General features: G+C 41.9%; 6 protein-coding genes, 2 long non-coding RNA genes and 1 pseudogene across 10 annotated transcripts; 7 read left to right on the top strand and 2 right to left on the bottom strand.

The window, feature by feature from the left end:
• The first annotated feature begins 11,012 nt into the window (after nucleotides 1-11,012).
• On the top strand, nucleotides 11,013-16,804 carry LOC115201850 (zinc finger protein 34-like). Its single transcript, XM_029765713.1, has 3 exons — nucleotides 11,013-11,525; nucleotides 14,915-15,045; nucleotides 15,237-16,804. The coding sequence occupies exons 1-3, from the start codon at nucleotides 11,231-11,233 to the stop codon at nucleotides 16,506-16,508; spliced, it is 1,698 nt and encodes a 565-aa protein (XP_029621573.1). The 5' UTR covers nucleotides 11,013-11,230; the 3' UTR covers nucleotides 16,509-16,804.
• Nucleotides 16,805-21,192: 4,388 nt separating this feature from the next.
• On the top strand, nucleotides 21,193-26,549 carry LOC115201923 (zinc finger and SCAN domain-containing protein 21-like). The gene is made up of 2 exons (XM_029765812.1): nucleotides 21,193-21,240; nucleotides 25,358-26,549. Exons 1-2 carry the CDS (start codon nucleotides 21,228-21,230, stop codon nucleotides 26,317-26,319), a joined length of 975 nt encoding a protein of 324 aa, XP_029621672.1. The 5' UTR covers nucleotides 21,193-21,227; the 3' UTR covers nucleotides 26,320-26,549.
• Nucleotides 26,550-36,505: 9,956 nt separating this feature from the next.
• LOC115201874 (zinc finger protein 629-like) lies at nucleotides 36,506-48,546 on the top strand (annotated as a pseudogene).
• A 281-nt stretch (nucleotides 48,547-48,827) lies between these two features.
• Nucleotides 48,828-49,439, top strand: LOC115201971 (uncharacterized). The gene is made up of 2 exons (XR_003879872.1): nucleotides 48,828-48,996; nucleotides 49,236-49,439. It is a non-coding gene; the product is annotated as an uncharacterized LOC115201971 (long non-coding RNA).
• A 4,904-nt stretch (nucleotides 49,440-54,343) lies between these two features.
• LOC115201833 (uncharacterized) lies at nucleotides 54,344-98,148 on the top strand. 3 transcript variants are annotated; one of them, XM_029765685.1, is made up of 8 exons: nucleotides 54,344-54,848; nucleotides 61,403-61,533; nucleotides 61,723-61,911; nucleotides 65,284-65,448; nucleotides 86,115-86,226; nucleotides 89,382-89,509; nucleotides 95,740-96,341; nucleotides 97,993-98,148. In XM_029765685.1, exons 1-8 carry the CDS (start codon nucleotides 54,557-54,559, stop codon nucleotides 97,994-97,996), a joined length of 1,623 nt encoding a protein of 540 aa, XP_029621545.1. In that variant the 5' UTR covers nucleotides 54,344-54,556; the 3' UTR covers nucleotides 97,997-98,148. The 3 variants fall into 3 exon arrangements, with proteins under 3 accessions (XP_029621545.1, XP_029621544.1, XP_029621543.1); XM_029765684.1 differs by lacking the exon at nucleotides 97,993-98,148 and having other exon boundaries at nucleotides 95,740-95,890; nucleotides 96,218-97,048; XM_029765683.1 differs by lacking the exon at nucleotides 97,993-98,148 and having other exon boundaries at nucleotides 95,740-97,048.
• On the top strand, nucleotides 61,906-63,566 carry LOC115201932 (gastrula zinc finger protein XlCGF49.1-like). Its single transcript, XM_029765827.1, has one exon. The coding sequence runs from the start codon at nucleotides 62,331-62,333 to the stop codon at nucleotides 63,009-63,011; it is 681 nt and encodes a 226-aa protein (XP_029621687.1). The 5' UTR covers nucleotides 61,906-62,330; the 3' UTR covers nucleotides 63,012-63,566.
• On the top strand, nucleotides 98,081-106,242 carry LOC115201933 (oocyte zinc finger protein XlCOF19-like). Its single transcript, XM_029765828.1, has 3 exons — nucleotides 98,081-98,107; nucleotides 104,358-104,485; nucleotides 104,680-106,242. The coding sequence occupies exon 3, from the start codon at nucleotides 105,112-105,114 to the stop codon at nucleotides 105,787-105,789; it is 678 nt and encodes a 225-aa protein (XP_029621688.1). The 5' UTR covers nucleotides 98,081-98,107; nucleotides 104,358-104,485; nucleotides 104,680-105,111; the 3' UTR covers nucleotides 105,790-106,242.
• LOC115201960 (uncharacterized) lies at nucleotides 98,808-103,767 on the bottom strand. The gene is made up of 3 exons (XR_003879862.1): nucleotides 103,584-103,767; nucleotides 101,227-101,376; nucleotides 98,808-98,934 (listed from the first exon to the last, which is right to left on the bottom strand). It is a non-coding gene; the product is annotated as an uncharacterized LOC115201960 (long non-coding RNA).
• A 3,828-nt stretch (nucleotides 106,243-110,070) lies between the features above and the next one.
• LOC115201894 (zinc finger protein with KRAB and SCAN domains 1-like) lies at nucleotides 110,071-111,772 on the bottom strand. Its single transcript, XM_029765775.1, has 2 exons — nucleotides 111,737-111,772; nucleotides 110,071-111,533 (listed from the first exon to the last, which is right to left on the bottom strand). The coding sequence occupies exons 1-2, from the start codon at nucleotides 111,743-111,745 to the stop codon at nucleotides 110,328-110,330; spliced, it is 1,215 nt and encodes a 404-aa protein (XP_029621635.1). The 5' UTR covers nucleotides 111,746-111,772; the 3' UTR covers nucleotides 110,071-110,327.
• Between the last annotated feature and the right edge of the window lie 9,255 nt (nucleotides 111,773-121,027).

The following is a 121,027-nucleotide window of genomic DNA, read 5'->3' as shown; positions in this document are numbered from 1 at the left end:
CGTCAGTCTATTCTTGTTCTGAGAAATGAAGGCTATTCCATGTGAGAAATTGGCAAGAAACTAAAGATCTCGTACAACGCTGTGTACTACTCCCTTCACAGAACAGCGCAAACGGGCTCTAACCAGAATACAAAGAGTGGGAGGCCCCGGTTCAGCCCAGGCAAAACTGTTCGCTGCTCTGGCACCCCTATGGTGGAACAAGCTCCCTCACGACGTCAGGACAGCGGAGTCAATCACCACCTTCCGGAGACACCTGAAACCCCACCTCTTTAAGGAATACCTGGGATAGGACAAAGTAATCCTTCTAACCCCCCCCCCCCCCCCCCCCCCCTAAAAGATTTAGATGTATTATTGTAAAGTGGTTGTTCCACTGGATATCATAAGGTGAATGCACCAATTTGTAAGTCACTCTGGATAAGAGCGTCTGCTAAATGACTTAAATGTAAATGTTCACGACTGAGCAAGAGGACAAGTACATTAGAGTGTCTTGTTTGAGAAACAGACGCCTCACAAGTCCTCAACTGGCATCTTCATTAAATAGTACCTGCAAAACACCAGTCTCAACGTCAACAGTGAAGAGGCGACTCCGGTATGCTGGCCTTCTAGGCAGAGTTCCTCTGTCCAGTGTCTGTGTTCCCCGAGTCGCTTCTTCACTGTTGATGTTGAGACTGGTGTTTTGCGGGTACTATTTAATGAAGCTGCCAGTTGAGGACTTGTGAGGCGTCTGTTTCTCAAACTAGACACTAATGTACTTGTCCTCGGCTAGCGATTCTCTGGCCCTGCTCCTATACTTCTGATTCAGAGAGACTGATGGCGCCTGAGGTTGACCCACTAACAGATGCTGCCTTCAGCCTGGCTTCTATAGGATATATCAACTGGAACATGGACCCTGCGACAACACAGACACTCCCTGGCCTTCGTCCTCCTCACACTCTCCTAATGTTAAACCAGAACTCAGACAATGCCAGTGTCTCAACACTAAATGGCTACACAAGCCCATTGACAAGTGACAGTAGTAGTAATGCTATCAGTAGATCTGGTGGCAAAGAGAAGCACTTCCCGTGTTCATTCTGTGAGAAAGCCTTCAGTTTCCCCAAACAGGTGAAGATCCACCAAAGGATGCACACAGGGGGAAAAATATTTTGGCTCCCACATGTGTGAGAATATGTTCTCCCACCAGCACCAGCTGAAGATGCACCTGAAGGTCCATAAGGGAGAGAGACCATTTGCCTGTACACACTGCTGGAAGAGGTTCTCAGAGAGTAGCTACCTCAGAATACACCAGCAGAAAATGCACACGGCCCATGTATAGAGTATAGTGACGTAATGTAGTACTAGTTAGTTAGTAGTTAATTCTGTTGGTTTAGGATGTAGTAGGGAACTGGATGAGGTGAACTGAGGAAAGAATGAGTATGATGAGGCAGAGTAGATGATATAGTGATGGTTGGTGTGATGGTGTCTGTAAAAATGCTTCACTGATGAAGATTGACAACCTTGTCCTGTTTGATGGTCATGTTTTATAATGAGGAATTGAGTGCTTATGTTTACTTGACATTAAGTAGTGTGTAATGTAACGACAGTGTTATAAATATGAATTTGATCAAAAGCGAGGGTACCAGATTTACAGAAAAGGTCAAGTGTTACCATAGTGAGAAAAGTTATTCTACTAGTCACGTATCATTTTGTGCAATAAAAGTACGGTACTTCATGTTGTGAGCGTATGACTATTTTGTTGAAATTAAGGTTTTCCTTATCTCAGTCGAACCAAAACATACTTAATTTGAGTCAACACATTGCCATTCTTTTTTAGAAACTCCAATGACTCCATATTGTTAGGTACTTGAATCAGTGTTAGAGATGTGTTTGACTGTGGTTAACATTTGATGTCATGTTTCTGTGTGTACAGCAAAGAGTTTCTTATATAAACTTTCATGCTTTTCTGTTCAATTTGTCTTTACAGTCTGCAGTCCATGAGGACCTGCTGATATCCGGTGTTGCTGGCGGGAGAGGCTTGACCTCTGAAGCGGAAGCGGCTGGTTACAAAACCTGACCCTGGATCAGAAACCGTCCCTCTTCCTTCCTAAGTCAGAGCCAGGACCGAACCACGAGGGACAGAGACTCCACCAGCACACAGAACACAACCAGTGGACAGGTAGACTGAACAACCTCAGTCCTGGTGGTCATCAGAGAGACCGTGGACCCACCCTGGGCTTCAGCCTTCGCAGAGAGTGGTGGGAGTCTATCAGCAAGTCTGTCTTCTCTGTCAGGGTCTTGTTTAATACCTGGTGACTGGGTTCATAGAAAGCCTGAAGCTGGACCTATGTCTGGCCTTCCTCAGTTACCTCATGGTTACCCCACCAATACAGACATGGTCAGATTGCACGTTCCCCAGAAGAGGTACATAGCCTATTACACAGCACACAATTCAAACAACACCCAGTCAAGGAGGGAGCTCAAAGACTAACCACCTGAACCACCTCTGGTGTTATTGGGTCACAACATGGGAGGCCGAGCATTAGGACAGACGCCGACAAGCCGTACGCCTGCCCCGTATGTGGTAAGCGCTTCGCTTAGGCGAAGTATGTGAAGGACCACCAGAATGTTCACACCAAGGAGAGACCCTTCAATTGTAAGCTGTGATAAGGCGTCCGCATGCTTCCCAGCCAAAACAGTTTGGAAGAGTTTGTGCATATGTTATGAGGCAAGCCGAAATTCGGAGCTCATGTCTACGCCCCTTCGTCGGTGACTGGTCAACAGTAGAGATTCTTCATTAAAGTCTTTGTTGTCATTCAACAAGAGACGACTAGTTGTCATGCACAATTTTTCATTGACATATACAGCACCAAACATCTTAGTTAGCTGTGAAATTTGTGCAACTAAGATCTCCTCGGCAAAGGCATCCAATTTAATGACAACTCAAGAAATCTATTTTAGATTAAGTGACTATTTTGAGGAAGTGTGTACTGGCTACGGCGTCTCAAAATGGACTAACAGTACTATTGCCTTTTTTTTCTCGTTTTTCAAGCGAAGGTCTTAAGGGAGTATGCGAGCACACTTGTTCAGTTAGGCATGAACTGAATGCTGATGCCTTTACAAGAGGTTCTCCTTCGGAAGTAACCTTATCTGACACAGGAGTGTCCACAATGGGGAGAAATCGTAGCAGTGTGGCTTGAGATGTACACAGGGGATATCTGAACCATTCTTTATCTGACATATTTTAGTTATCATGTGAAGTGTCTTGGGGTAAGAGGGTAATTAACCACATGCCCCTCATTAACCCTTTGTTAACTTATCATTTGAAATGGACTTGGGTAAATACCCGTTTTTAGATGGACAGTAAATCTAGGCTAGAACAAGGACATTTACCTTACTGAGGTGATGTAGATGGAATAAAGTAGTATTATTTTCTACTCTGTTCTTGCTAACACTATTCTTTCTAAAGAAGTGTTCTCTCGGCTTGAAAGATACTGATCATAGGACATTTGATGTAATAAACGGTACCGTATTTCAAATTACAGTGCGCATACCTTTTTCATTTAACCACACCCTTGAGCTATGACGCTAATATATAAAATGATTTGTCTTCGGTGTAATTACGTATTTTTGTCAATAACAGCTGGTGCGAGATATTCTAATATTAAAGAAGTCTCAAGGTATTGTTCGCCTGAGGTAGAGTACCTTATAATAAGCTGTAGACCACACTATCTACCAAGAGAATTCTCATCCATATTATTCGTAGCCATCTATTTACCACCACAGACCGATGCCGGCACTAAGAGCACACTCAACCAACTCTATAGGGCCATAAGCAAACAAGAAAATGCTCACCCAGAAGCGGCTCTCCTAGTGGCCGGGGATTTTAATGCAGGCAAACTTAAATCAGTTTTACCCCATTTTTTGGGCAACCAGAGGAAAAAAACTCTAGACCACCTTTACTCCACACACAGAGATGCATAGAAAGCTCTCCCCCGCCCTCCATTTGGCAAATCCGACCATAATGATATCCTCCTGATTCCTGCTTACAAGCAAAAACTAAAGCAGGAAGTACCAGTTACTCGCTCAATCCAGAAGTGGTCAGATGGCGCAGATGCTACGCTACAGGACTGTTTCGCTAGCACAGATTGGAATATGTTCCGAGATTCATCCAATGGCATTGAGGAGTATACCAATATGCATCGACGACGATGTCCCCACAGTGACCGTACGTACATATCCCAACCAGAAGCCATGGATTACAGACAACATCCGCATCGAGCTAAAGGCTAGAGCTGCCGCTTTCAAGGAGCGGGACACTAATCCGGACCCCTATAAGAAATCCAGCTATGCCCTCAGAAGAACCATCAAACAAGCAAAGCGTCAATACAGGATTAAGATTGAATCGTACTACACCGGCTCTGACGCTCGTCGGATGTGGCAGGGCTTGAAAACTATTACGGACTACAAAGGGAAACCCAGCCGCGAGCTGCCCAGTGAGGGGTAGTGGTAGTGCGTACGGCCCAGTACATCACTGGGGCCAAGCTTCCTGCAATCTAGGACCTATATAATAGGCGGTTTCAGAGGAAAGCTCATAAAATGGTCAGAGACTCCAGTCACCCAATTCATAGACTGTTTTCTTTGCTACCGCACGGCAAGAGGTACCGGAGCGCAAAGGACCAAAAGGCTCAACAGCTTCTATCCCCAAGCCATAAGACTGCTGAAAAATTAATCAAACAGCCACCGGATTATTACATTGACACTAGAGGTCGACCGATTTATGATTTTTCGATACCGATTATTGGAGGACCCAAATAAAGGCCGATACCGATTAATCAGCCGATTTTTATTTATTTGTAATAATGACAATTACAACAATACTGAATGAACACTTATTTTAACTTAATATAATACATAAATACTATCAATTTAGCCTCAAATAAATAATGAAACATGTTCAATTTGGTTTAAATAATGCAAAAACAAAGTGTTGGAGAAGAAAGTAAAAGTGCTATGTGCCATGTAAGAAAGCTAACGTTTAAGTGCCTTGCTCAGAACATGAGAACATATGAAAGCTGGTGGTTCCTTTTAACATGAGACTTCAATATTCCCAGGTAAGAAGTTTTAGGTTGTAGTTATTATAGGAATTATAGGACTATTTCTCTCTATACGATTTGTATTTCATATACCTTTGACTATTGGATGTTCTTATAGGCACTTTAGTATTGCCAGTGTAACAGTATAGCTTCCGTCCCTCTCCTCGCTCCTACCTGGGCTCAAACCAGGAACACATCGACAACAGACACCCTCGAAGCAGCGTTACCCATGTAGAGCAAGGGGAACAACTACTCCAAGTCTCAGAGCGAGTGACGTTTGAAACGCTATTAGCGTGCACCCGGCTAACTAGCTAGCCATTTCACATCGGTTACACCAGCCTAATCTTGGGAGTTGATAGGCTTGAAGTCATAAACAGCGCAATGCTTGAAGAATTGCGAAGGGCTGCTGGCAAAATGAATGTTTGAATGAATGCTTACGAGCCTGCTGGTGCCTACCACCGCTCAGTCAGACTGATCTATCAAATATCAAATCATAGACTTAATTATAATATAATAAACACACAAAAATACGAGCCTTAGATCATTAATATGGTCGAATCCGGAAACTATCATCTCGAAAACAAAACGTTTATTTTTTCAGTGAAATACGGAACCGTTCTGTATTTTATCTAACGGGTGGCATCCCTAAGTCTAAATATTCCTGTTACATTGCACAACCTTCAATGATATGTCATAATTACGTAAAATTCTGGCAAATTAGTTCGCAACGAGCCAGGCGGCCCAAACTGTTGCATACACCCTGACTCTGCGTGCAATGAATGCAAGAGAAGTGACACAATTTCACCTGCTTAATATTGCCTGCTAACCTGGATTTCTTTTAGCTAAATATGCAGGTTTAAAAATATATACTTCTGTGTATTGATTTTAAGAAAGGCATTGATGTTTATGGTTAGGTACAGTCGTGCAACGATTGTGGTTTTTTCACAAATGCGCTTTTGTTAAATCATCCCCCGTTTGGCGAAGTTGGCTGTCTTTGTTAGGAAGAAATAGTATTCACACAGTTCGCAACGAGCCAGGCGGCCCAAACTGCTGCATATACCCTGACTCTGTTGCAGAGGTGACACATTTTCCCTAGTTAAAAGAAATTCATGTTAGCAGGCAATATTAACTAAATATGCAGGTTTAAAAATACACTGCTCAAAAAAATAAAGGGAACACTAAAATAACACATCCTAGATCTGAATGAATGAAATAATCTTATTAAATACTTTTTTCTTTACATAGTTGAATGTGCTGACAACAAAATCACACAAAAATAATCAATGGAAATCCAATTTATCAACCCATGGAGGTCTGGATTTGGAGTCACACTCAAGATTAAAGTGGAAAACCACACTACAGGCTGGTCCAACTTTGATGTAATGTCCTTAAAACAAGTCAAAATGAGGCTCAGTAGTGTGTGTGGCCTCCACGTGCCTGTATGACCTCCCTACAACGCCTGGGCATGCTCCTGATGAGGTGGCGGATGGTCTCCTGAGGGATCTCCTCCCAGACCTGGACTAAAGCATCCGCCAACTCCTGGACAGTCTGTGGTGCAACGTGGCGTTGGTGGATGGAGCGAGACATGATGTCCCAGATGTGCTCAATTGGATTCAGGTCTGGGGAACGGGCGGGCCAGTCCATATTATCAATGCCTTCCTCTTGCAGGAACTGCTGACACACTCCAGCCACATGAGGTCTAGCATTGTCTTGCATTAGGAGGAACCCAGGGCCAACCGCACCAGCATATGGTCTCACAAGGGGTCTGAGGATCTCATCTCGGTACCTAATGGCAGTCAGGCTACCTCTGGTGAGCACATGGAGGGCTGTGCGGCCCCCCAAAGAAATGCCACCCCACACCATGACTGACCCACCGCCAAACCGGTCATGCTGGAGGATGTTGCAGGCAGCAGAACGTTCTCCACGGCGTCTCCAGACTGTCACGTCTGTCACATGTGCTCAATGTGAACCTGCTTTCATCTGTGAAGAGCACATGGCGCCAGTGGCGAATTTGCCAATCTTGGTGTTCTCTGGCAAATGCCAAACGTCCTGCACGGTGTTGGGCTGTAAGCACAACCCCCACCTGTGGACGTCAGGCCCTCATACCACCCTCATGGAGTCTGTTTCTGACCGTTTGAGCAGACACATGCACATTTGTGGCCTGCTGGAGGTCATTTTGCAGGGCTCTGGCAGTGCTCCTCCTGCTCCTCCTTGCACAAAGGCGGAGGTAGCGGTCCTGCTGCTGGGTTGTTGCCCTCCTACGGCCTCCTCCACATCTCCTGATGTACTGGCCTGTCTCCTGGTAGCGCCTCCATGCTCTGGACACTACGCTGACAGACACAGCAAACCTTCTTGCCACAGCTCGCATTGATGTGCCATCCTGGATGAGCTGCACTACCTGAGCCACTTGTGTGAGTTGTAGACTCCGTCTCATGCTTCCACTAGAGTGAAAGCACCGCCAGCATTCAAAAGTGACCAAAACATCAGCCAGGAAGCATAGGAACTGAGAAGTGGTCTGTGGTCCCCACCTGCAGAACCACTCCTTTATTGGGGGTGTCTTGCTAATTGCCTATAATTTTCACCTGTTGTCTATTCCATTTGCACAACAGCATGTGAAATTTATTGTCAGTTAGTGTTGCTTCCTAAGTGGACAGTTTGATTTCACAGAAGTGTGATTGACTTGGAGTTACATTGTGTTGTTTAAGTGTTCCCTTTATTTTTTTGAGCAGTGTATATACTTGTGTATTGATTTTAAGAAAGACATTGATGTTTATGGTTAGGTACACGTTGGAGCAACGACAGTCCTTTTTCGCGAATGCGCACCGCATTGATTATATGCAATGCAGGACAGGCTAGATAAACTAGTAATATCATCAACCATGTGTAGTTAACTAGTGATTATGATTGATTGATTGATTTGTTTTTTATAAGATAAGTTTAATGCTAGCTAGCAACTTACCTTGGCTTCTTACTGCATTCGCGTAACAGGCAAGCTCCTCGTGGAGTGCAATGTAAAGCAGGTGGTTAGAGCGTTGGACTAGTTAACCGTAAGGTTGCAAGATTGAATCCCCAAGCTGACAAGGTAAAAATCTGTTGTTCTGCTCCTGAACAAGGCAGTTAACCCACCGTTCCTAGGCCGTCATTGAAAATAAGAATGTGTTCTTAACTGACTTGCCTAGTTAAAAAATATTGTAATTATTATTTTTTTTAAATAAAAAAAAAATTGGCAAATCGATGGCCAAAAATACCGATTACCGATTGTTATGAAAACTTGAAATCAGCCCTAATTAATCGGCCATTCCGATTTATCGGCCGACCTCTAATTGACACCCCCCCATTTGTTTTGTTGAGACTCGCTGTTTATTATCTATGCATAGTCACTTCACCCCTACCTACATGTACAAATTACCTCTAACCTGTACCCCTGCACACTGACTCTGTACCGCTACCCCTTGTATATAGCCTCGTTATTGTTATGTTATTGTGTTACTTATTATTTTTTACTTTAGTTTGTTTGGTAAATGTTTTTTACATTTTTTTACCCCTTTTTTCTCCCATATTTCGTGGTATCCAATTGGTAGTAGTTACAGTCTTGTCTCATCGCTGCAACTCCCATACGGACTTGGGAGAGGCGAAGGTCGAGAGCCATGCATCCTCCGAAACACAACCCAAACTAGCCGCACCGCTTCTTGACACAACGCACATCCAACCTGGAAGCCAGTCGCACCAATGTGTCGGAGGAAACACGGTACACCTGGCGACCTGGTCAGCGTGCACTGCGCCCGGCCCGCCACAGGAGTCGCTAGTGCGCGATGAGACAAGGATATCCCTGCCGGCCAAACCCTCCCTAACCCGGATGACGCTGGGCCAATTGTGCGTCGCCCCAAGGGCCTCGCGGTCGCGGCCGGCTGCGACAGAGCCTGGGCTCGAACCCAGAATCTCTGATGGCACAGCTAGACCACTGCGCCACCCGGGAGGCCCTTGTAAATATAATCTTAACTCTTCTTGAACTGGTTGGTTAAGGGTTTGTAAGTAAGCATTTCATGGTAACTTGTTGTATTTGGCGCATGTGACAAATAAAGTTTGATTTGATGTTCCTCTCCTGAAAACCCTGAGCAGTCGACAGATGGTGAACTCTCAGAAATTGAACCTGAGAAAAGTGAATTGTAAGAACCTGCGCTGACAGGTGAGGTGAAGGCTTCCAAGCCTCAGCCGAATGACCAGGAAAATGCCAGATATGACTTGGGCCCAGTGGGAGTACAATTTGTGAAGAACATGCTAACGGATACATTGTGATAAAGCTAGTTAGCATTGGCTTGCGAAACTAGCTCTAACTTCCTTCATGCTGGACACAAAGACATAAAAATGGTATCCACTAGTTAATCTGCCTGGGGAAGTAGTATCCTGAAGTATCCCTTTAAATTGTGCTGTACAAATGGAATGGAAATCCCAGAAGATTGAATTGGTAGTAGCAGCAGAGAGGTTTTTGGGTGTCAGATTTGAATGTAGAAGGAACTTCGGGGGTTTTGAGAGAAGGGGTTCCAGCCTCCCAGGCCGACGGTGTTGGTGTAGGACCTGTTAGGGCCAAAGTAGTGTGAAGGGGTGGTGGAGTATGTTGGGGGATAATGCTATATTGAGAGTAATTTTAATGGCGTCTTTTCATAGGCACTAACACCCACCATGGTTTGTTGTGCAAAGCCTATAGGGAAATTAATGGAGTTTTTGTAGGGTTTTTGGATAAATTCTGGAAATAATGTCTGTGGTAAACACAGGTTGTGTCTGAGTACCCATACCAGTATACTATATACTTAAACTGCATGGTATGTACTAATCTCAGTGCTAGAGGCGTCACTACAGACCCTGGTTCGATTCCAGGCTGTATCACAACCGGCCGTGATTGGGAGTCCCAAAGGGCGGCGCACAATTGGCCCAGCGCCGTCCGGGTTACGCCATCATTGTAAATAAGAATTTGTTCTTAACGGACTTGCCTAGTTAAATAAAGGTATAAAACAAATTGTCTCATACTATTTATGACAATGTTTAATAAAAAGTCTGCGTTATGCCACAGCCGTAGCGTACTACTTTGATATGGCTTCGCAGATATAAACCAGAAAGTGCATCCTCAAAAATCTCTGGATACACAGTTCTAAATCCAAATATCATCCCTATTTATAAATCTGTTTTCAAAGATGTTCAATTCAATGGTCATGATAATTTTAAGGACAACAAAACACACATTACATTTTAACACAGAGACTCTTTGCTCGTCTTCTTTGCCAACTTAAATTTGGTTTTTGTTTTACTTCCAGAGTACTATGATATCTCAATGTCCTCTTTTTTTGTGGTTTGAATGCATTGTGGGTGTGAAATGTCCAAAAAGTTTACAATTAATTCATACTACATGAGAAGCCGAAATGAGTATGACATCCAGGCATTTAAAGCGTACAACATTTTCAAAATGTCACATACTATAAAACAAAACACAAATCACATACTCAAACGGCCTTTCTATTTAGGATGTAGTATGGGTATTTGGATACAGCCACTGGCTTAGATCTTATACGTTTTGTTCTATGACAATCTTAATCAGCTAACATTAAGGCCTAAAATGAACTTTTTGGTCCACCAGCCACTGGCAGGTACAGGAAAAAAATCTACCAGCCCCTCAGATTTTTTTTATCAGTCAAAATATTTTTGGGCCATAATTACATACAAAAATCTAAAAACGGATGACCATGCTTTGTAGTGTTTCTAATACAATAAATGTATTAGTAAGAAGTAACGTGGTATATTGCTAAATTTCACAAAAAATGTGTGACTTCAGTCTTTTAACGAAAATATCTGATGATATTTCCCTTTTTTTTGTGAACAAATGTGTAATGCACTTTCCGAACAGTGAAAGGCAGCAATACGCAACAAGGCGTCTACCCGGCCGGAAAACTACACGAAGAAGTAGTAAACGGAAGTGAACAGTGATCAAGAACAATTTCCACGTTAGCGGTTTTTTGTTATTTAGACATTTATTAACACCCTGGAACTCAAAATATGATTAATTTAACTGGACAGCATTACTTATGTATCCCTGGTAGTGTTTAATTCGCGTTGAAAACAGTACTTGGTTGATATAGTTAATGATAGTTAGCTGCTAACGTTAGCTAACAATGGCTACCTGTAACTCAAACGTTATGATTTTTCACACTCAAATAGCCTCCATCATGGAGGTGCTAGCGAATGCAGCCGTTGCAGAGATCTGTAAACTCGTAGACGACGACTATGCAGTGTTTCGTTTGGAAATTACTCAAAGCCAGAAAGAAAACAGGGCATTGCGGAGGAAACTACAGCTAATTGAACTGAAGGTGACACGGGAGCGCGCAGAGAGGACAACGCGAGAGCGCGTCCCCTCCAGTCGTCCCAGTAGTGTCAAGATCCTCGACCGATACAGAGGAATGGCAAGAGGTAGGCTACACTTTGCAGAAGGCCGAGGCTGCGGGGCCTGTTGTCCCGTTCCCCTCTGCGCATGTGTTCAGATGTCATACCCAGAGTTTGGTCTTGGTCAGTTTTTGGATAGTATGCGGTACTTCTCCTATCATGCATTGTTTTCCCCCATCTTACCTTTATTTTACCAGGCAGGTTAATTAATAAGAAATACTTATTGCACAAAGACTATTCAAAACAGATTTTTGATTTACTATATTTACTATTGTCATGCTCAATTAAAATAATGTGATGGATGGAACAAAATCAATAAATGTCAAGACTTTATTATAAGTGTTACATTACATCCAGGGCCGTATTACCAAACGGCACGCAGCGCATGTGTCTTAACCTCCCAGGGCCCCCCACCAATATTTTGGGGGCCCCAATATTTTGCTGGGGGAGGTCGGGCTCCCCCAGATAGCATATGAAAGCACCAGTTGTGGGCAAGGTTCCCTTAACATTTTTGGGGCATTGAGCAAATTTTAACATGCAGCTGGCCAAGAACAGACCAGCACATTTTGCTCTTCACTGTAGTCAGAGGGCTAATTTCAATACTATGTCTGCCAGTCTTTCTTGGCTAAAAGTTGAGGAGAGACCGACTACATCGCTTCTCGTTTTTATACGAAACAATGTGTTGAAAATTCCTAATTGTTTTCATAGTCAACTTACACACAACACTGACACACACACTTAACCCACCAGACATGTCACCAGGGGTATTTTCAGTCCCCAGGTCCAGAACAAATTCAAGGAAATGTACAGTATTATACAGCGCCGGGATTGCATGGAACTCCCATCTCATATAGCGCAAGTGAACAGCAAACCTGGTTTTTAAAAAATGAATAAAGCAACACCTCACGACCAATGTTGCCTCATTTTTTGGGGCACTCAGCAAATTTTTGGTCTTGTGAGGGGAAACTTGAACGTTGTGAGTTAGGCTGTACCCTGCAAACTAAAGGGATTTCTTCTCCAATGAGCAGCAGTCCTTCTCCGATGAGGTTTAACGGCAGTTGGCATCCAATAAATGTTGCATTACCGCCACCTACTAGACTGAAGTACAACACCCTTATACTTTTGCTTGAATAAATAAATAAATACCCTACCATCTAACACTACACAAAAGAAAAAGAAAAAAAGATCAACACCCTACTCCACTATTTAAAACGATTTAGTGCTACCTCAGGCCAACAACCTGAAAGGATGGGACACCACCACTTAACACACCCTGTAACTCTTCTGATGTCAAGTCTCGCACATCCAAATACCTCTGCAGTTTTCTGTGACCTACGTTCCATCCCCGCAGTACAGTTGATAACCATTTCTATAAATGCTAAAAATCCAGTCCTACTGAAACATATATCACGTATTTGCCTATCCCTCTGTATTGGCACAAATCTACTACTCACAACACTCCTCTCAGGATCCCTCCCCCTTGACCCGTCGTCCTCTACTTTCTTCACTGCCTCAGCATATGACAACTTCTGCACTACTCTGACCCTGGAAACCTCAACCTGAGTCTCTCGCATGGGACATTTCTGATCCCCAGCCCCATGGGCACCCCTACAATTAACACATACCACTACTTTCCCTAATGCTACACATTCCTTTGTCTCATGCCCTTCTGCACACTTCTCACACCTAGGAACCTCCCTCCTACACACTGCTGCCACATGCCCAGAGCAGCAGTCCTGGAGGAGGTGGTTGTGAGTTGGTTGTGGGTCACCTGGAGGTCAGGCCCCCCCAGATAGCATATGAACAGATCATAAATTATAGAAAATGTGTAGAATTGCAGGGAATTCGGTTAAAAACTCAAAGTTTTTCTCAGCCTCATGGCAAAATGTGTACAATATCATGAGATTAGCTATAAAACAGTAAATTGTTCTCTCTGCCTCATGGAAAAATGTGTAGAATTGCAGGAAATGAGCTTGAAATTCGCTAAATGTGTAAAATAGCATGAGATTAGCTATAAAACTGCACATTTGCCCTGGAGGTACAGTGGGGTCTGATATTATTGACACCTTTTGATAAAGATGAGCAAAAATGTCTGTGTAAAATAAATTATTCAAATACTGAACTATATTGTATTACTTTTTGGGGGGGGGGATGTATAAAAATAGAGCTCTTTGCTTTGGCCATGCATTCCAGTGGTGGGTTTGGCGTTGAAATGAGGATGCATGAGCAGAAAATAACCCCATACCTACTGTAATATATAGTGGTGGATCTTTGATGTTATGGCTCTATTTTGCTTCCACTGGTCCTGGGGCCAGTGGAAGTAGTCAATAAGCGTAGACGAAGGATATCAAGAATCTGGAAGGATTCTGTATGGAGGAATGGTCTATAGCCTTGTTCACATTGGCAGTTTGAAGTGATGCAAAAATTTTTTCTTGCGTATCTGATTTTAATCTGATCTTTTTCCTGCATTCTGACAGCCAAAAAACACATTGAATCAGATATTTCAAGCCATACCAATCTGATTCCTGGCCATGCGACTTGTGTCTGAACAGTCAAATCTGATTTATTTGCCCTCGAGTGGTTTTTAAGACTTATTTGGCATATCTTGTTGCTTGCTAGCTACTCTGTTGACAGTTTTGACAAGATAATGTGGTAGCTAACTAGCTTGTTAATCGTTTACAAACAAATGAGTGAATATGCTAGAAAGCTAAATGGCTTGCCAGCTGCTGTGACTAGCCAAAAAGGACTCATTTTGAAAGTTGGATCTTTAAGTGTTCATAGCAGGCATTGTTGTCACCTTAGCTTGCTACATAACATCTGAGTGATGGGAAGCATGTGCGCCACCACCAATCAGCCTACACAACTGTGCACACACCCGCCGTTGCTATGACAACTAGCGTAGCCATGTCAGGAAATGACTGATTTGAGCGTCAAGGCTTTAAGTGTGAACAAGGCCTTCAGTGTGAACAAGGCTTTACATCCTTCCCAATGTGTTCTCCAACTCAAAAAACATTAGGAAAAGGCTCACTGCCATTATCCTCATAAGGTGAGGTATTGAAAACAGTAGTGTCAATAATTTGGACCCCTACCCTTTTTGAGAATTGTATTTATTACTTGTTAAACAAAATCTATTTCTCTGAGCAATTGTATTATTATCATTCCAATTTTAATTTAGGGCATACAATAAAGTTCGGTATTTTAAGGATTTATTTTATACAGTCATTTTTGTTCATTTTTATTATTAAGGGTGTCAATAATTTCGGACCCCACTGTAGATGCTCCAAGGCCCCAGATTTGGTAGTCCAGCCCTGCTTACAGCTCTGCCAATTGTAGACAGTGTCATTAGTGTACAATATAGTGTTGAGCATTGACAGTACCTAACTTAACCACCCGCTTTCCCCCAATAACTCTCTTAGGTGAAGGACATCTCACTGGAGGCCACAGGAGCTTTGTGAAGCCTGCAGGACACAAAACATGGAGAGATGACCAACCCATAGCTATAGATGAGGGGAGTGGAACCTCAAACCAGCATGTTATCGTGATAGAGGTTTGTGTAATAGTGTAACACGACAGTACATCAAATGTGTCCCGTTTATTTCAGAAAGGCTCCCCTCAGCAATACACTTGCTTACATGGACATCCTTATTTATCTGCCATAGGGGAGCTTGTGAGACTTCTCTATGACATTGTTATCCAATTCAACTCATGTACCAATAATAACCTCTCTTCTTGTGTCAGTCTGCAGATGCAGAGGCTGCAGGTCCTGGAGGATCGTCTCTGGTCAAACAGGAGAGGACTGAAGGAGAGGAGGACCCACGACACAGCAGAGACATCCAGATTGGAGCGGTTGGAGTGGCGCCCCCTGTAGCCACGGAGGACTTCGGCTCCGTGCCCCATCCTAGGGCGCAATGCAGTATCACGGAGGTCAGTGGAACGCCGAATGTCGTCCTGAAGTCAGAGAAAGACACAGAGACTTTAACTGTAACACAAAGGTTCTTACACACAGGACCTGACCAAATGTCAGACCCAGAGAGACTGGAGCTGGGACCACTGGGCTGTCCTCCTGCTCCTGGCTCAGAGTATTTACTTTACGGTAACCCGAGCCTGAGGACGGTTCATTCCCATGGGGACTCAGGTGACGTGTTGGAGACTGGCAATGATCCGTCTTGTTCTTACACAACAGAGATGGACCCTGGCAACATGCCCTTGGGTTTAGAGACACAGACTGATCTGTCTAGAGGGGACTGGAACCGGTACAGTAGTAGCGTATACTCTGAAGGGGAGGTTAAAGTCATAGATAAGAGGACTGTGAAAGTGAAGGGCGAGGCTCCTCTGACATGGAATGTAGATGAGACTCACTTAGGAGTAGGACACTCACAAGGCAGAGATTTCTTAGATTACAGAGAAAGCTTAGAGACTAATCCAAATGTTGCGTCCCATTCCCCTTTACACACGCTCAGGGATCTCGACCCAGTGTCCACGTCGATGGGGCCTTCCGATTCACAGAGCCGGGACTTTTTCGATCAGGTATTGAACTCAAGGGATCAAAGGGCCAAGGCTCGGGGAGGGGGAGCAACATCAGGCAATAGTAAAGAGAAACGGTTCTGTAACGAAGGCTTCAATTGCCCCCAGAAGGTAGAGATCCACCAGAGGGTCCACATAGGGGTGAAACCCTTCAGCTGTACCCAGTGTCATATGCACTTTGCTGAGGCTGGCAACCTGAAGAGGCACCAGAGGGTCCACACAGGGGAGAAACCCTTCAGCTGTGTCCAGTGTCACATGCACTTCGCCCGGACGGGTGACCTGAAGAGGCACCAGAGGGTCCACACAGGGGAGAAACCCTTCAGCTGTACCCAGTGTCACATGCGCTTCGCCCAGGCTGGCAACCTAAAGATGCACCTGAAGGTCCACACGGGAGAAAGGCCATTTGCCTGTCAGCACTGCGGGAAGAGGTTCTCAGAGAGGAGATGCCTCAGGATACACCAGCAGAAAAAACATTCCATTTTATAACAAAGAAACCATTCCACTCAATAGCTTCTGACACTTAGATCTAACCCTGCATTAAGACAAAGATTCATTTTCATGTTGTCAGCAGATGCATTTGAAGTAACGAGAGTAACAGATTTCAGTGTTGAATATTCCTGTGTAAATATTGCATCCAGATGTGTGAAACAATGCATTCAGGAAGTATTTTTCAACATTTTGTTACTTTACATCCATATTCTATATATATTTCATCATCAACCTATACACAATACCCCATAATGACAAATCAAAAATAGTTGTATTTTTTTATTTTTGCACATTTATAAAAAATAACTGAAGTATGACATTTACATACAGTGGGGGAAAAAAGTATTTGATCTCCTGCTGATTTTGTACGTTTGCCCACTTACAAAGAAATGATCGGTCTATAATTTTAATGGTAGGTTTATATGAACAGTGAGAGACAGAATAACAACAAAAAAATCCAGAAAAACGCATGTCAAAAATGTTATAAAATGATTTCCATTTTAATGAGGAAATAAGTATTTGACCCTTCTGCAAAACATGACTTAGTACTTGGTGGCAAAACCCTTGTTGGCAATCACAGAGGTCAGACGTTTCTTGTAGTTGGCCACCAGGTTTGCACACATCTCAGGAGGGATTTTGTCCCACTCCTCTTTGCAGATCTTTTCTAAGTCATTAAGGTTTCGAGGCTGACATTTGGCAACTCGAACCTTCAGCTCCCTCCACAGATTTTCTATGGGATTAAGGTCTGGAGACTGGCTCGGCCACTCCAGGACCTTAATGTGCTTCTTCTTGAACTACTCCTTTGTTGCCTTGGCCGTGTGTTTTGGGTCATTGTCATGCTGGAATACCCATCCTCGACCCATTTTCAATGCCCTGGCTGAGGGAAGGAGGTTCTCACCCAAGATTTGACAGTACATGGCCCCGTCAAATGATGTGGTGAAGTTGTCCTGTCCCCTTAGCAGAAAAACACCCCCAAAGCATAATGTTTCCACCTCCATGTTTGACGGTGGGGATGGTGTTCTTGGGATCATAGGCAGCATTCCTCCTCCTCCAAACACGGCGAGTTGAGTTGATGCCAAAGAGCTCCATTTTGGTCTCATCTGACCACAACCCTTTCACCCAGTTGTCCTCTGAATCATTCAGATGTTCATTGGCAAACTTCAGACGGGCATGTATATGTATTCTTGAGCAGGGGGACCTTGCGGGCGCTGCAGGATTTCAGTCCTTCACGGCGTAGTGTGTTACCAATTGTTTTCTTGGTGACAATGGTCCCAGTTGCCTTGAGATCATTGACAAGATCCTCCCGTGTAGTTCTGGGCTGATTCCTCACCATTCTCATGATCATTGCAACCCCACGAGGTGAGATCTTGCATGGAGCCCCAGTCCGAGGGATTTTGACAGTTCTTTTGTGTTTCTTCCATTTGCGAATAATCGCACCAAATGTTGTCACCTTCTCACCAAGCTGCTTGGCGATGGTCTTGTAGCCCATTCCAGCCTTATGTAGGTCTACAATCTTGTCCCTGACATCCTTGGAGAGCTCTTTGGTCTTGGCCATGGTGGAGAGTTTGGAATCTGATTTATTGATTGCTTCTGTGGACATGTCTTTTTTACAGGTAACAAGCTGCAGTTAGGAGCACTCCCTTTGAGTGTGCTCCTAATCTCAGCTCGTTACCTGTATAAAAGACACCTGGGAGACAGAAATCTTTCTGATTGAGAGGGGGTCAAATACTTATTTCCCTCATTAAAATGCAAATCAATTTATAACATTTTTGACATGTGTTTTTCTGGATATTTTTGTTATTCTGTCTCTCACTGTTCAAATAAACCTACCATTAAAATTATAGACTGGTCCTTTCTTTATCAGTGGGCAAACATACAAAATCAGCAGGGGATCAAATACTTTTTTCCCCCACTGATAAGTATTCAGACCCTTTACTCAGTACATTGTTGAAGCATCTTTGGCCGCGATTACATCCTTGAGTCTTCTTGGGTATGACGCTACAAGCTTGGCCTACCTGTATTTGGGGAGATTATCCCATTCTTCTCTGCAGATCCTCTTAAGCTCTGTCAGGTTGGATGGGGAGTGTCGCTGCACAGCTATTTTCAGGTCTCTCCAGAGATGTTCGATCGGGTTCAAGTCCGGGCTCTGGCTGGGCCACTCAAGGACATTCAGAGACTTGTCCCGAAGCCACTCTTGGCTGTGTGCTTAGGGTCGTTGACCCATTGGAAGGTGAACCTTCACCCCAGTCTGAGGTCCTGAGCCCTCTGGAGCAGGTTTTCATCAAGAATCTTTCTGTACTTTGCTCCGTTCATCTGTCCCTCGATCCTGACTAGTCTCCCAGTCCCTGCCACTGAAAAACATATGCTGCCACCACCATGCTTCACCGTAGGGATGGTGCCAGGTTTCCTCCAGACGTGATGCTTGGCATTCAAAGAGTTCAATCTTGGTTTTGTCAGACCAGAGAATCTTGTTTCTCATGGTCTGAGAGTTTTTAGGTGCCTTTTGGCAAACTCAAAGTGGGCTGTCGTGCCTTTTACTGAGGATTGGCTTCAGTCTGGCCACTCTACTATAAAAGCCTGATTGGTGGAGTGCTGCAGAGATGGTTGTCCTTCTGGAACATTCTCCCATCTCCACAGAGGAACTCTGGAGCTCTGTCAGAGTGACCATCGATTTCTTGGTCACCTCCCTGGCCAGTTTCGCCGGGCGGCCAGCTCTAGGAAGAGGTTCCAAACTTCCTCCATTTAAGAATGACGGTGGCCACTGTGTTCTTGGGGACATGTCTCAGAGCTCTACGGACAATTCCTTCGACCTCATGGCTTGGTTTTTGCTCAGATCAGATTACATTTTATGACCAATTTATGCGGAAATCCAGGTAATTCCAAACGGTTCACATACTTTTTCTTGCCACTGTATATGAACTGCTGCATGTTGCATTCATATTTTTGTTCAGTGTATATAATCCTAAAATGTCTGTTACATATTGTGTTTGTACTGCGTAGGCTATGTGTTCACATGCCTATTTCATTCAATTACTTTATTTCTTTCCCAAGACACTTTTAATGAGAAAATTAATGCAGTTTATCAAGTTCATGCAGATTTTTTGTTGAGGTGTGTGTGATTTTCATATGGTGTATGTCGTGGAATTATTGTCATCAAAAGGAGAGACTTTTCAATTTCTTCAAAACAAGTAAACTTTGTTATTTAATTACTGCAGTAATGGAGCTTGTCAACGAGCCCCCCGTATGTGATTCGTTGAGAGACCAACCAGCAGGACTAAGCCACAGCATTTTATAGCGAAGTCCATCCTCCTGGATGTTCATGACAAATCACAGATGTATAGAATGGGTCACAAGGTTAGGATTCGTATGAAAGATACTAATAATTCACAGCAAACAGTATCTGCTGTAAAGACTGATCTCATTGTGTAGAAACCAGAGTCTGGACCCCAGCTCCATACTGGAGCCATCTCCCCCTGGTACCCCAGTACAGAAACATTAACTCATGCTCTGGAATGCAGTATCACCCAAAAACATTGTAAATCTTCTGTCAGTGTTAAATCTTCCAGAGGCCCATCCTCAGTAGAACACACACAGATGAAAGTGTTCTAAGAACCCCCTATTCTGTTGCATAAAACAACCATTTGATGCAATAACAATATTATAACAATCTTGCAATATGTATTTAAAACTTGTTTGTTTAATAAACACAAAATGGGACTTTTCATTCTGACTTTCATTGATTCTCTTTAGTATACATCACATCTGATCTCACCCTATTCTGCATACACCCAACAGTGCTTTATAACCAATATATCTACACATACCCACACAAACACCTACTGTATGTCAAAATAGGTTAGTCAGGTTTGTCTGACTTTTGACTTATCATAGCTGATTCCATATTTACCCACAACATCATATTTATTTCCACCATGATGGGTTTCACAACAATGAAGTAATTCTGTAACTACAGTATAGGACTCAAACATAGTGGGGATGGGTAAACACTCCATGTTGTAACTGTGTTTATCTGTGTGTACGTACCTGAGGGAGTGTATGTCTGTGTAATCTGTATCACCTCTCTTCCAGGAGGAGGAGAGTCCAGAAGTGCTGCTGGTAAAGGAGGAGGGTCTGGGGAACCCTGAGGGGACCATGGTCATGGAGGACAACCAGACTACACCTCCTCCTGAACCAACAGAGGAACCAGCTGAGCAGCACAGGACCACACACAGTCTCACTGAGGTGAGCCCACTGAACTACTGTCTGTATGGTATTAGTTCAGGGCCCATATCCTCAAAGCCTCAGAAAAGGAGTGCTGATCTAGGATCAGATTAGCCTTTTCGATCATACTGAATAAGACTAGATAGACAGGTGGGGACCTGATCCTCGATCAGCAATTCTATTCTGAGACTCTGTGGATGCGGGCCCAGATCTTGATTAATTCTGTTTTAAGTGTGGGACCATTCTTTTCAATTCTCAAAGCATTAAAGAGTGTAATAGCATTACATTTATATGTTACATAGCAATCCCTCATTGGCCAATCCGAAGATGCACCTTAGCAGGGTGCTCATATCAGATTTCTTGATCCAACATCCTCTCACTCTGTATCTCTTACAGTCAGTAGACATGGAGGATGGGAAGCCTGATCTGTTGCTAGTCAAAGAGGAGACAATAGAAGATGAACCAGAGAGCATTGATCTGCTGAGTGGACTAAAGATGGGGGAGCAAGGTAAGGGAGAAATACATATAGCCTACATACAGTAATAGATCTTCAATGGGAATAGTAATACATATAGCCTACATACAGTAATAGATCTTCAATGGGAATAGTAATACATATAGCCTACATACAGTAATATATCTTCAATGGGAATAGTAATACATATATCCTACATACAGTAATAGGTCTTCAATGGGAATAGTAATACATATAGCCTACATACAGTAATAGATCTTCAATGGGAATAGTAATACATATAGCCTACATACAGTAATAGGTCTTCAATGGGAATAGTAATACATATAGCCTACATACAGTAATAGATCTTCAATGGGAATAGTAATACATATAGCCTACATACAGTAATAGATCTTCAATGGGAATAGTGACTGTTGTTTTTTCTTCATTAAAAAAATTAAATCAAAACAAGTTATGTTTACCTTCAGAAGTTTCAAGTTTTATTTGTCGCATGTACAAGTACAGTGAAATTCTTAACTTGCAAGCCCAACCCAGAAGTACAGTATTCAATATCAAATAGTATAACTAATAAAAAAGATATTAAAAAGGAGAAATAAGAGAGGAAGCTATATACAAGGTCAGTGCCAGTACCAAATGTACAATGTGCACTGATATTGGAGTGTTTGAGGTAGATACAGTGCCTTCAGTAGGTATTCACACCAGTGGCGGTCGGTGCCATTTAAGATGAGGGAGGATGATTTTTTTTTAATGAGCATGGCCTTTTCTATTACAGCATATTGGATGACTGTCATTCGGATTTTATTCATCCAGCCCAATGTAACATCGACAGGTTTAGGATACTGCATGATACTCAAATTTTCCCTATACCCATCATGAGGTTGGTTCAAAAGGTCAAGAGAAAAATGAGAGTAAACCAGACAGTTGACACATTCAATACCGCTTTGCACACTCTTGCCTGCATCTAGCTGATCTAGGCATAGTCATTAGTCCTACAGTTGCAAATGAGAGTTTCTATTGGACAAATGTAGGTATGTTTATCCCCGTTTCGTTCCATTTGCTTCCGTTTAAGAAATGTTTTTCAACAGAATCAGCGGAATGAATTCACTCCTGATCACCGCAAACACAGTTCACTTTCATAGCAGCCGTATACAAAAAGCATGATCATTTGCTCATTGTATAATTCCTTCTCGTATCTATGCGCTCTCCTCCTGGACTTCAGTGTACAACACAGGCAAAAAAAACTTTCCAAGCCAAACCTTCATTCCATAACTGCTAACCGCTACACACAGCCTACATCGTTGTCACCTAACGTCATAGTAAACATATCTAGCTACTAGCATTAATAAATCAGCAACACACGTTAGTTTACAGCAAGTGGTTTAGCATTTACACCGGCGGAAATAAATTGATAAAACCAAAAGCTTACCTTGACTTGGAAGAGCTCCAGTGTTAGATGTGCTATGATAGCTAGCTGGCTCTCGCTCTCTCTGTTTGAGCCGGGCGTACGCTAGCTAGACAAGTGAAAGTGAAATTTAAAAAATAAATATACACACTACCTTTCAAAAGTTTGGGGTCACTTAGAAATGTCCTTGTTTTTGAAAGAAAAGCAAAAACAATTCTCCATTAAAATAACATAAAATTGATCAGAAATACAGTGTAGACATTGTTAATGTTGTAAATGACTTGTTGCTGGAAACGGCAGATTTTTTTATGGAATATCTACAGTTGAAGGGAAGTTAACATACACTTAGATTGGAGTCATTAAAACTCGTTTTTCAACCACTCCACAAATGTCTTGTTAACAAACTATAGTTTTGGCAAGTCGGTTAGGACATCTCCTTTGTGCATGACACAAGTAATTTTCCCAACTGTTTACAGACAGATAATTTCACTTATAATTCACTGTATCACAATTCCAGTGGGTCAGACATTTTCATACACTAAGTTGAATGTGCCTTTAAACAGCTTGGGAAATTCCAGAAAATGATGTCATGGCTTTAGAAGCTTTTGATAGGCTAATTTACATAATTTGAGTCAATTGGAAGTGTACCTGTGGATGTATTTCAAGGCCTTCAAGGCTAATTTCCAAATGCCTGAAGGTACCACGTTCATCTGTACAAACAATAGTCCGCAAGTAAAAACACCATGGGACCACGCAGCCGTCATTCCGCTCAGGAAGGAGACGGGTTCTGTCTCCTAGAGATTTTGCTAAAAGTGCAAATCAATCCCAGAACAACAGCAAAGGACCTTGTGAAGATGCTGGAGGAAACAGGTACAAAAGTATCTATATCCACAGTAAAATGAGTCCTATATCGTCATAACCTGAAAGGCCGCTCAGCAAGGAAGAAGCCACTGCTCCAAAACCGCCATAAAAAAGCCAGACTATGGTTTGCAACTGCACATGGGGACAAAGATCATACTTTTTGGAGAAATGTCCTCTGGTCTGATGAAACAAAAATAGAACTGTTTGGATATAATGACCATCATTATGTTTGGAGGAAAAAGGGGGAGGCTTGTAAGCCGAAGAACATCCCAACCGTGAAGCACGGGGGTGGCAGCATCATGTTGTGGGGGTGCTTTGCTGCAGGAGGGACTGGTGCACTTAACAAAATAGATGGCATCATGAGGATATATTGAAGCAACATCTCAAGACATCAGTCAGGAAGTTAAAGCTTGGTTGCAAATGGATCTTCCAAATGGACAATGACCCCAAGCATACTTCCAAAGTTGTGGCAAAATGGCTTAAGGACAACAAAGTCAAGGTATTGGAGTGGCCATCACAAAGCCCTGACCTCAATCCTATAGAAAATTTGTTGGCAGAACTGAAAAGGCGTGTGCGAGCAACGAGGCCTACAATGCTGACTCAGTTACACCAGCTCTGGTAAACTTCGGACCCACTGGGAATGTGATGAAAGAAATAAAAGCTGAAATCATTCTCTCTACTATTATTCTAACATTTCACATTCTTAAAATAAAGTGGGGATCCTAACTGACCTAAAACAGGGAATTGTTCTTGGCTTAAATGTCAGGAATTGTGAAACTGAGTTTAAATGTATTTGGCTAAGGTGTATGTAAACTTCCAACTTCAACTGTACATAGGCATACAGAGGCCCATTATCAGCAACCATCAGTCCTGTGTTCCAATGGCACGTTGTGTTAGCTAATCCAAGTTTATCATTTTAAAAGGCTAATTGATCATTAGAAAACACTTTTGCAATTATGTTGGCACAGCTGAAAACTGTTGTCCTGATTTAAAGAAGCAATAAAGCTAGCCTTCTTTAGACTAGTTGAGTATCTGGAGCATCAGCATTTGTGAGTTTAATTACAGGCTCAAAATGGCCAGAAACAAAGAACTTTCTTCTGAAACTCATCCGTCTATTCTTGTTCTGAGAAATGAAGGCTATTGCATGCGAGAAATTGTCAAGAAAGATCTCGTACAATGCTGTGTACTACTCCCTTCACAGAACAGCGCAAACTGTCTCTAACCAGAATAGAAAGAGGAGTGGGAGGCCCCGGTCCACAACTGAACAAGACAAGTACATTAGAGTGTCTAGTTTGAGAAACAGACACCTCACAAGTCCTCAACTGGCAGCTTCATTAAATAGTACCCGCAAAACACCAGTCTCAACATCAACAGTGAAGAGGCGACTCCGGGATGCTGGCCTTCTAGGCAGAGTTGCAAAGAAAAAGCCATATCTCTGTCCAGTGTCTGTTTCTTTTGCCCATCTTAATCCTCTCTTTTTATTGGCCAGTCTGAGATATGGCTTTTTCTTTAATCAGCACAACAGTTTTCAGCTATGCTAACATAATTGCAAAAGGGTTTTCTAATGATCAATTAGCCTTTTAAAATGATAAACTTGGATTAGCTAACACAACATGCCATTGGGACACAGGAGTGATGGTTGCTGATAATGGGCCTCTGTACACCTATGTAGATATTCCTTTAAAAATCAGCCGTTTCCAGCTACAATTGTCATTTACAACATTAACAATGTCTACACTGTATTTCTGATCAATTTTATGTTATTTTAATGGACAAAAAATGAGCTTTTCTTTCAAAAACAAGGACACTTCAAAGTGACCCAAACTCCATATGTAGAGTTCTCTGCCAAGTTTGTAAAGTCTATTTTCTAACCTCTTCCTGCAGGTGGTTGGCTGGAGGCTAACAGAGGGGACTGGGCAGCCATCTTGAATTCCCAGACCCAGATGGGTGCAGCCAAGGGCCCAGGGGACAACATCACTGAGCAGGGCAGAACCAGAGGCGACATGGTGGAGGTCAGTGGATGGGACAGCGTCTCCAACTCTGGACTTGGGAACAACACTGTTAACCACAACCAGAAACAGACATTTGAACACAAAGCAACAGCTGAATTTAGTCTCTTTGACGACAGACTGTCTGAGACCAGTGAGAGGCGTAGATTTGGTCTGCAAGGACGGGGGCGTGTCCGTATGCAGCGGGAGAGAACAGACACAGACTCGGCTAGTGATGGTCCATCGTGCTCCTATAGTTGTGATTCAGAGAGACTGATGGGGCCTCAGGTTAACCCCCTAACAGATGCAGCCTTCAGCCTGCCTTCTATAGGATCTATCAACTGGAACATGGACCCTGCAACAACACAGACCCTCCCTGGCCTTCATCCTCCTCACACTCTCCTTATGTTAAACCAGACCTCAGACAATGCCAGTGCCTCAACACTAAATGGTTACACATGCCCATTGACAAATGACACTAGTGGTGACGCTATCATCAGATCCGGTGGCAAAGAGAAGCGCTTCCCATGTTCATTATGTGGGAAAGCCTTCAATTTTCGCAAACAGCTGGAGATCCACCAGAGGATGCACACAGGGGAGAAACCATTCGGTTGTCACCTGTGCCGAGCTAGTTTCTCCCACTCCTTCACCCTGAAGAGGCACCAGAGGGTCCACACAGGGGAGAAACCCTACACCTGCCCCCACTGTGAGAAGAGGTTCTCCCACCAGCACCATCTGAAGAGACATTTGAAGGTCCATACGGGAGAGAGGCCATTCGCCTGCACTCATTGTGGGAAGAGGTTCTCAGACAGGAGCTACCTCAGGATACACCAGCAGAAAAACCATTCCCATCAATAACATAGAAAGTAACTATTCCACTCGATAGCTTCTGATGTTTACATCAGACCATGCATTAAAGACAAATATGCATTTTTTGTTGTCAGCAGAAAAGATCCACAAATGCATTTGGAATAACAAGAGTAGTAGATTTCAGATTTTCATCTAGACTTGTACAGTGCCTTCAGAAAGTATTCACACCCCTTTACTTTTTCCACATTTTGTTATGTTACAAAGTGGTATTAAAATGGATTTAATTGTACTTTTTATGTTAACAATCTACACAAAATACTCTAATGTCAGTGTAAGAAGAATTCTAACATTTGTAAAACATTTATGAAAAATAAAACACTAACATACTGTATCCTGATTAGTAGTCATACAGTGCATTCGGAAAGTATTCAGACCCCTTGACCTTTTCCACATGTTACGTTATAATCTTATTCTAAAATAGATTCAATTGTTTTTTTCCCTCATCAATCTTCACACAATGCAAAAACTGTTTTTACATTTTTTTTTGCACATTTTATAAATTATTTCTTAACTGAAATGCTGCCACCACCATGCTTCACTGTAGAGATGGCGGCAGGTTTCCTCCAGACATGACGCTTGGCATTCAGGCCAAATAGTTAAATCTTGGTTTCATCAGACCAGAGAATCTTATTTCTCGTGGTCTAAGAGTCCTTCAGGTGCCTTTTGGCAATCTCCAATCGGGCTGTCATTAAGGCTGTGGCGGTCACCAATTTTCGTCAGCCGGTGATTGTCAAGCAAATAACCGTCTGTCTCACGGTAATTGACTGTTAATTAACATAGACGCGTTTAGCATCTCCTGGCTTCCACACATAGCCTACAAGCCACTGATGCAGACCTTAGCAACATCTACATTTTAAAAAGCATAATAAATCCATGTAATAAAACCTACACCTTCACAAGAAATCTATTATTTATTTTAGACAGGTCTAAAGAAGCATGATATGAAGAAAATGTAGTCTATTTCACAAGAACAGAAGAGCATACTCTGAGTTGTCCTTATGTTAGGTCCTGATCTGGCTATGCCAATTGGCTGTGGGCTACACTATTTCATTTAGCAGACAAGATTTGCTTAGAATACCGTGGCATTATTTTATAGTATGAAGAATAAAATTGAACAAAGCTGATAAAAATTAAGGATCATTTCTCCAAACGATTTGAGGGAGTGCGCACATGCAGTTATTCTGTGTTGAGCAAGTTAACAAAGAAATTGGTAGTCCTATATGCTTCATTTAGAGTTATTAATGTAACTTTAGTTGTCCTGCAAATGTTGGGCTATAAGTTTTGATTTGTAATACATTGTAAGGCTTTATGATGCGACTCTAATGATGATTTGAAAAAAGTCACTTGAAAGGCATGAGCTCTGCTTTGTTTTTTTGCGCAGACTGTACACACTTCATCAGTCACTCATTCACAATTTGACAAGCACTTGATAATGCATATAATTTTAAGGGCGGCTTCCCCTTTGTGTGGCCGTAATGCACCCTAAAAAATTCCATGCCTTTTGCGGCCTTTGGCCATTATGCCCTTCTCCCTGAGTGCTGTGTGCTCCGAATCACCACTCTCATGGTTCACCATCATGTGATCAGATCTTTCTCACAGGCTACAAGTGAAGATAGACACATCAGTGACGCAACTGCCAGGTGCATATTGAATATATTGGAAGAACTGCCCACATTTACTTTTCGCTAGCAAGATGAATAGGCCTAACAAACAGCAAAAGCACTAGCCTATGTCAATCTACTATGCCCCATAGTACAAAAGTCGACCTATTCTACTCTGTGTGGGAAATAAATATTCCTAAGAGTCTGGGACAGTTGTGGAATGCGATAGATTCCAAAATAATACAACCACTATCAACAAACTTTTTTTTTTTACACAATGTGGCTTACGCAACAGATCAGAATGTTTAGCTTAAAATGTTGATAAACTATTAGGTCATTTCTTCACATTAAAACACATGGTAGTAGGCTATAAGTGTGAATGTTCCATTAGCGGAAAACACCATTATCAAAAGTGACCGTAATGCTTTTATTATAAAGGTGCATTTTTATGGTGAAAATTATCTTTCCCAAACTTGAAACTCACACGCTGCTTATGTATGCCAGTTAGGCTCTACACCCCTTGTAAAGTGAATTAATGCACTTAATTTTAAGAAGTTATTTGGCCGCTTCAGTTGTAATACAAACCTTATCAAAACATATAGGCCTAGGGCTTCCCGAGTGGCGCAGTTGCCTAAGGCACTGCATCACAGTGCTAGATGTGCCACTGGAGATCCTGGTTCGAGTCCGGGCTCTGTCGCGACCGGGAGACCCATGGGGTGGCGCACAATTGGCCCAGCGTTGTCTGGGTTAGGGGAGTGTTTGGCCGGCAGGGATGTCCTTGTCCCATCGCGCTCTAGCGACTCATGTGAAAGGCTGGGCGACCTGTATGCTCGACCTGCGACCTGTATGCTCTCGTTGGCTGGCCCTTGCTACATATTCGTCGCCAAACCCACTGACTCCAGGTCATCTATAAGTATTTTCTAGGTAAAGCCCCGCTCACTGGTCACCCGTAGCACATGATCCAGCAGGTATATTTCACTGGTCACCCCCAAAGCCAACACCTCCATTCCTTCCACTTCTCTGCTGCCAATGACTGGAACGAATTGCAAAAATCACTGAAGCTGGAGACTTATATCTCTCTCACTAACTTTAAGCATCAGCTGTCAGAGCAGCTTACCGATCACTGTACCTGTACACAGTCCATCTGTAAATAGCCCACCCAACTACCCCATATTATTTATTTTTTGTTGCTCTTTTGCACCCCAGTATCTCTACTTGCACATCATCATCTGCACATCTATCACTCCATTGTTAATGCTAAATTGTAATTATTTCGCCACTATGGCCTATTTATTGCCTTACCTCCCTAATCTTACCTCATTTGCACACACTGTACATAGATTTTTCTATTGTGTTATTGACTGTACGTTTGTTTATCCCATGTGTAACTCTGTGTTGTTTTTGTCACACTGCTTTGCTTTATCTTGGCCAGGTCACAGTTGTAAATGAGAACTTGTTCTCAACTTGCCTACCTGGTTAAATAAAAAAATAAAACATATACTGTAGGCCTATGGGCTAGGCTACATGAGGTGTGAATATGATTTGAAAAAATCTGGAAAAAAGGCATTGTTTTTTATGCTGGGCATCATTCACAGGTGATAATATATAATTCACTAGTGATAGGCTAATATTGTCAGCCATTAGACTATTCTTGATTAAATCTTGTCTTTACATATACAAAATAATATGTTTGAAATTTGTTTTGATTTAGAATGGACATTATCGTTCACCTGTATCGAAACAGGGGCAGCGGGAAACAATACATGTCATCTATGCACTTAAATAGTGAATGGAGGATGCTTTTCCCAGGTAGGCTATACTCCTGTTGTAAATATAAGCAATGTGCTTAATATTAGGAAAGTTGAGTACTAAATATATTAGGCCTAGCCTGTAGAAAGCTGATGGGATCCTCCTCTTTTTAGTAGATGCCATCACTCTATTTTCTCTCTCAATTGCATAGCCTATAGAAATGTTGCACAACATGAACTCATGGGCTCTCATGAAGTGTTTGATTGCGCACCCTCAGGCTCGTGCAGTGGGAGATCTTCGTAGGTTATACTCAGCCAAGTCTCAGGGTAGTAAGTTGGTGGTCTGTTGATATCCCTCTAGTGGTGTGGGGGCTGTGCTTTGGCAAAGTGGGTGGGGTTATGTCCTGCCTGATTGGCCCTGTCCAGGGGTATCGTCGGACCGGGCCACAGTGTCCTCCGACCCACCCCTGTCTCAGTCTCCAGTATCTATTCTGCAATAGTCTTTGTGCCGGGGGACTAGGGTCAGTCTGTTATATCTGGCGTAATTCTCCTGTCTAATCTTGTCTCCTGTATGAATTTAAGTATGCTCCCTCTAATTCTCTCCCGCTTTCCCTCCCCTCCCGAAGGACCTGAGCCCTAGGATCATGCCTCAGGAATACTTGGCCTGATGACTCCTGGCTGTCCCCAGTCCACCTGGTCGTGCTGCTGCTCCAGTTTCAACTGTTCTGCCTGCGGCTAGGGAACCCTGACCTGTTCACCGGACGTGCTACCTTGTCCCGAACCTGCTATTTTCGACTCTCTCCCTCTCTTTACCACACCTGCTGTCTCAACCTCTGAATGCGCCGATATGAAAACGCAACTGACATCTACTCCTGAGGTACTGACCTGTTGTTGTTGCACCCTCTACAACCACTGTGATTATTATTTGACTCTGCTGGTCATCTTGAACATTTGAACATCTTGAAGAACAATCTGGCCTTAATGGCCATGTTCTCTTATAATCTCCACCCGGCACAGCCAGAAGAGGACTGGCCACCCCTCAGAGCCTGGTTCCTCTCTAGGTTTCTTCCTAGTTTTCTGCCTTTCTAGGGAGTTTTTCCAAGCCACCGTGCTTCTACATCTGCATTGCTTGCTGTTTGGGGTTTTAGGCTGGGTTTCTGTATAGCACTTTGTGACATCCGCTGATGTAAAAAGTGCTTCATAAATAAATGTGATTGATTGATTACATTTGCATTGATGTCAGAGGGATTAGAGGGAACAGAGTGCTGAGTACCAGGCAATTAGCAAGTTTGGTAGGCTACTAACCAGCAGCAGCATCAGAACATGGAGAAGCCTAACAACAGTCACGGTATAATTTGATGGCCTTCATGACTTGTGACCGGTGTGGCGGTAATACTGTCACCGCAACATCCTTAGCTGTAATTTTCCTTTTACTAAGGAGTGGCTTCCGTCTGGCCACTTTACCATAAAGGCCTGATTGGTGGAGTGCTGCAGAGATGGTTGTGGAAGGTTCTCCCATCTCTACAGAGGAATTCTGGAGCTCTGTCAGAGTGACCATCGGGTTCTTGGTTACCTCCCTGACCAAGGCCTTCTCCTCCGATTGCTCAGTTTGGCCAGGCGGCCAGCTCTAGAAAGAGTCTTGGTGATTCCAAACTTCTTCTATTTAAGAATGATGGAGGTCACTGTGTTCTTGGGGATCTTCAATGCTGCAAAAAATGTTTTGGTACCCTTCCCCAGATCTGTGCCTCGACACATTCCTGCCTCGGGGCTATACGGACAATTCCTTCGACCTCATGGCTTGGTTTTTGCTCTGACATGCATTGTCAAATGTTGGACCTTTATACAGTTGAAGTCGGAAGTTTACATACACTTAGGTTGGAGTCATTAAAACAAATTTTTCAACCATTCCACAAATTTCTTGATAACAAACTATAGTTTTGGCAAGTCGGTTAGGACATCTACTTTGTGCATGACACAAGTAATTTTTCCAACAATCGTTTACAGACAGATTATTTCACTGATAATTCACTGTATCACAATTCCAGTGGGTCAGAAGTTTACATACACTAAGTTGACTGTGCCTTTAAACAGCTTGGAAAATTCCAGAAAATGATGTCATGGCTTTAGAAGCTTCTGATTGACTCAAATGATGTCAATTAGCCTATTGGAGGTGTACCTGTGGATGTATTTCAAGGCCTACCTTCAAACTCAGTGCCTCTTTGCTTGACATGATGGGAAAATCAAAAGAAATCAGCCAAGACCACAGAAAAAAAATGGTAGACCTCCACAAGTCTGGTTTATCCTTGGGAGCAATTTCCAAATGGCTGAAGGTACCACGTTCATCTGTACAAACAATAGTACGCAAGTATAAACACCATGGGACCACTCAGCTGTCATACCGCTCAGGAAGGAGACAGGTTCTGTCTAGAGATAAATGTACTTCGGTGCGAAAAGTGCAAATCAATCCCAGAACAACGGCAAGGACCTTGTGAAGATGCTGGTGGAAACAGGTACAAAAGTATCTATATCCATAGTAAAACGAGTACTATATCGACATAACCTGAAAGGCCGCTCAGCAAGGAAGAAGCCACTGCTCCAAAACCACCATAAAAAAGACAGACTACGGTTTGCAACTGCACATGGGGACAAAGATCATACTTTTGGTAGAAATGTCCACTGGTCTGATGAAACAAAAATAGAACTGTTTGGCCATAATGACCATCGTTATGTTTGGAGGAAAAAGGGGGAGGCATGCAAGCCGAAGAACACCATCTCAACCGTGAAGCACGGGGGTTGCAGCATCATGTTGTGGGGTGCTTTGCTGCAGGAGAGACTGGTGCACTTCACAAAATAGATAGCATCATGAGGAATGAAAATGATGTGGATATATTGAAGCAACATCTCAAGACATCAGTCAGGAAGTTAAAGCTTCGTCGCAAATGGGTCTTCCAAATGGACAATGACCCCAACCATACTTCCAAAGTTGTGGAAAATGGCTTAAGGACAACAAAGTCAAGGTATTGGAGTGGCCATCACAAAGCCCTGACCTCAATCCTATAGAAAATTTGTGGGCAGAACTGAAAAAGCATGTGTGAGCAAGGAGGCCTACAAACCTGACTCAATTACACCATCTCTGTCAGGAGGAATGGGCCAAAATTTACCCAACTTATTGTGGGAAGCTTGTGGAAGGCTACCCGAAACATTTGACTCAAGTTAAACAATTTAAAGGCAATGCTACCAAATACTAAGTGAGTGTATGTAAACTTCTGACCCACTGGGAATGTGATGAAAGAAATAAAAGCTGAAAGAAATAATTCTCAACTATTATTCTGACATTTCACATTCTTAAAATAAAGTGGTGATCCTAACTGACTTAGACAGGGAATCTTTACTTGGATTAAATATCAGGAATTGTGAAAAACTGAGTTTAAATGTATTTGGCTAAGGTGTATGTAAACTTCCGACTTCAACTGTATAGACGTGTGTGCCTTTCCAAATCATGTTCTATCAATTGAATTTACCACAGGTGGACTCCAAGTTGTAGAAACATCTCAAGGATGATCAATGGAAACAGTATGCAACTAAGCTCAATTTTGAGTCTTATAGCAAAGAGTCTGAATACTTATGTAAATTAGGTATCTGTTTTTTATTTGTAATAAATTGACAAACATTTCTAAAAACCTGTTTTCACTTTGTCATTATGTATTGTGTGTAGATTGAGGTAAAAATTGTATTTAATCAATTTTAGAGTAAGGCTGTAACGTAACAAAATGTGGAAAATGGAAGGGATCTGAATACTTTCCGAATGCACTGTACACACACCATTATATATATATATATATATATACATTGAGTGTACAAAACCTAAGAATTTTTAAGCCTTGAGACAATTGAGATAGTGGGTGCCAGGCGCACCAGTTTGTGTCAATAACTACAACGCTGCTGGGTTTTTCATGCTCAACAGTTTTCCGTGTGAATCAAGAATGGTCCACCACCCAAAGGACATCCAGCCAACTTGACACAACTGTGGGAAGCATTGGAGTTAACATGGGCCAGCATACCAGTGGGGGAAAAAAGTTGATTCAAGTTTGCCCAAAAGCACCTGGATGATCATTAAGACTCTTGGAAGAATGTTCTCTGGACAGATGATTCAAAAGTATAACTTTTTTTGGACTAAATGGGCCCCATTATGCCTGGTGAAAACCAAACACTGCATCCCACAGTAAGAACCTTAAACCAAAGGTCAAGCATTCTGGTGTGATGGTTTGGGGATGCTTTGCTGCCTCAGGACCTGGACGACTTGCCTTAATAGAAGGAACCATGAATTCTGCTCTGTATCACAGAATTCTACAGAATAAGGATAATGTCAGGCCATTCGTCTGTGAGACAATGATCCAAAACACACAATCAGGTCAACATGAAAATGAATTTTTGGAACGGTTTAGTCAAAGTAAGCTGTGTTACAAGAGCTTCTCCTTCCTGAGTAACCTTATCAGACACAGGGGTGTCCACAAAAGGGGAAAATTGTAGTAGTGTGGCTTGCATTGCTGCACCTGCGATAACATTCTTTGAAGTGTCCAACTACGTCCCTCAGTTGAGCATCTGGATATGCTCACTTTCTCACATGATATAGACTTGTTTGGTGTGCTGGCATAGCCGTAACACTATATTTCCCCTCTGAATGTAGTTTTGCCTACAGCCTAATTATAAAATAGACCCTCTTTTTTATAACACCTTTATAACAAGTCAGGTCTGCTGAGAAGACATGTATCCAGTGTAAAGTATAGCAGGGGAACTGGCGACAAACCTTTACTTGGCGATACTTCCTTAATTCCCGACTTGGAAGACAAACCATGTCTTTTAAACTTCCAGGTCTAGTTAAAGGTGGTTAATTGGAATTTAGAGAACTATGTTTTGAAATGAAATCCATTTATTTCTCCATGAAGTAATCCAAAAATATTTACGCCGCCATCATATCTATTTCAAATCTTCTCTCATTGATTGAGACGGGCGTGTGTCCACCTCAAAGTGCCGCATGTCATGAGCGCGATTCAGAAATCAAGCGTCACGTTGAATGACACACACCTGTCTTGATCAATGAGGAGATTTCTAATAGACAAGATGGTGGCATACACACACTATTGGATTAATTAATGGAGCAAAAACATTTATTTAATAACAATGACCAACATGCAACTAGACATGGAGGTTTAGAAGTAAATGGTTGTCTTCCAAGTTGGAAATTGAGGAAGTATCGCCAAGTAATGGTTGGTAGAAAAGGATCCTGTTATGCTTTACACTAGCTACGTAACAACGGCTATCCGCCAGCTGGAACAGTTAGTAGTGTCGGACTAGCTGATGATTTTCATGGCTAGGTCAGTGTGTAGATCCTTTTGACTTCTGTTTAGGAGGGTAATTAACCATATACCCCCGATTAACACTTTGTTAACTTGTCATTTGAAATAGGCTTGTGTATATACCTGTTCTTAGAGACAGTAAATCTAGGCTAGAACAAGGACAGTTTAATATTTACCACTGAGGTGATGTAGATGGAATAAAGTCATTATATTCTTGTCTACTTTATTCTTGCTAACACATTGTTCATTCTAAACATTTCTGCTCTCAGCTTGAAAGACACTGATCATAGGAGATCTGATGTGTAATGTAATAAGCAGTACCCTATTTCAAAAAACAGTGTGCATACCTTTTTCATTTAACCACACCCTTGAGCTATGACACCAACAAATAAAATGTTTGGTCTTGAGAGTGATTACATGTTCCTCTCCTGAAAACCCTGAGCAGTCGACAGATGGTGAACTCTCAGAAATTGAACCTGACAAAAGTGAAGACACCAACCAATAACATTCTTTCTCTTCAGTATAGCAGAGGTCAAGGGATTAATAAGAGCAGTGGTAAAAAACTAAATGGAAAGAGTTGTGGAATAGGGACGGAAAGGGAAGACACCTGTATAAGATCCAGGAAAAGGGGAGGGCAGGGAGTTCCTCGGTTCGAGAGAGAAAGCGAGGGAAACATAATCACAAGGCTGAGACTGGGACTCATGAGGTTCAACAGTACTTTGAAATTAGTAGGGAAACATGATCACTGCCAGGAGATTGAGACAGTGGAACAAATTATATTTCAGTGCCATCGGTATTGGAGGGAAAGGGACAATTTGTTATTAGGAATAATGGTATTGAAGTTTAATTGAATTGTTAGGAAAACCTTAAGGTGATATTATATTTATATTTGGTCACTGTTCACTTCCTTAGGGAGAAGGACGGATTAATTGGGTACGGTTAAACTTTAGACGTTCCCTGTCTCTGTTCCACACTCCAGTCGGAAGCGGTAAGGCATCACTAAAGTTGGTTGCCAACCGCCATTTAAGAACCAGTGAAGAATAAGTGTAAACGGAAGTGAACAGTGACCAGGGAAAACTTCCACGTTTTTGTTGTTATTTAGACGGTTATTAACACATTTAAACTCAAAATATGACTCTAAACTGCACATTATCACATAATTACCCCCAGGTAGTCTTTAAGTCGCGTTGGAGACGTGACTTGGTTGATAGAGCTTTTATCTAGGTAAAATACACGTTGGCTAGCTGCTAATTTTAGCTAACAATGGCTAACTGTATGGTTTTTCACACTCAAATAGCCTCCATTATGGACGAGCTAGCGAATGCAGCTGTGGCAGAGGTCTGTAAACTCGTAGACGACGACTATGCAGTGTTTCTTTTGGAAATAACTCAAAGCCAGAAAGAAAACAGGGTAATACGGAGGAAACGACAGCTACTGGAACTGAAGGTGGCACGGGAGAGCGCGTCCTCGCCAGTTTCCCCAGTAGTGACAAGTCCCTCGACCGATACAGAGGAATGGCAAGAGGTACATTTTGCAGAAGACCTGTCGCACCGTTCACATCTGCACATGTAACTTTAGATGTGTTAACCAGGATTGGGTCTTAGTCCGTTTTTGGATAAAATGCCATTACTTAATTAACTAACTTGCAAAAAGACACAATCATATTCTAACCAGATTCTTGATTTACTGCATTTCCTATGATTTACTCATTGAAAACAATCGGATGCCTGGAACATAATCAATCGATCTATAAATGGTATATTAAGACGTTTTGTTTAGTGTTACCTTACATCCTTGCCAATTCAAGACAGTGTCAAAACTGTCAATATTGTACAATATAGCGTTGAGCATTGACAGTAGCTAACCTAACAACCTCTTTTCCCCTAATCACACACTCAGGTGAAGGGCATCTCACTGGAGGCTACAGGAGCTTTGTGAAGCCAGCGGGACACAATACATGTAGAGATGACCAACCAATCACTGTTGATGAGGGGAGTGGAACCTCAACCCAGAACATTATCATGATAGAGGTTAGATTACAGTACATAACATGTGGCCAGTTTTATTTCAGAAAGGCTCCCCTCAGCTATTCACTTGCTTACATACCCGGACGCTACCAGTATCGCGATACTCGTTAGTATTTAACTTCTTTAGGAAAACAGCCCTAATTTTGGAAACAAACATCATTATGTTGTCATCCAGTCATATTTATTTATTTTTCTAGCTATAGCAGACAATATTTTACACACAGCAAGTTTTTTAACCTGTTTAGGATAGGGGGCAGTATTTTCACGGCCGGATAAAAAACGTACCCGATTTAATCTGGTTATTACTCCTGCCCAGAAACTAGAATATGCATATAATTATTTGATTTGGATAGAAAACACCCTAAAGTTTCTAAAACAGTTTGAATGGTGTCTGTGAGTATAACAGAACTCATATGGCAGGCCAAAACCTGAGAAGATTCTATATGGGAAGTGCCCTATCTGACCATTTCTTGTCCTTCTATAGCCTCTTTATCGAAAATACAGGATCTCTGCTGTAACGTGACATTTTCTAAGGCTCCCATAGGCTCTCAGAAGGTGCCAGAACGTGGAATGATAACTCTGCAGTCCCTGGGCGAAAAACAGTAGGGGTTCTGGAAAGTGGTCGTTCTGAGAACAATGACACTGGTGCGTGCGTGCGTGCATGTGACGACTCCATTTTACTTCTTTCAGTGTTTGAACGGATACAACGTCTCCCGGTTGGAATATTATCGCTATTTTACGAGAAAAATCGCATAAAAATTGATTTTAAACAGCGTTTGACATGCTTCGAAGTACGGTAATGGAATATTTAGAATTTTTTTGTCACGATACGCGCCGGCGCGTCACCCTTCAGATAGTGTCTTGAACGCAAGAACAAAACGCAGCTATTTGGATATAACTATGGATTATTTGGAACCAAAACAACATTGGGTGTTGAAGTAGAAGTCCTGGGAGTGCATTCTGACGAAGAACAGCAAAGGTAATCCAATTTTTCTTATAGTAAATCTGAGTTTGGTGAGTGCCAAACTTGGTGGGTGTCAAAATAGCTAGCCATGATGGCCGGGCTATCTACTCAGAATATTGCAAAATGTGCTTTCACCGAAAAGCTATTTTAAAATCGGACACCGCAATTGCATAAAGGAGTTCTGTATCTATAATTCTTAAAATAATTGTTATGTTTTTTGTGAACGTTTATCGTGAGTAATTTAGTAAATTCACCGGAAGTTTTCGGTGGGTATGCTAGTTCTGAACAAAACATACTAATGTAAAAAGCTGGTTTTTGATATAAATATGAACTTCATTGAACAAAACATGCATGTATTGTATAACATAATGTCCTAGGAGTGTCATCTGATGAAGATCATCAAAGGTTAGTGCTGCATTTAGCTGTGGTTTTGGTTTTTGTGACATTATATGCTAGCTTGAAAAATGTGTGATTATTTCTGGCTGGGTACTCTCCTGACATAATCTAATATTTTGCTTTCGTTGTAAAGCCTTTTTGAAATCGGACAATGTGGTTAGATAAAGGAGAGTCTTGTCTTTAAAATGGTGTAAAATAGTCATATGTTTGAAAAATGGAAGTTGTTGCATTTTTGAGGTGTTTGTCATTCGCGCCACACTCTACCATTGGATATTGGTGAGGCGTTCCGCTAGAGGAACATCTAGTTAACCCAAAGTTCTTCTTTAATTAATACTCTGACAGAAATAGTTTCCGCTCTTAGGCAGGCCTATTAGAGTAGAGGCTGAGCGCGGTTTAAACTTACTCAGCCTATCGCTGGCGCACAGGCTGGTCCCAGCCCCTAGGCGCGTTCCAGTTGTCAGGCGTAGTTGTTGCTGTGCAGATTATCTTCGTGCTTACACCCTAGAGACTGCAACTGCAGGCTCAGTTCCTGTTTTCACACTTCAGTTATTTATAGTCTTACCTGGTTCTTTGCACACACATGTGGTTACAGCTTGCAGAACATTTCCTTGCATATGTCGACAGTCTAATACCATCTACGTCCAAGCTTAACCACAACCTTACAGTTAGTCACATTATGCTTTGCTCAACTTCATATTGCAGCAACAGCTTAAGCACAGGCCTGAATGTTAAGCATACTCATATTATCAAAAGGATTAATCAGAAACTTGCTGTATAAAACTCACTTATAAAACCTTAACTTATAAATCTTATTCCCACAATGGAAAATCGGAAAATCACCGCAAGCTGCACATTAAGGGCTCGCTGGCAAAATGCGGCCTGCAGGCTGCGCAATGAGTACCACTGGCCTATAGGGAGGAGGTCAGAGGCCTGGCATTGTGGTGCCAGGACAACAACTTCTCCCTCAACGTGAGCAAAACAAAGGAGCTGTTCGTGGACTACAGAAAAAGGAGAGCCGCGCACGCCCCCATTCATATTGACAGGGCTGTAGTGGAGAAGGTCGAAAGCTTCAAGTTACTTGGTGTCCACATCACTAAGGACCTTTCATGGTCCAAACGAGGGTTGTACATTTTGGGGAATATTCAGAGGTGGAAACTGTCCGTGGGAATTAACGGGAATATATGGGAATTAACAGAAATATATGCAAATTAATATTAATACCATTTAAATGTATATGTTTTTTGCATTGAATATACACTACCGTTGAAAAGTTTGGGGTCACTTAGAAATATCCTTGTTTTTGAAAGAAAAGCACTTTTTGTCCATTTAAAATAACATCAAATTGATCAGAAATACAGTGTAGACATTGTTAATGTTGTGAATTACTATTGTAGCTGGAAATGGCTACAATAGTAGGTGTACAGAGGCCCATTATCAGCAACCATCACTCCTGTGTTCCAATGGCACGTTGTGTTAGCTAATCCAAGTTTATCATTTTAAAAGGCTAATTGATCATTAGAAAACCCTTTTGCAATGATGTTAGCACAGCTGAAAACTGTTGTTCCTATTAAAGAAGCAATAAAACTAGCCTTTAGACTTGTTGAGTATCTGGAGCATCAGCATTTGTGGGTTTGATTACAGGCTCAAAATGGCCAGAAACAAATAACCTTCTTGAAACTCGTCAGTCTATTCTTGTTCTGAGAAATGAAGGCTATTCCATGCGAGAAATTGCCAAGAAACTGAAGATCTCGTACAACGCTGTGTACTACTCCCTTCACAGAACAGCGCAAACTGTCTCTAACCAGAATAGAAAGGTGTGGGAGGCACCTGTACACAACTGAGCAAGAGGACAAGTACATTAGCGTTTCTAGTTTGAGAAACAGACGCCTCACAAGTCCTCAAATGGCAGCTTCATTAAAATAGTACCCGCAAAACACCAGTCTCAACATCAACAGTGAAGAGGCGACTCCGGGAGGCAGAGTTGTAAAGAAAAAGCCATATCTCAGACTGGCCAATAAAAAAAGATTAAGATGGGCAAAAGAACAGACATTGGACAGAGGAAATCTGCCTAGAAGGCCACCATCCTGGATTGAAATAAAACAAAAAACTATTTAGTTACGAATTGAACTTTAATTAAATGAGTTGACTCTTCACATGGGATGATTTCACTGAACAACAAAAGAAAGGGAATATTGAATGATTCCCAATGATCCATCACATCTCCCAAGAAACTAAAGCTTTGGTTGTCTTCCTCTCAGGCTTCCATGTCTTCTCCCTGGACCTCTTCAATGTCCACCTCTTGAAGATCAGACTCTGAGGCCTCATCTTCATTGTCACTTTCCAACCTTGTTGAGGATGGCTCGTTGTCAGGCTCAAAAGCCTCAAATTTGCCCAGATGGCCAAAAAATGTTCAACCCTTGTATTGATCAGCCTGTTGTGTGCTTTGGTGTGTGTGTTCCCAAACAAGGACCAGTTGCACCCTGAGGCGGCTGCTGTTGGTGGGATTTGGAGGATGATGGACGCAACAGGGGAAAGAGCCTCAGATCCACGACTGGCATGACTGCCATATTGCATCTCCATCCCAAAGCCTTTGCTTGGAAGTGTACTTCGCCAGACTGCCAAGAACCTTGTCCTCATCCAGGCCAAGGTGGCGAGACACGGTAGTGATGACACCATAGGCCTTGTTGATCTCTGCACCAGACAGGATGCTCTTGCCAGCATACTTGGGATCCAACATGTACGCTTCGGCGTGTATGGGCTTCGGGCAGAAGCCTTCACTCTTTTTTATGTATTTCAGAACTGCAGTTTCCTCTGCTTGCAGCAACAGTGAAGTGGGCAGTACGGATTTCTTCTCTTACATCTGCAAGCAGAGTCTGAACATCAGACAGGATGGCATTGTCTCCCTCAATCCGTGCAATTGCTACTGCTATAGGTTTCAGGAGCTTCAGGGTGCTTACCACTCTCTCCCAAAATACATCATCCAGGAGGATCCTCTTGATGGGGCTGTCCATATCAGTGGGCTCCTTCCCCTCCAGGAGGCTGTCAAACATGATGACAACACCACCCCAACGGGTGTTGCTGGGCAGCTTCAATGTGGTGCTCTTATTCTTCTCACTTTGCTTGGTGAGAGATTGCTGCTATAACTTGATGACCCTTCACATACCAAACCATTTCCTTGGCTCTCTCTTGAGTGTATCCATTGTTTTCAGTGCCATGATGTCCTTGAGGAGCAGAGTCAACGCATGAGCAGTACATCTAATGGGTGTGATGTGAGGGTAGGACTCCTCCACTTTAGACCAAGCAGCCTTCATGTTCGCAGCATTGTCTGTCACCAGTGCAAATACCTTCTATGGTCCAAGGTCATTGGTGACTGCCTTCAGCTCATCTGCAATGTAGAGACCAGTGTGTCTGTTGTCCCTTGTGTCTGTGCTCTTATAGAATACTGGTTGAGGGGTGGAGATGATGTAGTTAATTATTCCTTGCCCACCAACATCCGACCACCCATCAGAGATGATTGCAATACAGTCTGCTTTCTCTATGATTTGCTTGACCTTCACTTGAACTCTGTATCCAGCAAATTAGTAGATAAAGTCTGGTTGGAGGGGTGTATGCTGGGCGAAGAACATTCAGAAATCTCTTCCAATACACATTGCCTGTGAGCATCAGAGGTGAACCAGTTGCATACACAGCTCGAGCAAGACATTCATCAGCATTTCTCTGACTACGTTCCTCCATTGAGTCAAAAAAACTTCTGATTCCAGGAGGACCATGAGCTGTTGCTATCGATAACGTGTTTGATTCATCATTTTCACCTCAAATAGAAGTAGAGGGACTTTTGTCAGAGGTTGCTTGTGAGAGCTGAGGGAACTTTATGCACATGGCCAGATGATTCTGCATCTTTGTTGCATTCTTCACATATGACTTGGCACAGTATTTGCTTTTCCTTCTACATTAGCTGCAGTGAAATGTCTCCACCCATCACCGTGGCATTTTACTGTAAAGATTTGAAAAAAGAGTTACAAAAATAAATTTAAAATACAATTCCATGTAGAGATAAATAGTTAAGCATTTAGAATAAACAACTCCTTTGTAAGATAATTTTTTTTTAAATGAAACATGTTTGGAAACAGGTGAGTTAACACTCCTCAGTTAACAACCTCAAGCAAGCTAAAACCCACATGGTAGCAAAAAATAACTGGCAGAAATTGTTAAGTTATAAATGATTTAAACACACTTTGCTGTAGGCTACTATTTACTAGTTAACAAAAAATCATGTATGTCATTAAAATATACTGCTCAAAAAAATAAAGGGAACACTTAAACAACACATCCTAGATCTGAATGAAAGAAATAATCTTATGAAATACTTTTTTCTTTACATAGTTGAATGTGCTGACAACAAAATCACACAAAAATAATCAATGGAAATCCAATTTATCAACCCATGGAGGTCTGGATTTGGAGTCACACTCAAAATTAAAGTGGAAAACCACACTACAGGCTGATCCAACTTTGATGTAATATCCTTAAAACAAGTCCAAATGAGGCTCAGTAGTGTGTGTGGCCTCCACGTGCCTGTATGACCTCCCTACAACGCCTGGGCATGCTCCTGATGAGGTGGCGGATGGTCTCCTGAGGGATCTCCTCCCAGACCTGGACTAAAGCATCCGCCAACTCCTGGACAGTCTGTGGTGCAACGTGGCATTGGTGGATGGAGTGAGACATGATGTCCCAGATGTGCTCAATTGGATTCAGGTCTGGGGAACGGGCGGGCCAGTCCATAGCATCAATGCCTTCCTCTTGCAGGAACTGCTGACACACTCCAGCCACATGAGGTCTAGCATTGTCTTGCATTAGGAGGAACCCAGGGCAAACCGCACCAGCATATGGTCTCACAAGGGGTCTGAGGATCTCATCTCAGTACCTAATGGCAGTCAGGCTACCTCTGGCGAGCACATGGAGGGCTGTAAGCACAACCCCCACCTGTGGACGTTGGGCCCTCATACCACCCTCATGGAGTCTGTTTCTGATCGTTTGAGCAGACACATGCACATTTGTGGCCTGCTGGAGGTCATTTTGCAGGGCTCTGGCAGTGCTCCTCCTGCTCCTCCTTGCACAAAGGCGGAGGTAGTGGTCCTGCTGCTGGGTTGTTGCCCTCCTACGGCCTCCTCCATGTCTCCTGATGTACTGGCCTGTCTCCTGGTAGCGCCTCCATGCTCTGGACACTACGCTGACAGACACAGCAAACCTTCTTGCCACAGCTCGCATTGATGTGCCATCCTGGATGAGCTGCACTACCTGAGCCACTTGTGTGGGTTGTAGACTCCGTCTCATGCTACCACTAGAGTGAAAGCACCGCCAGCATTCAAAAGTGACCAAAACATCAGCCAGGAAGCATAGGAACTGAGAAGTGGTCTGTGGTCCCCACCTGCAGAACCACTCCTTTATTGGGGGTGTCTTGCTAATTGCCTATAATTTCCACCTGTTATCTAATCCATTTGCACTACAGCATGTGAAATTTATTGTCAATCAGTGTTGCTTCCTAAGTGGACAGTTTGATTTCACAGAAGTGTGATTGACTTGGAGTTACATTGTGTTGTTTAAGTGTTCCCTTTATTTTTTTGAGCAGTGTATATTCACCCCACCCAGTATTGTAATCAAAACTTACCAGAATGCATGTAGTACTTGGCTCAGACAGTGTAGTAGTGTGGGCTCAATAGCATCTCATTAGTGTGCAAGATCTTGAGAATCAGCTGTACATGTGATGGAAGAATTCACTAAGCATGCAAAAGGTTACAATTCCATTAAATTGGGGATAGTTTAACCAAAATATGCCACAAGACTTAGAATTGCCTAATGTGTATCCCACAAAAAAAGGTTCACTGTTATAAGCTAACTTTTTTATGAATTTAAGCAACATTCCCCAAATTCCAGGGCTTAACTTCCCATGGAAAATGTACGGGACAATTCCGACCCTTTGCAACCCTAGTCCAAACACGCCAACACAGTCGTGAGGAAGGCACGACAATGCCTATTCCCCCTCAGGAGACAGAATCCTCAGATCCTTCAAAAGTTCTATAGCTGCACCATCGAGAGCATCCTGACTGGTTGCGTCACCGCTTGGTATGGCAACTGCTCGGGATCCGACCGCAAGGCTCTACAGAGGGTAGTGCGTACAGCCCAGTACATCACTGGGGCCGAGCTCCCTGCCATCCAGGACCTCTATACCAGGGGGTGTCAGAAACTGTTATCTGCTACCGCACGACAAGTGATACAGGAGAGCCAAGTTTGGGACAAATTCTCCTTAACAGCTTCTACCCCCAGCCATAAGACTGCTGAACAGTTAATCAAATGGCTACACAGACTATTTGCTTTGACCCCCTTGTTTTATTCTTATCTATTCTTATTTTTTGCATTGACTTGTTGACAGTGTATGTCTGTGTAATCTGTATCACCTCTCTCTTCCAGGAGGAGGAGGGTCCAGAGGTGCTGCTGGTGAAGGAAGAGGGGTGTGAGGAGGGTCCGGGAAACCCTGAGGGGACCATGGTCATGGGAAAAAAACAGACTATACCTCCTGAACCCACAGAGGAACCAGCTGAGCAGCACAGGCCCTCACACAGTCTCCCTGAGGTGAGCCCACTCTAATCTACTGTTTGAATGGTACTAGGTCAGTGTCTCAGAGTAGGATTGTTGATCTAAGATACATTTTGCCTTGTAGATTATAACTAATAAGATTATATGGACAGATCCTTTATTTAACTAGACAAGTCAGTTAAGAACAAATTCTTATTTACAATGACGGCCTACCCCGGCCAAACCCTCCCCTAACCCCGACGACCCTGTGCGCCGCCCTCCCGATCACGGCCGGTTGTGATACAGCCGTGATCGAACCAGGGTTTGTACTGGTGCCTCTAGCACTGCCAAGCAGTGCCTTAGGCCGCTGCGCCACCCTAGATTGGTACTCCTACTATGAGACACTTTCTGGATACCGGCCCAGGTCTTGACATGCCTTTAAAAGATACAATTCCAACCCAAATGGTGTCAACTAAACCCAACCTTATCTCTTACAGTCAGTAGACATGGAGGATGGGAAGCCTGATCTGCTGCTAGTCAAAGAGGAGACTATAGAAGATGGACCAGAGAGCATTGATCTGCTAAGTGGACTAAAGATGGGGGAGCAAGGTAAGGGCGACATACACTATATATACACAAAAGTATGGACACCCCTTCAAATTTGTGGATTTGGCTATTTCAACCACACCCGTTGCTAACTGGTGTATAAAATCGAGCACACAGGCATGCAATCTCCATATACAAACATTGGCAGTAGAATGTCCTTATTGAAGAGCTCAGTGACTTTCAAAGTAGCACAGTCATAGGATGCCGTGGTCTTCCCTGTGGCTCAGTTGGTAGAGCATGGTGTTTGCAACGCCAGGGTTGTGGGTTTGATTCCCACGGGGGGCCAGTACAAAAAAAAATGCACGAAATGAATGTATTCACTACTGTAAGTCGCTCTGGATAAGAGCGTCTGCTAAATGACTAAAATGTAAAATGTAAATGCCACCTTTCCAACAAGTCAGTTCATCTGTCCTCGGTTGCCACACTCACTCACTACCAAGTTCCAAACTGCCTTTGGGAGCAACGTCAGCACAATAATTGTTCGTTGGGAGCTCCATAAAATGGGTTTCCTTTTCCGAGAAGCCGCACACAAGCCTAAGATCACCATGCGCAATGCCAAGCGTCGGCTGGAGTGGTGTAAAGCACGCCGCCATTGGACAATGGAGCAGTGGAAACACATTCTCTGGAGTAATGAATCATGCTTCACCATCTGGCAGTCCGACGGACGAATCTGGGTTTGGCGGATGCCAGGAGAACGCTTACCTGGCCCAATGCATAGTGCCAACTGTAAAGTTTGGTGGATGAGGAATAATGGTCTGAGGCTGTTTTTCATTGTTCGGGCTAGGCCTATTAGTTCCAGAGAAGGGAAATCTTAACGCTACAGCATACAATGACATTCTAAACGCTTCTATGCTTCGAACGTTGTGGCAACAGTTTGGGGAAGGTCCTTCCCTGTTTCAGCATGACAATGCCCCCGTGCACAAAGCAAGGTCCATACAGAAATGGTTTGTCGATTGGTGTGGAAGAACTTGACTGGCCTGCACAGAGCCCTGACCTCAACCCCATCGAACACTTTTGGATGAATTGGAACGCCGACTGCAAGCCAGGCCTAATCGCCCAACATTGGTGCACGGCCTCACTAATGCTCTTGTGGCTGAATGAAAACAAGTCCCTGCAGCAATGTTCCAACATCTAGTGGAAAGCCTTCCCAGAAGAGTGAAGGCTGTTATAGCAGCAAAATGGGGGGACCAACTCCATATTAATGCCCATGATTTTGGAATGAGATGTTCGACGAGCAGGTGCCCATAAACTTTTGGTCATGTAGTGTACATTCATATACAGAACATAATAGATATACTTCAATGGGAATATTGATGCAACTTGCTATTATTTATTTTCATTCATAAAATTAAATCAGTTCAACTTATGTTTACATAAAAAACACATTATAAAATGTATGAACTTGACCAGGTAATTGACAAAAAAACTCTATATATAGTGTTTTCTCTGCCATGTTTGTAAAGTCTATTTTCTAACCTCTTCCTGAAGGTGGTTGGCTGGAGGCTAACAGAGGAGACTGGGAAGCCAGCTTGGATTCCCAGACTCAGACCGGTGCAGCCAAGGGCCCAGGGGTCAACATCCCTGAGCAGGCCAGGACCAGAAGCGACATAGTGGAGGCCAGTGGATGGGACAGTGTCCTCAACTCTGGGCTGGGGAACAACACTGTTAACCACAACCAGAAACAGACAGTGGAACACAAAACAACATCCGAACTTAGTCTCCAAGACAACAGACTAGCTGAGACTAGTGCAAGGCGTAGATTTCGTCTGCGGAGACGAGGTGGTGTCTGTATGCGGCGAGAGAAAACAGACACAGACTTGGCTAGCAATGCTCTGTCCTGCTCCTATATTTGTGATTCAGAGAGACTGATGGTGCCTCAGGTTAACCACCCAACAGGTGCTGCCTTCAGCCTGCCTTCTATAGGATCTATCAACTGGAGCATGGACCCTGCGATAACACAGACACTCCCTGGCCTTCATCCTCCTCACACTCTCCTAATGTTAAACCAGACCTCAGAGACAGTGCCAGTGCCTCAACACCAAATGACTACACAAGCCCATTGACAAATGACAGTAGTAGAGATGGAATCAGTAAAGGTGGCAGCGCCAAGGAGAAGCACTTCCCCTGTTCGTTCTGTGGGAAAGTCTTCAGTTTCCCCAAACAGGTGGAGATCCACCAGAGGATGCAAAAGGGGGAGAAACAATTCAGCTGCCACCTGTGCCGAGCCACTTTTTCACACTCGTTCAGCCTGAAGAGACACCAGAGAGTCCACACAGGGGAGAAACCGTTTAGCTGTACCCAGTGTCACATGCACTTTGCCCAGGCTGGTGACCTGAAGAGGCACCAGAGGGTCCACACAGGAGAAAAACCCTACAGCTGCCCCCAGTGTGAGAAGAGGTTCACCCACCAGGACCAAGTGAAAATGCACCTGATGGTCCACATGGGAGAAAGGCCATTCGCCTGTACACACTGCAGGAAGAGGTTCTCAGAGAGGAGCTACCTCAGGATACACCAGCAGAAAATGCATCCCACTCTATAACATAGAAAGTAACCATTCCACTCAATAGCTTCTGATGTTTAGATCAAATCATGCATTAAAGACAAAGATTAATTTCCATTGTTGTCAGCAGAAAAGAGCCACAGATGCATTTGGAATAATGAGAGTAGCAGATTTCAGTGTTGAATATTCCTAGGTAGAATATTGTATCCAGACATTGTGTGATATATAATCCTAAAAAGTCTGTTTCATATTGTGTTTGTACTGCGTAGGCTATATGATGTTCACAAATGCATTTTTCACCCAAGAAACTTTTAATGAGAAAATGAATGCAGGTCGTCAAGTTCATGCAGATTTTTTGTTGACTTGCATATGTGTGGTTTTCATATGATGTATTTAAAACTTTGTTTAATAAACATAATGGGACTTTTTATTATAAGACTTTATTCGAGACTCCCTTTAATATGCATCCCATCTGATCTCACCCTATTCTGCATACACACCAGCGCTTTACCATACTTACTAAAATACCTACACATCCTACACAAACGTCAAAATAGTTTAGTCGCGTTTGTCTGAATAATTTTCACTTATCATAGCTGACTCATATTTACCCACATCATATTTATGTCAACGATGACGTCATTCTGTAACTAGAGATAGGACTCACGTAGTGGGGATGGGTAAACACTCCATTTTGAAAGTGTGTTTATTATCTGTGTGTGTGTGTGTACGTACCTGAGGGATTGTATATCTGTAATCTGTATCACCTGTCTCTTCCAGGAGGAGGAGGAGCGTCCAGAGGTGCTGACATGGAGGACGGGAAGCCTGATCTGCTACTAGTCAAAGAGGAGACAGCATTGATATGCTGAGTGGACTAAAGATGGGGGAGCAAGGTAAGGCAGAAAAACATCTAGCCTACATACAGTAATAGATCTTCAATGGGAATAGTTAATGTATGTGCCTGGCTATAAATCTTTCTTCATTTCCTGTATTCATAAAATGAAAAAATACAACTTATGTTAAAATACAAAAACACAATGTATGAACTTTATAAGATATTTGACCAAAAAAACTCCATATGTTGAGTTCTCTGCCATGTTTATAAAGTCTATTTTGTAACCTCTTCCTGCAGGTGGTTGGCTGGAGGATAACAGAGGAGACTGGGAGGCCATCTTGGATTCCCAGACCCAGCTAAGGGCCCAGGGGACAATGTCACTGAGCAGGCCGGGACCAGAGGCTACATAATGGGTGCCAGTGGATGGGCCAGCATCCTCAACTCTAGGCTGGGGAACAACACTTAACCATAACCAGAAACAGACAGTGGAACACAAAAAAACATATAGACTTAGTGTCCATGACTATAGACTGGCTGCAACCATGGCAAGGCTTAGATTTGGTCTGCGGGGACCGGGAGTTGTCTGTATGTGGCGGGAGAGAACAGACAGACTTGGCTAGTGATGCTCCATCCTGCTCCTACAGGTGTGATCCATATGGTCAAGTGCTGCAGAGCACGGACTTGAAACTGATCAAACATCTCTGGAGAGACCTGAAAATAGATGTACAGCAATGCTCCCCATCCAACATGATAGCGCTTGAGAGGATCTGCAGAGAAGAATGGGAGAAATTCCCCAAATACAGGTGTGCCAAGCTTGTAGCGTCATCCCCAAGAAGACTCGAGGCTGTAATCACTGCCAAAGGTGCTTTAACAAAGTACTGAGTAAATGGTCAGAATACTTATGTAAATGTGATATAAATTAGCAAAAATGTCTAAAAACCTGTTTTTGTTTTGTCATTATGGGGTATTATGTGTAGATTTAATCAATTTTAGAATAAGGCTGTAATGTAACAAAACGTGGAAAAAGTCAAGGGGTCTGAATACTTACCGAATGCACTGTACACACAAAAAGTAGGTCACATGGAGAGGAGTGGCTTCGATCTGGCCACTACCATAAAGGCCTGATTGGTGGATGTCAGTACATACACCCAAAAAGTAGGTCACATGGGGGAGAGGAGTGGCTTCCATCTGGCCACTACCATAAAGGCCTGATTGGTGGATGTCAGTACATACACCCAAAAAGTAGGTCACATGGGGAAAGGTGTTGTGTTGCTTTGTTTTTTTTAAAACCAGGTTTGCTGTTCACTGGCACTATATGAGATGGAAGCGAGTTCCATGCAATCATGGCTCTGTACAATACTGTGCTTTTCCTTGAATATGTTCTGAACCTGGGGACTGTGAAAAGATCCCTGGTGGCATGTCTGGTGTAAGTTGACTATGCAAGCAATTAGGAATTTCCAACACATTCATGTTTTTGTATAAAAAACAAGAAACGATGCAGTCAGTCTTTCCTCAACTCTTAGACAAGAGAGACTGGCTTGCATATTATTGATATTAGCCCTCTGATTACAAAGAGCAAAACATGCTGCTCTGTTCTGGGCCAGCTGCAGCTTAACTAGGTCCTTCTATGCAGCACTTGATCATATGACTGGACAATAATCAAGACAAGAGGTAATAATTTAGAGCCTGCAGGACTTACTTTGTGGAGTGTGGTGTCAAAAAGCAAAGCATATCTATCATGGACAGACCTCCCCCCATCTTTACAACCATGATGCTGGTGCTTTATAAATGAGGAAATGATTGTGCCTCAATTCAAGTCGTGAAGCTGTGTGTAATCTAATGTTGAACCTTTTCCAAAGTATTCTACAATGTATTTTTATCAAAGCGAGGGTACCAGATTTACAGAAAAGGTCAAGTGTTACCATAGTGAGAAAAGTTATTCTAATTGTCACATGCATCTTTTGTGCAATAAAAGTACTGTACTTCACCTTTATGTATGACCATTTTGTTGAGGTTAAATACAAAATTGACTGTGCTGAATGACATGGTTATTTTTGTATCATTGCAGGGACTGAGTTAGGGATGGGCACTGTTATTCAAATATCCATGGACATTAGTATTTAATTACTTGGGAGAGTATTCATTTGAGAGAAACATATAGGCCTATTTTAACAAAGGCTTTTGTCTCTAATTAAATACAATTATCTATGTGACATTTCTACATAGTCTACAAGGATAGACCATTACATTCAAAATGTTAATACAATTTTATTAAAGTTATGAGTGCGCCCCATAAAAAAGAGGCACCGGTAACCTACACACATTTCACAGGTGTAGCTTTTTCTTATTGTCGTCAATCAAAGCGGCTCTACATTCAGAGGCTCCATGTGTAGCAAGTGAAGTGGGAGATTTATAATAAACGCAAAAGGCAATTGCGGAATTTAATTGTCTAAATGAGAAGGAGTAGGCTACAACGATCAACCAACAAGTAGGCTGTTACATATTAATGGGGTTGTTGTTGCCAATTATTGAGAGCAAAGCTAAATAGCCTCAATTAGCCTTGCTACTTTTGCTAGCTAGCTAGCTACTGTAGCTAAATAGCTTCTTTACAACGATTTAATGCAGTTTAGACAGGCACTACCCAGGGGCGGAAATCCCGGGGGGGACAGGGGGGACACGACCCCCCCATCCTGGGAAAAATATGATTTGTCCCCCCCAATATATCACTGAAACATAACTATGTAATTTAAATAATATTAATTATACGCAATGAAAGCAATTGTGCTGATTATAGACACTTAATAGCGAGTTTTTAAGTTTCAAAAGATTGTGACCCCCCCACCCTTTGCCTCACAATGGTTTGATCCACTGCCAGTTCCTTAGCTTGCTAGGTAACAGAGAGGTCGTATCTACTGTAAGTTAGTGCTTCAAAGTCCCTGTGATAAGGTTAGCGATAAACTGAAATCCAAACTGAACAGAACTACACTCTCTTCTACCATTGTCTTAAATATATTTAATGGTCTCGTTGCAAAAGCTAAATTGTCGCAAGGGAACTTTTATTTATTTATTTTATTTCACCTTTATTTAACCCGGGTAGCAAAGATTATAGCAAACACCACTGAAACTGAATTGGTGCTCGTTAGCTTTGCAAATTCAGCTATTGTTGGAAGCCAGCCAATATGAAACAAACTATTAAAATTACAAAAGGTTGCAGCATATGTTGTGTAAATGGTGAACTCAATACAGCTGTCAACTCTTGTCGTTTTAATCCGTTTCACATTTGCTAGCTACCTTTTAGATCAAAGCCCAAATAAAATGATTGAAGATGATAGAAGCCCATCTCCTACTGTAAATAACCTACACACTGTGTGTGCAGCCAGCCAGCCAGCCAGGTAGAAAAATGGCAGAAAAATAAAAGACGGACATCAGAGTATTTTTCAATACACCAAAACGCATAGTAAGAACCCTAGTAGCCTAATATCTCAAAGACTAGTTGATAAAATGTTCATAAGAAAGAAATGAAATTCTAATGGAAATGTTTCACAATGATGTCATTAGGCAGAGCAGGCAACAGATGGCACATAGACAGCAGAGTTGGGGACAGATATGCAGGGACAGACTGGTAGAGACAGGGAGTCTCAAGTAAGTTTGTTGAGTCTTTGTTTGGCAACATTATGAAAGGTTCTCCATTTTTTTGACTTGTAAAATAGGAACATAATTGGAAAATGCCATGGATACCCCCACTCTCAACTTAAACTGGTGACTGAACTAAGATTTGTTGTTGCTGTTGTGATTAGTTGTGTAGTTTTGGGTACCGGTAGTTAGGAGTACGGCAAACACCTTATTTCTTTGGTTCCTCAATATACATTTACCATATTACAATATAGGCTATGTGTTACAGCACTACTTTTGGTGTCCCCCTCAGGAATTGCTCTTGAGAAAATTTCATGTAATTGTCCCCTCCAAAGTTGATATCAGATTTTCGCCCCTGGCACTACCAGATGGTATAAAAAGTAAGGCAGCAGCAAGTTTGTCTAACTAGCGCGAGTTGGTTTGGTTACTTTCTTGGTCTCCCTCTGTGCCGCATATTGACTGTCACACACACCTGCTCCTCTCGCCCCTCCCCACCCTTCTGCCGAAACAAGCAGAGCACAGCGCACCCATGAGCAAAGTAAAACAAACAAACAAAAAGTTGTATTTTAAACACATGTAGTTCGACTGTTCAGATATCATTTGTATAGTTAAATCATTTCAAATGCAACAAGTGCTCAGCATATGTGAGAACTCCTTCAAGACTGTTGGAAAAGCATTCCAGGTGAAGCTAGTTAAGAGAATGGCAAAAGTGTGCAAAGCTGTCATCAAGGCAAAAGGTGGCTACTTTGAAGAATCTCAAATAAAATATATTTTTATTTGTTTAACAAATATTGATTCCATATTTGTTATTTCATAGTTTTGATGTCTTCACTATTATTCTACAATGAAGAAAATTGTAAAAAATTCAGAAAAACCCTGGAATGAGTAGGTGTGTCCAAACTTGACTGGTACTGTACTTGTGTAAATACCTGTTTTTAGAGAGACAGTAAATCTAGGCTAAAACAAGGACAGTTTAATATTTATCTTACAGGCTCTAGTTTTGTTTCACCTGGACTACTGTTCAGTCGTGTGGTCAGGTGTCACAAAGAGGGACTTAGGAAAAATGCAATAGGCTCAGAACAGGGCAGCACGGCTAGCCATTGGATGTACACAGAGAGCAAACATTAATAATATGCACGTCAATCTCTCCTGGCTCAAAGTGGAGGAGAGATTGACTTCATCACTACTTGTAATTGTGAGAGGTATTGACATGTTGAATGTACTGAGCTGTCTGTTTAAACAACAAGCACACAGCTCAGACACCCATGCATACACCACAAGACATGCCACCAGAGGTCTCTTCACAGTCCCCAATGACTACATGGAACTCTGTTCCACATCAGGTAACTGATGCAAGCAGTAGAATCAGATTTAAAAAATGTACAAAATTAAACACCTTATGGAACAGTGGGAACTGAGAAGTAACACAAACATAGGCACAGACATATGCATACACACACGATAACATTGCATTGTACACGTGGATTTTGTGCTGTAGATATGTGGTAGTGGAGTAGGGGCCTGAGGGCACACACTTAGTGTGTTGTGAAATCTGTTATGAATGTATTGTAATGTTTTTTTATTTGTATAATTGCCTTAATTTTGCCAGACCCCAGGAAGAGTAGCTGCTGCCAATGGGGATCTCAGCTTGAAAAGATAATGATCATAGGAGATGTGATGTAATAAGCAGTACCGTATTTAAAAGAATAGAGCGCATACTTTTTCAATTTAACCACACCCTTTGGGCTATGACGCTAACCAATAAGATCATTTCTCTTCAGTGTAAACGGAAGTGACCAGTGACTAAGAACAGTTTCCACGTTAGCGTTTTATATTGTTGTTATTTAGACATTTATTATTACCCTGGAACTCAAAATATGACTCATTTAACTGCACAACATCATATACTTACTCCAGGTGGTGTTTAATTCGCGTTGGAGACAGAACTTAGTTGATAGATGTTATCTGGTTAACGTTTGCTAACAATGGCTAACTGTAACAGTAACGTTATGGTTTTTCACACTCAAATAGCCTCCATCATGGAGGTGTTAGCGAATTCAGCCGTGGCAGATATCTGTAAACTCGTAGACGACGACTATGCAGTGTTTCGTTTGGAAATAACTCAAAGCCAGAAAGAAAATAGGACATTGCGGAGGAAACTACAGCTACTGGAACTGAAGGTGGCACGGGAGCGCGCAGAGAGGACAACGCGAGAGCGCGTCCTCGCCAGTCCGAATAGTGTCAAGGTCCTCGACCGATACAGAGGAATGGCAAGAGGTACATTTAGCAGATGGCCAAGGCTGCGGAGCCCTGTTACAATATGCGCATGTGTTGAGATGTGTTACCCAGATAATGGTCTTGGTCAGTTTTTAGGTTAGTAGTATGCAATACTTCCCCTGAATACTTAGTTAGGTAGCTAGTTATCGTGCAATTTTTATTTTACCAGGCAGGTCAATTAAGACACAATATAAAATTCTAACCAGATTCTTGATTTACTGAATTTCCTATTGTCACACTCAATTAAAATGTGATGCATGGAACATAATAAATAAATAGTATATCAACAAGTAATGAGTAGTGTTACCTTACATCCAAGGCCGATCCTATTTGCACGTTCCCAACATCAGTTAATTCATTCACCTCTGCCTCTGTCCATATGTATTACTTGTGTATAGAAATATACACAAGTAATACATAGTATACTTGTGTACTATGTATACACAAGTTATACACAAGTGGCTCAGTTGGTAGAGCATGGTGTTTGCAACGCCAGCATGGTGTGTGCAACGCCAGGGTTGTGGGTTCGATTCCCACGGGGGCCAGTACAACATTATTATAATTTTTTTTTCAATGCATGAAATGAAATGTATGCATTCACTACTGTAAGTCGCTCTGGATAAGAGCGTCTGCTAAATGACTAAAATGTAAATGTAATTACCGAACTGGCAACTGCCCGAGGGGCCCCCAACCCCCCCAAAAAATATTTTAAGATTGATGGCCTGTCATGACAAATACTGTCCACTTACCAAAATGTGGCCATCTCTGCGCCACAATAGGATTCAATTAGTTGTTAGCGTCCGTTGCTATATCAATGGTGTGACGAACTAAAGCGTCCAATTTTGGAGATCATTACAACCAAAACCGGTATGTAAACAAAGCTGATTTCCCGTGACAATTTTGCTGCTAAAACGAGTTTCTACGATTCAAAATAGCAACAACAAAAAAACGTGGAAACTGCACATTAGCTTTCAGATCACAAAGTGAGCTCCTATGCAGCTATTATCAATTCGTTCATGTGCAATTCAGTTCATACACTGGCTCATCTGGCTGGCATGTTTTTATTTTGAGCTTCCCTCCCCTTGTCTTGTTTTACACGAAAGTATGCTTTCATTAGTCATATTATTATTTATTTTTACCTGTCTCCCTTCCTCCACCACATGTCATAGCTCAGTACTACGGTAGTGCACTTGTGGTTGAATATAATACAGGACATAACAAACAGTTGAATAATGTTGAACTCACAAATACCATAAAGGGATTTACAACAATTAATTAACCTAATTGATGAATTAAATGAACAACTTGTGAAAACCAACCTGTCAGTAATTAAGATTGTAAAAGGTTTCTATTTTTGTGGAACAGATGTGTCGTGAACTTGTTTATTTAATTTAATAGACCCACGTGGCAGTTATAGACTGAAATATATGGGTATATAGGCTAACATCAAAACATAAACAATAAAACACCATTTAGTTGAGAAAACAAAAGTATGAATGAGAAGTAAAGTACATCATATGAGAAGAGGGAGATCTTCAGAGTTCGCAGAAATAGGGTATGGGTGATTTTTTGTTGTTGTTGTTGCTATCGCTCTGTGGGTACTACGGGTGGTTCTGCCCGTCACTTGCCCTCGACAGGCAGCCAGTGTCCAAAGGGAAACTTGAAGAACGAGATGGAAAAATCCAGGCACAGCTGCTCTCTTTACTCTTGGAGTGTTTGCAGTGCTAGTGTATGTAGCGCATCTGTGTATCTCACTGTGCCCAGGATGAAATGGCAAGCACAAGTTCTTTGCAGATTAGATTAACCAACATGACAATAGCAGTAGCTGTAGATATTGTAATGAAAAGTGGGATCTTGGAGGGTGGTTCACACTACTGTTTGTGGTCACGTCATATCACTGAGTCTGCGTTTAAGTATATGCATTATGTACATAAACACATGCATTCACTCACTCATTTATCAGGAGATGACTGCATTACTCTTGATGTTGCATGTTACTAAATGTAACCTGGACTTAAATTGAATCAACATAAGAGCATAAATGTAAATGTGTAGAAAAAAGAGGGAAGGGAAGCGCTGCTGGGATACTGTAGTATATAGATATGGAAACGACAGTCTTGTTTTACTCCTCTAAAAAGGTCAATACTTTTTGAGAAGTAGCCATTATTTACTATTTTACATCTGGGGTTGCTGTACATAACTGTAACCCATTGTATAAGAGATTCACCGAAATAAAGTCATTGAGGCATTTATGTATAAATTCTAGTCGTGCTTTATCAAACGCTTTTCAAAATCTGCTATGAAGACCAGGCCTGATATCTTTGATGTTTCATAATGTTCAATTGTTTCAAGTAATTGTCGTATTTTATCTCCAATACATCGTCCATGTAAAAAAAACATGTCTGATCAGGATGAGCAATATCTGGTAAAAGATTTTTTATTCTATGTGCAATGCATTTTGGCAGGATTTTTGCATCACAACATTGAAGTGTAAGAGGCCTCCAGTTTTTTAAATGGACTGGATCTTTGTACTTATCACCTGGGTCCTGTTTTAGTAGTAATAAAATCAGACCTTGTTGAGTACCTGAAAGTCTACCATTTTTATAGGATTAATTAAAACATGGTAATAATGGATCTTTGAGTACATCAAAAAGTTCTGATGTACCTCTACTGGTATACCATCATGCCCTGGTGTTTTTCCAGATTGAAAATATTCAATTGCCTTTAACAGTTCCTCTTTTGTACATTGGCCTTCACACAGGTCTTTCTGTAATTTGTTAATTTTACATTATTATTAGGAAAGAAATCCTTACAGTTAACATCATTCAATGGAAATGGAGGAGACTGAAAATAAAACATATGCTTAAAATATTTTGCTTCCTCTTTCAAAATATAATTTGGTGAATCATGGATGACTCCATCATTTGTAATGAGTTTCTGTAAATTCTTTTTTGTAGAATTTCTATGTTGAAGATTCAATAAAACATTTGTGCATTTTTCACAATTTTCCATCCAATTCACTTTATTTTTATAATACATTACTCTTGATTGTTGTTGAATAAGTGTCACGAGAATTTTCAATCCCAATGATTATAACTAACAATTATTTAAGCTTTGACCAATCCCCGAAGTTTGTAAGACCCTGGGTTGAATAATAATTAGGCAAAGACTCAGCTTCTGCAAAAGGTCCGTACGGTTTATTCAGAGAACATTCTAAAGTCAAAAATACAAAGACATGTCATTTAATAACTTCCACCCCCACCTACTTCCCCGCACATACACACACACAAACAGTAGGTGGGCTGTATCTCTCCCCACAGTCCACATTCCTCGTATATCACTACCAAGCTGGCAGTTCCATGCCGATCCCTCCCTCGCGAGATTAGAGGGACCTTGACAGTGTCTCTTTCCTGTCGTAAGTATTTCTAAGTTCCAACCAGGTCAGGTCATGTATAGTTTAATTGTCCTCTGTGTTTTCTTAGTCACACACACATTTCTCTCCCTTACTTGTCGCGACCAAACCTTATTGGACTTAAGTTTATCACTCTAATTCATTTTACTTTACATAGTCTAATAATTACGTTAGTCTAATTATTCATAATACATGTTACATAATCTAATAATTACGTTTCAGGGTGGAATTCTGTAGACATTACCTTAAACATAGAAATTCCATTATCAATAAGTAACTCCAATTCTTTTTGTTTATCCTCTAAACTATTTTGTACCTCTATAATACAGTTTCCATTACCATCTACCTGCGCTGTTATTTCCACTATTTCCTTTATTAGTCTAATCTCTTTTGAGCTAAACTGATTTTGATTTGTATTGTATTGAATGGCCTCTAAAAGTACATTTAAAAGTGACCCATACAGAAAAAAGTCAATTATGAATTATTTTGTCTTACTTAATTAAGAAACAATTGTCATCCAATAGGCTTTGATTACATTTCCAATGTCCCCGTCCACGTGGAAATTCTGTAAGAGTTGTATGGAGGCCAATTTAGATGGTGGTCCGATCGCATTCTGTCTCCTATTTATACTTTTTTAAACTTTTGATGCCAGCAAGAATGAGACCAGGAAGTAATCCAGACGGCTAGCTTGATTAAGCCTCCTCTGTGTATATCTCACTAGGTCAGGGTTTTTCAGCCTCCATTTGTCCACTAGTTCTAATTTTGCCATGATATTTGTGATCTCCTTAAGTGCTTGAGGGGGATAGTTTGTAGTGTGATTTCCTTTACGATCCATTGAGGTACTTAAAACCGTATAATAATAGATTAATTCGTTGCTTGTGAGCTCAATAGATTCTTATATATATTTTCGATGAACTGTGGATCATCATAATTTGGCCCATAAAGATGAACTAGCCAGATCTGTTTTTGGTCCAATGCCATATTTTAAATAATCCATCTTCCTTGAGGATCTGTTTGCACAGTGTGAACAATGGGATTATGTTTTTTATTAATAAGTATAATCACCCGTTTTGAGATTCTTTGCCCATGACAAAAATATTTATATTTGTCGAGTGAGTTTCCTGTAAACAATAGATATTATATTCTTTCTCTTTTAGCCAGGTAGAAATGTATCTACTTTTTTTATGATCCGCTAAGCCATTACAATTGTAACTGGCTATACTTATTTCTCCACTTACCATAATGATACCCACGTTTCAATTATACTTACCACAACCAATGTTTGTAAACTTACCATTAAAAAGCACCATGATGATTAAGTGTCCATATAGCTGTACCATCATATTTGCACTCTTAAGCATACTGTAGATGCAACTTTGTAAACCTCCAATTGTCCTCATATTCCACCCACTAAAACCTCCCCCATATCTAGGCCCAAGACCATTAGACCATCTCCCTGACTCATGACGGACCTTTGCATCCTGAGGCAAATCCTTGGCCTCCAATTGGCGTAGGCCAGAGGGAAATATGGGCAGTCCCATGAAAACAATTCAATACTGCCACCCTTCACTAACACATTCAAAACCCCGTAGGTCTATTGCATATCTATGAGGGTGCTTTTTAATTAAGAGAACTAAACAAATAACATGGAAAACAGTCATAAGAAATAAATAAATAACAATAATAGATCATATTAATAGAAATAATAACAGCGCAATATTATAAATGTATGCACATATTTAGAAAGTCCTAGCAACGCTATAAGCATGTCAGCCCCGCCTGCTCAGTTCATTGGATCCAAATGTTTGATATACAGTATCAGTCAAAAGCTTGGACACACCTACTCATTCCAGGGTTTTACTTGATTTTTTACTATTTTCTACATTGTAGAATAATAGTGAAGACATCAAAACTATGAAATAACACATGGAAACATGTAGTAACCAAAAAGGTGTTAAACAAATCCAAATATATATTTTTGATTCTTCAAAGTAGCCACCCTTTGCCTTGATGACAGCTTTGCACACTCTTGGCATTCTCTCAACCAGCTTCACCTGGAATGCTTTTCCAACAGTCTTGAAGGTGTTCCCACATATTCTGAGCACTTGTTGGTTGCTTTTCTTTCACTCTGCGGTCCAACTCATCCCAAACCATCTCAATTGGGTAGAAGTCGGGTGATTGTAGAAGCCAGGTCCATCTGATGCAGCACTCCATCACTCTCCTTCTTGGTCAAATAGCCCTTACACAGCCTGGAGGTGTGTTGGGTCACTGTCCTGTTGAAAAACAAATGATAATCCCACTAAGCGCAGACCAGATTTCGATGGCGTATCGCTGCAGAATGTTGTGGTAGCCATGCTGGTTAAGTGGTGGATTTGGCGTCGAAATTAGCAGAAAACAATCCCATACCTACTGTAAAATATGGTGGTGGATCTTTGATGTTATGGGCCTATTTTGCTTCCACTGGTCCTGGGGCTCTTGTTAATATCAACGGCATCATGACCCAGTACCAGGATTTTAGTCCAAAACCCGGTTGCCTCTGCCAGGAAGCCGAAACTTGGCGGGAAGTGGATAATCCAGCACACATCAAAATCCACAAATAAATGGTTAGTTGGCCACAAAATCAAAATTTTGCAATGGCCATCTCAGTCTCTAGATTTGAAACCCGTTGAAAACCTTTGGTTTGAATTGAAGTTGGCAGTCCATAGCGCAAATGAAGGATATCAAGGATCTGGAAGGATTCTGTATGTAGAAATGGTGTAAGATTCCTCCCAATGTGTTCTCCAACTCATAAAGCATTTTAGAAAAAGTATCTGTGCCATTAAGGTATTGAAAGGATTTAAAAACGGGTGTAAAACAAAATATTGTTCTCTGAGCAATTGTATTAGTATAAAATAATATAATTTCCCCTTTTTTTTTGCATACAATGTAGCTCAGTATTTGAATGATTTATTTTGCTCATCTTTATCAAGGGTGTCAATAATTTCAAAGCCCACTGTAGGTGCCCCAGGTCCCCAGATGTGGTAGTCCAGCCCTGCTTACATCCTTGACAATTGTAGACTGTGTCAATAGTGTACAATATAGCGTTGAGCATTGACAGTGGTACTTAACTTAAGCACCCTCTTTCCCCCAATCACTCTCTTAGATGGAGGACATCTCACTGGAGGCCACAAGAGCTTTGTGAAGCCAGCAGAACACAACTTGTGGAGAGATGACCAACCCATAGCTATAGATGAGGGGAGTGGAACCTCAAACCAGCATGTTATCGTGATAGAGGTTAGTATCATAGTGTAACATAAAAATTACAGTACATTAAATGTGGCCCGTTTATTTCAGAAAGGCTTCCCTCAGCTATTCACTTGCTTACATGTACATCCTTATTTATCTGCCATAGGGGAGCCTGTGAGACTTTGTTATCCAATTCAACTCATGTACCGATAATAACCCCCTCTCTTCTTGTGTCAGTCTGCAGATGCAGAGGCTGCAGGTCCTGGAGGATCGTCTCTGGTCAAGCAGAAGAGGACTGAAGGAGAGGAGGACCCACGACACTGCAGAGACATCCAAACTGGAGCAGCGACGGGAGTGGCGCCCCCTGTAGCCACGGAGGACATTGCCACAGCACCGCAGCCCAGGACCCAACGCTGCATCACGGAGGTCAGTGGAACGCCGAACGCCGTCCTCAAGTCAGAGACAGACACAAAGACTTTAACTGTAACACGTAGGCTCTTACACACAGGATCTGACCCAGAGAGACTAGAGCTGGAGCATCTGCGCTGTCCACCTGCTCCCAGCTCAGAGTATTTACTTTACGGTAACCCGAGCCCTAGGATGGTTCATTCCCATCGGGACTCAGGTGACGGGTTAGAGACTGGCAATGATCCGTTTTGTTCTTACGCTACAGAGATGGACCCTGGCAACATGCCCTTGGGTTAAGAGACACAGACTGATCTGTCTAGAGTGGATGGGATCCGGTATAGTAGTAGTGCATATTCTGAAGGGTTCCTAGATAAGAAAGGGGAGGGTCTGGTCGTAAATGAGGTTACTGTGAAAGTGGAGGACGACACTCCTCTGATATGGAATATAGACGAGACTCACTTAGGAGAAGGACACTCACAGGGCAGAGATTTCTTAGTTTACAGGGACAGTTTAGAGAAAAATGTAAATGTTGCCACCCAGTCCCATTTACACAGGCTCAGGGATCGGGACCCGTTGTCCATGTCGATGGAGACTTCCAATTCACACAGCCGTGTCCTTTTCGATCAGTTTTGAACTCAAAGGACCAAAGGGCCAAGGCTCGAGGAGGGGGAGCAACATCAGGTGATAGTAAAGAAAAATGGTTCTTCTGCATGTTCTGTAACAAAGGCTTCAGCTGCCCCCAGAAGGTGGAGGTCCACCAGAGAGTTCACACAGGGGTGAAATCCTTCAGCTGTACCCAGTGTCACATGCACTTCGCCCAGACTGGTGACCTGAAGAGGCACCAGAGGGTCCATACAGGGGTGAAACCATTCAGCTGTACCCAGTGTCACATGCGCTTCGCCCAGACTGGTGACCTGAAGAGGCACCAGAGGGTCCACACAGGAGAGAAGCCCTACAGCTGCCCCCAGTGTGAGAAGAGATTCTCCCACCAACACCATCTGAAGATGCACCTGAATGTCCACACGGGAGAGAGGCCATTCAGAGAGAAACTACCTCAGGATACACCAGCAGAAAAAACACTCCACTATAACATAGAAAGTAACCATTCCACTCGATAGCTTCTGACTTTTACATCAAACCCTGCATTAGACAATGATACATTTTCAATGTTGTCAGCAGAAAAGATCCACAAATGCATTTTGAATAACGAGAGTAACAGATTTCAGTGTAGAATATTCCTGGGTAAAATATTGCATCCAAACATTGAACACTAAAAAGTCTGTTACATATTGTGTTTGTACTGTGTAGGCAAGGGATTCTCAACTGGGTGGTCGCACAAATATCTAGTGGTAAAGCGAATCCTGGAGAGAGTACCGAGTGCGACGTGGAACCACTGCTTCCTACACAGGGAGGCATTGGTGCCTGAACTCCACGCCACTCTCCAGGATGTGCTCATGTGTGTCAACAATATCAAAAATAAAAGGTGTTTCCAGGCCTTCTGTAGGGATATGGGGAGCGAGCAACAGCAGGTGCTTTATCATGCAGAGGTCCGCTGGCTTCCAGTGGTAAAGTGTTGGGTCGCTTTTATGAGCTTCAAGCCGAGATTGCTGCGTCTCTTTAGGAAAACAAGTCATCTCTGCACAAACATCGATTGTAAGGAATGGAGAGAACAAGAGAGAGAACAAGAGATAAGACGACTAGTTACGGTACCCCTTTCGGGAGGAGATGGGAAGTGTCACGTTTCCAAGCAACAAAGAGGATCAGCTGGTGGACTGTCATTTGACTGCGGACTGAGCATGGGCATCCCGGAAATGACACTGCCACAGTTCTGGTGCAGCTTAATGGGAGAGTATCCTGCTCTCGCCTGTCATGCAGTCAGAATCACGCTACCGTTCAGCACTACCTATCTGTGTGAAAGTGGCTTCTCTGCTATGGCCAAGCTGAAAACTAAAAGCAGAAACTGGCAATTTTTTAAACATTTTTTAAAAACATTTATCCTTTATTTAACTAGGCAAGTCAGTTAAGAACAAATTCTTATTTACAATGATGGCCTACCCCGGACGACGCTGGGCCAATTGTGTGCCGCCCTATGGGACTCTCAATCACAGCCTGGACAGCCAGCATGACCTCCAAGTTGCCCTGTCAACCATTACCCCGAACGTCAATAAACTTATCAAACTGAAGAAACACCTCCAGCTTTCCCACACACCCGCGCACGCAGACACACAATAAATAAACAGGTTAATGAGTTATTGTTCACTAGGTTAATTATTGTTGTTAATTAATTCTGACATTCATATTACATGTTATTGAACTGGTTAAAAACGTATACCTTTAAACAAACTTTAAGGTTGTGAAACTATTCACATGGTAATTGATGATTAAGAATTCCTAATGATTGCTGTTTTTTCTATTTTAAAAACTGGTATGTGTTACTGTTCATTAACATTATTGGACTGGTTTTGATGTCATGTTCTGAGTCGGATAATGTATTACACCACACTCCTGAACTGGTCTCTTAATTAAAATGGCTTATTCTCTTGAATTTACAATAAATATTTTCTCAGTTAATATGGCTGTGTAATTACTTTCTTTAATACCATAGTAGTAGCCCGTTGAGACAGTCTATTTTGCAAGTGAAAAGCCTGCCCAAGAAGGCAGCTGCAATACAACATTACAGAATGTAATTATCAACAGTCCATAATATTGGGTCGAGACTCAATTGTCATTGTAAAATTTTGGCCCACAGGCAAAACCTGTTGAGAACCACTGGTGTAGGCTATAATTAAATAGGCATTTGTGAACATCATACTTTCATTCCACTACAGGTTTTTTTCTGTAGAGACACTTTTAATGAGAAAATGTATGCAGTTTATCAAGTTTATTCCGATTTTTAGTTGAGACATGTATGTGTGGTTTTCATATGGTGTATTTAAAACTTGTTCACGTTTAATAAACACAAAATTTGACTTTTCATTTTAAGACTTTCATTGTGACTCTCTTTAATACACCTCACATCTGATCTCACCCTATTCTGCAAACACCCAACAGCGCTTTATAACCAATATACACTAAATATAAATAAATATACCCCCACACTAACAAACACCTACTGTACACAAAATATTTGTTCACAAAAGTAGTGCACTGGGCCTTTAATAGTCCTGTATTAGTGGAAGGATTTGATATTTGTCCAGGAAACCCACCCCCCCGATGGCGAAAACAATTGCAGCACCCTCCCCCTCCCCCAGGTTTGACTGATGATGACTTTTGTACATATTTTTACCCACAACATCATATTTATGTCCACCATAATGGGTTTAACAACAATTAAGTAATCCTGTAACTACAGTGTAGGACTCAGTCATCTGTATCATCTGTCTCTTCCAGGAGGAGGAGGCTCCAGAGGTGCTGCTGGTCAAGGAGGAGGGGTGTGAGGAGGGTCTGGGGAACTCTGAGGGGAACATGGTCATGGAGGACAACCAGACTTTACCTCCTCTTGAACCCACAGAGGAACTAGCTGAGCAGCACAGGACCACACACAGTCTCACTGAGGTGAGCCCACTGAACTACTGTCTGAATGGTATTATGGGGGTGCCACAGGGTTCAGTTCTCGGGCCGACTCTTTTCTCTGTATTTATCAATGATATCGCTCTTACTGCTGGTGATTCTCTGAATCAGCCCAATATACTACCCACCACTGCGACCTGTATGCTCTCGTTGGCTGGCCCTCGCTTAATATTCGTCGCCAAACCCACTGGCTCCAGGTCATCTAGAAGTCTTTGCTAGGTAAAGCCCCGCCTTATCTCAGCTCACTGGTCACCATAGCAACACACACCCGTAGCACACGCTCCAGCAGGTATATTTCACTGGTCATCCCCAAAGCCAATTCCTCCTTTGGCCGCCTTTCCTTCCACTTCTCTGCTGCCAATGACTGGAGCGAATTGCAAAAATCGCTGGAGACTTATTTCTCCCTCACTAACTTTAAGCATCAGCTGTCAGAGGAGCTTACCAATCACTGCACCTGTACACAGCCCATCTGTAAATAGCCCACCCAATTACCTCATTCCCCAAATTGTTATTTATTTTTGCTCTTTTTGCACCCCAGTATCTCTACTTGCACATCATCATCTGCACATCTATCACTCCAGTGTTATTGCTAAATTGTAATTATTTTGCCACTATGGCCTATTTATTGCCTTACCTACCTAATCTTACTACATTTGCACACCCTGTATAAACATTTTTCTATTTAGTTTTTTATCTATTGTGTTATTGACTGTATGTTTGTTTATTCCATGTGTAACTCTGTGTTGTTGTTTTTGTTGCACTGCTTTGCTTTATCTTGGTCAGGTCGCAGTTGTAAATGAGAACTTGTTCTCAACTGGCCTATCTGGTTATATAAAGGTGAAATAAAAAAAGAATTAGCTCAGGTCCCATATCAAAAAGCCTCTCAGATTAGGAGTGCTGATCTAGGATCAGTTTTGCCTTTTAGATCATAATGAATAAGATTATATGGAAAGATCCTAGATCAGTACTCCTATTCTGAGGCTCTTTGTGGATCTGAGCCAGGTCTTGATTGATTTAGTCAAAAAGGGCGACTGCACTTCCTGATTTGGCCTTGTTTTTCATCAATGTGCAATGCTAGAGGCCATGACTGAAGCCAACGAGAGTTGTCTTCGGGGTGTGTTTTGATCAGTGGAGGCTCTTCAGAGGGGGAAGGGAGAGGACCTTCCTCAGTGAATTTCATAAAAATACAAACATTGAAACAATAAAAAGTTCTCCTTTTTTAGATAACTATACTAAATATATTCACATATCACCAAATAATTGATTAAAACACAGTGTTTTGCAATGAAGGTCTACAGTAGCCTCAACAGCACTCGCTTGGGTAGCACCATGGCGTAGCCGGAGGACAGCCAGTTTCCGTCCTCCTCTGAACAGTTATTATTATTATTATTTTTATTATTTTTGACTTTTAACCCTTTTTCTCCCCAATTTCATGGGATCCAATTGGTAGTTACAGTTTTGTCTCATCGCTGCAACTCCCTTACGGACTCGGGAGAGGCGTCCTCCAAAAACACAACCCAACCAAGCAGCACTGCTTCTTGACATAATGCCCGATTAACCCGGAAGCCAGCAACACCAATGTGTCAGAGGAAACACCGTACACCTGGTGACCATGTCAGCGTGCATGCGCCCCGCCCGCCACAGTAGTCGCTAGAGCGCGATGGGACAAGGACATCCCTGCCGGCCAAACCCTCCCCTAACCCAGACGATGCTGGGCCAATTGTGCGCCACCCAATGCGTCTCGAGGTTGCGGCCGGCTGTGACAGAGGCTGGACTCGAACTGGAGCATGGGCTCAAACTGCAATGCAGTGCCTTAGACCACTGTGCCACTCGGGAGGCCCCTCTGAACAATTTTGAACAAATTAATTTCTTAAAAAATGAGGGAGAAGTAAGACAGAGAGAGCTAGTTATATTTAGTTGTATTTTTTTCACTTTCACTTATCTAGCTAGCTAGCGAATGCAGCTAGCTAGCTAGTTTAGCTTACTCAAACACCCGGCTCAAACAGCGAGGGATACTATGTTAGCTAGCTGGCTATGGTTATCACTGGAACTCTTCTGAGTCAAGGTAAGCTTTTGGTTTTATTAATTTATTGCTACCGGGGCCCGCCGGTGTAACTGCTAAACTGCTTGCTGTATACTGTAACGTTTGTAGCTGGTTGATTAACGCATAAGTTGTAGTAGCTAGCTATGTTGACTATGACGTTAGGTGACAACTATGTAGGCTGTGTGTAGCGGTTAGCAGTTATGGAATGAAGGTTTGATTTGGAGAAAAAATGTTTTCGTCTTGTCACATACAGCTGTTGTGTTGTGCACTGAAGTCCACAAGCAAAGGGAAAAGTTGCAAGGACAAGAGCGCATAGATGCGAGTAGGAATTATACACTGAGCAAATTATCATGCTTTTTGTATGTAGCTGCTATGAAAGGGAACTGTGTTTGCGGTGATCAGGGGTGTATTCCTTCCGCCGATTCTGTTGGAAAAACATTTCTTAAACTGAAGCAAACGGAACGAAACGGGGATAACCATACCTTAATTTGTCCAATAGAAACTCTCATTTGCAACTGTAGGACTAATGACTACACCCTAGATCAGCTAGATGCAGGCAAGAGTGTGCAAAGCGGTATTGAATGTGTCAACTGTCTGGATTACTCAGATTTTTCTCTTGACCTTTTGAACCAACCTCATGATGGGTATAGGGAAGATTTGAGTATCATGTAGTATCCTAAACCTGTCGATGTTACATTGAGCTGGATTAATAAAATACGAATGACGGTCATCCAATATGCTGTAATAGAAAAGGCCATGCTCATTAAAAACAAAATCATCCTCCCTCATCTTAAATGGCACCGACCGTCACTGGATTTGATGTTGGTGTTTCTTTGCCATTAAATCACAACAAACAAGGGCAGTAGTGAGTACAGCGAGGTAAGCTAAGTTAATTTTGCTATGAAGAGAACAAAGTTTTGAAGTTGAGGCCTTTCTCCCCCGACGGTCAGCTAATTGACCCTTCGCTTAGCCCCGCCCTAGAATTTTGGGTAACGAATCGCAGTGCTACAATGGATTTCAACTGTTGTCAAGTCCTCGGACAAGCTCACGCTTAAATTGCATGAAAGCCAGTGAGGGCTATGGCAAAGTGGTCTTGTGATAATTGTTTGTTTTTCTGCTGGTCAGAGGCAGCAGGCGCTCCACGTTAAATGAATGGGGACAAGAGAGGTGAATTGTTTTGCTCTCAAGGAAGGGTGCCATTGAAAAGAGTGATTACTGGGGTAGGGGTAAATGTGAAAGTTGACCAACTGAAGGGGAAGATTCCCGGTGTTTATAATGCTCGTCATTTGGTGTGACACAAACAGGGAGGGTGAGTGGTGACACAGAAGAGTCGCTGGCTCTCCTTTTGAGTTTTGATGTTGAGTCTTTGCCCGACAAAGGGATATTAGGATATATAAGTTATCCCGTACAAGCTTTTGTGCCAAATACATTACGTTGTTACAGGTGTCAAGCTTAAGTGCACAACCAACTCACAACCACCTCCTCCAGGACTGCTGCTCTGGGCATGTGGCAGCAGTGTATAGGAGGGAGGTTCCTAGGTGTGAGAAGTGTGCAGAAGGGCATGAGACAAAGGAATGTGTAGCATTAGGGAAAGTAGTGGTATGTGTTAATTGTAGGGGTGCCCATGGGGCTGGGCATCAGAAATGTCCGGTGCGAGAGAGGCAGGTTGAGGTTTCCAGGGTTAGAGTAGTGCAGAAGTTGTCGTATGCTGAGGCAGTGAAGAAAGTAGAGGAAGATGGGTCAAGGGGGAGGGATCCTTAGAAGAGTGGTGTGAGTAGTAGATCTGTACCAGTACAGAGGGATAGGGCAACAAGTGATATATATATGTTTCAGTAAGATTGGATTTTTGGCATTTATAGAAATGGTAATCAACTGTACTGCAGGGATCGAACGTAAGTCACAGAAAATGGAGGTGGTGGTGGCAGATTCAGAGAGATATTTGGGTGTGCGAGACTTGACATCAAAAGGGTTACAGGGTGTGTTAAGTAGTGGTGTCCCGTCGTTTCAGGCTGTTGGCCTGAGGTAGCACTAAATCATTTTAAATAGTGGAGTAGGGTGGTGGTTTTTAGTGAGTGTAGGGTTAGATGGTATGGTATTTGTTGATTTATATATTATATAAACTCAGCAAAAAAAGAAACGGCCCTTTTTCAGGACCCTGTCTTTCAAAGATAATTCGTAAAAATCCAAATAACTTCACAGATCTTCATTGTAAGGGGTTTAAACCTGTTTGGGATAAGGGGCAGTATTTTCACGGCCGGATAAAAAACGTACCCGATTTAATCTGGTTACTACTCCTGCCCAGAAACTAGAATATATATATAATTAGTAGATTTGGATAGAAAACACTCTAAAGTTTCTAAAACTGTTTGAATGGTGTCTGTGAGTATAACAGAACTCATATGGCAGGCCAAAACCTGAGAAGATTCCATACAGGAAGTGCCCTGTCTGACAATTTGTTCTCCTTCTGTGGCATCTCTATCGAAAATACAGCATCTGTGCTGTAACGTGACATTTTCTACGGCTTCCATTGGCTCTCAGAAGGCGCCAGAAAGTGTAATGGGGTGTCTGCAGTCTCTGGGCGAAAAACAGCAGGAGTTTTTGTGAGTGGTCAGGCAGGGAACAGTGACACTGGAGATGCGCGTCCACGAGACGACTCCATTTTTTTCTTTCAGCCTTTGAATGAATACAACGTCGCCCGGTTGGAATATTATCGCTATTTTATGAGAAAAATAGCATAAAAAATTATTTTAAACAGCGTTTGACATGCTTCGAAGTACGGTAATGGAATATTTTGAATTTTTTTGTCACGAAATGCGCTCGCTCGTCACCCTTCCGATAGTGACCTCAACGCACGAACAAAACTGAGATATTTCAATATAACTATGGATTATTTGGAACCAAAACAACATTTGTTGTTGAAGTAGAAGTCCTGGGAGTGCATTCTGACGAAGAACAGCAAAGGTAATCCAATTTTTCTTATAGTAAATCTGAGTTTGGTGAGGGCCAAACTTGGTGGGTGTCAAATTAGCTAGCCATGATGGCCGGGCTATGTACTCAGAATATTGCAAAATGTGCTTTCGCCGAAAAGCTATTTTAAAATCTGACACCGCGATTGCATAAAGGAGTTCTGTATCTATAATTCTTAAAATAATTGTTATGTTTTTTTGTGAACGTTAATCATGAGTAATTTAGTAAATTCACCGGAAGTTTGCGGTGGGTATGCTAGTTCTGAACATCACATGTTAATGTAAAAAGCTGGTTTTTGATATAAATATAAACTTGATTGAACAAAACATGCATGTATTGTATAACATAATGTCCTAGGAGTGTCATCTGATGAAGATCATCAAAGGTTAATGCTGCATTTAGCTGTGGTTTTGGTTTTTGTGACATATATGCTTGCTTTGAAAATGGCTGTGTGATTATTTTTGGCAGGGTACTCTCCTGACATAATCTAATGTTTTGCTTTCGCTGTAAAGCCTTTTTGAAATCGGACAATGTGGTTAGATTAACGAGAGTCTTGTCTTTAAAATGGTGTAAAATAGTTGATTGTTTGAGAAACTTGAATTGTGGTATTTTAGTTGGTTTTGTATTTCCCGCCGTGCGATGCCATTGGCTGTTGGTTAGGGGTTCCGCTAGCGGAACGTCTGTCCTCAACAGGTTAATTTGTGGAATTTCTTTCCTTCTTAATTGCGTTTGAGCCAATCAGTTGTGTTGTGACAAGGTAGGGGGATATACAGAAGATAGCCATATTTGGTCAAAGACCAAGTCCATATTATGGCAAGAACAGCTCAAATAAGCAAAGAGAAATGAGTCTGTCATTACTTTAAGACATGAAGGTCAGTCAATATGGAAAATTTCAAGAACTTTGAAAGTTTCTTCAAGTGCAAAAACCATCAAGCGCTATGATGAAACTGGCTCTCATGAGGACCGCCACAGGAATGGAAAACCCAGAGTTACCTCTGCTGCAGAGGATAAGTTCTTTAGAGTTACCAGCCTCAGAAATTGCAGCCCAAATAAATGCTTCACAGAGTTCAAGTAACCGACACATCTCAACATCAACTGTTTAGAGGAGACTGTGAATCAGGCCTTCATGGTCAAATTGCTACCAAGAAACCACTACTTAAGGACACCAATAATAAGAAGAGACTTGCTTGGGCCAAGAAACACAAGCAATGGACATTAGACCGTTGGAAATTTGTCCTTTGGTATGATGAGTCCAAATTGAAGATTTTCGGTTCCAACCGCCGTGTCTATGTGAGATGCAGTGTGGGTGAACAGATGAACTCCGCATGTGTATTTCCCACCGTAAAGCACGGAGGAGGAGGTGTTATGGTGTGGGGGTGCTTTGCTGGTGACACTGTCTGTGATTTATTTAGAATTCAAGGCACACTTAATCAGCATGGCTACCACAGCATTCTGCAGTGATACGCCATCCCATCTGGTTTGGGCTTGGTGGGACTATCATTTGTTTTTCAACAGGACAATGACCCAAAACACACCTCCAGGCTGTGTAAGGGCTATTTGACCAAGAAGGAGAATAATGGAGTGCTGCATCAGATGACCTGGCCTCCACAATCCACCGACCTCAACCAAATTGAGATGGTTTGGGATGAGTCGGACCGCAGAGTGAAGGAAAAGCAGTCAACAAGTGCTCAGCATATGTGGGAACTCCTTCAAGACTGTTGGAAAAGCATTCCAGGTGAAGCTGGTTGAGAGAATGCCAAGAGTGTGCAAAGCTGTCATCAAGGCAAAGGGTGGCTATTTGAAGAATCTCAAATATAAAATATGTTTTGATTTGTTTAACACTTTTTTGGTTACTACATGATTCCATATGTGCTATTTCATAGCTTTGATGTCTTCACTATTATTCTACAATGTAGAAAATAGTAAAAATAAAGAAAAACCCTTGAATGAGTAGGTGTTCTAAAACTTTTGACCAGTAGTGTACATGTTACAAATTTCCTAAACGTACAATATGTTACGAATTTGCAAAATGTATAATACACTCTGTTACAAATTTTAGCTAGCTGTATTACGTTAGGTAGCTCACTAATGTTAGCTAGGCGAGGGGTTAGGGTTACGTTTATGAGTTAGGTTAAAAGGTTAGGGAAAGTAGTTGAAACGTTGCTAATTAGCTAAAATGCTAAAGTTGTCTGTGATAATATTCGAATTCACAACCTTTGGGTTGCTAGACGTTCTGGTTATATGCCCACCCATTGCCTTAAGTAACCATCTGGTTACTGTAACCATACCAAACGTAACATATCATACTAAATGGGGTGTCTCGGATTTACTTACAGAATAATACAAAAAATACATTATCAGTTCTCTATGTCTAACAGGTAGTATGGAGTTTTATTTATTTTACTTTTATTTAACAAGGCAAGTCAGTTAAGAACAAATTCTTATTTTCAATGACGGCCTAGGAACAGTGCCTTGTTTAGGCGCAGAATGACAGATTCGTACCTTGTCAGCTCGGTGATTCGATCTTGCAAACTTTCGGTAACTAGTCCAACGCTCTAACCACTAGGCTACGCTGCCGCCCCAGTTGCGGCATGGAGTATTGTTTCTTCATCCTATGTAATGTATTACTGAATTTGCTGATGTTTTTTTCCCCCTCTTCTGAGAAATTAGTCAGTAACCACGTTTCCATCCAACCATTTCATGCAGATTAATTACCTGACGCATGAAAAAGAAACTACGGGGCTGATGGAAACATAAAATGCCGATACAATTTTATTAATGCCGAAAGACAATTTATTCGTTCAACATGGTGGGATCTTTTTGTGTCAGTTAAATAAATGATGTGAGAAATTGCGGTGGAAACACCTTTATGCGCAAATATTGATATAATAACTATCATATCGAAGTAAACTTGGAGTCATGCGATGATATGTTGTGTTGTTGTGTTGTCACTATGACTCGGGAAGGCATGTAGTGTATTAGCAGTGGTGGAAAAAGTGCCCAATTGTCACTTGAGTAAAAGTATAGATACCTTAATAGAAAATGATTCAATTAAAAGTGAAAGTCACCCAGTAAAATACTACTTGAGTAAAATAATACAAGTATTTGGTTTTAAATACACTTAAGTATCAAAATGTAATTGCTAAAATATACTTAAGTATTGAAAGTAGAAGTACAAATGATTTCAAATTCCTTATATTAAGAAAACCAGACAGCACCATTTTCTTGTTTTTTAAATATACAAATAGCCAGGGCCACACTCCAACAATCAGACATAATTTACAAACGAAGCATGCGTGTTTAGTGAGTCCACCAGATCAGAGGCAGTGGGCATGACCAGGGATGTTCTCTTCATAAGTGCGTGAATTGGACCATTTCCCTGTCCTGCTAAGCATTCAAAATGGAATGAGTACTGTTGGGTGTCAGGGAAAATGTATGGAGTAAAAAGTACACTATTTTCTTAAGGAATGTAGTGAAGTAAAGTAGTCAAAAATATCAATAGTAAAGTACAGATACCCTCCAAAACTACTTAAGTAGTACTTTAAAGTATGTTTTACTTAAGTACTTTACACCACTGTTTGTTAGTCTTCATATTAAATAAATGAACTTCACAGAGTGGTGAATGTGCAAGGGAATGAGCATGATGCTCCTTTCCAATAAATTTTGAGGGTCTTATTCTGGTGAGCAATTCTGGTGTCTGTAACCATTTAGAGATAGCCTACTTAAAACAAGTTGTTTCATTTTATTATAATTGTATTAATTATTCACCGTCTTTTTAGGTCTTATCAATAGCCTAGCGAATTTAAACTTTCTTATTGACAACATTTGGCATGTCCATGGCTCAGACATAATTAATGCATTTCAGTGTGAATGCTATGTTTAACATTATTAACTGGGTGGTTCGAGTCCTGAATGCTGATTGGCTGACAGCCGTGGTATATCAGACCATATACCATGGATATGGCAAAACACTCATTTTTACTGCTCTAATTCCGTTGGATAAACAGTTTATAATAGCAATAAGGCACCTCAGGGGTTTGTGATATATGGCGTTGCGTCGTGCGTAAGAACAGCCCTTAGCCATGGTATATTGGCCATATACCACACCCCCTCGGGCCTTATTGCTTAAATATATTTCCATATCGAAACCATGCAATTACTCAGAACAATGTGGACTGCAAACATGTTAAACATATTTAGCAAATATGGCATAGGCCTACATTGAATTATTTTTGTTTCTGTAGGCTATTTAACAAACTAGGCTATAACAGACTAACGTTGGAATTGGAGTTGATGAGAATGCAATACATAAAAGACCATAAAAACACAACTTGAAGCAACCACATATTTAGCCATGGAGTACGTTCTGATTGGCCAGTGAAGGGTCGACACTACTTACCACAGATCCAAAGTCATAAACCCCTCTCTATTTCTACAATTTGTCTTCTTAAAATCTGATTTTAAACCTAACTCTAATCTTAACCACACTGCTAACCTTTTGCCTAACCTTAAAGCTGCAATATGTAACTTTTTGTGCTACCCCACCAAATTCACATAGAAATGTGAGTTATAGATATGTCATTCACATCGAAAGCAAGTCTAAGAAGCTGTAGATCTGTTCTATGTGCGCTGTTTCTATACTTCCCATTCTTAAGTTTCATTTTTGTGTCTTACTTTCGGTTTCATACACCAGCTGAAAATACAATATTTTGGGTTATTGAAAATATATTTCACAGCAGTTTAGATGGTACAATGATTCTCTATGTGCCAAAACAAGCAGTGTAAACTGAAATTAGGCAAACTATTAGAATTGCATATATATTGCATATTGCACCTTTAAATTAAGACCAAAAAGCACATTTCTGTTTTCATAAATGTTTACAATATAGCCAATTTTGTTGTGGTTGTGGCTTATGTAACTAGTGACAACTGGGGTCAAGCCTCAACACCTACATCTTGTTTATTCATCAAAACCCAGCCTTTTCACGCCAGCTACTGTGCCCATAATTCCAACTGTGAAATAAAATAAATATTTGACACACCCCTGAACCTATAGCGCTACCACCCCAGCCTCGCTAAGATTTACCATTAGGTTTGTTAAAATAGAGCCCCATATCTACTATGATCAGTATCTTTCAAGCTGAGAGCAGACTTTTGTTGTTGTTGAACAGTATCTTAGCAAGAATAGAGTAGAAAATAATATGTCCTTAACAGGTTTTAAACACTGTTTCCCATGCTTGTTCAATGAACCATAAACAATTAATGAACATGCACCTGTGGAATGGTCATTAAGACACTAACAGCTTACAGACGGTAGGCAATTAAGGTCACAGTTATGAAAACTTAGGACACTAAAGAGGCCTTTCTACTGACTCTGAAAAGCACCAAAAGAAAGATGCCCAGGGTCCCTGCTCATCTGTGTGAATGTGCCTTGGGCATGCTGCATTGAGGCATGAGGACTGCAGATGTGGCCAGGGCAATAAATTGCAATGTCCGTACTGTGAGACGCCTAAGACAGCGCTACAGGGAGACAGGACGGACAGCTGATCATCCTCGCAGTGGCAGACCACGTGTAACAACACCTGCACAGGATCAGTACATCCGAAAATCACACGTGCGGGACCGGTACAGGATGGCAACAACAACTGCCCCAAGTTACACCAGGAACGCACAATCCCTCCATCAGTGCTCAGACTGTCCGCAATAGGCTGAGAGAGGCTGGACTGAGGGCTTGTAGGCCTGTTGTAAGGCAGGTCCTCACCAGACATCGCCGGCAACAACGTTGTGTATGGGCACAAACCCACCGTTGCTGGACCAGACAGGACTGGCAAAAAATGCTCTTCACTGACGAGTTGCGGTTTTGTCTCACCAGGGGTGATGGTCGGATTTGCATTTATCGTCGAAGGAATGAGCGTTACACCGAGGCCTGTACTCTGGAGTGGTATCGATTTGGAGGTGGAGGGTCTGTCATGGTCTGAGGCGGTGTGTCACAGCATCATCGGACTGAGCTTGTTGTCATTGCAGGCAATCTCAACGCTGTGCATTACAGGGAAGACATCCTCCTCCCTCATGTGGTACCCTTCCTGCAGGCTCATCCTGACATGACCCTCCAGCATGATAATGCCACCAGGAATACTACTCGTTCTGTGCGTGATTTCCTACAAGACAGGAATGTCAGTGTTCTGCCATGGCCAGCGAAGAGCCCGGATCTCAATCCCATTGAGCATGTCTGGGACCTGTTGGATCGGAGGGTGAGAGCTAGGGCCATTCCCCCCAGAAATGTCTGGGAACTTGCAGGTGCCTTGGTGGAAGAGTGAGGTAACATCTCACAGCAAGAACTGGCAAATCTGGTGCAATCCATGAGGAGGAGATGCACTGCAGTACTTAATGGAGCTGGTGGCTATACCAGATACTGACTGTTACTTTTGATTTTGACCCTCCCTTTGTTCAGGGACACATTATTAAATTTCTGTTAGTCACATGTCTGTGGAACTTGTTCAGTTTATGTCTCAGTTGTTGAATCTTATGTTCATACAAATATTTACACATGTTAAGTTTGCGGAAAATAAATGCAGTTGACAATGAGAGGACGTTTCTTTTTTTTGCTGAGTTTATAATTTTTTTTAAGCAATGTATGAGGGAGTTATACTCCAGTCTAGTAGGTGGTGGTAATGCAACATTTATTTAATGCCAACCGACATTAAACCTCATCGAAGAAGGGCTATGGCAAAAAAATAATGTTTGCATGGCTAAATCTTTTAACAGTACACCAGGAGTACTTGTTACTGTGATTCCTGAAATGCAGAGCCTGTTGGAGTATTTTTTTAATCAAACATTATACTTTTGTTACATTGTTTGCTAGCTTAGCTGGCTAGCTAGCTCTCAGTCTCATTGACCACCACTTGTTTTCTCAAAATGTAATGTTAGCTAGCTAAGTTAGCAATGTTATGAATTCAAATCCCATCTGCTGTCGACATCAGCATACGATATGAGAGGACTAGTTAGCTCCAAAAGTGGTTATTGCTTTGACTGAATGCTGACAGTGATTTCAGAACCAGTCAGTGGCTACCTAGCTACACTACAAACAGAATTTTACCAGGTTCCCGTGAAGTGGTTGTAATGACAGTCCACCACAACATACCCAGGAGTTTCCTGATTAACCAGGGGTAGTCTGTGTTTAATTTCATTGTATTAGAAACACAGTTTGAGATCACCATGAGGGGATTTCGCCAGTGGTTGAATGGGGAATTGGGCATCCCGGGAAAATGTTGTCCGAGGTTGCGTGGCTTAGCGAAGGGTCAATTCAGTTTTATGTGTAGGCTAAATCCTGCGCTGACCTTGTGTTTAGCCAAGCTGTCATCAGCTAGCTAGCATAGCTTGGTGATAGCTGCAGCTGGCATCTTATCTAGCTGATATTTCTTTGTCAAATTAGTTATGGCAAGGTAGCAAGAGCCAGTAAGTTTCCATCCAACCTTTTTATACGAGTAAAGTACATGTCGGATCAGAAATGTCAGGACAGGCCTGATGGAAACAGCACATTTGACGATAAACGTTCCAAATGTGGACAAAACAACATTTGGTGAAAACGCCTTTATGCACAAATATTGATATAATAACCATCATATCGAAGTAAACGGAGTCACACAATATCTCAGGAAACAATGCAGTTTATTAGGCTACAGATGAAATAAGTTATGATGAACCTCACAGGGTGGTGAAAGTGCATGGTGATGAAATAGATGGTCCTTTCCGATAAATATTGAGGGTCTTATTCTGGTGACATGATGATCGATGCTTGGCTGCCATCTGACAAGTAAAAATACTTGCTCTTTTGTCCATAATAATCTCATCATGTGGGCTATACCCGTACTTCATCTGCGAGCTGTTGGCTAGATTGCACGTGCCAAGACCTGAGTGGGCACATTCTCTATATAAAGCAACATATTTTGTGACAGAACCATCAGTGTATCTGAAAATGCAATGGAAACCCATTTAACTTGTATTTTTTTTATTCAGTACTTGGGAATTTGTCACCAATTGGATGGAACCTAGCTAGTGTCCGGAATGTGTTTCATAAGACACTCGTTCTACAACACCTTGCTACGAAAGTATTTTGCAACTTAGTTTCAACGTTTCATCACTTCATGTAAATACATGTTACTGTGGAAATGGTATCAACTGCAAGTTTAGCTGTCCTACAACACAATATTCTATAACTGGCTAGTTTTGTGTCATCTTATCTATACTTATATCCGCTGTTAGATCTTTCCGGGGGACAAATCCCAGAGCTACTAATATTCCGACAACAGTTGTAGGCTACATGTGGACATGATGATGCTGATTCATGATTTAGACTGGCTGAGAAAATCTGCCTGCCTGTCTGTCTGTCTTGTCCCGACTCCCAACACGTTCATTACTATGGGACAGCTGGAGATCGAATTTGAATATTGAAACAATGTTGTAAATGTCAGAGAGACAGACAGCAAGGTTTATACAAATCTCTGCTGTTGAAAACTAAATGTTAGTCTAAAAGAAATGTGAGATAATGTCAAGATGCCTTTTTATAGTGGAGATCAAGTTTATAAATTGCCTGGCTGGGCTGATGAGACAGTAGATTGCGCAGTCAGATGGAACAGAGTAAATAGGCATTTTAATGTCATAGATTTAGCCGGTGGTAACTTGTGGAATAGACACTGGCTGGAATGCGGTTCTAACCAATCAGCATTCAGGATTAGAACCACCACCCCAGAAATCAATGTGTGTTCATGTTACAAAGATAAAACATTGTATGCTGTAAATATCATATTGGTGTACTTATAAAGACAATATGCCTACACTTACCTAGCAAATCCCTTACAAAAAAAGACTGCAGTTTTGAAACTGCAGTAAAAATGCAGTAACTGCAGTCGACTGTGGTATTTTGGACTGTAAATGCATTTACACTGAAAACCTTCTGGTATTTTGGATGCAGTAATTGCAGAATAACTAACTAAGTTGTGTGTAGAGTGCAACTTCAGCTATCTAACCATTACTAGAATGTCATTCTATTTGGCCAAATCTAAGGATGTGGCTGTCAAACCACACACTGACATGCCCAGCTCTCTGGGTGAGGTTCTATCTTCAAGTCTCCAATGGATGATGAAGTCCCTTCCATCTATGTAATGTATTACAGGTTATGGACAGGTGTAGTCAGGTAGCAGGAGGGGTGGAGTGCATGACATTCCATCTTGGATATGACAGAGTTTGCCTCAACCCATGGGTCCAACAGACAGAGTTCAATAACTACTGGCAGATGTGAGATGCAGGAGGATGGCACTCTTCTCATACCACTCTGTAGGCTAAAAACCAATTCCAAGCTCCCTCCAGGAAGTTTTGCATCGGTCAGTAGCCTGCAGAGTAATATGAAGGGTGCATTTACTGAACTTGTGTAGATATTCTAAACAAAGTGTTTTGATATCTTTCAAGTTTAACAATTCCATGTAGAATAATCGATACTTCGCATAATACTTTAGAAGCAGTGTTCTGCTAATATAACAACTTGCAAATATTTCACCTTCCTGTATGGTGTCCCATATAAGACAGGAGTTCCATGACATGTTTGAAGAATAAACAGCCCCCCCCAATTGTATTGCTTAGTGCAAGGTCTCTCCCAATTCAGACATCAGTATCAACCTTTCTTTCAGTCAGATTCCATTTCAAAAGCATCTCTTCTGCCCATCTATAGAAAAACGAGGAAGAGTTGATGAGTGACAAAGCCTGATGGGCATGATCAGCTCCAGGCCCCTCTCTTCACACATTCTGGTCATGAAGGAGCCTGACTTCGGCTCCTATATCCGATCCAGCTCCTATATCACAGAGGGAGGGAGAGAAAGACTTTCACCATACAGTCATGGAAGCCAACAGTAAATACACGGTTGAACATAGCCAATCAGAGTTCCAGCATGGCAAAGACTGGTTGGCATTACTCACTCGGGCCCAGGAGATGTCCATGCAAGACACACATACACATGCGGCACTGATTACATTATCAGTGGTAGTTGGGTGAATTCCAGGACAGATAGTATTTTGACCATGGACCAGATCCAATGTGACCAACCTGATTCAAGTGTCCTCCATTACTCTGAAGCGGGACTGGTGTCTGGCCACTGCCTCAGCCTTCTGCAACAGCTCCTATTGGGGGGGTTCTCACAATGCTGCTGAACAGGTGTTGTATGTCGCCTATGAATTAAATTAAATATCACTCAATAAACATATACACCATACAAAACGAAAAATGATGTTCTGAGAAAAATGACTTTCTCTAGTTTGGAAGTAATTTAAATGCTAATAGAGGGACTGTAACTACAGAATAGATTCAGACCGGTGACGCTGACATCGTTATTATGCAACCAGCTGTGGACGTTGCTTTATGCTTGATTATACATTTTGCTATTTGCTGCCAGAGCCATAGTAGACAAGTACCATCTTTCATGTATTATTGCCCTAGAAAATACACAAACTTTTATGATAAGAGGCATGTTGTTTTGGGTTAGCAGACGAAGCCCCTGAATGCTAGATAGCTAGCTACCTAACTTGCAAATCAGGGTTAGTTATCATATCTTTGTCCGAGTTGAAATGAGTTGGCTAGTTATCTAACGTTAGCTAGCCAGTTTGAGTTAAACATTATTGAAAGCAAGCTGGCTACATCCTATGATTAGCTAGCAAGCTAGTATCCAAGTGCCTTCCCTGTATTGACCCTAAATGCCAATGGGCTACAGTTATCTGTTGTTAGCAAGGCAGCTAACGTGAGCTACATGTATGCACATCTTCCTCAGACATGCTACATTACATCACATTTCATGTTAAATTGATTAGGCAGAGCAAACCCGTTTTGGTGATTTCTGGCATATCATCAAAATATATTTTTTTATATCAAAATAAATCAATGAAGGTCATGCTTAGGTGAATAAACTATAAAGGAAAATACATGGCTACAGTTTACACTTGTTTCATGAAATGTTGTTTTTAGAAAATGGGCATTTTTTTAAAGTACCGGGGTAACTGCCCCCCCCCCCTGCACATATACATTTCCTTTATTCTTTCTTTGTTGTTCCTTTTCCATACAATCCATTATGTACAAATTGCACTAAATATGATTTGAATAATACAAGATGTTAAAATTACATTCAGGAGCAAAAGGTTTTCAATAGTTGTTTTTAATTCATAAAAAAAATCATTGGGATATAATATTGGAATGGAATATAAATAATAACATTAAATAACATTGGAATATAACATTTAATAACAACTAATTAACTCAGTGTAACATTGATGTGGCAACTTATGCTTTGCTATATCACGATTCTAATTTGTACCTGTAGGTCACAAATAAAGGTATCCCCAGTAAAATTAGAGCACAACTCATGAGCCCACCTCCTGCTCTGCTCACACCTAATCCAGTCCCCACCTGTGACTGAAAACAGGGGGAGAGATGCCAATTGAAAGGCTCTCTCTTAAAAATATAGATAGCTATCTAACTTAGCCTTATGACATAAAAGGCTATAATGTTGCATTAACTGTAAAGCTATATCAGTCACTAGTGGAAACATTTACAACTAAAATTAAGTTATCTTTTTTATGTATTTTACCTCAGACGATTTGGTAGTAAGGTTACTAGCTAGTAGTCCTAGCAGCTTATGCTAACTAGCTAGCTGGCTAGCATTTACTGCTGGTGAAGTTGCAAGCTATCAGGTTAGCATAAACTAGTGCTAACTGGGCTAGTCATTGTCTAAATGACAGGTAGAAACAAATCCATAACCATAAAGGGGTAACTAGACCCTAGGGTGGGGGGGAGGAGGGGCGAGTTGCCCCCAAAACACTCATCCAACATATTACTACTTTACTCAAAAATTAAGTGGATTATTTATTTTAAGGCTGTTATTTCAAGTCCAGGCTCTATCGGGAGACCCATGGGACGGTGCACAATTGGCCCAGCGTTGTCTGGGTTAGGCGAGGTTTTTGGCGGGCAGGGATGTCCTTGTCCCACCGCACACTAGCGACTCCTGTGGCGGGCCGGGTGCAGTGCACGCTGACATGGTCGCCAGGTGTACGGTGTTTCCTCCGACACATTGGTATGGCTGTCTTCCGGGTTAAGTGGGCATTGTGTCAAGAAGCAGTGCGGCTTGATTGGGTTTCGTTTCGGAGGATGCACGGCTCTTGACCTTCGCCTCTCCTGAGTTCGTACGGGAGTTGCAGCGATGAGACAAGACTGTAACTACCAATTGGATACCACGAAATTGGGGGTAATTTTTTATTTATTATTATTATTATTATTATATATATATATATATATATATATATTATTTTTTTAAATATATGGATCTAACTTCATTGGAATATATCTACAATGTTTTCTAAATTTCAAAAGATTAGATCAACTTACCACAAAATCATTTTGTTGAAATATCTCCAAAAGCTGTGATGAAATATTTTGTTCAGTAAGGACAGTGACAGCCAGGGAAAATGTTTGGTGACATCTTGCAGTCTTTATGTGAATTACAGGGGGGTGGGCAGTTACCCCCAACTACCATTTTTTTTAAATGAGTATCTTATGAACTGCACACACCAAAAACCCTGTTGTTTTGACAAGTGGCAATAAATCACTGATATCGATTAGGGGGGAAAAAAGGTTGTACACACTGTTGAAACTAACACAGCTAAAACAAACACTGGAGATATTTGTTACATCCAGTGGCGACCCATCATTCAGGGCAGGTGGGGCTCTGTTTTTAGCAAATAATTTGGTCTATTTTCCCCTCTTAATTTCACCTACTGTTCTGACTTGGTGGTGCACATGTAGCCTATAACCTGTTTTAGAGAAATGTAATCATTGAATATTGTAAGAGCTTTCATTGTCTGCTTATATGCCCATTTATTTATCCTACAATTATGACTTGGTGTACACAGAGAATACTGTAAGAAAGGGCCATTTTCTGAATTCTGTCGCTGTACATTTCAAAGGTGCTGAACAAATAGTTATATTGTTATATTGACTACGTCTGTCCTAGCTCGCTCATTAATGTCATAATCGAAATTACGGATTGCCTTTTTCTGCTCGTCGTCCCCTTATGCCATAGTTTGTACATCTCAATTGTCAGTAGAAACCACATTTGTTTAAGCAAATCAGCTATGCCCCACCAAGATTTACATGCTAAAATTGCCACTGGTTACAGAACAACCTGCACAAGACAGTCAGCTACATTTTTGAGTGATGCATTTTGATTTGGATGTCGCAAAATAGAAAGAGAAACGCAACACTTATTTGTCGATATCATGTTGAAATCAATTGCAGGAGAGTGGGGCGATGAGGATGCATGTACTGCGACATGCGTAATGGAAACGGCAGATATAGGAGACATTTTCTAAAGATCGACAACCGTTTTATCCGTTCAACGGGTGGATTTTTCTTTATTGTGACAAATGATAATGAAAACTGTGTTTTTTTTAAATGAATTATTGCCGAATAATTTAATAAGGTACGCGGGGGCACGTGGTGTCAAAATGTAGGACTTACTATGAAGCGCCACTCCACATTTAATTCTAAATGCTTACTGCCGGCTAAATCTATTTTTCAACTATAAAAATAATGTTTCTTTGCAGGATCTTTGTCCTGACTTTCAAGAATTGCTGAATTGCTTCGAATTGCTTTTCTGGTTTGCTGAATGCAAGTTTAACCGTCCAATTATTTGCAATGCAAGTTTCACCATGGCACTTACCGCAGCGATACTTTGGCACATGATAATTATTAGAATATGGCAAATATTAGTAAATTCTAGCATTCTATCCATGCTGGCTTTGGTGGGCTACCTGAGACATGAAAGAGATAGGTGGGAGGGCATACAGGCTTTGGCCAATTTATTAATGCGCAATTTGCCTAAATGGGTAATGGAAACACTTCACCCACTACATTTGAATTCAAAACTTTTTTTTATTTTTTAGGATGACGTCATTACGTCCAGCCATTTTAATTGACACAAGATAGTTAAATGTAAACGCACCCTCGCAGGCAATTGTCGCATCTATTTTCTATGTAAACTTTGTAAATGTCGACAAAATATCACAGGACAAGTTAATGGAAACATAGCTAGGTTGGCTGCTAGTTAAGTGATAGTTTGACTGTCTAATCCATGTACCGGTGTGTGGCCAGCGACTTTTATAGAGAGACCGCTCTGAATTTTTCCTGCCATTTCCCGGTCATTTAATTAACTCTGCATTCTAAGTCCTGTGCAAAATCAATTGTACAAAACCAAACATATTGATCTGTTTTGAGCAATCAATCGTATGTCATCTTGATGACATAACCTTTATACTAACATAACCAATCTGAGGTAAAAAGGACGTGTAATTCCACATTTTATGGGGTGAAAGTGCAAGCTTGTGTAAGGTAGTAACACAAACTGTCCACATTAGGGAAATTAGCGCAATATACAGTAATTTAATATTGCAAAAAAATAATTAAAGATGTCAATTTAAAATTATGGTATATGTTGCCCACTCAGAAACTATTGTAACAATGACATCTATTTTTCACTCATTTAACCATTTAGAGAGTTTGGTACCTCCTGTATATAGCCTCATTATTGTTATTTAATGAACTGTTATTTTTCTTAACTGCATTGTTGGTTAAGGGATTGTATGTAAGCATTTCACTGTATGATCTACACCTGTAGTATTCGGTGCATGTGGCAAATAAAATTTTATTTAATTTTGAAAATGCTCCTAAATACAATTTAACCTGCTGCTCAAGACTAGAGCCTCCAAAGTGTCTGTGCAGCAGTCTGAACGTTTGATGTCCCTAGTAGATTTTAACTAGCTACGGTATCATTCCACTTTTATCTGTGGTATCATAGCTAACCTGGCTCGCTTGCATTATCAAATAATGTTGTATAACCAAAAGTAGCTACTACCTAGTACCAGTTATCTACTTAGCTGATTACTCACCAACACCAGTGGTTTGACGGTTGACATGCAGCAGATTTGACCGTGTCGGATGTAATCCATTCCTGGCCATATTGTTGAAATGCATTGGAAGTTTGCATCATCTTTATGTAAGGCCATTTTCACCCCTATTTGCCGTGCTTTGGACCCATATGCAGACTTGACAACAAATGTCCACATGGCAGCTGGACCACAGCTGGGGGGCGTGTTGTCTCTGGGCAATTGGGCATCATTGGCAAAAGTGGGCAAGTAAATCCAAACCAACCCTCCAGTAAGAGCGTCTGCTAAATGACTTAAATGTAAATGTAAATGTAAGTCGTGACTCACTAACAAAACTCAGTGTTGGACAAGAATTATCCTTTGTAGGCAATTTTGACACTAGAATGACTGTCATATCGATGCCACATAGGCCGTTTAAAAACAGAGAAGTTGGTTCTAAGCTAAGGGGTTGACCTTCAAGTGTGGGACCATGCCTTTAAATGATCAAACCATTAAAGAGTGTCAAATAATCAAATCAACTAACACATTTGCATATTATCAAATCAATTAATATTTTTGTGTAGTACTCATAGAAATCCCTCATTGCCCAATTAGAAGATGCTCCATAGCAGGGTGCTCATCAGATTTCTTGATCCAACATCCTCTCACTCTGTATCTCTTACAGTCAGTAGACATGGAGGATGGGAAGCCTGATCTGCTGCTGGTCAAAGAGGAGGCAATAGAAGACGGACCAGAGAGCATTGATCTGCTGAGTGGACTAAAGATGGGGGAGCAAGGTAAGGTTGACATACAGTGCATTCAGAAAGTACTCAGACCCCTTCACGTTTTCCACATTTTGTTACGTTACAGCCTTAGATTAAAATTGATTACATTTTTTTCCCTCATCAATCCATACTCAATATCCCATAATGACAAAGCAAAACACGTTTAGACATTTTTGCAAATGTTAAAAAAAAGAAAAAATGATATCTCACATTTACGTAAGTATTCAGAACCTTTACTCTGTACTTTGTTGAAGCACCTTTGGCAGCGATAACAGTCTTCTTGGGTATGACACTGAAAGCTTGGCACACCTGTATTTGGGTAGTTTCTTCCATTATTCTCTGCAGATCCTCTCAAGCTCTGTCAGGTTGGATGGGGAGCCTCACTGCACAGCTATTTTCAGGTCTCTCTTAGATTGGGTTCAAGTCCCGGCTCTGGCTGGGCCATTCAAGGACATTGAGAGACTTTTCCTGAAGCCACTCTTGCTTTGTCTTGACTGTGTGCTTAGGGTCGTTGTCCTGTTTGAAGGTGAACCTTCACCCCAGTCTGAGGTCCTGCGCGCTCTGGAACAGGTTTTCATCAAGGATCTCTCTGTACTTTTCTCCGTTCATCTTTCCCTCGATCCTGACTAGTCTCCCAGTCCATGCCACTGAAAAACATCCCCACAGCATGACGCTGCCACCACCATGCTTCACCATAGGGATGGTATTGGCCAGGTGATGAGCGGTGCCTAGTTTCCTCCAGACGTGACACTTGGCATTCAGGCCAAATAGTTAAATCTTGGTTTCATCAAACCAGAGAATCTTGTTTCTCATGGTCAGAGTCCTTTAGGTGCATTTTGTCAAACTCCAAATGGGCTGTCATGTGCCTTTTACTGAGGAGTGGCTTCCGTCTGGCCACTCTACCATAAAGGCCTGATTGGAGGAGTGCTGCAGAGATGGTTGTCCTTCTGGAAGGTTCTCCCATCTCCACAGAGGAACTCTAGAGCTCTGTCAGAGTGACCATCGGGTTCTTTGTCACCTCCCTGACCAAGGTCCTTCTTCCCTGATTGCTCAGTTTGGCTGGGCAGCCAGCTCTAGGAAGAGTCTTGCCTCGACACAATCCTGTCTCGGAGCTCTACGGACAATTCCTTCGACCTCATGGCTTGATTTTTGCTCTGACATGCACTGTCAACTGTGGGACCTTATATAGACAGGTGTGTGCCTTTCCAAATCATGTCCAATCAACTGAATACTTATGTACAGTGCCTTGCGAAAGTATTCGGCCCCCTTGAACTTTCGACCTTTTGCCACATTTCAGGCTTCAAACATAAAGATATAAAGATATCAACAACAAGTGGGACACAATCATGAAGTGGAACGAAATTTATTGGATATTTCAAACTTTTTTAACAAAGAAAAAACTGAAAAAATTGGGCGTGCAAAATTATTCAGCCTCCTTAAGTTAATACTTTGTAGCGCCACCTTTTGCTGCGATTACAGCTGTAAGTCGCTTGGGGTATGTCTCTATCAGTTTTGCACATCGAGAGACTGAAATTTTTGCCCATTCCTCCTTGCAAAACAGCTCGAGCTCAGTGAGGTTGGATGGAGAGCGTTTGTGAACAGCAGTTTTCAGTTCTTTCCACAGATTCTCGATTGGATTCAGGTCTGGACTTTGACTTGGCCATTCTAACACCTGGATATGTTTATTTGTGAACCATTCCATTGTAGATTTTGCTTTATGTTTTGGATCATTGTCTTGTTGGAAGACAAATCTCCGTCCCAGTCTCAGGTCTTTTGCAGACTCCATCAGGTTTTCTTCCAGAATGGTCCTGTATTTGGCTCCATCCATCTTCCCATCAATTTTAACCATCTTCCCTGCCCCTGCTGAAGAAAAGCAGGCCCAAACCATGATGCTGCCACCACCATGTTTGACAGTGGGTGTGTTCAGAGTGATGAGCTGTGTTGCTTTTACGCCAAACATAACGTTTTGCATTGTTGCCAAAAAGTTCGATTTTGGTTTCATCTGACCAGAGCACCTTCTTCCACATGTTTGGTGTGTCTCCCAGGTGGCTAGTGGCAAACTTTAAACGACACTTTTTATGGATATCTTTAAGAAATGGCTTTCTTCTTGCCACTCTTCCATAAAGGCCAGATTTGTGCAGTATACGACTGATTGTTGTCCTATTGACAGTCTCCCACCTCAGCTGTAGATCTCTGCAGTTCATCCAGAGTGATCATGGGCCTCTTGGCTGCATCTCTGATCAGTCTTCTCCTTGTATGAGCAGTGGTCTGATACTCCTTCCATTTCAATATTATCGCTTGCACAGTGCTCCTTGGGATGTTTAAAGCTTGGGAAATCTTTTTGTATCCAAATCCAACAGTATCTCAGACCTGCCTGGTGTGTTCCTTGTTCTTCATGATGCTCTCTGCGCTTTAAACGGACCTCTGAGACTATCACAGAGCAGGTGCATTTATACGGAGACTTGATTACACACAGGTGGATTCTATTTATCATCATTAGTCATTTAGGTCAACATTGGATCATTCAGAGATCCTCACTGAACTTCTGGAGAGAGTTTGCGGCACTGAAAGTAAAGGGACTGAATAATTTTGCACGGCCAATTTTTCAGTTTTTTATTTGTTAAAAAAGTTTGAAATATCCAATAAATTTCGTTACACTTCATAATTGTGTCCCACTTGTTGTTGATTCTTCACAAAAAATTACAGTTTCATATCTTTATGTTTGAAGCCTGAAATGTGGCAAAAGGTCGAAAAGTTCAAGGGGGCCGAATACTTTCGCAAGGCACTGTAAATAAGGTATTTCTGTTTTTTATTTTTAATACATTTTCAAGAATTTATAAAAAACAGTTTTTGCTTTGTCATTATGGGGTATTGTGTGTAGATTGATGAGGGAAAACATTTATTTAATACATTTTAGAATAAGGCTGTAACGTAACAATGTGGAAAAAGTGAAGGGGTCTGAATACTTTCCAAATGCACCATACATATAGCCTACATACAGTAATAGATCTTCAATGGGAATAGTGATGCACCTGGCTTTTATTTTTTCTTCATTTATAAAATGAAATCAATACAACTTATCTTTACATACAAAAACACACATTATAATGTATGAATAGAGTTCTCTGCCATGTTTGTAAAGTCTATTTTGTAACCTCTTCCTGCAGGTGGTTGGCTGGAGGCTAACAGAGAAGACTGGGCAGCCATCTTAGATTCCCAGAACCAGGCCGGTGCAGCCAGGGACCCGGGGGACAACATCACAGAGCAGGCCAGGACCAGAGGCAACATAGTGGAGGTCAGTGGATGGGACAGCATCCTCAACTCTGGGCTGGGGAACAAAACTGTTAACCAGAAACAGACAGTCAAACACAAAACAACATCCGATCTTAGTTAGGGATGGGCATTTGTCTGGCACGGAGGGAGAGAGAGAGAAAGTAGCCAAACCTGACTAAGGCTGGTTAGACAAACTTGTTGCTGCCATAGTTTATCTATCATACCATCTGGTAGTGCCTATCTTGACTCCATCAAATTGTTTGTAAAAAAAGCTAGCTAACTACAGCAGTCAGCTAAGTTAGCTAAGTAGCAAGGCCAATTGAAGCTATTTTGCTATGCTCCCTGTACATGTCTACAACTCTATTCATATGAAACAGCCTACCTGTTGGATGATCAGTGAAGCCTACTCCTCATTTAGCCAACTTCATTCTGTAATTTTTATTCCATTTTGCATCGATTAGAAATCTCCCTCTCAATGTAGAGCCGCTTTGATTGATTACAATAACAACAAGCTACACCTGTGTAACGCGTGTAGGCTACCGGTGGGTATTTTTATGGGGCGCACTCATTACATTATTATTATTTTTTTATATATATAATGGTCTATCCTTATAGGCTATGTAGCAACGTCACATAGATAATTGTATTTATTTTTAGACAAAGCCTTTTCATTGTTAAAATAGACGTTGATTTTTTTTCTCTCAGAAATGAATACTTTCCCATGTAATCGAATATTAATGTCTGTTGATATTCAAATATTCTAATAACGTGCCCATCCCTAATATTAGTCTTCGTGACAACAGACTGGCTGAGACCAGGGCGAGGCGTAGATTTGGTCTGAGGGGACGGGGATTTGTCTGTATGTGGCTAGAGAGAATGTTGTATGTAATGTAATGTTGTACTAGCTAGTTTGTAGTTCATTCTGTTGGTTTTGGATATATAGAGCCCCACAGTGGAGTTGTCATAATACCCAATAACTTTGTGGTCAAACAGGAAAATGGTTACAATCTTTTTCCCACCATTCATTTTTCCCATAGGGGATTTGAAAAACACTTAAGATAAGGTCTGTGCTTCGTGTAGGCTTACTCAGGTGTGACATTTTGATAACCATGTGTCATGACTTGCCCTGTTGGGTGAGGATCATAGGGCCCCCCCCCTTCTCCCCCACCAGTTTTATGACCCGTCGTAAATACAGTGTAGAAACTCTGCAGTTGGGTTTGGCAGGATTGAGGGGAAAGAAACCTCTTTGTTACAAGGGGATTCATCCCACCAAAACGGTAACATCAAAAGGTTGAATAATGAAACAATATTTCTGTAATACAAAACTGTTGGAATGGTCCGTGGGTACTTAAAGAACAATCTTGTCGAATTCATTACTCATTGGTGATGTAACTAAGGACAGTAGAACAGCATAACTGTATCTCGGAATGTGTATATTTCCCAGTGATCATATTCATATCCAAATGTTGGGGAACTGATATGATTAAATATGAAACTATTTGTGAGAAGATGTAATGTGATGTTCACCTTCTAAATGAGAGAATTGTTTTTCATATGAAGTCTTAACCAAGTCGATGGTCACGCCCACATGAGCACAGACATTACGACAAAAGGAGGGAATGCCCCTTTTTCCCCGAGTGCTTAAATAGGACTAGTGACAAAATGTACATTAGTCAAGAAAACATAAGGACGGGAGTCCCCACGTTGAAATGGCTACCACTCTATAGACCAGTTACATGCAGTTCCAGCCTAATACATTACAAATGGTTAAGAAATCACAAAACTAAAGACTACACATTCACAGTCTGCAGCTGTATATGTGAAATAGTCTAAGAAACTCGACCGAAGATGAGAGGAGGACATTTCCCTATCGAACGACCATTGGAACGTCTGACGTATCCATTATAACAGACACTTCAAGAACAAAGGGAACAAGCTACGACTACAAAGGACATGGTGACCTCTGGTGGACAACCAGAGACTTACACAACCAGAGACTTTGTCGACTGACTCTCCAGAAAATGGGCCAGCAATTTCAAAAGGGAGACAACAAAGGCATACAATCGTAAATATGTACATTGCAATTCTTTTCCAATCAATCAATCAATCAATCAATCAGTCAAATGTATTTATAAAGCCCTTTTTACATCAGCCAATGTCACAAAGTGCTACACAGAAACTCAGCCTAAAACCCCAAACAGCAAGCAATGCAGTTGTAGAAGCATGCTGGCTAGGAAAAACTCCCTAGAAAGGCAGGAACCTAGGAAGAAACCTAGAGAGGAACCAGGCTCTGAGGGGTGGCCAGTACTCTTCTGGCTGTGCCGGGTGGAGATTATAACAGTACATGGCCAAGATGTTCAAACGTTCATAGGTGACCAGCAGGGTCAAATAATAATAATCACAGTGGTTGTAGAGGGTGCAACAGGTCAGCACCTCAGGAGTAAATGTCAGTTGGCTTTTCATAGCCGATCATTCAGAGTTAGAGACAGCAGGTGCGGTAGAGAGAGAGTTGAAAACAGCAGGTCTGGGACAAGGTAGCACGTCCGGTGAACAGGTCAGGGTTCCATAGCCGCAAGCAGAACAGTTGAAACTGGAGCAGCAGCAGGTGGACTGGGGACAGCAAGGAGTCATCAGGCCAGGTAGTCCTGAAGCATGGTTCTAGGGCTTAGGTCCTCAGAGAGAGAGAGAAAAGAGAGAGAGGGTTAGAGGGGGCATACTTAAATTCACACAGGACACCGGATAAGACAGGAGAAATACTCTAGTTATAACAGACTGATCCTAGCCCCCCGACGCATAAACTATTGCAGCATAAATACTGGAGGCTGACACAGGAGGGGTCGGGAGACACTGTGGCCCCATCCAATGATACCCCCGGACAGGGCCAACCAGGCAGGATATAACCCCACCCACTTTGCCAAAGCACAGCCCCCACACCACTAGAGGGATATCTTCAAACCACCAACTTACTACCCTGAGACAAGGCCGAGTATAACCCACAAAGATCTCTCCCACGGCACAAACCCGAGGGGGGCGCCAACCCGGACAGGAAGATCACGTCAGTGACTCAACCCACTGAAGTGACGCACCCCTCCTAGGGACGGCATCGAAGAACACCAGTAAGCCAGTGACTCAGCCCCCGTAATAGGGTTAGAGGCAGAAAATCCCAGTGGAGAGAGGGGAACCGGCCAGGCAGAGACAGCAAGGGCGGTTCGTTGCTCCAGTGCCTTTCCGTTCACCTTCCCACCCCTGGACCAGACTACACTCAATCATAGGACCTACTGAAGAGATGAGTATTCAATAAAAACTTAAAGGTCGAGACTGAGCTCTAGAGGAGAAAGCCCTGCCTCCAGCTGTTTGCTTAGAAATTCTGGGGACAATAAGGAGGCCTGCATCTTGTGACCGTAGCGTACGTGTAGGTATGTACGGCAGGACCAAATCGGAAAAGATGGGTAGGAGCAAGCCCATGTAATGCTTTGTAGGTTAGCAGTAAAACCTTGAAATCAGCCCTAGCCTTAACAGGAAGCCAGTGTAGAGAGGCTTGCACTGGAGTAATATGATCACATTTTTTGATTCTAGTCAAGATTCTAGCAGCTGTGTTTAGCACTAACTGAAGTTTATTCAGTGCTTTTTCCGGGTAGCCAGAAAGTAGAGCATTGCAGTATTCTAATCTAGAAGTGACAAAAGCATGGATACATTTTTCTGCATCATTTTTGGACAGAAAGTTTCAGATTTTTGCAATGTTATGTAGATGGAAAAAGCTGTCCTTGAAACAGTCTTGATATGTTCGTCAAAAGAGAGATCAGGGTCCAGAGTAACGCCGAGGTCCTTCAGTTTTATTTGAGACAACTGTACAACCATCAAGTTTAATTGTCAGATCTAACAGAAGATCTCTTTGTTTCTTGGGACCTAGAACTAGCATCTCTGTTTTGTCCGAGTTTAAAAGTAAAACATTTGCCGCCATCTACTTCCTTATGTCTGAAACACAGGCTTCCAGGGAGGACAATTTTGGGCCTTCACCATGTTTCATCGAAATGTACAGTTGTGTATCGTCCGCGTAGCAGTGAAAGTTAACATTATGTTTCCGAATGACATCACCAAGAGGTAAAATATATAGTGAAAACAATAGTGGTCCTAATACGTAACCTTGAGGAACACCGAAATGAACAGTTGATTTGTCAGAGGACAAACCATCCACAGAGACAAACTGATATCTTTCCGACAGATACGCTCTAAACCAGGCCAGAGCTTGTCCGTGTAGACCAATTTGGGTTTCCAATCTCTCCAAAACAATGTGGTGATCGATGGTATCAAAAGCAGCACTAAGGTCTAGGAGAACGAGGACAGATGCAGAGCCTTGGTCTGATGCCATTAAAAGGTAATTTACCACCGTCACGAGTGCAGTCTCAGTGCTATGATGGGGTCTAAAACCAGACATTTCGTATACATTGTTTGTCTTCAGGAAGGCAGTAATTTTCTGCGCAACAGCCTTTTAAAAAAAAATTGAGAGATGGAAGATTCGATATGGCCGATTGTTTTTTAAATATTTTCTGGGTCAAGGTTTGGCTTTTTGAAGAGAGGCTTTATTACTGCCACTTTTAGTGAGTTTGGTACACATCCGGTGGATAGGGAGGCATTTATTATGTTCAACACAGGAGGGCCAGGCACAGAAAGCAGCTCTTTCAGTAGTTTAGTTGGAATAGAGTCAGCGGCCTTTCATGTGCAAAGTATTAGCATTTCCATGAGCATAGTTATCAGCTGTACGTACGATAGTGAAGTCCTTTGTCTTTTCTCCCGCTCTTTCTTACATGCCCCTCCCTTTTCACTAATGTACTTGTCCTCTTGTTCAGTTGTGCACTGGGGCCTCCCACTCTTTCTATTCTGGTTAGAGACAGTTTGTGCTGTTCTGTGAAGGGACTAGTACACAGCGTTGTACGAGATCTTCAGTTTCTTGGCAATTTCTCGCATGGAATAGCCTTCATTTCTCAGAACATGAATAGACTGACGAGTTTCAGAAGAAAGTTCTTTGTTTCTGGCCATTTTGAGCCTGTAATCGAACCCACAAATGCTGATGCTCCAGGTACTCAACTAGCATAAAGAAGGCCAGTTTTATTGCTTCTTTAATCAGGACAACAGTTTTCAGCTGTGTTAACATAATTGCAAAAGTGTTTTCTAATGATCAATTAGCCTTTTAAAATTCTAAACTTGGATTTGCAAACACAATGTGCCATTGGAACACAGGCGTGATGGTTGCTGATAATGGGCCTATGTAGATATTCCATAAAAAATCTGCCGTTTCCAGCTACAATAGTCATTTACAACATTAACAATGTCTACACTGTAATTTCTGATCAATTTGATTTATTTTAATGGATAAAAAAATGTGCTTTTCTTTCAAAAACAAGGACATTTCTAAGTGGCCCCAACTTTTGAACGGTAGTGTATATCTTTAAGAGTTCATTCGGAAAACGGTAACTCGTTAAATAAACTTTTTCCGTGGTGCCCCAAGATTGCTTGTGAGTTAATTGTTACAGGATTAATTTGATCATCGTAATAATTAAACATAGTTAATCGATTTGATAAAACAATCGTCATCACATTAATGATAGCCAAGACACGACACATGTAAATCTATGTATGTGGTAGGGAACTGGATGAGGTGAACTGAGGAAAACGTGGTGTGATGGTGTCTGTAAAATTGCTTCACTGATGAAAAGTGACAACCTTTGATGCTGGTGTTTTATAATGAGGAAATGATAAAGTTAATTAATGTTTACTTGACATAAAGTAGTCAAGCTGTGTGTAATGTAATGTTGAACCTTTTCCAAAGTATTCTAAAATTCATTTTATCAAAGCGAGGGTATCAGATTAACAGAAAATATAGTGTTACCATAGTGGGAAGTTATTCTGCTTGACACGTATCGTTTTGTGCAATAAAAGTATTGTTCTTCACGTTATGTGAGTGTATGACCATTTTGTTGAAATAAAATACAACATTTACTCTGTGCTGACTTTTTGTATCATTGCAAGGGCTGAATTTCCCTTATCCCAGTCGAACCAAAACATACTTCATTTTTTAATCAACACATTTGGATTTTTTTAAATAATAAACGCCAATGGCTCCATATTGTTAGGTACATGAATCACAGTGTTAGAGATGGGCTTGACTGTGGTTAACATTTTATAATATCATGTAATGTTTTGTGTGTACAGCAAAGACTTTCTTATATAAACCTTTACAATTTGTGTTTACAGTCTGCAGTCCATGAGGACCTGCTGATATCCGGTGTTGCTGGCAGGCGAGACTGGACCTCTGAGGCGGCTGGTCACAAACCTTGGCTCCGGATCAGGACCCTGGATCAGGAGCCGTCACTTTTCCTTACCGAGTCAGAAACAGAACCGAACCGTGAGGGACAGAGACTCCACCACAACCACCACACAGAACACAACCAGTGGACAGGTGGACTAAACAACCTCAGTCCTACTGGTCATCAGATAGACAGAGGCTCCAGTCATGGATCCAGTCTGCAGCCCAGACCCTTCTCTTCACAGTCTCAGTGCAGGGATGAAGCAGGGCCTGGGGCTGATAGAGATAGGCCCTCCTGTTCCTATGATACAAACACCACAGTATCCATGATGAACAGAGCAGGTCACCCTGGGCTTCAGCCTTCACAGAGAGTAGTGGGAGACACCCCCGGTGAGAGTCTAACAGGAAGTCTGTCTTCTCCTTCAGGATCTTGTCTAATGCCTGGTGAATGGGTTCACAGAGGGCCTGGACCTGGGTCTAGCCTTCCTCAATTACCTCATGGTTACCCCACCAATACAGACAGGGTCAGGATGGGCGTTCACCACAAGAGGTACCTATCCTATAACACAGCACACAATCCCAACAACACCCAAACAATGGCTAGAGGTCAAGGAGGGAGCTTAAAGACTAACCACCTGAGGGTGGTGACTCCTGCTTCTGCCTCGTCTGGTGTCATTGGGTCACAACGTGGGAGGCCGTGTATTAGGACGGACGCCGACAAGCCGTACGCCTGCCCCACATGTGGGAAGCGCTTTGCTAGGGCAGACTATTTGAGGGAGCACCAGGCCGTTCACACCAAGGACAAGCCCTTCAAGTGCAAACTATGTTACAAGAGCTTCTCCTTCCTGACTAACCTTATCAGACATAGGAGTGTCCACAACCGGGAGAAATTGTAGCAGTGTGGCTCGAGATGTACGCAGGGGATATCTGGGAACTATTCTTAAGTTGACATATAGTTGTGAAGTGTTTTGGGGTAAGAGGCTAATTAACCACATACCCTTCATTAACTTGTCATTTGAAACAGGCTTGTAAATACCTGTTTTTAGAGAGACAGTAAACCTGGGCTAGAACAAGGACAGTTAAATATTTACCTTACTGAGGTGATATAGATGGAATAAAGTCATTCTAATATTTTCTACTGTATTCTTGCTGTATTCACACTGTTCTTTCTAAACAAGTCTGCCCTCAGCTTGAAAGATACTGACATTGGGAGATTTGATGTGTAATGTAATAAACAGTACCATAATTCAAAGAGCAGCATGCATACCTTTTTCATTGAAGCACACCCTTTCAGCTATGATGCCAACCAATAAGATAATTTCTCTTTATTGTAGAACAATTTCCACGTTTGTGTTTATTGTTGTTATTTAGACATTAAAGTCCTGGAACTCAAAATATGCCACATTTAACTGCACGGCATCACATACTTAACTGCAGTAGTCTTTAATTTGCATTGGAGACAGGACTTGGTTGATAGATGTTATCTGGATAACCCTAGCTAGCTGCTAACATTAGCTAACGTGGCTAACTGTATGGTTTTTCACACTCAAATAGCCTCCGTCATGGAGGTGCTAGCGAATGCAGCAGTGGCAGACATCTTTAAACTCATAGACTATGCTGTGTTTCGTTTGGAAATGACTCAAAGCCAGAAAGAAAACAGGGCATTGTGAAGGAAACTACAGCTACTGGAAACTAAAGGTGGCACGGGAGCGAGCAGAGAGGACAACGTGAGGGCATAGTGTTTAAGATCCTCAACAGATACAGAGGCATGTCAAGAGGTACAAATAGCAGAAGGCAGAGGCTGCGTGGCCTGTCGCCGTGCATATATAGCTCGGTGCCTGTCGCCTTGTTCACCTTTGCACGTGTTCAGATTCGTTAGTGAGAATTGGGTCTTGGTCAGTTTTTGGATAGTATGCAATAATTCCCCTGATTACTTAGCTAGCACAAAGGCACAATATCATATTCTAACCAGATTCTTGATTAATGCACTTCTTCTTATTTAGTCAATAAAAACAATGTGATGCGTGGAACATAATACATCGATCAATAAATAGTATAGAAGTTATGAGAAATGTTACCTTACATCCTGGCCAATTCTAGACAGCATCAATGGTATGGAATTGCTATTGACACAATAGTATACCGTTGAGCATTGACAGTAGCTAAACTAACCACCTCTTTTCCTTCTATCACTCTCTCAGGTGAAGGAGACCTCACTGGAGGCCACAGCAGCTTTGTGAAGCCAGTGGGACACAATCACTGTTAATCACTGTTGTCAATCTGGAGAGGTCAAGGACCCGACTCAGCATCACGGAGGTCAGTGGAACGCTGAGCGCCGTCCTCAAGTCAGAGACAGACACCGAGACTTTAACAGGGCTGGGGTGACTGAGCTGTCCTCCTTTCCCCATTTAAAGTATTTACTTTATGGTAACCTGAGCCCGAGGACGGTTCTGTCCCATCAGGACTCAGGTGACACGTTACAGACTGGCAATGATCCGTCCTGTTCATACGCTACAGAGATGATACCTGGTGACATGCCTGTGAGATGATGAGATACAGTAGTAGTGTACGGTATTATATATATATATATATATATATATATATATATATATATATATATATATATATATATATTTCACCTTTATTTTACCAGGTAGGCCAGTTGAGAACAAGTTCTCATTTACAACTGGCCAAGATAAAGTAAAGCAGTACGACAAAAACAACACCACAGAATTACACATAAACAAACGTACAGTCAATAAAAAAGAAAAATATAAAAATCTATGTACAGTGTGTGCAAATGTAGAAGAGTAGGGAGGTAGGCAATAAATGGGCCATAGAGGCAAAATAATTACAATTTAGCATTAATACTGGAGTGAAAGATGTGCAGATGATGTATACTCTGGTATTCTCTGAAGGGCGCCTAGATAAGAAAGGGGATGCCCTTTTTGTGTGTCTATTCTTGTCTTTGAGGCTGCATAGCTGGCTACCTACTATCTTGAAACTCACTGACAACTTTTTTTCACTTACTTTACCAGCCTGTTATGGTTTGTGACCCTGTGTTACCCAGCACAGTGAGGGGCAAGAAGCAGGAGTGGACTAGGTCAGGCAGGAGTGGTTCTGAGCCAGGAGGCTAGTTGGTCCTGGCAGCAAGAAAGAAAGAAGAACATGAAGATGCATCCAACATACTGTATAGCGCAGTGGGACATACTTAGGACTTCAGTTTGTGCTTAACAATCCAATCTAATGGTTTTTTGTGCATATCCCCACAATATGTGATAAGGTTTACAGAAAAAAAGGATACCGTTTTTGTTTTAAAGTAAGGTGATCTCCTTATGTCATAATTACTTAAGACTAACTATCCTTGTTAGCTCATCGAATAGCATCTGAACCTATGTTGAAGTGTATTTAATTTACTGCCAATCTGGATATGCCTTGTTTGACACTCTTTCTGCATATGAATGAGGGAGTTTGATTAAGCTGAACCAGCGTGCACCAGGATATGGCGCATGATGTGAACGGGCGAAAGCGGTGAGAGAGGAGAGCCCTGCTCAAATAGAACCGTAATCTGCGCCACCAGGTCACATTGCCAACAAGGCAGCATGGTGCATTGTTCAGGAACATACAACATACATTTTCCATAAATAAATAATTTTCTAACTGGTTTAAGGCAGATAAAGTACGTATGCGTTTCGAACACTTTGCATGTGTTGTAATCATTACTCCACGTACTTAGCATACGTCACTTTGTTTTGAGATGACTTCGCCATTTCACCCTGTTCATGCCCAAGAGGCAGCGCGGTTTCAAAACGAATGCGATCACTTTTCACCTGGTGAAATCTCCGCCCTCCTGGGCACCTGTGCCAGCTTAATCAAATCCCCTCATTGGGACTTAAAATCGGATCCTGGGGTCCGGCAAAATGAAGGCAGTTATATAATCATTACTATACATTCATTACAGAATTCACAACACACTAAGTGTGTGCCCTCAGGTCCATACTCCACTACCACATATCTACAATGCAAAATCCATGTGTATGTGTGTGTATAGTGGTTATGTTATCATGTGTCTGTGCCTATGTTTGTGTTACTTCACAGTCCCCACTGTTCCATAAGGTGGATTTTTACCTGCTTTTTAAATCTGATTCTACCGCTTGCATCAGTTACCTGATGTGGAATAGAGTTCTATATAGTCATGGCTCTATGTAGTACTGTGCGCCTCCCATAGTCTGTTCTGGACTTGGGGACTGTGAAGAGACCTCTGGTGGCATGTCTTATGCGGTATGCATGGGTGTCTGAGCTGTGTGCCAGTAGTTCAAACAGACAGCTCGGTACCTTCAGCTTGTCAACACCTCTTACAAAAACAAGTAATGAGGAAGTCAATCTCTCTTCCACTTTGAGCCATGAGATATTGACATGCATGTCATTAATGTTAGCTCTCCGTGTACTTTTAAGGGCCAGCCGTGCTGCCCTGTTCTAAGCCAACTGCAATTTTCCCAAGTCCCTCTTTTTGCCACCTGACCACACGACTGAACAGTAGTCCAGGTGCGACAAAACCAGGGCCTGTAGGACCTGCCTTGTTGATAGTGTTGTTAAGAAGGCAGAGCTGTGCGTTATTATGGAAAGACTTCTCCCCATCTTAGCTACTGTTGTATCAATATGTTTTGACCATGACAGTTTACAATCCAGGGTTACTCCAAGCAGTTTAGTCACCACAACTTGCTCAATGTCCACATTATTCATTACGAGATGTAGTTGAGGTTTAGGGTTTGGTGAATGATTTGTCCCAAATAGAATGCTTTTAGTTTTGGAAATATTTAGGACGAACTTATTCCTTGCCACCCATTCCGAAACTAACTGCAGCTCTTTGTTAAGTGTTGCAGTCATTTCAGTCGCTGTAGTAGTTGACGTGTATAGTGTTGAGTCATCCGCATACATAGACACACTGGCCTTACTCAAAGCCAGTCGCATGTCGTTAAGTAAAGATAAAGTTTAGATGGGCCGTATAACCGTTTTTCTTCTCCAGAAAATCTGCAATCCAAATGAACCTATCCCAGCCACCATCTTTTTTGGGGAAGCCCAATTGATTCTGAATTCAGGCATTTCAAATGTATTGTTCTGCTCAGACTTCATGATGTAAGGACTAAGGCAGGGGTGTCAAACTCAATTCCTGGAGGGGCGAGTATCAGTTTATTAGTTTGGAACTCTCACCTGGTTTTCCAGGTCTTAATTGAACATGAATTCAAAGATAATAACCCAGTAGACGAGCGTCTCTCCTGGAATTGAGTTTGACACTCCTGGACAAAGGTGTTGGACTGACTGCCCCAAGGAGTCCCAGCCTGGCTACCAATAAAATGTTATTTTGTAGGATATTATGAAGTTATACTGTAGATAGAATTATGGTAGACTGATGATATGCAGACATTATCAATTACCAGTAGGGTGGATTTCACCAGAATGTCACCTTGGGGGAACATCACATCAAGGACAAAGAACACCTTATCCAGGTTTGCCAGCCTGGGGTGAGCACCACCCAAGATGGCTCTAGGTCTGGTGGGTCCTGTCTGGGGTGTCCTATCCATGACCTATTAATGTAGACACGGAGAATGTGGTTTCAGAGCATAAATACAGTTATTGCAGGACACCATTACAGGCACCTTCCTGATGCCAAGTAATCATTTGATTTAAAAAAAATAACTTTCCATCATTCACACTATGAAAATAGATAATTGATAAGAATAGGCTATCCAATATCATAGCTTAGGCTAAATTTTATTGCATAATATGACTTTTCTTTTTAGGGAAGGAGGTGAGAGACAAATATAAAACTACTTTCTTTGTTCTCTGACATGGTCTGCCAGCGGTTTGCCACCTGGATCTTGACTGGGGATTTTGCCTCCCTCTCCCTTGTCACTGCCTTGGGTGTGGGCAAGGCACTGCATTTTCTGAAGTGGAAGAGACCGGCAGTTGACACCTGAGGTGGTTGACCTCTTCTTCCAATGGGCTAGTCTCCAATTGGCATTGATAGTTTGTCCAATGTGCAGACTTTAAAGGGGCAATCTGCAGTTCCTACGTCCATTTTTGGACTTATAAATTAATTATATGTATCCATTGATTCTTGAATAATATAAATTGTAAATGCCTCATGAGCTTAGTTCAATTGTCGCACCCCATCAGAACCCAAAATATAAGCTTGTTTAACTCCAATGTTTGTTTACAGTGTTTGTGAACAAAGAAAATATTGCCTCAAAACATGGTTAAAACTGTGGATGGTCGGTCCTTGCATCCATAGCTCTGTCTATGAATGTGAGTGTTTACATTTCTCCAGGCCCATCTCTCTCTTTTCACCGTAACAGGGGCAGGGAAACCGCATTGTTGTTGTTTCTACTGCTGATTGCCATATCTTAGAATGATGGAAACATAAATGTGAAAGTGGCACTAATATAATAACTTTAATCGTTTTAAATACATGCCATGCTAGACATGACAATAATTTATAGTTCGCATTTACCATAAGGTCAATTATCTATTATTACCTTACAAGTGTACAGACATCTTGTAATTTTGTTGACATTCTAGAAGGGATCAGATTAACAGATCATAGCCAGATAGATACATTATAGTAACCAGTGGTGTAAAGTACTTAAGTAAAAATACTTTAATTTAAAGTACTACTTAAGTCGTTTTTGGGGGTATCTGTTCTTTAATATTTATATTTTTGACAACTTTTACTTCACTACATTCCTAAAGAAAGTAATGTCGCTTTTACTCCATACATTTTCCCTGACACCCAAAAGTACTGGTTACATGGTGAATGCTTAGCAGGCCAGCAAAATTGTCGCACATATCAAGAGAACACGTGGTCATCACTACTGCCTCTGATCTGGCAGACTCACTAAATACAAATGCTTCATTAGTAAATGATGTCCAAGTGTTGGAGTGTACCCCTGGCTATTCGTACATTTTAAAAACAAGAAAATGGTGGTCTGCTTTGCTTAATATAAGGAATTTGAAATGATTTATACTTTTACTTTTTATAGTTAAGTATATTTAGAAACAAATACTTTTAGACTTATACTCAAGTAGTATTTTACTGGGTGACTTCCACTTTTACTTGATTAAGGTATCTATACTTTTACACAAGTATGACAATTGGGTATTTTTCCCACCACTGATCGTAACTAGCTACCTTACTGAGTAACGTTAGTTGTCTTCACTTTCTTCCAGTGGTAGACTACTGCTCAGTCTGTCAAAGTAGACAGCTTTTTATTGATTCCATGAAGTGCAACGCAGCATACCAACTACAATTATGCTACTTTAGCTCTATTTTTTGTATCTGAAAATAAGCAATTATACTCGTAACCATATCTAATTCGTTAGCTAGCTTGCTTAGTTCACATATAGCGTGGCATTTAGCTTGTTATCTGTCAGTCAATCGTAATAGCTGGATGGACACGGCAATGCGAAAAGCAGACTGCTTCTCCTCGAACGCAGCGGTGAAAGGGATGCTGAGAGCCCATTGGCTATCGAACGGCCAATATCGTGAGGCGTGGGTCTTGAATATTTCCGTTCACTACCGTAATTCAAAGAACAGCACGCATTGCTTTTTCATTTAAAACCCTAAGAGCTATGACGCCAACCAATAAGATCCCTTTCTCCTCAGTGTAACCGGAATTGAACAGCGACCAAGTACAATTTACACGTTAGCATTTTTATTTGTGTTATTTGGACGTTTATTAACACACTGGAACTCAAAATATGACTAATTAGCTGCACAGAAGCACATACTTACACCCTGTAGTATTTAATTCGCGTTGGAGACAGGGCTTGGTTGATAAATGTTATAGAGGTAACGCCAGTTAGCTAGCTGTGAACATTAGCCAACATGGCTAACTGTGTAGTTTTTCACACTCAAATAGCCTCCATCATGGAGGTGCTAGCGAATGCAGCCGTGGCAGATATCTGTAAACTCGTAGACGACGACTATGCAGTGTTTCGTTTGGAAATAACTCAAAGCCAGAAAGAAAACAGGGCATTGCGGAGGAAACTACACCTATTGGAACCGAAGGTTGCACGGGAGCGCACAGATAGAACAACGCGAGAGCGCGTCCTCGCCAGTCGTCCCAGTAGTGTCAAGATCCTCGACCGATACAGAGGAATGGCAAGAGGTACATTTTTCAGAACGAAGAGACTGCAGGGCCTGTCGCTTTTTCCACAATGTGATTTTAGATGTCTTAACCACATATGGTTAACCAGAATTGGGTCTTGGTCAGTTTGTTGGATAGTATGCAATAATTGCTTGGCTATTTTGCACAAAGACAAAATATAATGTTCTAACCAGATAATTGATTTATGGAATTTCCTATTATTTACTTATTGAAAACAATATGCTGCATGGAACATAGTCAATCAGTCTATAAATTGTATATAAAGAAGTTATGCAAGGTGTTACCTTACATCCTTGTCAATTCTAGACAGTGTCAAAATGGTCAATAGTGTACGTTATAGTGTTGATCATTGACAGTGGCTAACCTAACCATCTCTTTTCCCCCAATCACTCTCTCAGGTGAAGGACATCTCACTGGAGGCTACAGTGGCTTTGTGAAGCCAGCGGGACACAAAACATGTAAAGATGACCAACCAATCACTGTTGAGGGGAGTGAAACCTCAGCCCAGCACGTTATCGTGATAGAGGTTAGTGTAATAGTATTACAGAACAATTACAGTACATCAAATGTATCCTGTTTATTTCAGAAAGGCTTCCCTCGGCTATTCACTTGCTTACATGTACATCCTCATTTATCTGCCATAGGGGAGCTTGTGAGACTTCCCTACGACATTGTTATCTAATCCTACTCATGTACCAGTAATAACCTCCTCCTTGTCAGTCTGCAGATGCAGAGACTGCAGATGCAGAGACTGCAGGTCCTGGGGTCAAGCTGGAGAGGTCTGAAGGAGAGGAGGATCCACGACACAGCAGAAACATCCAGACTGGAGCGGCTGGAGTGCCCCCTGTAGCCACAGAGGACCCCACCACCCCCCTAGTGCCGCCGAGGCGCCGACGCAGCATCACAGAGGACAGTGGAACGCAGAACGCCGTCCTCAAGTCAGAGACAGACACTTTAACTGTAACACAAAGGATTTTACACACAGGATCTGACCCAGAGATACTGGGGCTAGGGGGACTGGGTTGTCGTTCTTCTCCCAGCTCAGAGTATTTACTTTACGGTAACCCGAGGACAGTTCTGTCCCATCAGGACTCAGGTAACGCATTACAGACTGGCAATGATCCATCTTGTTCTTACACTGCCGAGACCGGGATGATACCTGGTGACATGCCTGTAGGCTTAGATACACAGACTAATCTAATGAGAGGGGACTGGAACCGGTACAGTAGTAGTGTATACTCTGAAGGGTCCCTAGATAAGAAAGGAGAGGGTCTGGCCTTAGATGATGTGACTGTGAAAGTGGAGGGCGATGCTCCTCTGACATGGAATGAAGTCGAGACTCATTTAGGAGAAGGACACTCTCAGGGCAACAGCAGTGACTTCTTAGACTACAGGGAAAACTTAGAGACAAATGTAAATGTCACAACCAACTCCTCTTTACACTCCGTGTCGATGTCGATGGCACCTTCCGATTCACAAGGCCTATTCGATCAGGTATTGAACTCGAACGACCAAAGGTCCAAGGCTCGGGGAGGGGGAGCAAAAACGGGCGGTAAAGAGAAGCGGTTCCTCTGCATGTTCTGTAACAAAGGCTTCAGCTGCCCTCAGAAGGTGGAGATCCACCAGAGGGTCCACACAGGGGAAAAACCCTACAGCTGTACCCAGTGTCACATGCGGTTCGCCCATGCTGGCAACCTAAAGAGGCATCAGAGGGTCCACACAGGGGAGAAACCCTACAGCTGCCAACAGTGTGAGAAGCGGTTCTCCCACCAGCACCATCTGAAGATGCACCTGAAGGTCCACACGGGAGAGAGGCCATTCAGAGAGTAACTACCTGAGGATACAGCAGCAGAAAAACCATTCCACTCTATAACATAGAAAGTAACCATTCCATTTGATAGCTTCTGACTTTGACATCAAACCCTGCATTAAAGACAAAGATGAATGTTGTCAACAGAAAAGATCCACAGATGCATTTGGAATAATGAGAGTAACAGATTTCAGTGTTAAATATTCCTGGGTAGAATATTGCATCCAGACATAGTGATATATAATGCATATATAAGCCTAATGAGTCTGTTACATATTGTATTTGTACTGTGTAGGCTATATGACGTTCACAAATTCCTATTTCATTACTTCGATTCAAAATTTCATTTTTTTGCCCAAGACACTTTTCATTAGTATATTAATGCAGTTTATCAAGTTCATGCAGATGTATGTGTGGTTTTTATATGGTGAATTTAAATGTGTATGTTTAATAAATAAACATTTTGACTTTGTTCTTGTTATTTGAGACTCTCTTTAATATACATCACATCTGATCTCACCCTATTCTACATACAGTGAGGGGAAAAAAGTATTTGATCCCCTGCTGATTTTGTACGTTTGCCCACTGACAAAGAAATGATCAGTCTATAATTTTAATGGTAGGTTTATTTCAACAGTGAGAGACAGAATAACAACCAAAAAATCCAGAAAAACGCATGTCAAAAATGTTAGAAATTGATTTGCATTTTAATGAGGGAAATAAGTATTTGACCCCTCTGCAAAACATGACTTAGTACTTGGTGGCAAAACCCTTGTTGGCAATCAGAGGTCAGACGTTTCTTTTAGTTGGCCACCAGGTTTGCACACATCTCAGGAGGGATTTTGTCCCGCTCCTCTTTGCAGATCTTCTCCACCTCTTTAAGGAATACCTGGGATAGGATAAAGTAATCCTTCTAACCCCCCCCCCCCCCCTTAAAAGATTTAGATGCACTATTGTAAAGTGGTTGTTCCACTGGATATCATAAGGTGAATGCACCAATTTGTAAGTCGCTCTGGATAAGAGCGTCTGCTAAATGACTTAAATGTAAATGTAATATACTGAGATCATGTGACACTTAAAGTCCACCTGTGTGCAATCTAACTAATTATGTGACTTCTGAAGATAATTGGTTGCACCAGATCTTATTTAGGGGCTTCATAGCAAAGGGGGTGAATACACAGTATGCACGCACCACTTTTCTGTTTTTTATTTTTTAGATTTTTTTTTAAACAAGGTATTTTTTTAATTTCACTTCACCAATTTGGACTATTTTGTGTATGTCCATTACATGAAATCCAAATAAAAATCAATTTAAATTACAGGTTGTAATGCAACAAAATAGGAAAAACACTTTAAGGCACTGTATATATATGGGGGATACAACCATCCCAGCTCTGCAGATTTTGCTGTGAAGAGACAGAATCATTAGACCCCTTGTTTTGGTACTACCCATAAGTAGCTTGTTTTTGGTTGCAGGTTCAGGAATGGTTGAAAAAATGCAACATTTACTTGGCACTAACTCTGCAAATAGCACGGCTGGGTGATTTGATAATCAATAATTTAATAATACTATTAGCAAAGGTGTTTCTTTAATTTACAATCTGTAGAAACTGTGAGAATTGAAAGGTTCAGAACTTTTGTGAAACATCACAGCACAATGGAAAAATATATGGCAGCTCGAAATCCAAACTGGATGGTCTTCAGAGATAGATGGGAGGGGTTGGGGTAGCTGAAGGCTGGGTGTGAATACTTAAGTAAATTTGATTTCTGCATTTCATTTAATATATTCGCTAAAATTTCTAAAAACATGTTTTCACTTTGTCATTATGGGGTATTGTGTGTAGATGGGTGAGAAATAAAAATCAAATTAATTTTGAATTCAGGCTGTAACAACTAAATGTGGAATAAATCATGGGGCATTAATACTTTTTTGTACAATGTTTTTTTTTTTACAATACATCCACATGCTCACAAACATCCACATCACCTCTGCCCAGACCCACCTGCTCACACCCCCATCGCTCTCTGCCAAACGGCACCATTTTGTTTCTCTGTCGCCGGCGCACTTTCAACATTTAGATAATACAGCATTTGACCTTTCCATTGCTGAAATGTGAAAAGCTATCCAAGAATTGTTCCATAGGGTTGTTAGTGAATGATATTGGTTTTTGTAGAACACGTTTCATTTTATTCCATATTGTTAAAGTGTTCTTAACTATGAAGCTGTTAATGTTCTTAGCTTTCTTCTTTGAAAATAGACAAGTGAAACGATTCTGGATATGAAGCAATTGTATTTCAATATTGAAGCCATGCATTACTTAGAACAATGTGGACTGCAAACATGTTCAACATATTTAGCAATAGATGGGCCTAGATTTTGTTATTTTGTTTCTGTAAGCTACTTATTAACAAACTAGTCTATACTGGAACATTGGATATAACGTTTATTTAAAGCTTTCAGGAATTTTTGCAAGATATTTGATTTGCATCAACTGATAAAAAAGGAGCCCACTAGAGTATGTAACTCCAACCAAACCTTCATTGATTTGATCTTGGTGTCTGATAAATCTAAGATTTCTAAAAGTGGTGTCATTCCCTTGGGGATTAGTGATCATTCTATGATTTACTGCACAAGAAATGTAAAAAAAATATAAAATAAGCTCTCATTGTCACAACACAATAACTGTGAGACCACCGAAACATGATAACAAAGATGCATTTATTGATCAATTAAATAAAGTTAACTGGGACCCGTAACTTCCATGTCGAGATATGGATAATACTTGTGAAAAACTTAAATAAAATAAGATTTTTTTAATAAAAACACAAAAAGAAACAGGTTGGAACTATTTCACCAAATGTTTCTTAAGCATTGTGGATACTATGGCTCCATGGAAAACTGTTAGAATTAAACAAAGAACTGAACCTTAGATGAATCAGAAAATCCTTGAGGCCATTAAATCAAGAAATACTACTTTTCAAGAATATAACAGTACCAAAGATGAAGAGCCTCTCAATAGACACATAATCCTAAGGAAGAAATCTAGTCAGATGATTGACATCTTCAACAAAACATTTAAAAAACAAAAATAGTGAAAATAAGAATAATCCTAAGAAGTTGTGGCAGTCACTAAACAGTGATGGCAGAAGGCAAATTGTAAAATAGTTGGTCTGGAGGTCATTGGGGAAATAACATTTGACAAGGAAGTGGTAACTGATAAATTCAATACCTTTTTCACAACAGTTGCCACAAATTTGGTTGAGAAGCAACCTGATTGTACTGGAGTGTTTTGTTATGGTAAGGTTTGGATGCTACAGTTGTTCTCGTGAGACATCCCGAAAATTGGTTGTCTCATGGTCATCAACTCCAGCCCTTTCTCGCCACCACTAGCTACTGCACACACAATTATCGCTGTGAAAATAGCAAACATATTTCAGACACAACGCTGGACTTATTGCATTACTGCCAACGCTAAGATTTATCATTGCATTAGGTTTGTTATTATAGAGTCTTTTGAATGAAAAGTCCCATTTTGTGTTTATTAAATGTAAAATACACCATATGAAAGCCACACATACACATCAACAAAAAAAGTCAGCATGAACTTGATAAACTGCATTCATTTTGTCATAAAAAGGTGTCTTGGGAAATTGTGTTATCATATCCTAGACAGTACAAACAATATGTAACAGACTTTTCAGGCTTATATATGCCTTTATATACAGGCTCAAAATGGCCAGAAACAAAGACCTTTCTTCTGAAACTTGTCGGTCTATTCTTGTTCTGAGAAATTAAGGCTATTCTATGCGAGAAATTGCCAAGAAACTGACGATCTCGTACAACTCTGTGTACTACTCCCTTCACAGAACGGCGCAAACTGTCTCTAACCAGAATAGAAAGGAGTGGGAGGCACCTGTGCACAACTGAGCAAGAGGACAAGTACATTAGAGTGTCTAGTTTGAGAAACAGATGCCTCACAAGTGCTCAACTGGCAGCTTCATTAAATAGTACCCGCAAAACACCAGTCTCAACGTCAAAAGTGAAGAGGCAACTCCGGGATGCTGGCCTTTGTTTCTGTCCATTTTGAGCCTGTAATCGAAACCACAAACGCTGATGCTCCAGATACTCAACTAGTCTAAAGAATCACAGGAGTGATGGTTGCTGATAATGTGCCTCTGCATGCCTATGTAGATATTCCATTTAAAAAAAAAATCTGCCGTTTCCAGCTACAATAGTCATTTACAACATTAACAATGTCTACACTGTATTTCTGCTCAATTTGATGTTATTTTAAATGGGATTTTTTTTTTTTGCTTTTCTTTCAAAAACAAGGACATTTCTAAGCGACCCCAAACTTTTGAGCGGTAGTGTATATCACACAATGTCTGGATGCAATATTCTACCCAGGAACATTCAACACTGAAATCGGTTTCTCTCATTATTCCAAATGCATCTGTGGATCCATTCTGCTGACAACAATGAAAATTCATCTTTGTCTTTAATGCAGGGTTTGATCTAAATGTGAGAAGCTATCGAGCACAATGGTTTCTTTCTATGTTATAGAGTGGAATGGTTTTTCTGTTGGTGTATCCTGAGGCATCTCCTTTCTGAAAACCTCTTCCCGCAGTGCGTACAGGCGAACGGCCTCTCTCCTGTGTGGACCTTCATGTGCATCTTCAGGTGGTCCTGACGGGAGAACCTCTTCTCACACTGGGGGCAGCTGTAGGGTTTCTCCCCTGTGTGGACCCTCTGGTGCCTCTTCAGGTCACCAGCCTGGACAAAGCGCATCTGACACTGGGTACAGCTGAAGCATTTCACCCCTGTGTGGACCCTCTGGTGGATCTCCACCTTCTGGGGGCAGCTGAAGCCTTTGTTACAGAACATGCAGAGGAACCGTTTCTCTTTACTATTGCCTGATGTGGCTCCCCCTCCCTGAGCCTGGGCTCTAGTCCTGTCGTTTGAGTTCAATACCTGATCGAAACGGACGCTTCCATGTGAATCGGAAGGCCCCATCAACGCGGACACTGGGTCGCGATCCCTGAACGCATGTAAAGAGGAGGGGGTGGCGATATTTAGATTTGTCTCTAAGCTTCCCCTGTAACCTAAGAAATCTCTGCCTTGTGAGTGTCCCTCTACGAGGTGACTTTCTGCATTCCATGTGGGAGGAGTGTCGCCCTCCACTTTCACAGTCACTTCATCTATGACTATAACCTCCCCTTTCTTATCTAGGCACCCTTCAGAGTATACACTATTACTATACCGGTTCCAGTCCCCTTTAGACAGATCAGTCTGTGTCTCTAAAACCAAGGGCATGTTGCCTGGGTCCATCTCTGTAGCATAAGAACAAGAGGGATCATCACCGCCAATGTTTAACGCATCACCATAGCCATCCCCACGGGTATGAACCATCCTGTGGCTCTGATGAAATACCGGTAAATACTCCGAGCCAGGGGCAGGAGGACAGCCCAGTCTCCCCAGGCCCTGTCTCTCTGGGTCTGATCTGTGGTCAGATCCTGTGTGTAAAAGCCTGTGTGTTACAGTTAAAGTCTCTGTGTCTGTCTCTGACTTGAGGACGGTGTTCGGCATTCCACTGACCTCCGTGATGCTGCGTTGGGTCCTGAGCGGCGCTGGGGCGGTGTCCTCCGTGGCTACAGGGGGATCACCTGCCGCTCCAGTCTGGATGTCTCTGCTGTGCCGTGGGTCCTCTTCTCCTTCAGATCTCTCCTGCTTGACCCCAGGACCTGCAGCCTCTACGTCTGCAGACTGACACAAGAAGAGAGGAGGTTATTACCGGTACATGGGTTGAATTGGATAACAATGTCAAAGGGAAGTCTCAAGCTCCCCTATGATAGATAAATTAGGATGTAAATGTAAGCAAGTGAATAGCTGAGGGGAGCCTTTCTGAAATACAGGCCACATTTGATTTACCAAGTAACACATTTATTATGCAACACTATTACACTAACCTCTATCATGATAATGTGCTGGGTTGAGGTTCCACTCCCCTCATCAACAGTGATTGGTTGATCATCTCTCCATGTATTGTGTCCTGCTGGCTTCGCAAAGCTCCTGTGGCCTCCAGTGAGATGTCCTTCACCTGAGAGAGTGATTGGGAGGAAAGAGGTGGTTAGGTTAGCTACGGTCAATGCAACGGTATATTGTACACTATTGACTCTGTGTAGAATTGACAAGGATGTGAGGTAACACTTCTCATAACTTCTTGATATACTATTTATTGATTGATGTATTATGTTCCATGCATCACATTGTTTTTAATTAGTAAATAATAGGAAATGCAGTAAATCAAGAATCTGGTAAGAATTTTGTTGTGGGTCATCTTTTGTATGTGTAACAGTTTAGATTCCGTCCCTCTCCTCGCCCCGCCCCAACCTGGGCTTGAACCTGCACATATCAACAACAGTCACCCACGAAGCATCGTTACCCATTGCGCCACAAAAGCCGCAGCTCTTACAGAGCAATGGGAACAACTACTTCAGGTCTCAGAGCGAGTGACGTTACCGATTGAAACGCTATTAGCGCGCACCACCGCTAACTAACTAGCCATTTCACATCGGTTACATATGGTGTATGGTGCGTGGGTTAGGATGATGCCACAGCAAGGAGTACTCTTGTTGATGCTGTTTATTACCTTCCACAAGTAAGATATTCCCACTGTGCTGTGGGAGTTTAGTAGCAACTAGGTATACCGGTTCGTTAGTATGTGTTAGGATGTTTAGCTTTGGCACAAGATGAGCAGTGCTCTAAGTTTCATTAAAACATCAAGCAAAAGACTATCACCAGACGCATGCCCACTATATATTAAATTCCCATAAACAACAGTAGCCAATAGGATTACAGGGAACGGACCAACACATGGTCAGCACCACAGAATCCCTATGGTTTGAGGTGCAATGACTGTACAATAGCTACACTATGATATTGGCTCTTCTTTGCATAAGATAACCAAGTAAATGAGGGGAATTATTGCATACTATCCAAAAACTGACCAAGACCCAAATCTGGGTGATACATCTAAACATATGTGCAGAGGGGAACCGGGCGACAGGCCGTTGCCGCCTCGGCCTGCAAATTGTACCTCTTGCCATTCCTCTGTATCGGTCGAGGATCTTGACACTACTGGGACGACTGGCGAGGACGCGCTCTCGTATGGTCCGCTCTGCGCGCTCCCGTGCCACCTTCAGTTCCAGTAGCTGTAGTTTCCTCCGTAATCCTCTGTTTTCTTTCTGGCTCTGAGTTACTTCCAAACGAAACACTGCATAGTCGTCGTCTACGAGTTTACAGATCTCTGCCACTGCTGCATTCGCCAGCACCTCCATGATGGAGGCTATTTGAGTGTGAAAACCCACACAGTTAGCCATTGTTAGCAGCTAGCTAGCTTTACCTCGATAACATCTATAAACCAAGTCTTGTATCAAACGTGAATTAAAGACTACATGGTTTAAGTACGAGTTCCAGGGTGTTAATGAACGTCTAAATGATAAAAAAGCTGACGTGGAAATGGTTCTTCGTCTTCTTTGTTATCATGGCGTTCCACATTTGTTTGTGCATGCCGCCACCTACTGTACAGGATGTGTGGTAGATCATGACACAAAAAATAAAAAGAGGGACTTAAAAAAAAAATCCACCACCAATTAACCCTACACCTACATACACCACTATTTAATAAAAAATGTAATTAACACCACCCCATTTCACTACTTTGACCCCAACTGATCCTACAACAGGCTGATGGCCTAGGGAGGACATGACTCTTTAATTTAACACACCTTTTTCTCTTTTGCTGTAAAACCTTGTACACACCCAAGTACTTCTCTGCAGCTGCCACCACAACAGCTATTTTCTGTGATTTACATGCCATTACTGTGGTACAGTTGATTACTGTGGTCCAGGGTCTACTCTGACCCTGGCAACCTCAACCGGTCTCTCTTGCCCTGGGCACTTCTGATCCTCAGCAACATGGGCACCCCCACAATTGACACAAATTGAACCAGGTAGTTTCAGTCGTGACATAATATTCGCATCGCGAAAAATAACCACCAAAATACAATCTGAAAAACTATTTTTAATTCTATATTGATATTAAATGTAGCAATTATATGACAAGAGAGCAACATTCCCACCTTTCATTGTCAATAATTACTCACTGGTTTGATTACACAAAATTAACCAAAATGGCACTGCTAAAAGCTCTATATTAAAAATACTGTGATTAATTCATCTTCAAAGTAATTTAATCTCTGAAAAATGTAAATTCATTATAATTTCTACATACGTTCAACCTGGTTTAAGTCGTTTAAGTTGAGACAAGTATTTTTTTGTAAGAAGAAAAATATACAGCATATACAGTTGAAGTCGGAAATTTACATACACCTTAGCCAAATACATTTAAACTCAGTTCATCACAATTCCTGACATTTAATCCAAGTAAAAATTCCCTGTTTTAGGTCAGTTAGGATCACCACTTTATTTTTAGAATGTGAAATGTCAGAATAATAGTAGAGAGAATTATTTCTTTCATCACATTCCCAGTGGGTCAGAAGTTTACATACACTCAATTAGTATTTGGTAGCATTGCCTTTAAATTGTTTAACTTGGGTCAAACATTTTGGGTAGCCTTCCACAAGCTTCCCACAATAAGTTGGGTGAATTTTGGCCCATTCCTCCTGACAGAGCTGGTCAGGTTTCTAGGCCTCCTTGCTCGCACACACTTTTTCAGTTATGCCCACAAATTGTCTATAGGATTGAGGTCAGGGCTTTGTGATGGTCACTCCAATACCTTGACTTTGTTGTCCTTAAGCCAATTTGCCACAACTTTGGAAGTATGCCTGGGGTCATTGTCCATTTGGAAGACCCATTTGTGACCAAGCTTTAACTTCCTGACTGATGTCTTGAGATGTTGCTTCAATATATCCACATCATTTTCCATCCTCATGATGCCATCTATTTTGTGAAGTGCACCAGTCCCTCCTGCAGCAAAACACCCCCACAACATGATGCTGCCACCCCTGTGCTTCACTGTTGGGATGGTGTTCTTCGGCTTGCAAGCCTCCCCCTTTTTCATCCGAACATAACGATGGCCATTATGGCAAAACAGTTATATTTTTGTTTCATCAGACCAGAGGACATTTCTACAAAAAGTATGATCTTTGTACCCATGTGCAGTTGCAAACCGTAGTCTGACTTTTTTATGGCGGTCGGAGCAGTGGCTTCTTCCTTGCTGAGCGGCCTTTCAGGTTATGTCGATATAGGACTCGTTTCACTGTGGATATAGATACTTTTGTACCTGTTTCCTCTAGCATCTTCACAAGGTCCTTTGCTGTTGTTCTGGGATTGATTTGCACTTTTCGCACCAAAGTACGTTCATCTCTAGGCGAGAAAGCGTCTCCTTCCTGAGCGGTATGACGGCTGCGTTGTCCCATGGTGTTTATACTTGCATACTATTGTTTGTACAGATGAACGTGGTACCTTCAGGCATTTGGAAATTGCTCCCAAGGATGAACCAGACTTGTGGAGGTATACACATTTTTTTCTGAGGTCTTGGCTAATTTCTTTTGATTTTCCCTTAATGTCAAGCAAAGAGGCACTGAGTTTGAAGGTGCGCCTTGAAATACATCCAGAGGTACACCTCCAATTGACTCAAATGATGTCAATTAGCCTATCAGAAGCTTCTAAAGCCATTACATCATTTTCTGGAATTTTCCAAGCTGTTTAAAGGCACAGTCAACTTAGTGTATGTAAACTTCTGACCCACTGGAATTGTGATACAGTAAATTATAAGTGAAATAATCTGAAAACAATTGTTGGAAAAATGACTTGTGTCATGCACAAAGTAGATGTCCTAACCGACTTTCCAAAACTATAGTTTGTTAACAGAAATTTGTGGAATTGTTGAAAAACAAGTTTTAATGACTCCAACATAAGTGTATGTTAACCTCCGACTTCAACTGTGTGTGTATACATACATACATACATACATATGTATATGTATACATATATACATACATACATACATACATACATACATACATACATACATATATATATATATATATATATATATATATATATATATATATACACACACTTTTTTTTTTTTACTCAGACACCAGCGACCCATTCCAAGCCTCCCTGTGACCCACCAGTTGAGAATTGCTAAGCTAAAGAATGGCTCCCAGATATCCCTGGTGTACATCTCAAGCCACATGCTACAATTTCTCCCCATTGTGGACACTCCTATGTCTGATAAGGCTACTCAGGAAGGAGAAGCTCTTGTAACATCGTTTGCACTTGAAGGGCCTCTCCTTGGTGTGAACGGTCTTGTGCCTCTTCACATAATTCGACTCAGTAAAGCGCTTCCCACACGTGGGGCAGGCGTATGGCTTGTCGGCGTCTGTCCTAATACTCGGCCTCCCACGTTGTGACCCAATGACACCAGAGGAGGTAGAAGCAGGAGCGACCACCCTCAGGTGGTTAGTCTTTGAGCTCCCTCCATGACCTCTAGCCATTGTTTGGGTGTTATTGGGATTGTGTGCTGTGTTATAGGCTAGGTACCTCTTGTGGTGAACGCCCGTCCTGACCCGGTCTGTATTGGTGGGGTAACTATGAGGCAGCTGAGGAAGGATAGATCCAGCTCCAGGCTTTCTATGAACACAGTCACTAAGCATTAGACAAGATCCTGAAGGAGAAGACAGACTTCCGAAATACACTTCCACCAGGGGTGTCTCCCACTACTCTCTATGAAGGCTGAAGCCCAGGGTGACTTATTCTGTTCATCATGGATACTGTGATGTTTGTATCATAGGAACAGGAGGGTCTATCTCTATCAGCCCCAGGCTCTGCTCCATCCCTGCATTGAGACTGTGGAGAGAAGGTTCTGGGCTGCAGATTAGATCTCTGACTGGAGCCTCTGTCTCTCTGATGACCACTAGGACCGAAGCTGTTCAGTCTACCTGTCCACTAGTTGTGTTCTATGTGGTGGTGGTGGTGGGGTCTCTGTCCCTCGTGGTTGGGTCCTGGTTCTGACTTGGGAAGGAAGAGCGAAAGCTTCTCATCCAGGGTCCTGATCTGGGGCCAGAGTTTATTACCAGCCACCTCAGAGGTCTAGTCTCTCCCACCAGCAACACCGGATATCAGCAGGTCCTCATGGACTGTAGACTGTAAATACAAATTGAACAGAAAATTATAAAGGTTTATATAATAAACACTTTGCTGTACACACAGAAACATGACATAAAATGCTAACCACAGTCAACTACCTAACCATATGGAGCCATTAGAGTTTATTATTTAAAACAAAATTCATATGTGTTGATTCAAGAACGAAGTACAGTATGTTTTGGTTCGACTGAGATATAGGAAACTCAGTCCCTGCAATGACACAAAAATAACCATGTCAGTCAGCACAGATTCAATTTTGTATTTCAACAAGATGGTCATACACTCACATACTGTAGGTCTGTCAACATGGGACAGTGATGTTTTCAATGAAAATCACAGAAGTGGGGTACAGAAGCAATCTTTCCCATTGAAAGCATTTCAGCCAAGCCTGAATTCAAGCAATAACGACACAGATAGTTAAAAATATATATAACTGGATTATAGCTCCCGTCCAAATGTTGTGAATTAGAAGGATTACTATATCCTATACCAGGTATTCCTTAAAGAGGTTGGGTTTCAGGTGTCTACGGAAGGTGGTGATTGACTCCGCTGTCCTGGCGTCGTGAGGGAGCTTGTTCCACCATTGGGGTGCCAGAGCAGCGAACAGTTTTGACTGGGCTGAGCGGGAACTGTGCTTCCGCAGAGGTAGGGGGGCCAGCAGGCCAGAGGTGGATGAACGCAGTGCCCTTGTTTGGGTGTATGGCCTGATCAGAGCCTGAAGGTACGGCGGTGCCGTTCCCCTCACAGCTCCGTAGGCAAGCACCATGGTCTTGTAGCAGATGCGAGCTTCAACTGGAAGCCAGTGGAGTGTGCGGAGGAGCGGGGTGACGTGAGAGAACTTGGGAAGGTTGAACACCAGACGGGCTGCGGCGTTCTGGATGAGTTGTAGGGGTTTAATGGCACAGGCAGGGAGCCCCGCCAACAGGGAGTTGCAGTAATCCAGACGGGAGATGACAAGTGCCTGGATTAGGACCTGCACCGCTTCCTGTGTAAGGCAGGGTCGTACTCTGCGAATGTTGTAGAACATGAACCTACAGGATTGGGTCACCGCCTTGATGTTAGCTGAGAACGACAGGGTGTTGTCCAGGGTCACGCCAAGGCTCTTAGCACTCTGGGAGGAGGACACAATGGAGTTGTCAACCGTGATGGCGAGATCATGGAACGGGCAGTCCTTCCCCGGGAGGAAGAGCAGCTCCGTCTTGCCGAGGTTCAGCTTGAGGTGGTGATCCGTCATCCACACTGATATATCTGCCAGACATGCAGAGATGCGATTCGCCACCTGGTTATCAGAAGGGGGAAAGGAGAAGATTAATTGTGTGTCGTCTGCGTAGCAATGATAGGAGAGACCATGTGAGGATATGACAGAGCCAAGTGACTTGGTGTATAGCGAGAATAGGAGAGGGCCTAGAACTGAGCCCTGGGGGACACCAGTGGTGAGAGCAAGTGGTGCGGAGACGGATTCTCGCCACGCCACCTGGTAGGAGCGACCTGTCAGGTAGGACGCAATCCAAGAGTGAGCCGCGCCGGAGATACCCAACTCGGAGAGGGTGGAGAGGAGGATCTGATGGTTCACAGTATCAAAGGCAGCAGATAGGTCTAGAAGGATGAGAGCAGAGGAGAGAGAGTTACAGTGGGGCAAAAAGTATTTAGTCAGCCACCAATTGTGCAAGTTCTCCCACTTAAAAAGATGAGAGAGGCCTGTCATTTTCATCATAGGTACACGTCAACTATGACAGACAAAATGAGAAAAAAAATCCAGAAAATCACATTGTAGGATTTTTAATGAATTCATTTGCAAATTATGGAAAATAAGTCTCTATGGGGGTACCACAGGGTTCAATTCTTGGGCCAACTCTTTTCTCTGTATACATAAATGATGTCGCTCTTGCTGCTGGTGAATCTCTGATCCACCTCTACGCAGACGACACCATTCTGTATACTTCTGGCCCTTCTTTGGACACTGTGTTAACAACCCTCCAGACGAGCTTCAATGCCATTCAACTCTCCTTCCGTGGTCTCCAACTGCTCCTAAACACAAGTAAAACTAAATGCATGCTCTTCAACCGATCGCTGCCTGCACCTGCCCGCCCATCCAGCATAACTTCTCTGGACGGTTCTAACTTAGAATTTGTGGACAACTACAAATACCTAGGTGTCTGGTTAGACTGTAAACTCTCCTTCCAGACTCACATCAATCATCTCCAATCCAAAGTGAAATCTAGAATTGGCTTCCTATTTCGCAACAAAGCATCCTTCACTCATGCTGCCAAACATACCCTCGTAAAACTGACCATCCTACCAATCCTCGACTTCGGCGATGTCATTTACAAAATAGCCTCCAATACCCTACTCAACAAGCTGGATGCAGTCTATCACAGTGCCATCCGTTTTGTCACCAAAGCCCCATATACAACCCACCACTGCGACCTGTATGCTCTCGTTGGCTGGCCTTCACTTCATCATCGTCGCCAAACACATTGGCTCCAGGTCATCTACAAGACCCTGCTAGGTAAAGTCCCCCCTTATCTCCGCTCACTGGTCACCATAGCAGCACCCACCTGTAGCACGCGCTCCAGCAGGTATATCTCTCTGGTCACCCCTAAAGCCAACTCCTCCTTTGGTCGTCTCTCCTTCCAGTTCTCAGCTGCCAATGATTGGAACGAACTACAAAAATCTCTAAAACTGGAAACACTTATCTCCCTCACTAGCTTTAAGCACCAGCTGTCAGAGCAGCTCACAGATCTCTGCACCTGTACATAGCCCATCTTTAATTGAGCCCAAACTACTACCTTTTCCCCTACTGTATTTATTTATTTTATTTATTTTGCTCCTTTGCACCATATTATTTATATTTTAACTTTTAACTTTCTTCAAACTACAAATCTACCATTCCAGTGTTTTTTCTTGCCATACTTTATTTACTTTGCCACCATGGCATTTTTTTGCCTTTACCTCCATTATCTCACATCATTTGCTCACATTGTATATAGTCTTATTTTTTTTCTACTGCATCATTGATTGTATGTTGTTTTACTCCATGTGTAACTCTGTGTTTTTGTATGTTGTCGAACTGCTTTGCTTTATCTTGGCCAGGTCGCAATTGTAAATGAGAACTTGTTCTCAACTTGCCTACCTGGTTAAATAAAGGTGAAATAAAAAAATAAATAAAAAATTGCCTGCCTTGTGAGTAGGGGGGATTGTGAGAGGGTGAGGTCAAAAGAGGAGAGGAGTGGAAAGAAGGAGGCAGAGAGAAATGAGTCAAAGGTAGACGTAGGGAGGTTAAAGTCACCCAGAACTGTGAGGGGTGAGCCATCCTCAGTAGTGGGGCATGGCCACTGTGAAATGTCATTCCGTGAGGGACTACAAAATGAAGTACAGTACTTTCATTGCACAAAACAATAATACCTTTTCTCACTATGTTAACGTTTTACCTTTTCGGTAAATCTGCTACCCTCGCTGCTTTCTTCTCCGCAATGAGTACCTCCCCGACCCTTCACCAAATGCTAACACATTTGGGGCCGTCTGATTGGTCCAGAAACCGATGGGTTGGGCCAGAGCCAGAACACACGTGGGTAAAGCGGAGGTTTGAAAATTCTTCATTGGCTTTCATACTCTAAACCCTAAACTTCAACTAAATATTGTAATAAATAATGTGGAAAGTTGAGGTGAATAAACTGCTTGGAGTAACCCTGGATTGTAAACTGTCATGGTAAAAACATGTTGATACAACAGTAGCTAAGATGGGGAGAAGTCTGTCCATAATAAAGCGCTGCTCTGCCTTCTTAACAACACTATCAACAAGGCAGGTCCTACAGGCCATAGTTTTGTCACACCTGGACTACTTTCCAGGTGCCACAAAAAGAGACTTAGGAAAATTACAATTGGCACAGAACAGGGCAGCACGGCTGGCCCTTAAATGTACAAGGAGAGCTAACATTAATAATATGCATGTCAATATCTCATGGCTCAAAGTGGAGGAGAGATTGACTTCATCACTACTTGTTTTTGGAAGAAGTGTTGACATGCTGAATGCACCGAGATGTCTGTTTAAAATACTAGCACTCAGCTCGGACACCCAT

Source organism: Salmo trutta, chromosome 11 (genome assembly GCF_901001165.1).
Source record: "Salmo trutta chromosome 11, fSalTru1.1, whole genome shotgun sequence".
Lineage (NCBI taxonomy): Eukaryota > Metazoa > Chordata > Actinopteri > Salmoniformes > Salmonidae > Salmo > Salmo trutta.
This window is presented reverse-complemented; position numbering and strand designations above follow the sequence as displayed.

What these genes read in the sequence shown, in the direction of transcription:
- LOC115201850 (XM_029765713.1), top strand. Translation starts at nt 11,231, where the DNA reads ATGGCTACCTGTAACTCAAACGTTATGATTTTTCACACTCAAATAGCC. An exon ending in ATACAGAGGAATGGCAAGAG is followed by an intron (nt 11,526 to 14,914) that starts GTAGGCTACACT and finishes TAACTCTCTTAG; the next exon opens with GTGAAGGACATCTCACTGGA. An exon ending in AGCATGTTATCGTGATAGAG is followed by an intron (nt 15,046 to 15,236) that starts GTTTGTGTAATA and finishes TTCTTGTGTCAG; the next exon opens with TCTGCAGATGCAGAGGCTGC.
- LOC115201833 (XM_029765683.1), top strand. Translation starts at nt 54,557, where the DNA reads ATGGCTAACTGTAACAGTAACGTTATGGTTTTTCACACTCAAATAGCC. An exon ending in ATACAGAGGAATGGCAAGAG is followed by an intron (nt 54,849 to 61,402) that starts GTACATTTAGCA and finishes TCACTCTCTTAG; the next exon opens with ATGGAGGACATCTCACTGGA. An exon ending in CCAGAGGCAACATAGTGGAG is followed by an intron (nt 89,510 to 95,739) that starts GTCAGTGGATGG and finishes TTGTGTTTACAG; the next exon opens with TCTGCAGTCCATGAGGACCT.
- LOC115201932 (XM_029765827.1), top strand. Translation starts at nt 62,331, where the DNA reads ATGGAATATAGACGAGACTCACTTAGGAGAAGGACACTCACAGGGCAG.
- LOC115201933 (XM_029765828.1), top strand. Translation starts at nt 105,112, where the DNA reads ATGATACCTGGTGACATGCCTGTAGGCTTAGATACACAGACTAATCTA.